This window comes from Haliotis rubra, unplaced genomic scaffold (genome assembly GCF_003918875.1).
Source record: "Haliotis rubra isolate DU_JTF1 unplaced genomic scaffold, ASM391887v1 Scf304, whole genome shotgun sequence".
Lineage (NCBI taxonomy): Eukaryota > Metazoa > Mollusca > Gastropoda > Lepetellida > Haliotidae > Haliotis > Haliotis rubra.
This window is the reverse complement of record NW_025766974.1, coordinates 443,451-587,629: the sequence shown is the minus strand read 5'-3', so window position 1 is coordinate 587,629 and position 144,179 is coordinate 443,451. Positions and strand designations below refer to the sequence as shown.

General features: G+C 40.7%; 3 protein-coding genes and 1 long non-coding RNA gene across 4 annotated transcripts; all 4 read right to left on the bottom strand.

Moving 5' to 3' along the window:
* Positions 1 to 28,655: 28,655 nt before the first annotated feature.
* LOC124282823 lies at positions 28,656 to 31,309 on the bottom strand. Its single transcript, XR_006900256.1, has 2 exons — positions 30,572 to 31,309; positions 28,656 to 29,103 (listed from the first exon to the last, which is right to left on the bottom strand). It is a non-coding gene; the product is annotated as an uncharacterized LOC124282823 (long non-coding RNA).
* A 553-nt stretch (positions 31,310 to 31,862) lies between these two features.
* Positions 31,863 to 72,981, bottom strand: LOC124282840 (sushi, von Willebrand factor type A, EGF and pentraxin domain-containing protein 1-like). Its single transcript, XM_046718878.1, is given in 30 exon segments — positions 31,863 to 32,304; positions 33,340 to 33,501; positions 33,952 to 34,116; positions 34,653 to 34,817; positions 35,469 to 35,636; positions 36,446 to 36,607; positions 37,853 to 38,011; positions 39,032 to 39,193; positions 39,390 to 39,557; positions 41,854 to 42,018; positions 42,210 to 42,374; positions 43,187 to 43,288; positions 43,291 to 43,350; positions 46,312 to 46,479; positions 48,209 to 48,370; positions 48,880 to 49,047; positions 50,688 to 50,849; positions 53,331 to 53,492; positions 54,042 to 54,138; positions 56,727 to 56,814; positions 57,466 to 57,697; positions 58,876 to 59,088; positions 60,935 to 61,030; positions 61,954 to 62,085; positions 62,375 to 62,661; positions 63,239 to 63,481; positions 69,043 to 69,217; positions 71,673 to 71,813; positions 72,167 to 72,287; positions 72,870 to 72,981. Coding segments are annotated over 29 exon segments (4,611 nt in total). The 5' UTR covers positions 72,243 to 72,287; positions 72,870 to 72,981; the 3' UTR covers positions 31,863 to 32,098.
* LOC124282839 (fibropellin-3-like) lies at positions 72,366 to 77,707 on the bottom strand. The gene is made up of 4 exons (XM_046718877.1): positions 77,467 to 77,707; positions 75,075 to 75,197; positions 72,870 to 72,997; positions 72,366 to 72,371 (listed from the first exon to the last, which is right to left on the bottom strand). The coding sequence occupies exons 1-4, from the start codon at positions 77,705 to 77,707 to the stop codon at positions 72,366 to 72,368; spliced, it is 498 nt and encodes a 165-aa protein (XP_046574833.1).
* A 1,847-nt stretch (positions 77,708 to 79,554) lies between these two features.
* Positions 79,555 to 114,079, bottom strand: LOC124282837 (sushi, von Willebrand factor type A, EGF and pentraxin domain-containing protein 1-like). Its single transcript, XM_046718876.1, has 19 exons — positions 113,911 to 114,079; positions 112,810 to 113,010; positions 112,089 to 112,265; positions 111,544 to 111,746; positions 110,860 to 111,019; positions 109,892 to 110,086; positions 105,769 to 106,011; positions 92,820 to 93,068; positions 92,121 to 92,318; positions 89,810 to 90,033; positions 89,155 to 89,392; positions 87,412 to 87,570; positions 84,955 to 85,110; positions 82,819 to 83,076; positions 80,964 to 81,122; positions 80,723 to 80,812; positions 80,188 to 80,301; positions 79,774 to 79,791; positions 79,555 to 79,607 (listed from the first exon to the last, which is right to left on the bottom strand). Exons 1-19 carry the CDS (start codon positions 114,077 to 114,079, stop codon positions 79,555 to 79,557), a joined length of 3,264 nt encoding a protein of 1,087 aa, XP_046574832.1.
* Positions 114,080 to 144,179: the final 30,100 nt, after the last annotated feature.

The window sequence follows — 144,179 nt, the reverse complement described above, 5'->3', positions numbered from 1 at the left end:
GCGGTCGCAGTGTTTACATGAAATTTACACCGCTGAAAGCAGCGTCTTCTCTCTTCACCCTGATAATTATCATGACGCTCTGCGTTCAAAGTTTACCGAGAGCCGTTAAATTTCTCCAAAAGCACTTTCTGGGCACTACAAAACCCCCGCAACCTTTCCCCATTTAGTCACAGGATCTAACAAACTCGTGCAAACTTCCGAAGCTTTTTCTAGTGTCATTTGACAGGGGCGCCTTTGGTGAGCGTGAACTGGTTAGTTGACAGCGTTACGAGAACGCAGTGGACATGGGCAATACAATTACATCGCGTCTCTCTCTCAAGGGACGCACCATCGCCACCAACTGCCAAATAGAAGGCCCGGGCGCGACAGACATAAACAAATAAAGTAAGAATTTGACACAATAACAAAATAGCAGTGGCGTCGTTACTCAAATTTTGACTCATTTGATTTCCACAGGGGCGCGAAAGATCAAAGGGATAGTGGTGAAAGCGAGTGACAGCCTTTAGACTTAGTTGAGGAGGGAGATGTCGACCTGGGGTCATATTCGACTCAAACACACACATATTTCACCTCCTCATGGGACCTGATAGCAACCAACCTGTTTGACAAGCACGCTATAACGCTAGACTGTCGATTGCCACCTCTCAGCTGATCTACAAATGACTGAAGCAGTGTGGGCTACAAACTTCGTGACAAGCGGGGACAGAACCCTCCACAGATACAACACTGTACCAGTTAGGGATGGTGCTTGCACGGGTAACACGGGACAGAGAGTATGTACGCTCGAGTCACCTGCTTCAACTTGTCTATTTCCCACTGTCGCAAGTTTGACAGGCTGTTCAGCCTGTATGGATAGGTGTGTGATTGACATTTCTCAGGAGATCGCGGTGACAAGTTGACGCCTGGCTGTCGTAGCAAGTCTCGTAACGCTATGTAGGACTTGAAGACAAGGACATTCATCACACGACGCGAGTAGTATATATGAACTGGGAGATAGATCATCCACGTCAGGTCATACATAACTTGCATATAGGAGCCTTCAGGTAGACATGGCATTTATCACCGCGGCGTAGCCTACATCAGCGGTCTACTGCTTTTAACACCTGCAATGAGCGACAAGAACATATGGCGGGTGGCCACTGTTGAGGTGGCAGGTCGCTAGAGCTATCACATGTGACATACTTGGGACTGTCTACACCTGTAAATGTACACACAGCACGTTGTTTCAACACATGGGGAAATCTGTCAACTGTTGATGTTATCATCCATCACCCAAGCTTCAGTACATCTGCTCCCAAACAACCACACCTTTGTGATTTCCTACACACAGCTAAATGCACTGATTCTGCTGATTGCAATATGTGGACAATACAAGTGTCAGGTTTTCATTAAGTCAGGTGAAACTATATTACACTCAACACGTGGCACGAAACTCGGAAAGTGTTTTTTTTTATTTGCCTGAGACAAAAGTGTCATGTGTTGGACATTACAGCCTAATGTGAAAGTTGTGTACGTGAGTGAATGCTGGCGTAACGAGGCCTATGTCAAGTCAATGTCAAAGGTGTTTTATTGTATCAAAGGCCATCAGCCCATATACAAGTTTACATAAATACACTGGTTAATATACCGATCAGTAGATACAGTGGAAATGATAAAAAAAATATAACATTCATTTAACAATTGGTGGTAATCAGGAGGACTTTTTAGAGTAAGGTAAATATGAAAACACCAGCACCAGCAGATTCGTTCCTTTTAATTTGTTCCGGATCATTGAGAATGAATTAAGATCGTATCCATCTCTACAATGTTTGTGTGAAGTCCAGGTGGTCTCAGTTCAATGTGTTGACAATAAGAATTGTGTGAAGTCCAGGTGGTCTCAGTTCAATGTGTTGACAATAAGAATTGTTCTCGGTTCCTTTCTGATATTAACATGTATTTGTAGATATATATTTCTTAAAACGTTGTTACCCTGTAACTATATTTCCAGTCTAGGTTTTTCCAAGCAATCCCACAAGAGTGTGACAAACAACATCTATCGTTCTTTACAATAATATAAAGTGTGTCAATAGTGTGTCAATATAACGTGTGTGTGTGTGTGATGTTTTTAGCGGGGTTCAACAAATTTACCAAATCTCAATTTTATAAATACATTTTCTTTACTTGTATGCTGAACGTTGAGAAACATATAACCATAACAGAATAATGTTCTGCGCTATCGTCTGGTTGCGTACAGCAGAGGCCATGTATAGACAAACGCTTAGTCTCTGAATATATAATTTTGATAGTAACAAACAAACCCATATAAATTGAAAAGGAGACCCAAGGAGACCAGAGCTACAGAACCTGAGGAAATCTATTCTAGACTTGCTTCATTTAGAGCTTTAGCATTGAAAATAGGGCTTGGCAGTAGGGAAAATAATGTGGTTCAGGGACTGTGAGACTATTAGGCCATGTACGGTGCGCTGTGTTATTCACAGAACATATGTTTTCTATGAATCAATCTATAAAGGTAAACTGGCTTTGAACAGAATTGCCATCATAGTTTACTACTCCAAAACAGTTATATCTTTTTATATTGGTGCGATGTTTTAATATATAAAATTAAATATGACTTCATAATATTTACAGTGAAAATATGTACACCCAGAAGCATGCTTCAGGATGTAGGACACTTTCTGACCATGCAAGGGGGCGGTGGGGTAGCCTAATGGTTAAAGCGTTGGCTCGTCACGCCAAAGACCTGGGTTCGAATCCCCCCATGGGCACAATGTGTGAAGCCCATTTCTGGTATCCCCCGCCGTGATGTTGCTGGAATATTGCTGAAAGCGGCGTAAAACCAAACTCAGTCAGTCAGTCTGACCATGCAAGGTTCTGAAGAGGCATGCTAGAAAGTTAAACTCCACGTAAATTTAGTTCTTATGTGAAGGCAAGGTCTGCATCTTTCACAGTATGGTGGGACATTAAGTAGGACATACATCGCAAATAGATATGGTGTCAGTTAAATTGTGTCTTGTATTATAAACTCAATCTTGGGTGGTCGTATATTCAATATTTACCCTCAGGCGAATCCAGTGTGGTATTGCTGGATGTAGTGTCGTCTGCAAACATTATAGCACCACGCTGAATATGGCCAGCAACGATTTGTCACAGGACACAAGGGAGCTGTAATTGTCTCGCAGATGCAGCATTGACATAACATCAGCATAATGATGATCACCCAGCTGTCGTTCACCGGGACTGAAGTAGTCGGTCATACAGTCCATGAATACAATATATCCACGTAAACATATGCACATATATATTATGTGGCAAGTCTAGATTAGTGCACTTTCTGAAGCTGAAGAAAGTCTATTGGCCTACTTTATTTAGTGTATTTAAGAACATTGTTCATTTCAAAGACTAGATGTTAGTCTAGGACTAAGCGACAGCACATTGCTGTGAAAAGGCGGGTGAATAAGAACTTGACTCTGAACAAGTCTCTGAAATGAATATTAGACTAAGTTTAAATAATATTTCCTTGACTATTATTGCTGGATTATAGACATAGTAAGAACTATTCCTCCCTCTAAGAGACTGGCGTCCTTGTGTAGACCTGACCATGATAATCATATGATTACTACAAATCCATGGACATATTCAGAACAGGACAAGGCTAGAACAAGAACCTATGTTACCACTATCTGGAACAGCCACTTTGAGTTTCATTCAGCTCGTAATCCCAACCTTATTCCATATATAGAATATACAGGCTGTCTTCTTTAAGTCTGAAAAGTAGTTTAAAATTTCAAATTCGGCTGTATATCCTTAGACTGATGACAGAATAATAGTTTTGCCAATGCCTGCGAAACTCTTGGGGATCGTTGTATGGATATATGTGTCTCTGTATCAAGACCTAGACTTAAAGCATTAAGTGATCGGTCGTCGATTTGATGCGCGTATACACCATGAAATTACGCCGGCAAATCCCATGTCAAGCACGACTATACGTCCAAGACGCTAATATCTACATGGATTGCCTTATCATTCGTTCACTTAATTCATAGTCAATAATTGAATTACACATAATACCAGTGATTTGCACAACACATCGTATACTTAGATTACATACTCAATGTCAGGTATACGCCTTAATGCCAACATAATTTGATGTTGAAATACCGTCAGCACTGTGAGATGGTGCTCTCAATGTCATAAACATGCGTCAAAGATATGTCCAAATGAAGTTCATATGTCCTTCTTTATTCAATATTGTTATACGTGAGTTAGTGAATACGCCTTCAGCTATATTCCGGGAATATTACTTATGGGAGCATTAGAAACTGGCTTCACGTATTCGACCCATGAGGGGAATATTATCATTATCATCATTATTATCAAAACACTTTCGGATTAGGGTATATTCAGTATTCATTTCTGACTAAGTTTGTCGCTGATGTAATCGTCTCGTACACACCTGTATAATCAATATATACGGCGAGTCACCTGTAGATGTTATCGTACAATTGTGAGCCATTGGCTGAATGTCCATCACTTAGGGGAGATCCGAGCTGATCAGGGAAGTGATCAGTTGAACACGACATCCTGCCGGCGACGTGCAGCCGGATGTATTCATCACTGCAGTAGCCCGGAGCTGCACACTTACCTGGGAGTTGCAGCAGTCTCTCACCTTCACACCACTGGTTCCAACCATCCACAGCCTTGCTTTATAATATAGGTGAAAATATAGACTAACAACTAGTCTCTGAAATGAACATATTTTACTGAAAAAAGTTCATAGTAAAAAAAATATAATATAATGAAAAGGAGCCCTGAGACTTTCTTCATTTTCATGAGGAAATCTAGACTTGCCACATTTTCTAGATTTGCGTGGGCTTTCTTGGATATATTTGCTTCAGGGTCTGTATGACAGACTACATCTCATAAACTTTTGACTTGTTGATGGGTAAGGCGCAGGTTAAGTTGAAGATGTATACAGAACATAGCCTCAGTTATGTTCTAGTATTATAGGCATAAACGTATGATATTTATTTACATAACTGATAGCTACTCATTTAAACAGAATGCCGTAAAAGTAGCTTAAACGATTTGCTCATTGGTACAAAAGAGAAATAGTTTTTCTGCCTCCTCGAAACTGACTAAATGTCAAGGAATTGTTTTTTGACAAACATATATATCTGAAATGGTCACTGGGAGATAACACGTGGGTGTGTGTGGTGCATGGTATAACTTCGAGATTAGACATGTGTTTTGGGGACTGAGTGAATTTAGTTTTACGCCGCTTGCAGCAATATGCAAGCAATATCCCGGCGGGGATACCAGAAATGGGTTTCACACATTGTAGCCATGTGGGGAATCGAACCCGCTCTTCGACGTGACGATCCACAGGCTACACGCACACACGCACGCACGCGCACACACACACACACATACACAGGGTAGTGGCCACTTCGTTTACACGTGGATGTGCGTGGTACATGGTATATATACTGGACAAAAATAGTTAGGGATATAAGTAAATTTTGGAATTATGAATAATGATCTATTTATTCATTGACACACTGATAAAATATCAGTCATAAAAATACCAATATCCCTAACTTATTTTGTCCAGTATAGTAAAGTGGTCACTTCGAGATTAGACCTGGATGTGTGTGGGATACATGGTGAATTCGTACTGGTCAAATTAAGATAACAAATGAAGGTTTAAGTGTGATGTACCAAATGAGCCAGTGCTCCTAAATCCGGCTATCAATGTATTGTCCGGGGGCTGTGATATAAGCAATGATGTAAGTGATTGGCTTACACCCCCCCCCCAGGGAGGAGCTAGGGCGTGGAGAGATTACGTCACAGTGGTCATCCAATCATTAGATGTGTGTAATGGTGTGAAGAGATAGCAGTGGGGTATTAATCATGATATCAATCATGGCCAGTGGTCAGTCCTGTTTAAATACGAGATTATCACCTGGACAACCGACATCATAACGATCGTGTCAGATGATATACGCTCTTGGGACAGCTTTCAATTAGGAATAAAAATGGCCAAAGCAATACACTAATGGTTAATGGCGGTACAAATGCTCAGCAAACGAAGACACATACCCTTTCTATGGTGGCAAAATATCAAACATATGGTTTTTCGATGGTGCCTTATTTGATACGAGTTTAATGGTATTGTTTCTCCGATTGTTTTCAGCCTTGTAACGTTTTGATTAACGTATGTAATTTTTTGATTGAATCCAAATTTCAGGTGTAGTCTTCCTTTTGCCAAGTAGTATTTCTACAATAATATTAGACTAACAACTAGTCTCTGAAGGGAACTGAATTTCACTGAAAAACGTTTTTTAAATTAAAATAAAATACAATACAAAGGAGCCCAGAGACTTCTAACTACGGAAATGATGGCATGTTTGCATGTCAAAAACACGTTCATGAGGTACCCTACTTTTATTCAGAACTAGTGTATGAGCTACCTAGTCTGTCGTACAGACCCTGAAGCAAATATATCCAAGAAAACCCACGCAAGTCTAGAAAATGTGGCAAGTCTAGATTCCCCCAGCTTTGGAAAATGAAGAAAGTCTCAGGGCTCCTTTTCATTATATTATAATTTTTTTTTACTATGAACTTTTTCAGTAAAATATGTTCATTTCAGAGACTAGTTGTTGGTCTATGAGCTACCCTATATCATTGGTTTATTAAATCAAAAGTTTCCTGATTTCAGTGCTTAGTTCACAAACATGTCTGCAAATCACTTGGCTGAATGACATTATTGATAATGAGATTAAAACCCTTACGCGTTTCCGTGTCATAAGTCTAATATATTAAAATTTGAAATATATACATCATGCTAGCAAAGGAATACAACCTTAATTCCTATTGTATGATATCTCCCATACGAAAACAAATCGGCAAACAGTCTATATTTCATAAATCGGTTCTGTATTTCAAGCGGTGACTCACTCAGTCACTGTTAACAAAGTTGTGTCCAGTGTTTACAATATAAATAGCTTGTACTAGACGTTGTCATGTGTTACATATCAGTGTAGACATGCAACACTAGGTTGTCGCCCATGCTGTGACAGATGAGACACAGACGCCGATGTTAAGAGTGATTAACGTCAGGGGTCTCTGTCAATATGAAGTAAGAATTTACCTCCAAGATGGCGGCCCCCGTGGAGACCACGTGTTTACAACACATGTTTAATCTGCTTAAAATGTTAAATATAGAGACCCTTGCTGTGACTGAGATCTATTTACAGTCCGTACCCTCACGGCCTATCCCCAGCGGCCACCACGTGTGTGCTGACCCCTTGGGAGACGAACCTCTGCCACGCCTACCATTCGTTGGGCACGGTGTTAGCCAATGAAGAATTTGACACGGAAGAAGTAATTTCGTTATTCTTCCTATGTTCTTGGTTAAATAGGATTAGTTAGATTTGTCTTAAGTAATTCCGCGTTTGATGTAGAAAGAATTACAGCTAAATAGATTGCAGTACTTAAAATAAATTAACGCAAAATGAATACATAATTTGCATCCTCTGACTTTCGAATATGTAGGTATAGCTGGAATATTACAGAGTGCGGCGTAAAACTAAACTCACTCACTAACTCGAAAATGTCGTGGAAATATCTGCATAAAAAACATCAAATATATACCAAACTTCAACGCTAGAAAATACGTCTCAATTTTCTGCCGAAACAGATTCTATATTGGAGTGATAATAGTGGTGAAAAACGTATGAATGGACAAGACAAGATGTTTATTGTGAGGAGTTCCACGAAGAAATAGTGGCAATGTTTTACGAGCTATAAATACACGCATCGTTGATAAAAGACACAGCTAGTGCAGTTGAAGACGAGGTCCATTTTCTATCGAAGTGTAATATATATTCCGATATAAGGTCCGTTTTATGGCAAAAGACACGCTCTCTTAACCCTCTGTTTAGCTTGATGACTCCTGTTGACCAGACCATTTTTATTATGGAATGTGATAACCTAGTATATCCCTTAGCTGCTTCAGTGTTACTTATGTTTAAAAGAAGAAAATCATTATAACGTACGATATTACACCACCCACCTTTTCTGTAAGTTTTACTATGTGTGTATGGGCTATGAGCTATATTTTATTTATGCAATGTTTTATGAATTTTATGCGTCTCGTAGGCCTGTAGAGGCCGGGCAGATGTTTCATATGTGATCCAGAAGATTTTATATATTTTGTACACATCTGCGTGACACAATAATAAAATAATTTTTCTCTCTCTCTCTCTCTCTCAGTTGGAATCACTGGATTGCAATACACGAAATGACGTTGAAGTTTATATTTTAAATTATTTAGGTTGGCCACTATTGCATTTTGCACATGTTAAAAGTGTTAATATAATATTATCCTATTGATAAATGTGTCCGAGTTGGCCCACGTGTGATGAAAGCAATCATTTTCCCGGTGCTAAGTGATATCGTTTAGTTATTGTGAATATAGTAGTTACTACTTGTGTATGGTACTTCAACGAATGTGATTTGTTCAAAGGCCTTTATCGTATACTGATATATCAATTATTGTCATAGCTGTCCTATCGTCATTGTTATCTAGTATTGATATACACGAATATGCCTATCATTATAGACGCTAGTCGCGTTAACGCCCGTCACAATTTGAACCCGTTCAGCCACGTGACCACAATAGGTAAACGCAGTGACCTGACTCGCCACAGGCCGCTCCACCCCCTGTTATGTCAGGACGGTGGTCACGAAGCTCCCAGGGTCAGGGAGAAGTGCGTGCACTGCTACTCAGCATCCTCATCTGAGATGACACAATATATCATCACCCCCTACTGTGACGCTCACTGAAGACTCCAACACACAGCACAGGGGTCACTGCGGGTCATCTCAACAAGCCATTCACTCCATTAGGGCTTTGTTGACCGTGAACAAGGGATACATGGCTATCAAAATAGTTGAAATAGACCCCGTCTGATTTCATTAACTTCACGCCGAGAGTTGCACTATGGTGCCGTGTTGTTACACGATGGGAATGCACCCATTAGCATTATTCAAAAGTTTTTATCATATAAAATTGAAAAAAATAGGAGGTTGAAATGTCAAGTCCAAATGAATCCCTTTGTTGAATTTATGCATGAATTATTCCAATATACATTTGCAAAGTTTCGGATAACTTCGGCACAGCGTTCTCCCCCCGTTGAAAATTACCTCTTTTTGTTATCTGAAACAAAAAGGATGCTTTACACAATGCACCCCAGTCTCTATGGCTCTAATATATAGTCTTCACCTCTGAAATACTCAAAGAAACATTGCGGTTTAAATAAGGTAAACAAACAATTACTTGCTGAATTTTCTTTCTTTTCTCTCATGTCCTGATGAAATCCATCGCCATTATATTTCGCAGTTTAATGACTAACATAACTGATGTCGAGCACAGACTTATCGGAAGCGTTTATTCTTCCAACGTTCGTTCCACTTTCCGTGAACAAATCGTGAAAATCCAGTAATTCCGGCCTTGATTCGTGGAAAAATCTCGAGTCTCACCAAACCGTCTCGGCATTCTCACAGATGCGGTTTGAGCTCGGAGCGACTTACTCGGGTTGTTTTTGTGACTACCCCCATTCTTAACAAACAATAAGATTTTGTTGTCCGTGACACGGCACATCGACGGCAATCTTCACGACTTGAGAAAATCGCGAGACGAGCGAAAGACCGGGGATAAAAAGGAAGATATTATGCCGATATGTGCCCACACAATTCATGGGACATTGTCAAGAAAGCAAGAGATCCTGACAGCATCGGGAAGTGATAGAAAGAGGGCTAACGCTTACACACGTTCTCCATATCCGCATCGTCAGTTGTGAATCATCATTTAGGACATCACGGCGTTATTTACAGTTAGTTTCCAAACTGAGCTGGTCTTGAGAGTAGGTTGAAATGTTCTGACAGTTTTAGAATGAACAAAGAAATGTCACATATTCTGCACCGATTGGTAACACAGGCACCGCGAGTTTGTGACCACAACAGTTAAGATAAACTTTTGAAGCGATCAATACCAGCTAGGATTCACTAACATTTATAGATTATATAACAGAACATATTACTGAATTTCGAAAACGTATGGAAAGTATGCGATGATGGACAAACATAGAGATCACTACACGTGGGTCTGGCTGATGTCATTAATCTTACAGCCATTTGTTTGAAATGCTATGTAACAAGTTACAGCGAGTTAGCTACGTTTTGAAACAATGAGTTGTAAAATATATTGTAGTTGACAGTCATGAGAGGAGCACTCTGTTTCCTGCAACCATACAGTTTTAGCATCAAATTGATGTAGATTTGTTTTTCCCATGATCCTCGAGGCGCATTACTACATAACACAACCGTCATTTGTGACCTCTTCCGGCAGAGTGCTGCTACTCATGTCTAGTGTGACTGCCCATACAAACGTTTCCGTCATATTTGGGTTATTAAGAAGATTATTGTAATGACCACTATATAAGACCTAAGAACATATATTAACACCCTAAAACGACCCAGGCGTAAGTGAATAAATTGCAATCTTTTCAATCAATTAGTGTTAGGAACGTAGTCTGACCTATGGTCATCACCATGGAGCAGCCAATCAGGGACCTGGAGTCCGATCTTATGCATATGTTCGATGCCAGTTTCTCAAAAACATGTGTGTAAGACATAGATGCAATCACCGGGAAATCGGCCAATAATGTTAATTAAAAAGAAACTCAAGTAGAATGTCATGTTCGCAGTTGTGGAAGTAACACACAACTAGTCGCCACTATTATTTATTCTGTAAGTACCGCTCCATTTATTGTATTTATCCATGCTTGTAAGAGCAGACTAACGGTATTGGGTGGTCAGTCTTGCTGACATGTTGATGCATGCCTTCATTTTAAATCAGTGCTCATGACATCAATCACTGGGGCATTCTACCATTCGCACTATAAGTGTACGTGTCACAATACCATTAACACTATTAGTGTACGTGCCACTCTACCATTCACACTATTAGTGTACGTGTCACTCTACCATTCACACTATTAGTGTACGTGTCACTCTACCATTCACACTATTAGTGTACGTGTCACAATACCATTCACACTATTAGTGTACGTGTCACTCTACCATTCACACTATTAGTGTACGTGTCACAATACCATTCACACTATTAGTGTACGTGTCCCTCTACCATTCACACTATTAGTGTACGTGTCCCTCTACTATTCACACTATTAGTGTACGTGTCACTCTACCATTCACACTATTAGTGTACGTGTCACTCTACCATTCACACTATTAGTGTACGTGTCACAATCTACCATTCACACTATTAGTGTACGTGTCCCTCTACTATTCACACTATTAGTGTACGTGTCACTCTACCATTCACACTATTAGTGTACGTGTCCCTCTACCATTCACACTATTAGTGTACGTGTCACCTCTACCATTCACACTATTAGTGTACGTGTCACAATACCATTCACACTAGTGTACGTGTGTACATTCACACTATTAGTGTACGTGTACTCTACCATTCACACTATTAGTGTACGTGTCACAATACCATTCACACTATTAGTGTACGTGTCACTCTACCATTCACACTATTAGTGTACGTGTCACTCTACCATTCACACTATTAGTGTACGTGTCACAATACCATTCACACTATTAGTGTACGTGTCACAATACCATTCACACTATTAGTGTACGTGTCACAATACCATTCACACTATTAGTGTACGTGTCACTCTACCATTCACACTATTAGTGTACGTGTCCCTCTACCATTCACACTACCAGTGTACCATTACCACACTATTAGTGTACGTGTCACTCTACCATTCACACTATTAGTGTACGTGTCACTCTACCATTCACACTATTAGTGTACGTGTCACAATACCATTCTACCATTCACACATTACTATTAGTGTACGTGTCACCTACCATTCACCATTCACACTATTAGTGTACGTGTCACTACCATTCACACTATTAGTGTACGTGTCACAATACCATTCTACCATTCACACTATTAGTGTACGTGTCACAATACCATTCACACTATTAGTGTACGTGTCACAATACCATTCACACTATTAGTGTACGTGTCACAATACCATTCACACTATTAGTGTACGTGTCACTCTACCATTCACACTATTAGTGTACGTGTCACTCTACCATTCACACTTAGTGTACGTGTCACACACAATACCATTCACACTATTAGTGTACGTGTCACTCTACTATTCACACTATTAGTGTACGTGTCACTCTACCATTCACACTATTAGTGTACGTGTCACAATACCATTCACACTATTAGTGTACGTGTCACTATTAGTGTACCATTCACACTATTAGTGTACGTGTCACTCTACCATTCACACTATTAGTGTACGTGTCACAATACCATTCACACTATTAGTGTACGTGTCACTCTACCATTCACACTATTAGTGTACGTACGTAGTGTACGTGTCTCTACCATTCACACTATTAGTGTACGTGTCCACTCTACCATTCACACTACACTAGTGTACGTGTCACCAATACCATTCACACCAGTGTACGTGTCACAATACCATTCACACTATTGGTGTACGTGTCACAATACTATTCACACTATAGTCAATACCATTCACACTATTAGTGTACGTGTCACAATACCATTCACACTATTAGTGTACGTGTCACAATACCATTCACACTATTAGTGTACGTGTCACTCTACCATTCACTACGTGCCACAATACCATTCACAATACCATTCACACTTAGTGTACGTGTCACAATAATACCATTCACACTACTAGTGTACGTGTCACTCTACCATTCACACTACTAGTGTACGTGTCACAATACCATTCACACTATTAGTGTACGTTACCATTCACTACTAGTGTACGTGTCACAATACCATTCACACTACTAGTGTACGTGTCACTCTACCATTCACACTACTAGTGTACGTGTCACAATACCATTCACACTATTAGTGTACGTGTCACAATACCATTCACACTACTAGTGTACGTGTCACAATACCATTCACACTACTAGTGTACGTGTCACAATACCATTCACACTACTAGTGTACGTGTCACAATACCATTCACACTACTAGTGTACGTGTCACAATACCATTCACACTACTAGTGTACGTGTCACAATACCATTCACACTACTAGTGTACGTGTCACAATACCATTCACACTACTAGTGTACGTGTCGCCGCCACACGATTCACACTATACACTCACACTCATTTATTGAGCGTACGCTCGTCACACCGCAGACCCGGGTTTGATTCCCCACATGGGTACAATTAGACTAAGGCTTAGTCTCTGAATATATATAATTTTGATAGTAACAAACAAGCCCATTTAAATTGAAAAGGAGCCCTAGGGAGAGCAGAGATTCAGAACCTGGGGAAATCTAGACTTGCTTCGTTTAGGGCTTTAGCACTACAGGGAAGGCTAGGCTGTAGGGAAAATAATGTGGTTCAGGGACTGTGAGACAGACTAGGGTACAATGTGTGAAGCCCATTTCTGTTGTCCCCCGCAGTGACATTGCAGGAATATTGCTAAGAGCGGCGTAAAACCTAAACTCACTCACTCATTTACTTACTGAGCATACTTGATACTCTCTCGGTCATTTTATCAGCGTACGAAATACATGCTCTCGATTATTTTACTAGCATGTGTCATACATTCTCATTCAATTTATCTGCATGTCTCACTACCGTCCACAATATCAGTGTACATGACCAACTATTACTCATATTATGAGTGTCTATATGTTGATGGAAACAGACAGCATGATCAGTCGACCTGGTTTTATATTGGTTGGTGAGCACCATACTCGTACTCGTGGACTTGAAGGTGGTTAACATCAGATACCTGTATCAGATACCTGTACACCAAGTCGTGAGATAACTAAAACACTGTTCACACCGAACATCACCATAAGTGCAGGCTTGAGAAGTACGGTATGACATGACAAGGTGCCCCTAGTGCAGATTCGTGAACAGAAACTATAGTTAAAAAACCCAACCCGTTAGTTGAGCTGCAAGTACAGTATACATTGCTGAAATGAGGTTTGCAGTGTTTGGCTCGGTAGTGTATTTTGATCTCCCTTGATTATATTATCCCTGTCTTTGGTGTAGTCGCTTTTTTATGATAAAATAAATATTCAGGAAGTTTATTCCCCGAAATAATCACATTATCTGCAAAAATAGAAAATAATTAAACCCTTATTGTAAAGATGATAATAAACAACCCTGTATATACTTCACATACAAAGTCAACAATTTACCTGCCTGGTCCGTGGAACCGGCGCCGTTGAAACACACGTGAATATTTACACAGGAAACAACATTTGCACCCAGGCATTTAGTTGCCTGCATCCCCCGTCATACGAGTTTAAAACATCTTTCAACACGTGTAAATTGCCTCGAGATTAGTCGTAAAATGAAGCGACCTCTGGCTGTGAAATTTGACATATCTAGTGTTTCTGATAACGTCTGTAACATCCATCATGAGCTGTCATGCACAGCGTCCAGGGGCTACTCGTCATAACCGTTAAACCATCCTTTGATGTCGTCACATGTACAATTAGTGATTTCACAGTAATGGAGATTTTAAATTGAAATTTGAGGCAGTTCGCACTTGCACACGTATGCGTGAACGACTTTTTGTTAGTTTTAAATCTTCTGGTACAATAAACAGAATATAGTTCTAAATCAAATTACAAGGTACGAAGCTTCAGTCTGCACTCGGAGTTAATTGAATTCTGTTTTTTGCTAACCTGTTTATGGCCCTCATTTGTAAATAATGTGAGGGACATATGTTTTCTATTCGTTACTTCAAAGGGAGTTGCTGGGGTAAGGCTCATAACTAGCGCAGCGTTTCTGGGTGGGGGAGGCGGATTGTGAGGACAGGGGGGTGGTACATCGACATGTGGTAGCAGTCAGGCCAGCCTAGGCCTGAAAGCGGCATCAGATGCCATTTCTTACCCGTTATTTCCACAATACACTTTTCGGTTCATCAAGTGCCGCTATGGCGGAAAGCATTAGTGTAAAACATTAGAAACAACATACAGACGTTCTAGTGCGAGGAGGAAAAGGGGAATGTTCGACGTCCGGTCAACAAATTCTAAACACTTTCGAAATGTACATTTATTTTTCCTCCGTACATTCAGTGTCGGGTTCCACTCCGTACGCAACACATGCAGACCTTATGCTTCTTTACATAATTCAGAAATGTTACCTAACGTGTTGTTATTTAGCGCAACATTACAGTTGTATTACCGCTTCATGTCAATGACGGGATGAAACAAACCCTTTTTGAGAATGCACATCAGTATCTTTAGGTTATTAATACATGTACATATATTCTTTATATCCCTGTACCACCATAAGTCTTTTGATGAGATTAACAGCCTGATTTAACTAAATAGATCGATTGTAAATGAATCTTTCGTTCTTTTAAACATTATTATTATAAGATGTAAAGTTGAATATTTTTGTGCAAACATTGTTTGACGATTCGCTGAAGATTTCCTCTTTTGAGAGTTGTGACTCATCAGCGCCACCTATACCCAAACATTTATAAAGGGGACAGAACTCTGGCCACAGAGTTATTCATAAATGGTTATTGAGAGCGTTTGTCGTCTTTGTGTTGAATTGTTATGACATATATGGTATTTCTTCATGTATGCCTTGATTCAAAATAAGAAAGAGTGTTTATTTAAAACGGGCACACAACACCGCGGTCGGTCAGCGCCATCTTACGGAGAGATTTTACGTTTCAACCGGCAAGTTGGCAGGTGCGCGACTCCTAGCGACATCTAGCGGTAGCATTGCAGGGAGTAATCATTATTCTGAAACCAAATGCGTCTATTTCAGCAACTTGGTAACTGTCTTCACCTCTGCAGTTCGTTTGTCTTGTTTGTCGTTCATTTATTATTATGGCTTCGTTTATTGAAGTAAATTCTTAAAATATTGTTAAAACATATAATAACAATACTTTATTCTATCCAAAATGATATTTTTGGCATCTTAAGGAAATACTGAAATGAAAGATAAAAAAATAATACATCTAGCATGCCAAGAAGAGGGCTTCATAGAACACCTGTTTCAATATGTTCCGCAGATTTTCACGCGAACTTGATGAATAACTCTGGGACATGAGCGTAAACGACTAGAATTATTTTACACTGAACCTCTGTCCAATGTGGATAACACTACCACATTAAAATGTGTATACCGCCTTTACTAAGTCTCACAAACACAATTGTTTTTAACAATATGGTCTTTTAGAGTTACTGTAAACATGAACACCACACACACACACACACGCACACACACACACGCACGCACACACACATTGTAGCCTACACAGCGACAGATAAAGGAGTTTGACAAGAAGAAATATCTGGACTCATCTTTTTATATATATTCATTTACTTGCAAACAGAATTCGGAAATTCTAATACCAAAAAAATTATATATTTCAGTTTTCAATCTGAAGTAATTGTAGAGTTGTGTAGAACAGTACAGCCTTTCTCCTAAAATGCAAAACCTCTTAAATTGAAACCCTTGATAGTAAAAATACTGACTGATATTTGAGTGATAGCAACAATAAAATGCATTGAGTTGTAAGTTCACATGTTTAGATAAACGTCTGAGCAAAATAAAGTACATGGAAATTGGATATGACCACAAAATGACAAAATAAAAAAAACCTGCTGCGATACCTCATCCACTTTACCATTGAATGACCATTTCTTGTTGTTTTTTTAGTTTTTCGCCACCTGCAAACATGGGTGTATATTTAGGTTATTAAAAACTTTTTTGACAGCAATTCTATGTGGTTTTTGTGGTGGTACGAGGGACGTTCAAAAAGTAGTCAGCCTCACCTAAAAACATGCTTTACTTTTCTACATATTATCTGTCAACCTCAAGCAAATTGTTTTTGCTATGTTCCAGCTTCACGATCGCCATTTTGTTTTTTTTATAGCTTGGTACCCCCGAAAAACGCAAAATCTGCCATCAATGCATCACAAACTTCAGGAAACACAATATGCAAAAAACATTTTGTGTGTTTGAGATAGGCAGAAGTCCGCTAGAATCAAACTTAGATATTAAAGTGCATAAAAAAGCAATTTGAAACTACAATCTCTTCTATAGGTGACTCCCCTTTATGTTTACTCAAAGAGCATGTTTTGGAGACACTACCCACTCCCCTTTCAGATGGCGTAATCATAAGGACATAATTTATTCTAATGTTTTTCCTTATTCATAAATGATGCCAAATGTTCAAACTAAATACTGAATGGCCACACAAGTGTCAGCTCTCAGTATCTTGTAAACAGTGTCATTTTGAATATCTGGACACAATGCTTTTGAAAGATTAAAATGGAAGTGTCCTTAAAAACGGTCCCCGTCTAAATATAAGTTAAGCAATCCAAATCTTTGAATGTTGATTATGACGGGAAGTCATCCAATACTATACTGAACATATTTTATATGATATTTTTCTGTGGACATACCATTATCCAAGAGGCACCAAATGACAGATCGTTTTTCATTTTCTGCACTTTTAAAGAAATATTATACCCCAATGGGTTGTGATGACTAATATCTCGTTACCGACATACGTTGAAATTTTGGATGTGGCTTTGTTAATGATTCCTTCAAAATACAATGGAAGCTTTTCAAACATAGGACATCGAGAATATAGTTTGGCTGACTACTTTTGAACGCCCCTCGTAGAGGTACTAATCGAAGCAGTAGATATTACGGTAGTCACCCACTCGTTCGGTCGTTCTGCTTATATACACGACAGAGAAGTCTTTCTATAATATACAATTCATTATCCTAACATGTCTGTACTCCGGGCTAATGCGGATTCGTCGAAACGTCAAGGGAAGAGAATCTTTGCACTCAAAGAAACTGCAACACAAAAACTGCCAATGACGAGTCTGTGTAAGGGGAAGGAGTGTCATGAGTGAGTGAGTTTAGGTTTACGCCGCACTGCAATATTCCAGCTATATGGCGGCGGTCTGTAAATAATCGAGTCTGGACCAGACAATCCAGTGATCAACAGCATGAGCATCGATCTGCGCAACGGGGAACCGATGACACGTGTCAACCAAGTCAGCGAGCCTGACCACCCGATCCCGTTGGTCGCCTCTTACGACAAGCATGAGTTACTGAAGATCAATTCTAACCCGGATCTTCACGGGTCAGATGTGTCATGGTGTCATAAGAAAATCGTACAGACTAAATGATGACGTCATGTTCAGTGAATTCGACTGAGTGAATTGTGTAGCATTATTCGAAGAATAATTAGTAAATGCTTGTTCTGAAGAAACGTTGCTATTTCAAAGAAAGAAAGAGTCCTCGTGTATGTCATTAAAACAAGTGTAAACCTAGAATCTTCCTGCATGTGTACATGTATATCACTTAAAGAAGGCGGCTCTCACCGCCCAAGTTAGTTGTGTGACACTGCATGTGGTGTTAGTCTGTCTCACAGTCCGGAACCAAATCTTTGTCCCTTCCGCCCAGCCCTTTCTGTAATGCACAAGTCAGAAATGAAGCAAGTGTAGATTTTCCTCAGGTTCGGAATATCCTATCTCATCGGGGCTCCTTTTTAATAAAAAAAATGAGTTACTTGTTTCTATCAAGACTGTATATTTGCAGAGACTAAGAATGTGTCTACATGTCGCGTGTGCATCTTATGAAGCAGCAGACTTTGGACCAACGAACCAATTAAAGTCTTCATCAGCAGGAACAGTAGACGACATATAGCTGTTTATCAGTCGCCATGGCGTGATGGTCCATTATTAAGATTCAGAGAGTTTTTTCTAAGTTACATTATACCTGGCTGGGAGAGACTTTGACCTTTTAAAATACTTACAGACTTACAAAGACTATCATAGTGTTGGCGTGGCCAAACTGCTTCTAGCGATAACGTTCTGATTGCTAAGACCAACGGTGCCGATATGCCGATATGAATGTCAGAATATATTTTGTTACGATGTACAGATGGTTTACACAATAAAAGACATAAATAAATAGCCCTTTCTTGGATTGGTACTGGTGACCATGGGGATATACTTACTAAAGATATTGCACTTGTTAAAAAACTAAACTTCACTCCGAGAATTCCTGCAGGGTATACTAGCTTGTCGTAGCAGCTCACGTTAACCATGACTTACAGCGTGTGGACTGATAACTGAGGCTTGGTCTTTGACGTTGTGAAATATTGATATAGACAAATAATTCGATATATATTGAGTGAGGACCTGAACCTAAGGAAAATCCGGACTTTCTTCATGAAGGGATTTTGCACCACAGTAAAGTTGAAGGGGTCGTTGTCGACACGGGTACTACAGATATGTACCCCAGGTACGTTTCTGTATCCAAAAACGTACCCCAGACAAAATCTGCATACAGAAACGTACCCTAGGACGAGTTTATTCTACACTGCCGTTTTCTTGATCGGAACTGTCATACTGTTGTATAAGATGCATTTATTTGCGTTATATTAGAAACAAGCATACACAGTAACAGATATTTCGCGATGCACAAAGCCATTCGCAGTGAAGTTGAACGGGAACAACAACATAAGGTTTCGGGTTTGGGTTGCGGAATATGGACCCGTCCACCGTATTGGGTACGTTTCTGTATTTTGGCTTTGTTTGGGGGACACATCTGTAGTGCCTGTGTCGACAACGACCCCTTCAGCCACAGTAAAGGCTGTCAGGAAGGGAGATGATATGGGGACTGTGAGACACACTAGCTAAGGTGTGGAGTTAACAGATCCATGACCCCTAAGGGTTTGATAATTGACAGATGCATGTTCACCATGTCCTTGGAGCGTACTTGGCAGGGTACGTTGACAAGAGGTACAGTTGTGACAAACGTCTGATCATCTGCATATTTACATGATGAATATTATATCCATCCATCCATGAGTTTAGAAAACTCCTTAGAATGTTCCTTGTTCTCACGTACTAAATGCGTGTATACAATGAAGCAGGACTGGTAAGATGACATATTGAACATATACTCATGGAAACAAATAAAGGAACACATGAAAGTATAAGTGTTCCTTTATTCTTTTCCAGGTTTCTTCACAAGGTATGTATTGCACTGTGAGTGAAATTCTGGAAATATATAAAGGAACACTTATACTTTCATGTGTTCCCTTATTAGTTTCTGTGAGTATATATATATATGAAACAACGTGTATGATCAGGGGTGTGTGGCTAGCAGAGATTTATGTTGGAATTATAGTACTAGCCCACTAAGATATGCAGAATATCATCCCACACGCCAGGCAGGGCAACAACAAGTACCATCTTTTCACGTACTTTAGTATGACGCGGCCGGGGATCGAACCACTAACTTTTCGTTCTCGGACGGGTGCTTTAACCATTAGACCATGGAACCCAGTTGGGGAATATACATCTCATCTAAAAAAATTAAAATACGTGTAGTTAACCGAAAGAGCAATCACAGAAATGTGTTGTTTCATAAAAAGATTTCATAGAGTATATTAGTCTGGAAATTGGGTTAATTGACAGTAAGTCGACGCTGTACATCATGAATTCATGTATGCGGGGCTACATACAATACACTGTGAAAGAAAGCTGATACGAGAATGTAATGGTTTACAGTAAACGGACGCATTAAAACTAGAATAATACATCCCATAAATTATGGAGTAGTTTAGAATGTGTCCTGCTGCATCCGGGCTTCTTGTTAGCCGCGTGACTGACGTGTATGCATGTATTGAGAGCGTCAAGCACCGTCAGGGAGAGTGGTGCTGTCACTAAACCAGGAAACCACACGCTGTAACAAACGTTATATCCAGCAATAAATCACGAGACGGGGTACTTCTTTGCCAGTTGTATTTTAATGAACGCGGAGGATCATTCTTGAACTGAAATATTCACCCATTAGCGATGAAAAACACATTTTATGGTGTATGGTCGATTGTTAACGGCACCGCCATGAGGAGGGCAATACCCAAGTTTCTTAGAGGCGGCTGCAGTGTTGTCTTCAAGGGTTTCTGGAACCAGCTGTTTTTCACATTTGATTGTAGTCTCAAGTTTAAACACAGGTACTCATTTTGTAGCGGTTACCGCCGTCCTCATTTTCAGCTGGCTTTGACTGCGCGGAGCAGTGTGTCATGCTTGTCCTGTGATAGCCACGTTTTCTTTAAATCCTTAATTCTATAGCGGTGACAGTAAAGGGCTTTATGAATGTCACTTTCACAACACTTCTTTGTTTCGAGTTGAAACACATTTTTATTAGCAACCAGAAACGGCTTCGAAGTTTCCCTCTTAAAAATCAATATAATTACATCTGTTTAAAAGTGTGACAGTTACATAAAACAAGAATCAAAAGAAGGCATTAATTATGTGGTTAAATGAATTATTTGAGTTCTGCCCCCGCGAAGAGTGCTTATTAAAAACAGCTGCGTTGGCGCAACGTTACAGAATGAATGATAGATCGTAACATTCGAAAACAATGAATTCTCCCTCCCACAGTTACAACTGGTAGTTTCGTATTCATCATTCCTGATTTTCAGGTTCAAACGATAATTATTATTACGATTTCTCTTGATGTTGCGTGAAAAGCAACAAAATTCAATTCAAGATTGATAATAAATCCTTAAAAAAACCATCGGCTGTTCTGAAACCGCCTCTTGCTGTGTCACCGCCCAGGGAAATGGTCAAAGGGGAGGCAACTTTTGTCAAACTGGCTCGAGACTGGATGAATAATAATATTTTCAGGATAAAGCGAGTTCAAATGAGCCCTTTCCGTTAAACAGTACCATTAATGTAAACAGACATTGGTAGTTGGGTTTTTTCACCATGTAACGCAATATTTCAGTTGCATTTACAACAGCACACATATACGATATGTATGTATACCCAGATATTCTCATATGGCCAGGGACGTTGGCTTTACAAAACTATTGCCAACAACGACCGTCTCATCTGGCATACACTTTGTATGTGGGGTAGAATTTAGTCTTCAGCAACCCACGCTAGCCGTATAGGGCGACAAATAAGATAGCATGGCCAGGTCCGCAAACTTGGTTGATGCATGTCAATATCATATCCTAGTCGCGTTAATCGATGCTCATGATGCTTGTCACTGGATTATCTGGTCCAGACAACCATCAAACAAACAGACATAAAACATGATGATGCAAATGAATGTTTTAACTCTCTCTCAAAGAGTTATTTATAGTTCAACACACCATTTCATGTTCAGTAGAGTGGAAATATGAATTCATTCAGAGGGAATGTTATTCACCAACTTCTTAAATGGCATTAAAACAAGTCAAACGGATTAACAGGCAAGCTGAAGTTCAAGGTGAACAAAGACACACTGTGTCTCCGGGTGAAGCGAATAGCTCGGCTACAAATCATTTTATGACATATGATGTTTTAGGTATAAACTGGAAAGCTAGGCTATAGTACAGCTAAACTTACCACGTTTCCGATGGGAGGTAATTTTGAACATCACTAAGCTCTATCCCCACACAATGTATCTGTAGGTAGGTGAATAGCAATTAATGATAGTTTTTCTGGGGTTTTATGTTTCTATTGGAAAGATAACAAGCAATTAAAACTCCATGTTATTTCAGTGCATGATGCGTCTTTAAAAAGGATACGCAATTAAGCAGTAACTCATTTCAGTGCATTATGTGGATATCAGGATGATAAATAGGATAGTACTTATTCATTTCATAACATGACGTTTTCATTGGGAACACACTTATACCTGCATATATATCATTTCAAAACATATTTGTGATGGGAAGATATGTAGCTTATGGCTACTATTCACCTCATAATGTGTAGGATGGGAAGATATATAGCATGACGTTCTGAATAAAACCAATATGCCGTATATCTTCCCATAGGACACACCATGTGCCAAATGATAACCATATTCTATATATCTTCCCATTGGACAAATCATGTGGTGAATAGTAGCCATATTCTATACATCTTCCCTTGGATGCATCATGTGTTAAATAGTAACCATATTCTATAAATCTTCCCATTGGACAAATCATGTGTTGAATAATAACCATATTCTATATATCTTCCCATAGGACACATCATGTACCGAATAATAACCATATGATATACATCTTTAAATCGACACATCAAGAGCTGACTATTAACCATATGCTACGTATCTTTCCATTGAATACATAATGTGCTGAATATGAACCATATGCGTTGTATCTTTCCATTGAATATATCATGTGCCGTATATTAACCATATTCTATACATCTTGTCACTGGACACATAATGAGCTGAATATCAACCGTATTCTATATATCATCCCATTGGATACATCATGTGCCGAATAATAACCATATATGATATGCATCTTCCCGTTGAATATATCATGTGCCGAATATTAACCATATTCTATATATCTTCCTATTGGACACATCATGTGCTGAATATTAACCATATGGTTTATATCTTCCCATTAGACATATGTGCTGAATATTAACCATATGCTACGTATCTTTCCATTGAATACATAATGTGCTGCATATGAACCATATGCTATATATTTTTCCATTGAATATATCATGTGGCGAATATTAACCATATTCTATATATATTCCCATTGGACACATCATGTGCTAAATATTAACCATATGCTATAAATCTTCCCATTAGACATATGTGCTGAATATTAACCATATGATATATATCTTCCCATTGGACATATGTGCTGAATATATTCACCATATGATATATATCTTCCCATTGGACACATCATGTGCCGAATAATAACCATATGATATATATTTTTCCACTGGACACATCATGTGCCGAATATTAACCATATGGTTTATATCTTCCCTTTAGACATGTGTGCTGAATATTAACCATATGCTATATATCTTTCCACTGCATACATAATGTGCTGAAAGATAGAATGCTATATAGCCATGTGCTATATATCGTGTTCGATCCCACTGGACACATCATGTGCCGCAATATTACAACAAGGACGAGTCAGTATATGTCTGAGTGGGGTATTCATGCTTATATCTTTCAGTTTAGCACTATAAAACCATCAGTCTGTACAAGCAGCTGCACATACAATATTAACCATATGCTATCACCTCACCTCACCTCATCTTGCCTAATATTAACCATATGCTATATGCCATTGGACACATCATGTGCTGAATATTAACCATGTGCTATATATCTTTCCATTGAATACATCATGTGCTGAATAATGCTATATTTCTTGCAACTGGACACATTATGTGTCGAATATAAACCATATGCTAAATATCTTACCATTAGACACCTCATGTTCCAAACAATAACCATATGCTACCTATCTTGCAACTGGACACATCTTGTGCCGAATATTAAATATATGCTATATGTTCCCAGTGGACATCCATCATGTGTTGAATAATAAACATGTGCAATCTATATTCCCATTAGCACAGACGTTTATGCTGTTGTTGTTGCTGCTGTTGTCAAGGTCATAATGTGTTCCCAAGTGTCATTTGAATAGACATGCTTTGGCAGTTTGAGCAGAGTATGTGCCTAGCATGTGCAATTCTTGGACTTAATGTTCCTCATTAAGGAAAGTTTACATAGAAGCTCCTACTGAGGTGAAACATTCAAGGATTATAAATATTCTGTGAAGATGTGATGGTTTTATAGCAGGGCATGCAGTCATCACACAGAAGATAATCCTCTCTTGTCAACATGCCGACAGGGTTAATCTCTGGACCTGGATCAGTATGGCCAGGCCGACCTTTAGGCTGGGAATACATTTTACTGCTGTAACATCATTAATGTCCCCAGAACTGTAATCTCATCATCCCATTATTCCTCTCTCCCTCAGTTCAGTCTCCACCTTCAGTTTCCAATGATCAGGTAGCTTCTGTCAGTCACCAAACTCAACATTCTGGGGGTAAGTAAAGTTCAGAATTTGTTACTGCTACACAATGGATTTTTGGTCAGACACAGATGAAATGGATGAATAAGATTACCAGTACCAGCAGCTGAAACAACACTTTGTTTTTCATTGTCCTTTTTGGATGATTTTCCATTTCACACTTTCATTCTGTATGTACCAGTTTTTAGTTTAACCTTTGCTCTAAAACTGGAAATCACCTGGTAACAATATCAAGATATTCAGGTATATTTGTATCTCAGCTGCCACTGTGTCTGCAGTCATGTGTGTGACAGGTAAGTTTCTTGAGGGTGACAGTATTATCTTACAGCTTTGTTTCAGGGATGATGTACATACATACAATCACTATTTCACAGACTATGTATGCACATTCTCTGGATGAATTAGGCTTAAATTTAAACTTAATCCTTGAATTATTTTAAGGACAAAACACTGATTATGCATTTTCCTTGCATAAAACATGTCTTATCTAAATACTACTTGTAACACAGAGTTTAGAAAACACACACAAGAACAACACAACACATTTGCATGGAAAAATAAATAATTCATTGAAATGCCATGTCTGTAAATTCACTATTCTGTGAAGGTTAATGCTGACATTTCATACAAGTGTTTGGTACAGAGATAAATTGACCACAAACCATGTGTACATACAGTTAACAATGGACACTACATACATATTCATAAGCATGGCTGTGACAATAACTGGGTAATTGTATTCTCAAAATCACTAATAATTCGACCATTAGTAAACAAATCACTGCTGACTCACTTCTAAAACTGGGTCTTTTTCAAGGAATAATTGGTACAATGCATGTTTGACATCAGCTTTTTTATCACTTGTTCTGAAATGTTCCCTTTTAACTATCAATGCCCTGGAAGTATTTTATAGCACTGTTAACCTTGGAAAGAATTGTTGGACTTGTCTCCCTTTAACTCCTAATCCCTTGAGAGTACTTACTAGAGTTATCTCCCTTTACTGTCTTGGCCATACCTGTCTCCCTTCAGATGCCATGTCTCCATGTTGAATCCCATTTTGAAGAACCTATTGTTTTTGAAAGATATACACAATTGTTTAGCATGTAAATTTTCCATAATAATTGTTTTTAAGTGCATTATCAAGGATTTCCGCATTGATCTCTGGATTCTATTGGATTCTAGTTTCTATTATCTTCCCCAACAAAACATTACATCTGAAATAATTACTGACTACATATATTCAAATGGAATATTATGACTCTGTAAATACATCTCTAAATGATAACCAAAACTAACTGCAAATTTACACAAACTTGTTTTCATTTCTTTCATATATCAACCACTTTAAGACTGCCCCATCGTCCTGTTTGTATCAACATAATACATTAACCTTTTGACATCTTGCCAATACATTCATATTACATGTGGAGTTACAGTATTGGAGCAGTTTTAAAAATCATCATTACAGACCGGCACCCATAAAAACTGATATATCAAAAACATCATCTACCGTAAAAGGTCTTCAAGGAAATAGACTAGTTTACAATATTATGTATTGTAGAATAAACATATCAACGATCCAAAATGAGGTAAATGAATATCCTAAAAGTAATACCCTTAATATGAGAGAAACTCTCCAGCATCCACAAGATATTTTAGTAAATAATCTGGAATTCATTGTATGTAACAGCCATGTGTAAGAACAGGAAATGTGTGATTAAAAATCTACCATTACATAATGTACACAGTAGCTATGTTTTCAGAATTAAAGTCACTAATGTGAGGAAATGTGTTTGTCAACAACACAAGTATCCGTCCACAACATTCCTGATACCCTTGTCTCAGCAGTCAAAGTTTGCCCTTCCAACTCCCCGATCCCCTGGTGAGCAGATGAGGCTGGGGCGAGTTCCCTGTCTCCGGACTACCACCTGTCCTTATTGTGTCCAGGTGATGTGTACAAATAGTAGTGTACTGTTGGAGTTAGACACCTTCATACCACGCATATAAACATGCCATTGTCTTGTACATAAACTAAACTTGTTAACAAACCTTGAACTTCAAAGTTCTGAGTGTGAAGGTGTGTATTATCTGTGTGAAGTTATTTGTGGATAGTCAACTATTTACAAGATGTATATATGTTCAGTGTCGAAAGACAGGTAGGTTTAATGCTCCTTTCCTCAGTGTTCAGTATTATATATAATCGTGTCAAATAAATGTGAGATAAAAAGTCCTGAAGTAATGAAGGTTGAGTTTTGGTGCTTTGGTGAAATATACAAATAGAAGTCTTCTCAGAAACCTTACACCATTGGCAAATTGATACTGGCAAATCTGGGATCCTGGCATGTCAAGGGAGGCAACCTCAAAAGGAATTATGAATTCACCCATGATATAATGTTTCTAATGATCAGGCTCAACCTCAGTGTAATATCCCACTATTTGACCCATCAGTATCATATCCCACTATTTGACCCATCAGTATCATATCCCACTATTTGACCCATCAATATCATATCCCACTATTTGACCCATCAATATCATATCCCACTATTTGACCCATCAGTATCATATCCCACTATTTGACCCATCAATATCATATCCCACTATTTGACCCATCAATATCATATCCCACTATTTGACCCATCAATATCATATCCCACTATTTGACCCATCAATATCATATCCCACTATTTGACCCATCAATATCATATCCCACTATTTGACCCATCAATATCATATCCCACTATTTGACCCATCAATATCATATCCCACTATTTGACCTATCAATATCATATCCCATATCCCACTATTTGACCCATCAATATCATATCCCACTATTTGACCCATCAATATCATATCCCACTATTTGACCCATCAATATCATATCCCACTATTTGACCCATCAATATCATATCCCACTATTTGACCCATCAATATCATATCCCACTATTTGACCCATCAATATCATATCCCATATTTGACCCATCCATATCCCACTATTTGACCCATCAATATCATATCCCACTATTTGACCCATCAATATCATATCCCACTATTTGACCCATCAATATCATATCCCACTATTTGACCCATCAATATCATATCCCACTATTTGACCCATCAATATCATATCCCACTATTTGACCCATCAATATCATATCCCACTATTTGACCCATCAATATCATATCCCACTATTTGACCCATCAATATCATATCCCACTATTTGACCCATCAATATCATATCCCACTATTTGACCCATCAATATCATATCCCACTATTTGACCCATCAATATCATATCCCACTATTTGACCCATCAATATCATATCCCACTATTTGACCCATCAATATCATATCCCACTATTTGACCCATCAATATCATATCCCACTATTTGACCCATCAATATCATATCCCACTATTTGACCCATCAATATCATATCCCACTATTTGACCCATCAATATCATATCCCACTATACAGTTTCTCATGGTAACACCTTACTACATCATCTCTTGGTCATATATTCTGTTACATCACACAATGTTTAAGGCATACTGACTCAAAGACTCAAGAACATGGCGTACATTCCAAACTGAGCTCGTATAGAACAGACATGATGGATTTGTGACAGCGATTATGTTGTTTTCTGGCTGTCACTGTATGTATGAAGGTCTATATAGAACAATCACAGTGATGCTTTGGTGCAGCAGGTAAGACACTAGTATAATCTAGGTGATCTTACACAGTCTCTCAGCCTCATGGCGGCCTCGTCATGTCTGATGATGGCACAGTCAACTAAAGTCTTGCATTGTTCCACAAAGTCAGTCATGAAACTGCAAAGTCTGGAGAAACACAGTCTGCCTATGCAAGTTTAATACTGGCATTCTCGTAATGAATATAGCCCCTGTCCACATCACTCTGCTTGCGGTAGAAGGAGGGGTCATATGCCCCACCCTGATCTGGGGGAGCGAATGCTACCATGTAGGGGCCATAGCTGGCAGTGTGAGCACGGGTGGCGACAAAGGTAGACGGGGTCATACTCGCATTATCTTCATCCAGTCGTTCATTAGACTCCGATGCTAGGGGTCTTCTGTAACAGAAATTGATCTGTGTCACACACTGAACATTGTAACCAAAGGGCAGAGACCTTATAGTGACATGTTTGTCTCTGTAAAGCATTTCATCAGTACCCAATACTTAAAGGGAGGGTAAACTTTCCTTTGTCTCTCAGTGCATGCTAATGAAAAATTGATTACTCATTTCATTGATGTCCTAGTGTTAAGCAAACACTTAATGCAAAATTCCAAGTCACTAAAATAATTGTTTTTGTGTTTTAACACTGCTCTCACAAGATTAAAAACAATTAAAATGGGCTTTCCGCCACACACAAATGTGTGTCCAGTATGCACAAATGTAGAGAATGGACATGGAAACATCCGGAGAGATGCACAAAAACACTGAAAGCATGCCTACAGCGAATCAGAGTAGTTATCTGTGTCTGTCACTCATTCATTCCAGACTCTGAAGTAATTATCTGAACGTACAGTACACTACACCATTTTAATACTTTACAGGACCGTCATATTACCAGTCAGGTGAGTGAGTGAGTTTCACAGGTCTACCAGCCAGGACCTGTTACATTTATTGATGAATTTTACAAACCAGCCCAGCAACACTATCTAAGTCATACTTACCTACGACAGGCATAAACGCCCACAAGAACCAGCCAAGCCAACACTATGTAAGTCATACTTACCTACGACAGGCATAAACGCCCACAAGAACCAGCCCAGCAACACTATGTAAGTCATACTTACCTACAACAGGCATAAACGCCCACAAGAACCAGCCAAGACAGGCATAAACGCCCACAAGAACCAGCCCAGCAACACTATGTAAGTCATACATACTACTTACAGGCACGCCCACAAGAACCAGCCCAGCAACACTCAGTCATACTTAACGACAGGCAGCCCACAAGAACCAGCCAAGCCAACACTATGTAGGTCATACTTACCCACAAGAACGCCCACAGAACCAGCCCAGCAACACTATGTAAGTCATACTTACCTACGACAGGCATAACCACAAGCCAACACTATGTAAGTCCACTTACTGAAGAACCAGCCCAGCAACACTATGTACCTCGACAGGTCATACTTACAGGCGACAGCCCCAGGCACAGGCATAAACGCCCACAAGAACCAGCCCAGCAACACTATGTAAGTCATACTTACCTCTACAGGCATAAACAAGAACCAGCCAAGCAAACACTATGTAAGAACCATAAACGCCCACAAGAACCAGCCCAGCAGTCATACTTAACACACCCACAAGAACCAGCCCAGCCAACACTATGTAAGTCATACTTACCTACGACAGGCATAAACACCCACAAGAACCAGCCAAGCCAACACTATGTAAGTCATACTTACCTACGACAGGCATAAACACCCACAAGAACCAGCCCAGCAACACTATGTAAGTCATACTTACCTAAGTCAGGCATAAACACCCACAAGAACCAGCCCCAGCAACACTATGTAAGTCATACTTACCTACGACAGGCATAAACACCCACAAGAACCAGCCCAGCACACAGTAGAAGCATGCAAGCACCAATGACTGCACCGATGATTACATCTTTGTTGTCAGATGTAGGCGTTGAAACAAATAAATACTTAGTGACTGAGTGAGTTTGGTTTAACACAATTTGGAACTGGATTTAAGTAATATCACAGACTGATGTAGGAGGAAAGTGTTGCAAAGTGAATCTGGCAAATGAACCAATAATAATATCATCTGGCATGCTTAAAGGACCCTATTAGAGACACATTTGCCTCCTGCAGGCCATAGGATTGTAACTGAAGAACTCCACTGAAGTGTATATAGACTATCAAAATGTTCCAAAATTGTGCAAGCTAGACATTCTCCAGTAAAATTGAATTATTCACAGTATAACTTAATAATGATTTATACGGAACAGAGCTGATGAAACCATCTTGGATGATAAACAAGGAAAGTGGAAACTGAGATATGTTGCTGAATAAAGATGAGATTCTGTAGACACACCAAGTCTGATTTCACCATCCCTATAGACTCACCTAGACAGATTTCACTCATCTCTGTAGACTTCACCTATTCTGATTTCACTTATCTCTGGAATCTCATCTGGTTGATTACATGCCTGCCAAGACTCACCTAGTCTGATTTCACCATCCCTATAGACTCACCTAGACTGATTTCACTCATCTCTGTAGACTTCACCTATTCTGATTTCACTTATCTCTGGAATCTCATCTGGTTGATTACATGCCTGCAAAGACTCACCTAGTCTGATTTCACCATCCCTATAGACTCACCTAGACTGATTTCACTCATCTCTGTAGACTTCACCTATTCTGATTTCACTTATCTCTGGAATCTCATCTGGTTGATTACATGCCTGCCAAGACTCACCTAGTCTGATTTCACCATCCCTATAGACTCACCTAGACTGATTTCACTCATCTCTGTAGACTTCACCTATTCTGATTTCACTTATCTCTGGAATCTCATCTGGTTGATTACATGCCTGCCATCTACAGGGGATACACACATCAAGGATAACTGTCTACACACATCTACAGGGGATACACACATCAAGGATAACTGTCTACACACATCTACAGGGGATACACACATCAAGGATAACTGTCTACACACATCTACAGGGAATACACACATCAAGGATAACTGTCTACACACATCTACAGGGGATACACACATCAAGGATAAAGGGGGATACACACATCAAGGATAACTGATATCAGGGGGATACACACATCAAGGATAACTGTCTGTCTACACACATCTACAGGGATACACACATCAAGGATAACTGTCTACACACACATCTACAGGGGATACACACATCAACGCACTTTCCCTTGTCAACTCTACAGGGCTGGCTTTATCAGATTACTGCCTAGCCAATGATGTTAATTATGTTGTTTTCTTTGTTAGATTCCCCTTCTCTTCATGGTTCCTTCCTGCTTGATAACACTACAATAAACTGTATTGATATGACAAAATAAAAGAAGTTGTTATCCAAATAGTTTGTTCAATATTGTAGTCTTGTATATATGTCTGAGTATATGTGTATTACAGTAAAGTATACAATATGTGCACATACGTGTACAGTTGCCGGGTACACCACTGTAGCCTCGAGAACATCTACAGGTGAAACCTTCCGGGACGTCGTGGCACTCAGTTGGGGCTGTACAGTTGTGTTCGTTCAGGATACACAGTGCTGAAACATGGTACAAAGTCAGTCAGCCTAGTTCATCATGTTCTGGAGTCTCAGCATGTGCGCTGAAGTGGACTGCATGTGTAGCGGCCATAAAGGATCTGAGTCTCGTGCTGGGATTCAAACCAAGGACCTTCTGATCCGAAGTCGGGTGCCTTGTCCACATGACCAAAGATGACAAGGTAAGGATGTTATCTGTAGGATGACTCCTGCCCTGGATATAGTTACACATCACAGTTGTAGCTGCTACCTTCAGCGTACCATCTGTCCAGCGATGGTCCATAGGTTGCCAATGGAGTATTGAGAGCATTTGTGTACAGTTGATCTTTACAGATTATCTGCTGTAAGCGTATTTGGCCAACAAATATTCATGCTAGCCCCTTCTTCTGAAAAATATTGGAACTTTGCTGCTTTGTAATTCCCATAACAGACCAGGAAAATGTCATCATATACAGGACATATGAATAATGAGTGAGTGTTGAAGAATGATGTTATGCCACAATAAGTGTTCAACATCACAGTGGATGACAACAGAATGGGGCTGCAGACACTGTACCCAGAGGGGGAATCAAACCCAGCTCATAGGTGTGACGAGTAAACGCTTTGACCACCAGTTTAGTTATTTTCATTAACCATCAAATTGGGCAGTATTTATTAATATAACAGCACATCAATGTGTGAGGCCATGTTTACCAGTTTGTTAAGACTACAAAATCTCACTGACGTTGACCAGACATTTGCTTTTTGGGCACAGTGCATGCAAGCATGTCACACATGCAGAGGTTATATTGCACTTATTCATTCTGAACAAATAATTCCATGGGGATTTCAGTAAGAACAGGTAGCCAGCAATGTCTGCTTGTCATTAGAGGTGGTAAAGTGGATTGGTTGTCAAGCTCAGTAACTTGGTTGATTGCATGTCATCATACACAGATTGTGGGGATCTGTTGTCATGATGACTATCTTCTGACCAGGTTTATACAGCTGAAATATGCTGAATGTGGTGTTACACAACAAATAGAAACAAGATATACTCACATAAACAGTCAGTGCTCGTAAGAGAGCCAGTGTTTCGAGTGGTTTGTTGGTTGGGACAAGGGACACAACTCTGCTGGTTTATCATAGACTGGTAGCTTCCCTTGGCACATGGCACACACGTCTTCAGGTCTGCATTGTGGGAGGTGCCCGCACTGCACAGAGCTGCGCATCCGACAACATGACATTACACACAAGTAATACATAGGCGGATTCAGAGGGGGTTGGGGGTTGCAGGGGTGCGCACCCGCCCTTTTGTCCTAAATGTTTATTACACCCTCCCTTTCGCAAGAGTGTGCGCCTCCCCCCCTTCCCCAAAAGCTGTATCCGCCCGTTATACAATATATTCCAGAACCAACAGATTTGAGTGATTTCTTTGATTTAAATTGTGTCATTGTCAATAAAGAATATCTTTAACACTTTTCAGAATGACTATGGTTCAGTCAGATTTACATGTTTAGAAATGTCAGTTAATTCCTGCTATTAATCAACTGCAAGAACACGAGTGTTCTGTCATAATAATGGTTTAGATTTATACTTGAAAGTGGTTATTTTGATTACTAATAATTGGGCACTCTCTCAAATCTTGCAAGGGGATGATTGCCTCGTACTCACGGATATTGCAGTCAACGATGGACATGGACCCACTGCTTGCAGTGGTGAAGCTGATGTCACAGAACTGACAAGTCCAGCTCTGTCCTTTGGCTCGGTACTGACCCTTGGCACACACCTGACAGGCATTGGTTGACTCATCGACCTGCCATCCTGAGGGGCAGTCACCTGACAACAGTCAGTCATCATGTCTCAACAGTATGTCACTCAGATTATGTCAGACCTTTCAAGGAGGAACTGTACTATTGTTCCTTTAGCCTCTTGATTTGAAACTTTTAAATGTTCTGAGGTGATGCAGGGGCACGAAATGCTCTTAAATATTTGCTTCTCCATGAGAAATGGGAAAATGTCATTGCATATATATCCTTAATACAAACTCAGTTTACTTGACTTCAGTTGGTTTTCTTCTACATTCCACAACTTCTACAACTAGGTTGGTAATATGGTTGTCAAAGCACTGACATCATCTCCATAGTCACTGTACTGGACAGCCAAGAAAGTACTGGCTGTTTTTATATCTGTTTTTGCCCATAGAAACCCTTGCATATACAAATCCAGAGACCATATATCGGTATATGGTCTCTGACAAATCCAACAATACATTTAGGATTTCCAAATCAGGGTAGCATGTGCATATTTCCACTAATACATCTGACATATAACACAAGGCCGTTCTTTGTCATAAGATAATGGCTTGTACGTACGATAGCACTGGAGGACAGAGCCTGTCCCCGTTGTTCTGGTTGTGAATCCTGGGGCGCAGGTCTTACATGCGACCTGCCACTTTTGGTCCTGGTATGTCCCTGCCGGGCAGTCAGCACAGGTATTCCTGGAGGTGTCCACATACTGACCAGGGGTGGTGCAGTTAGCTGTCACAGAGATAATATGTCAGGGGGTATAATGTAATGGCTTGTGTGGTATAGTTGGCTGTCACAGAGATAGTATGTCAGGGGAGTATGATGTAATGGCATGGTGGTGTAGTTGGCTGTCACAGAGATAGTATGTCAGGGGAGTATTATGTAATGGCTTGGTGGTGTAGTTGGCTGTCACAGAGATAGTATGTCAGGGGGTTTAATGTAATTGCTTGGTGGTGTAGTTGGCTGTCACAGAGATAATATGTCAGGGGTATAATGTAAAGTTGGCTGTCACAGAGATAGTATGTCATGGGCTGGTATAGTATAATGTAATGGCTTGGTGGTATTGTTGGCTGTCACAGAGATAGTATGTCAGGGGAGTATAATGTAATGGCTTGGTGGTGTAGTTGGCTGTCACAGAGATAGTATGTCAGGGGGTTTAATGTAACGGCTGGATGGTGCAGATAGTTGTAACAAAGACAATCTGTCAGGGGGTTTGATGTAATGGCTGGATGGTGCAGATAGTTGTAACAGAGACAATAAGTATGATGTAATGATTGGATGGCTTCATCCTGAACATTTACGACACCAGTGACTAAAGTAATGAGCAATGTATTCTAGTGTTCGATCCCCATTTTCTGTTATGATCACATATCATCAGCCTACCCATAGAACAGTTGTCAGCTGAGATCGACCCTATCCTCTCTGTGATGTAGTCTGGGGGACACAGCTGGCACTGGGGCTTCCTCTCGGTCTGGTTGCGGTAGTACCCCCGGGGACAGTCCTCACACTGGGTGGAGACTGCATCATACGCCTTCCCCGACACACAGTCCACTGGCAACATTGAAACACACAGAAGAGCATGAGTTGCTTTAATATTCAAGAATCAGGTTTATAAATTAAAATTGATTTTTGTGTACACAATGAAAAGTGGGTTTTTTACAACAAACATGGTTTCTGAAGACCTTCACATGGCCCCTGAGACACTGTTACTGTGTGACACAGGTAGCGTTGCTGTAGGGGTTGTTGGCACAGGTATACGTATATGTCAACCAGATATGTTCCTGTATACAGAATTAGATGAGACCATCTCCATTGTACAATTCCTTGACATCAAACATGACAGGATCAGAACTGTAAAACCATGAGGTAATTATTCCAGCCTGCTACTCAGGGGGCATATGTACAGGGGTGGAAATAACCCATTTGACATCGAAAATTTGTACACACACACCGTTGTCCAGTTGACTTTCCACTGTTAATTATGTTGTTTATTTTAAAATCCAAGAAAACGGACGGTAATAGAGGCAAAATGATCAGGGCAAGTGATTTTACATGTGCCACTGTACCGGACTACACTAGCAATTTTAAAGTTACTTCCACCCCTGATTACATACCTAATGCACAGCATGCATTCATAATCAGGAAACCGTAAGTACAACATGGACAGGAAGGACGACTTACAGTAGATGGTACTGTTTTGTATTCTGATACTAGGCATTTCTGTATAGCGAAACACACCTGGGGTACATATATGTAGTAGCTATGCTGACCACGACTTCCTAGTCTGTGTTAATGACAGTCTGGTGTTACCATATTACACAGTCAATGTGTTTTCATGTTTGTACAAGGATCTCACTCACACACACACTGGTCCTCAGTGACAGCCCCGGGGGTGAGGGTGATAAGCCCTTGGGTGCAGGGCAAACAGGAGTCCTGCCACTTCTGGGGCTGATAACTTCCTTCCACACAGAGTGTACACTGACCATTCCCAGTGTCCAAATATGACCCAGGCTCACATCCCGCTGAAATATCAAGAAAGTTCGATCTTACTTGAAACACCACAATCTGGGCCACCAGATCTGAACAGACACATCACAGTGTAGCTTCTTATTCTACACAAATGCAGAGGTGATTCTGAACTAGATACAAGGTGGGGACCATATAACCAACCACCTAAATGTAGGCCAGTCAGAAAATCTGAGTCATAAAGTCATATAATTTCTTTCTTTCTGTGATTAGCTACTGGTGACATGAACCAAACTTCAATCTGAATATAGAATTGTTTTAGTGCCCTACCTATCAGCATTTCATGTGTATAATTAAAAAGGTGTTACAGCGCAATTCGAAGCCACAGAGGCAGTGGCTAACCATGTGATGCAGTTTTGAGAGTAAATGATTTCTTAAAGTTAACAAGGTTACAGTCAATATTCACATTGTCATAGTTTCGGTAGACATGTACTGTATTTTATTAGACTGGAATTGATTTAAGCATGGTGCACCATTATGACCTTTCTGAAATTTCAACGTCTGCCATTTGAAAATAAAATGTGCCAATGGTGCAGTTCAGAATGAATTCTACAACTGAGAAAGTATTTGACACTGCTGTGCTTGTACATAATGACATGTCCATCCTTCAGAATGAGTGATCAATAGTGCTGGGACAGGTCCAAAGTTTCTACGCGGGTACTCCTTATGTTAATTCCTGACATCAAATTTGCAAGAAATGGCAATATATTCTTCAGCTCGGAAGCTAAAATTTCAAGTTTTTCATTATCTTAACCATCATAAAGAAGGGACTGTAAATAATGTCTAAATCTTCAAAGACGATACAACCTTTTAATCATGAAAGAATAACATATTACATTGTTTAATCTATTAGTCACATGTTCATAACAGTTCCGGGTATTGAGACGGGTACCCGGGACCAACTCATTACCCACCCATCCTGGGTATCTGGGTTACCCTGCCCCGCCCTAGTGATCAAGTTAGCTGGGTTAACCTCACGCAGCACCCAACTGTATTCCTCACATGTCAGCGATACAGATGTTACAACTTTGGTGAAACCGACAAAACCCGGGGTATTGTGATGACAAACCAAGAATATTAATCAGGACAAATATTGGGATCTGAACCCACCATTGTTCCAGCAACTCTACACAACAAAGTGTGGTGTCTTGAATGACACTTGCTTCCTCTAACGTGCACAGTGATAACACAGCCTTACATGACTGGAACTAAATGAAGCACTGTGTGTAGAGTGTACATACCCACATTACAGTCCGACTCAGATGTGGCTCCTTCAGTGGCAGTCCTGAATCCCGGCGGACACGCCTCACACTGCCCCACGCTGGTGACGTTCTTGTAGAAGCCAATCAAACACGGCACACATACGTCGCTGCGATCTTCCAGACCCTCACTGCAGCTCACTACATTCCAACAGGAAATGTTGCATGAATCAAGAAACTAATATCATGTAAAAATGATTCAATAAGTGTTTATGTTGTGAACCATTATTATGTTCCTATATATTAGAAATATATGAAAATAATATACTGGACAAATATAGGGATATATGTGAATTTTGAAATTATGAATAATGATCTATTTATTCATTGTAAAAAACTGTCACGAATGGTATTCGATTCCCCGAAATTCACAGCGTATTAATACATAAAACATCGGCTCACACCATTGTATTGTTACTTCGTCAGCTGTGATGGCGTTATTCAAATCATATTGTGATGTAAAGTCGAAGGCGTCACAAATGAGCAGTTCAGATGCTACCATGAGAGACAGCCCGAAATAGCGGTTGATGACATTTCACTGCTGTAAATTCGCATTACCACGATGTCAATGAGTGCAGACACAAAAACGTGTGGACCTTTTGGTTTACTTTTGTGTTTACAATGTCGATAAACATCATCGTTGGCCAATTTCGGGTGTTATTGAGTATATGAAGCACGGGAATATTCCATTTGAAACCTCTGGCTGACGTCGTCGGTTCCATATGAATTCCCGTGCTTCAAATACAGTACTCAATTACACCCGGAAATTGGCCAACACATGATGTTTATCTCCTAATTGACACACTGATAAAATATCAATCATAAAAATACCAATATCCCTTACTTATTTTGTTCAGTATAGTTTATAATAAGTCAATACATGATGCATCTACTAGCAAGTCAATAACTGGTTGATCATAGCACTTCATATATACATACACAAGTGATGATGGCACTTAATCAGGGAGGCAGAAATAGACTGGAGACTAAAATGATATTACCGCGGGTATTTACAGTCAATAGTCAAAACAGTCAATAATACCCAAAACAAACTTAAACAAATTAACATGAAGGCCTTCTGGAATATAGATAATTGTTCATTACCTGGGTGAAGATGTTCATAGAATGAATAAGATGTATAAAACATTCTGCAAGACTTACAGCGACATTCAGCCATGGAGGTAGTTGCTAGGCCAGTAGTTGACGTGTTGTCAGGACACTGCAGACACTCCACCTGGGCAGGGAGAGGCTGGTATTCACCCACACGGCACTCCATGCACATATTGGTTCCAGTGTCCACATAGAAACCAGCACTGCAGTTTTCTGAACACGTATTCACCATGTATAGTGCAAGATTCTGAAGGTGGGGTGCTCAATATGGCAAATATGGTATTTGTATGTCATGGCAATGAAGATGACATACACTTATGTTCTTATTCAATTTTCTAAAGTTTCTAGAAAATGTTAAGATATTTGTGTCCAGAGTCCACAATGAATTGGTATGATGACTTCCACTCACTGAGACTACAATCAGCTGCAGAGGTGGCTCCCATCGTGGATGTGGTGAACTCTGCGGGGCAGGTCTGGCATGGTAGAAACACCCCGGCACTGTTGTCCTTGTATGTCCCCAGGCTGCACAAGGAGCAGTTGAAAGAGTCAGCAAGCTCCTGTCCTGATGGACAAAACTCTGGAAACACAAAGTACAAAGAATAACACTACAGTGTCAGGAGGCACAACAGACTCCTCATGCTACTTGTCTACTGCCCTTCACAGACTCGGATCGGTGTCCCATTGCAGGAGAGCAGGAGCAATATATACTCAACACAAAAAGTTAAGGACCACCCCAATATTCAATATTTCAGTATTGTATGGATCATGATATGAACTATTTAATACTTTGATACTGAAAATTGGGGCGGTCCTTAACTTTCTTGTTGAGTATATATGGAGAAACTGTATCTGAGGTTAATCCAGAACTGTTAGTCAAGGAGACTGGAATATATACAAAGGCACTGTGTGTCTGGTGCAGATCAAGTTCTCTTAGAATCAACTGGGGACTAAAACCTCAGGCACTGTCGATGTTACTCCTGAGCTTTTAGTTGAGAAGACAAAACTATGTACTAAGGCACTGTGTGCTGGAGTAGATCCATGTTAGTTAGAAGTGGACAGTGGACTACAAACTGAAACACAATATCTGTGGTTAATCCAGAGCTGCTAGTGGAGGAGACTGGAATATATATCTGATACTGTGTCTCTGAAGAAGAACCAGTGTTTGGGGTACTACTACATACTGAGACACTGACTGTCTAATGTGTAGCCAGTGTAAATAGTTGAGGACACAGAGTAGTACTACATATTGAGACACTGTCTGTCTATTGTAGATCCAGTGTTAATAGTTGATGAGACAGAGTAGTACTACATACTGAGACACTGTGTGTCTGATGTAGATCCAGTGTTAATAGTTCAGGAGACAGAGTAGTACTACATACTGAGACACTGTCTGTCTGTCTATTGCAGATCCAGTGTTAATAGTTGAAGAGACAGAGTAGTACTACATACTGAGACGCGTGTGTCTGATGTAGATCCAGTGTTAATAGTTCAGGAGACAGAGTAGTACTTCATACTGAGACACTTGTAGATCCAGTGTTAATAGTTCAGGAGACAGAGTAGTACTACATACTGAGACACTGTGTGTCTGACGTAGATCCAGTGTTAATAGAGGAAGAGACAGAGTAGTACTACATACTGAGACACTGTGTGTCTGATGTAGATCCAGTGTTAATAGTTCAGGAGACAGAGTAGTACTACATACTGAGACACTTGTAGATCCAGTGTTAATAGTTCAGGAGACAGAGTAGTACTACAATCTGAGACAATGTGTCTGATGTAGATCCAGTGTTAATAGTTCAGGAGACAGAGTAGTACTACATACTGAGACACTTGTAGATCCAGTGTTAATAGTTCAGGAGACAGAGTAGTACTACAATCTGAGACAATGTGTCTGATGTAGATCCAGTGTTAATAGTTCAGGAGACAGAGTAGTACTACAATCTGAGACAATGTGTCTGATGTAGATCCAGTGCTAATAGTTGAGGAGACAGAGTAGTACTACAAACTGAGACACTTGTAGATCCAGTGTTAATAGTTCAGGAGACAGAGTAGTACTACATACTGAGACACTGTGTGTCTGATGTAGATCCAGTGTTAATAGTTCAGGAGTCAGAGTAGTACTACATACTGAGACACTGTGTGTCTGACGTAGATCCAGTGTTAATAGTTGAAGAGAGAGAGTAGTAGTACATACTGAGACACTTGAAGATTCAGTGTTAATATTTCAGGAGACAGATTAGTACTACAATCTGACACAATATGTGTCTGACGTAGATCCAGTGTTAATAGTTGAGGAGACAGAGTAGTACTACATACTGAGACACTTGTAGATCCAGTGTTAATAGTTCAGGAGACAGAGTAGTACTACATACTGAGACACTGTGTGTCTGATGTAGATCCAGAGTTAATAGTTCAGTAGTACTACATACTGAGACACTGTGAGTCTGACATAGATCCAGTGTTAATAGTTAGGGAGACAGAGTAGTAGTACACACGGAGACACTGTGTGTCTGACGTAGATCCAGTGTTAATAGTTAGGGAGACAGAGTAGTAGTACATACTGAGACACTGTGTGTCAGACGTAGATCCAGTGTTAATAGTTGAGAAGACGGAGTAGTACTACATACTGAGTCACTTGTAGATCCAGTGTTAATAGTTCAGGAGACAGAGTAGTACTACACACTGAGACACTGTGTGTCTGATGTAGATCCAGTGTTAATAGTTCAGGAGACAGAGTAGTACTACACACTGAGACAATGTGTCTGATGTAGATGTTAATAGCTGAGGAGACACTCTGAGAACCACTACTCTCTGAAACACTGTGTGTCTCGTGTAGATTTAGTGTTAATACTTGTGAGAGTACTACAACGTACTGAGACACTGTGTGTCTGATGTTGATCCGGTGCTGGTAGTGGTTGTGTTAGCGTCACATATCAGACAGGAGTTCTGGTATGGCTGAGGCTGGTACTCCCCTTCAGGACACATCTCACATGTGGGAGTAGGTCCTGCCACAAACCGTGTGCCTGCTGAACAATTCCCTGGTTGCAAAAAACACACAATTAAACAATTGCCTCACATGTATTCAAATTACAAAGAGCCTGTAAAGAAATTATTACAACAACAGTCATTGATTTTACATAACACCTGATGTCTTTCTTCAGGGACTATAAGGGTAGGATCCAAAGAACAAATCAGGCCTGGCAGAGGAACGAACAGATGTCTCACTCACCTACAGTGCATTCCCCAACAGACTCTGCTCCAGTACCAGGAGTGATGTATCCTTCTGGACACTGCACACACATGGACAGCAGGCCCTGGGAGTTGTTCTTGTAGAAGCCTTGGTCACAGGGCCGACACTCGCCACCCACAACCTCCTGGCCAGATGGGCAGAACACTGCAATACGGAAACAGTTATACACCATAGTGTTGTACAAACAGCCTGTGGCGAGTCCTTGTCATAGACAAATAATGTTTTAAGTTTTGACTGACTGAGTTTGGTTTTACGCTGCTTTTAGCAATATTCAAGCAACATCACGGCAGGGGATACCAGAAATAGGCTTCACACATTGTACCCATGTGGGGATTCGAACCCGGGTTTTCGGCGTGACGAGCCAACGCTTTAACCACTAGGCTACCCCCACCGCCCCTTTAAGTTTTGAGGTCCATTGATTCAATACTATAGCACCCAACTCCAGGGCAGCCTTGGCACACTTACTAACACTGCATCATATAGTATATTGCTTGTCTCAGTTCTTTTATTATAAAAAACTGGCTTCGACAGGTGATGAGGCTCGGAACAATTCAGATGATCTCTCCTGGCAGATCAATGCAATGAAATTGAATCACAATGACTTCAGACTTGTGACATCATCAGTTACCATGATGGCCTGTGGCTGGCAGCTGTTGCTGGTTGGCTGTTCTTTCTACATTCAAGACACTGTATATTACTGTTTATAACCCTAACAAGTGAGGAATTAAGAACATAGTTAGATAACAAATAGAATCTCACCCAAATGATAAAAGTGTAAAATTCTGATGGCTATTGACTTATGTTAATATAGCCGACATAAAAAGACACTCTCTACTTTTACCAATATCATTTGTGCCCTTTAGCACTGACTTGCATTAAAGGGGGGAACTATCTCTTATTGGCCCATCTCAGTCTTGTTTGTTGCACATTTGATGACTGAGAGGATGACAGCTCACCTGTGCAGTCAGTCTGCAGCTTGCTACCCATCAGCACTGTTGTCTCGTTGTCACCACATGGCAGACAGTCCTGCTGGGCGGCCTGTGGCTGGTAGGACCCCTGGGACAGAGGTCACACTGTGTGGATGAAGCATTGGACTGGAACAGCCCAGGAGGACAGTTCACTGAAAATACAACACATTGTCTACATTTTTAACCATCACTTTGTATAGCTTTACTCACTGTATAAATCGGCCTAGGATGCAAATGGTTGATGGTAAAAACCTGGCTGTATCACAGCAAAACATGCTACAAGATGGTATTTGATGTTACCCTGCCTGGTGTATAGCATTAAGTAGATGAAACAAGGACTGGTTGGCTGGGCATCAATACACAGTGTCTGAGTTGTGTATCCGTGTTAAACTGTGGTATGCACTATATAACCTGCATCCCATGGCTGGGAGTCAACACACAGTGTCTGAGTTGCGTTTAAGAAATACACTTCGCTCTACCACCATGTATAGTGTAATAAAACACACTTTTGCCCTGAACTATTATAGTTAAAGCACGAAGCTGCTTCCGTCCGAGTGCTTTAACGTTATAATAGTTCAGGCTTAAAGTGTGTTTTATTACACTATACATGGTGGTAGGGCGAAGTGTATTTCTTTTTCTAAGATGCCAAATTTAATACTTTCTAAAGATAATTACGATTAATTTAAGGCAGAAAACAAACGACGGTGTCGGTGACCTAAATTAAGAATCCTCGCACAGGGCTAACTGGTGCGCTGTTCTATTGATGTGTCTGCCCCCCTACGTTAAGGCGAACGTTACCAGAAAAAACAAATGATAACAGTTTGATGACGGTTATGTTCGGATTAAATATCTTCTCTGAATTATTTTAATTACAACTGTCATTAACGTAAACCATATGGGGCAATATGAACGTTGCATTTCTACTACCAGCGTAAGTTTAGATCAGTACATCCAGAGGAAGTTGAGTAGTCAAGCGACATTCCACAATTGCATTGTGGGAATGGAAACATTACGAACGTTACCGTGTCGCTGAAAGTCGAAATGAGACATTTTAACCGTCGTAAAACATAAACGTAATGTTTCCACCAGTGATGTTAGCTGCGTGAAGCAACAGCAAACCAAGAAACTGGATGCAACGGTGTAGTTTACTGTAGGAGGCGTCGCACGGCGGCGATGACAACTGACATGCATCGTGTCCCCGCCGCTACATTGTGAACGTAATGTAAAATGGTTCGATCACGAGGGGCACACAAGAATGGCGCAGTGGCGGGATAATGTCATTCCATTGTTACGTCATCAAAAAACTATACCTTTATTGTCTGATAATGTAATTTTTTTTCGATTGTTCTAACCGCTAGGCATCTTAGAAATCCATATAAAACTGTGGTATGCACTTTATAACCCGCATCCCATGGCTGGGAGTCAACACACAGTGTCTGAGTTGTGTATCCGTGTTAAACTGTGGTATGCACTATATAACCCGCATCCCATGGCTGGGAGTCAACACACAGTGTCTGAGTTGTGTATCCGTGTTAAACTGTGGTATGCACTATATAACCAGTATCCCATGGCTGGGAGTCAACACACAGTGTCTGCGTTGCATATCCGTGTTAAACTGTGGTATGCACTATATAACCCACATCCCATGGCTGGGAGTCAACACACAGTGTCTGAGTTGTGTATCCGTGTTAAACTGTGGTATGCACTATATAACCTGCATCCCATGGCTGGGAGTCAACACACAGTGTCTGAGTTGTGTATCCGTGTTAAACTGTGGTATGCACTATAAAACCTGCATCCCATGGCTGGGAGTCAACACACAGTGTCTGAGTTGTGTATCCGTGTTAAACTGTGGTATGCACTATATAACCTGCATCCCATGGCTGGGAGTCAACACACAGTGTCTGAGTTGTGTATCCGTGTTAAACTGTGGTATGCACTATATAACCTGCATCCCATGGCTGGGAGTCAACACACAGTGTCTGAGTTGCGTATCCGTGTTAAACTGTGGTATGCACTATATAACCAACATCCCATGGCTGGGAGTCAACACAGTGACTGAGTTGTGTATCTATGTTAAACTGTGGTATGCACTATATAACCCACATCCCATGGCTGGGAGTCAATTTACAGTGTCTGCGTTGCATATCCGTGTTAAACTGTGGTATGCACTATATAACCAGTATCCCATGGCTGGGAGCCAACACACAGTGTCTGAGTTGTGTATCCATGTTAAACTGTGGTATGCACTCGTGGTGGTCTGATTAATTGAAATAATCGAGATTGGTCGCAGTGCCTAAACGACCAAACAATCGATTGTGTTTTCTCATAATCGAACACAACCAATTTTGGAACACTTGTTTGCATCAACAATATTTTGCACAAGGTTGGTTTTGTCTGTGTCATTAAATTGACATTTTATAAACACTACATGCTCATTCCAAGCCATGATTGAATTTATCTTAAAGAATCCAGGAAATCTGTGTTCCTAACATACTAATCATCCTTTAAATATGCAAAATTTGCCATTGGATTTTGTGCAATTTGCAAAACCCCAAATTACTACATGTTTTTTCTTTATTTTTTGTGTGCATTAACAAAGATAACAGGAACATTTGATAAATGACGCTAACCAATTATTTTTGATGATTGATCAGTTGTAACGGACCAATCATCGAATATGAGATTATAACCAATTCCCAACACTAGTATGCACTATATAACCACCATCCCATCAAGAACACACACACATATTCAATTTACAAAAAAGTAAATCAGCTATGAATTTAGTTTCCTCTCATGTATGGAATACCCGGCAGCCATTATGGGCGCCCAATTACCTCATGGTTGCATGGGGACTAGGGAATAGGCTCAAGTTAGCACTGGGCATGGTACAGACCCTGAACAACGCAAATCTATGATATATGATTTAAACCATGAATCCTGTAACACTGGGCATGGTACAGACCCTGAACAAAGCAAATCTATGATTCAAATCATGAATCCTGTAACGGGTAAGGGGTATAACTCTGCACAGGTGATGTCTAAGAAGTGCCAATGTGACCCAGAAGTGTAGAAACCACTGTAACCCCCATTCTGAGATGGAAACGTACCAACTGAGCACCCAGCCACCGATGTTGTGCCATTTGAGGCAGTGATAAAGTTGCCACTACAGGGTAGACAGCTGCCATAGGGGTCCACGGTGAAGTCCTTGTATGTGCCGATGGGGCACTCTCTGCATCTTGTGTTGTCCACAGGCTCAAACCCAGACTCACAAAAGACTGAACACATGTTGGTTGGTTGGTGTATTGTTAAATACCAACACTCATCACACCAAAGACTGATCAACATGTTGGTTGGTTGGTGTATTGTTAAATACCAACACTCATCACACCATGTTGGTTGGTTGGTTGGTGTATTGTTTAATACCAACACTCATCACACCATGTTGGTTGGTTGGTGTATTGTTTAATACCAACCCTCATCACACCATGTTGGTTGGTTGGTGTATTGTTTAATACAAACACTCATCACACCATGTTGGTTGGTTGGTGTATTGTTTAATACCAACACTCATCACACCATGTTGGTTGGTTGGTGTATTGTTTAATACCAACACTCATCACACCATGTTGGTTGGTTGGTGTATTGTTTAATACCAACACTCATCACACCATGTTGGTTGGTTGGTGTATTGTTTAATACCAACACTCATCACACCATGTTGGTTGGTTGTTAATACCACCACTCATCACACCATGTTGGTTGGGTGTATTGTTTACACTCATCACACCATGTTGGTTGGTTGGTGTACTACCAACACTCATCACACCATGTTGGTTGGTTGGTGTATTGTTTAATACTCATCACACTCATCACACCATGGTTGGTTGGTGTATTGGTTGTGTATTGTTTAATACCAACACTCATCACACCATGTTGGTTGGTTGGTGTATTGTTTAATACCAACACTCATCACACCACCAACACTCATCACACTCACACCATGTTGGTTGGTTGGTGTATTGTTTAATACCAACACTCATCACACCATGTTGGTTGGTTGGTGTATTGTTTAATACCAACACTCATCACACCATGTTGGTTGGTTGGTGTATTGTTTAATACCAACACTCATCACACCATGTTGGTTGGTTGGTGTATTGTTTAATACCAACACTCATCACACCATGTTGGTATTGTTTAATACCAACACTCATCACACCATTGGTTGGTGTATTGTTTAATACAAACACTCATCACACCATCACACCATGTTGGTTGGTTGGTGTATTGTTTAATACCAACACTCATCACACCATGTTGGTTGGTTGGTGTATTGTTTAATGCCAACACTCATCACACCATGTTGGTTGGTTGGTGTATTGTTTAATACCAACACTCATCACACCATGTTGGTTGGTTGGTGTATTGTTTAATACCAACACTCATCACACCATTGTTGGTAATACCAACACTCATCACACCATGTTGGTTGGTTGGTGTATTGTTTAATACCAACACTTTACCATATACCCAACACTCATCACACCATGTTGGTTGGTTGGTTGTATTGTTTTACCAACACTCATACCACCAACACTCATCACACCATGTTGGTTGGTTGGTGTATTGTTTAATGCCAACACTCATCACACCATGTTGGTTGGTTGGTGTATTGTTTAATACCAACACTCATCACACCATGTTGGTTGGTTGGTGTATTGTTTAATGCCACGCTCAGCAATGTTCCAGCTATGTGGAGGCAGTCAAACCATACAGATGGAAGTACATGATGTCCTGATGCATGAACATCAAACCCCAACAAGTGGTCCACTGAAATCTGCTCTAAGACAAATGATTAAAGCTTATCAGACAAATCCTGGGTTTTCAATGTACAACTACAAAGAAGTAATGCAACGTCTGATTCTTTCATATTACTCCATTCTAAATTTCAATGACTTGTGTAGGATTTGGCCTATGAAGTCTGTTCCCGAGTGCTACACTCACATTTACAGTCTGTGGCAGCGGTGGAGCGGATACCATCGGTGCGGTGTTGGTCGTTACAGGCGGTACAGTTGTCCTGCCACTTCTGATCTTGGTAAGTATTTTGTGGACATGGTTGACACATGTTCTCACTGGCATTCCGGAACTCACCAACTGGACAGGCCACTGACAACAAACACATACAGATGACACATACAGACACATACTGATGACACATACAGACGACATATACATATATATAAACAGACCACACCAACATCTGAACTTCTGTCTCCTGACTTGTGGGAGTGTTAAAGTGTTAAAGCATTGGCTCATCACGCCAAAGATCCCCACCGTGATATTGCTGGAATATTGCTAAACGAGGCGTAAAATCATACTCACTCACTCCTGATTTGCGTGAGGGCTTGCATTGTTGTTGTAAACAATGTGTGCCAAGTCTCCTAACAGTGTACACAAAGTTTTATTGTTTATACTGCCATAAATGAACAAATATTGAAGTATATATAATATATATTAATATATTTAGTTTAGATAAATATTAATCTGAAAAGGTTGTTTTCTTTAATAGTATTATGCATAGTCAATGTAAGTAAAATGCTATGCCTAAAAGTTTGTGTGTGCTTGTGCCTGTCTGTATGTACATGTATCTATGAAGAGATTGAAGCCATATTTACCTATAGTACACTGGGCAGATGAGTTGGATGCTGTGGTGGGTGTAATGAACCCTGGGTCACAGTTGAGACACACCTGGTTGACTGAGTTCTCCCTGTAGGTTCCCACAGGGCACTCAACACATACCCCACCAACTGCCATCGACAGCTGCTCCCCCGACTCACATCCGTCTGCAAGAAAGAGAGAAACTGACAACAACCACAATACAGAGAGCTGGACAGCCACCAACAGTCCTCCTATCACCTGCCATAGGAGAGCTGAACAGTCACCACAATACACAGACCTTGACAGCCACCAACAGTCCTCGAAACACCTGCCATAGGAGAGCTGAACTGTCACCACTATACACAGACCTTGACAGCCACCAACAGTCCTCCAAACACCTGCCATAGGAGAGCTGAACTGTCACCACTATACACAGACCTTGACAGCCACCAACAGTCCTCCAATCACCTGCCATAGGAGAGCTGAACAGTCACCACTATACACAGACCTTGACAGCCACCAACAGTCCTCCAATCACCTGCCATAGGAGAGCTGAACAGTCACCACAATACACAGACCTTGACAGCCACCAACAGTCCTCCAGTCACCTGCCATAGGAGAGCTGAACAGTCACCACAATACACAGACCTTGACAGCCACCAACAGTCCTCCAGTCACCTGCCATAGGAGAGCTGAACAGTCACCACAATACACAGACCTTGACAGCCACCAACAGTCCTCCAATCACCTGCCATAGGAGAGCTGAACAGTCACCACAATACACAGACCTTGACAGCCACCAACAGTCCTCAAAAAACCTGCCACAGGAGAGCTGAACCATCACCACAATACAGAGAGCTGGACAGCCACCAACAGTCCTCCTATCACCTGCCATAGGAGAGCTGAACAGTCACCACAATACACAGACCTTGACAGCCACCAACAGTCCTCAAAAAACCTGCCACAGGAGAGCTGAACTGTCACCACAATACACAGACCTTGACAGCCACCAACAGTCCTCCAGTCACCTGCCATAGGAGAGCTGAACAGTCACCACAATACACAGACCTTGACAGCCACCAACAGTCCTCCTATCACCTGCCATCAAAAATCAGGAGAGAGCTGAACTGTCACCACTATACACAGACCTTGACAGCCACCAACAGTCCTCAAAAACCTGCCACAGGAGAGCTGAACAGTCACCACAATACACAGACCTTGACAGCCACCAACAGTCCTCCAATCACCTGCCATAGGAGAGCTGAACAGTCACCACAATACACAGACCTTGACAGCCACCAACAGTCCTCTAAACACCTGCATCAGGAGAGCTGAACAGACACCACAGACACCACTCCTCCTAAACACAGAGCCTTGACAGCCAGACCCAACAGTCCTCCAATCACCTGCCAGGAGAGCTGAACAGTCACCACAATACACAGACCTTGACAGCCACCAACACAGTCACCTCCTCTAGGAAGCTGAACACACTGACCTTGACAGCCACCAACAGGAGAGCTGAACAGACACCACTATACACAGACCTTGACAGCCACCAACAGTCCTCCAATCACCTGCCACAGGAGAGCTGAACAGTCACCACAATACACAGACCTTGACAGCCACCAACAGTATTGCATCCATCTACAATACACACAATGTCATCTTCATCATCATCATCATCATGATCATCGTGATTCTGGTGTTTCTCGTCCACTTCTGGGATGCTAATTAAGTAAGACATACAGCTCTAAGAATGCTACCCCATAACACGGGTCCGCTCACATTATATCACACAGCAACACTGATGTATAATCACACTCACCTACACACTCTAAATGCGATGTGGCACTTGTGTTAAACGTAACTTGACCAAGAGGGCAGAGTCTGCAGGACAAGGCGCCCGTGATGTTCTGGTAAGTTCCAATTGGGCACGGCTCACAGGTCCCAGTGGTGATGTTGTAGTATTGCCCAATGGTACAGTTAGCTGTAGACAACAGGTACATGGAATCATCATACAGAAGCACATACGTGTCATGCAGAAGCTTTGGAAATCAGTTTCTTAACACTACTCCACAAGACTAGTCTAATAATGTAAACCTTATTTTACTTGTCTTGAGAGTTTGTTGCTGTTCCTGTTTTAATGACACATTAATGATTACTTCTGTTTACATTTTCTGTCAGTTCAGTACATAGGTCTTGTGCATAGAGCCCTGTTCTACAATCAGTTGATGTTAAGCAGCGTTGGTCACGGAGAGTCCTAGGATGGGTGCCTGTGTTTGGTAGCTTGTGTCCTGACAGTTTCTAGGATTTTGTCCTTCCCCTAAACAAAACGCACATAGGCAATTGAGTTTGATCAATATTGCCTCTGTTCACCCAGCAAAAATGGGTACCTCGTGGGATAAGTCATATGACTATGAACGTTTTAGCACCATACAGGCAGCTAGGGTTATCCGGGGTAATAATGTCCATTGTGTTGTATGCACCTAGAACATGACCTTGCACCATGGAGTTCAGTTCTGTATAAGTGGCCTTATCATTACAACAAAACTGAAAAAAATTTAAAAATGATTATGATGGATTAGAGCCCCATTGAAACTAGTCACTGAGGACGACATCAGTGGAATGTTATTTTTCCTTAGCACAATCGACTAGTCTTCGTCAAGCAGACATGTGAATTTGGTAGGCTGTGCAGTCGACTTCTATCGTACACAGCCTAACTCTGCTCCACTCTACATTTATTAAACCTTCTACTCATAATGTGAATTTACAAGTTACAGCCGCCACACATTCACTTTCCACAATGCAATGACTGAAAGAACATGGTCTAGGGGAGATAACTCTAACACACTTAGTTTGGAATGTGCTCAATGGTGGTGTTGTGGTAACTTTGTTATCACTTCTGTACTTATAGAACACAGCAGCTGGTGGTCATTGTAAATCAATGACTATCCCATAATTCCAGGCAAATACAGCCGAGGCGATTGGAGCTGTAACACTACAGTGAGCATTCAGTACAGTAATCCATGGAGACATTGTTACTTCATTCAGAGACCATATACATATATATGGTCTCTGCTTCATTAGGCAGTTATCCAACACTGCGAGTACATCCACTGAATTTACACCCTGAATATGCATGCTTTATAGTCATTCACTCTGTCATCTTTCACTACCATATGTGGAATAAATAACTATACATACTGATATATGGTCTCAGGTTGAGCACTCCATACACCGAGGATGTCAAATTAGGTTATGAGAAATTGCTGTGTACTTTAGTGAAAATATCAAGCCTTGAACTTGAGTAGGTAGGACCAATATGTAAATAAAATTCACAGAAACATCTGTTTATCAATTTTACTATATCACTATGTCTAAACTAAGAACAAATTCATACTTGTATTAGTGTTTTGTTACATTGTGTCTTCCAGTGCAAGTCTATGCTCATCCTATTATCAGATGTATCTCAAGATTTTACTAGTGCTTCAATTATTTCTTTCAGATCACAGTCAACACAAACCTTTACAACAATCACATAGCCACCAAAACACGTGGTTAAATGTGCTTCTGTTCCTGTTTTGTGATAAACAGCGTAAGTCCTGTAATTTCAGTTGTACAGTGCTAGGACCTTTGCAACTGAATACTACCGGTGAAGATCAGCTTTAGAATAGATCTACAGCAACCACTACTTGTCAGAAGGGTTAAGTGATAGGAGTTGGTGGTCATATCATCGTATTCTTATTGCATAGATCGATGTTCATGCTGTTGATCACTGGATTGTCTGGTTCAGACTTGATTATTTACTGACGACTGCCATATAGCAGGAATGTTACTGAGGCTGAAGGGGTCGTTGTCGGCATGGGTACTACAGATGTGTACCCCAGGTACGTTTCTGTATACAGAAATGTACCCTGGCCATAATCAGAATACAGAAATGTACCCTAGGACGATTCCATTCTGCATTGTGGAGTTTTCTTGATCGGAACTGCCATACTGTTGTATTAGATGCATTTGATTGCGTTATATAAGAGCATACACAGTATAACGAATATTTCACGGTGCACAACATACACCACTTGCAATCAGCTGAACGGGAATAACAACATATGGTTTCGGTATTGGGTCGCGGAATATGGACTCGTCCGTCGGTTAGGGTACCGGGTACGTTTCTGTAGTTTGACTTTGTTTAGGGTACATATCTGTATACAGAAATGTACCTGGGGTACATATCTGTAGTACCTGTGCTGACAACGACCCCTTCAGCGTTACTGAGTGCACATGCAGTGTAAAACAACAAAGAAATACAACCAAAAACCCACTGACTATACTGACTGAATACATATCTGTGTACAAGTCTGTCTTTCACTATCTAAAAGGAAAGTTCATATCCAAACTACATCTGTATGATGAAAGAATTAACTAACATGCAGACCAGAGAGCTGCTTTAATAACCACAATGACTTACTGATGCAATCTGCTGGATTTGTGGAGCCAACAGATGGAGTTGTCTTCCCTGGATCACATGACTCACATGTGACCTGACCAAACTGTGGCTGATACTGCCCCATAGGACAGTTGAGGCACTTGTTGACTGGTGCACTGTGATATGTACCTGGTCCACAGGTATCTGTACAATACCAAATGTGAGTCAGTGAATGGGTTACAGCTGTACAGCTGCCAATGCTTAAACCATATTTTACATTCCAGCTTTTCAACTGACTGAGCAGCAGTAAACAAATGACATTTTAAGAATGGACTCTTAAATTTGTCTCTTGTTATAAAATTTACCTTGACTATGGTATAGGAATCTAAACCAACATGTGTATGTCATCCATCTGAACAGTTCTGTATTCTATACATCATTCTTCATTAGGCAACTGTCAGTATTTCAATTACCTGTATAGCAATTCCAATTAAACTTAGCTTCAACAGATGAGCCTTTACTTAAACCTTCACAATAATAAAGAAGAAAGCATTTGGAGGTTATTTTTTAACTTATGTCTTTTGATATCAATTGTATCAAGATTCATCAATAAATAATATAGAAGAGAGATTGTAGCTCCAAACATGCTAGGTTAAAGTATTTATGAATAAGTTAGATCAAATGCTTTGCAAAAGAGCACCAATAACAACAAAAACAGAATTATTCTGAGTTTACATTGGCACAATAACTCACAGCAATCTCCCTCAACTTCAACTTCACCTAACGCACAGAGTAGAGCTACATCAACACTAAAGGTACTGGCTTCTGGCATTGCCCCTGGTAGTAAGACCTATAAACAGAGAGAAACAACATCCTCTAGTCAGAACAACACGCACTGGCCAGTGGCAGGGCGATCTACAAGCAGAGAGAAACAACATCCTCTAGTCAGAACAACACTGAAGGCACTGGTCAGTGGCAGGGAGATCTACAAGCAAAGAAAAACAACATCCAGGGAGATCTACAAGCACTGGTCAGAGGCAGGGAGATCTACAAGAGAGAAACAACATCCTCTAGTCAGAACAACACTGAAGGCAGTGGTCAGTGGCAGGGAGATCTACAAGCAGAGAAAACAACATCCTCTAGTCAGAACAACACTGAAGGCACTGGTCAGTGGCAGGGAGATCTACAAGCAGAGAGAAACAACATCCTCTAGTCAGAACAACACTGAAGGCACTGGTCAGAGGCAGGGAGATCTACAAGCAGAGAGAAACAACATCCTCTAGTCAGAACAACACTGAAGGCACGGGTCAGTGGCAGGGAGATCTACAAGCAGAGAGAAACAACAGAGTCAGAACAACACTGACAGGCCTGGTCAGTGGCAGGAGATCTACAAGCAGAAACAACATCCTCTAGTCAGAACAACACTGAACACTGGTCAGTGGAAGGCAGTGGTCAGTGGCAGGGAGATTTACAAGCAGAGAGAAACAACATCCTCTAGTCAGAACAACACTGAAGGCAGTGGTCAGTGGCAGGGAGATCTACAAGCAGAGAAAACAACATCCTCTAGTCAGAACAACACTGAAGGCAGAAGAGAAGGCACTGGTCAGAGGCAGGGAGATCTACAAGCAGAGAGAAACAACATCCTCTAGTCAGAACAACACTGAAGGCACTGGTCAGTGGCAGGGAGATCTACAAGCTGAGAAAAACAACAGTGTTAGTGTTACGGTTAAATAATTGCCATGACAAAAGGTTTAAGAATCCCTTTGAACTAGCAAAATATAACACAGACAAGTCTAAAATATTCAATAATATATTGAGCAAACAATGAGCAAGCTACAATGAATCACAATACAGATTTCTAATACAATGCAATTGAGTCACAAAGTTATTGGTCACATATATGAAATATATGACTCACCAGAGTCTTGATAATTATAGGGAGATCAGATATTCCAAATGGAGCTTGGCTACAAAGAGAGCAGTCAGGCACGAAGTGTCAGGGTCAGATTATGTTGAAGAAGGCAAACAACGATGGGCAACTCCTGTGATATCGAAAGTCCCGTGTAATTCTGTGTTAGTCCGTGTGTCAGTCCTTGTGTCGCACAACACAACAGCCAGCCTTTATATACACTGACAAAGATTCTCGAACTTTCCAGCAAAGCATGGCTGTATCATTAAACACTTAGATCTTTCTCGAAACATGTTGCACATACGAGCGGGAGTCAAAACATAAACATCCGGTCAAGGGAGGTAACTCTAGAGCGCTTTCTCAAAAGGCGTACCTCTAAAATACTATTGCCATTGAACATATATGAGGTGAAATGTGACCCACAACCAACACTCAAAATGTTACACATTGTGACTCATAATTATTATCACCTAACCAATGTTATTACAAACTACAAAACACACACTCTCCTAACAGCAGAACAACACTGAAGGCAATGACTCCAGACAGGGAAACCAAAACTCTTGTAGGGGAACAATTAGGTCACTTGAAGGTCAACTCTTTTAGACAAGTTTAGCTGAAGCCATTCTGTTTTATTTGAGTAAGTAAGGTCACCCACAGTGTCAACACTTACGGACTAGTACAAATGAAAAAACTTTGTTGTTGGGAACAATTTTTGTCTTCTGCTGGGTCAACTCTAAAAGACATGTTAGATGGAAGCACTCTGTTGTTAGGGAACAAGTGTTGTCTTCTGTTGGGTCAACACTTACAGACAAGTTTAGATGGAAGCACTCTGTTGTTAGGGAACAAGTGTTGTCTTCTGTTGGGTCAACACTTACAGACAAGTTTAGATGGAAGCACTCTGTTGTTAGGGAACAAGTGTTGTCTTCTGTTGGGTCAACACTTACAGACAAGTTTAGATGGAAGCACTCTGTTGTTGGGAACAATTGTTGTCTTCTGTTGGGTCAACACTTACAGACAAGTTTAGATGGAAGCACTGTTGTTGGGAACAAGTGTTGTCTTCTGTTGGGTCAACACTTACAGACAAGTTTAGATGGAAGCACTCTGTTGTTAGGGAACAAGTGTTGTCTTCTGTTGGGTCAACACTTACAGACAAGTTTAGATGGAAGCACTCTGTTGTTAGGGAACAAGTGTTGTCTTCTGTTGGGTCAACACTTACAGACAAGTTTAGATGGAAGCACTCTGTTGTTAGGGAACAATTGTTGTCTTCTGTTGGGTCAACACTTACAGACAAGTTTAGATGGAAGCACTCTGTTGTTAGGGAACAATTGTTGTCTTCTGTTGGGTCAACACTTACAGACAAGTTTAGATGGAAGCACTCTGTTGTTAGGGAACAAGTGTTGTCTTCTGTTGGGTCAACACTTACAGACAAGTTTAGATGGAAGCACTCTGTCTTAATTGAGCAAGCAAGGGCACCTACAGACACTTAGACTAGCTTATGAAACCATTCTGTTAAAGGCAACACTTACATTGTAGTTAAACATGTGTTTGTCCAGAACTGCTCTAGTAAGGATCTCTGTTGGGGTCCGAGATTCAGCCGAAGTGTTGAGCACAGCACTGAAGACAAGATACAACAGTAAGCAACTGGTTGTAGCACAGGGCAGTAAAACCTATATGTTCCTTATGGAGCAACGTACAATTGATATGAAATTAAAAAAATACTGTTTAATATTCAGTTATCCTCCAACTTACTCACTGTTGTAAATACCCATCTAATCCACTTTGAGCATCTGCTTGTATATGTTACATCAATATGGCTATTGTGCTGTAAATAATAATGTCAGCTCATACACCAAACATTCACCCAAGAGAATGGTCATTACACTCAATTACAAACCTGGCCATTGAATCAGTGCAGACTCAGTTTTCATTCTCAGCTCCTTGAGTGACATTAACATTGCATCTGATCCTATCAGGTACCCACTTATTGCTGGGTTTATGCCAAAGTTCGATTGCCCACATGGGTACAATGTGTGAAGCCCAATTCTGGTGTCTCCCACTGTGATATTGCTGGAATGTTGCTAAAAACAGTGTAAAACGAAACTCTAGCCTGGAATCCCTCAAGTGAGTAATAATTATCATCTGAATCAAAATGTCTGCACAAGATCCAAGGATTCTATGAAATGAAGTGAACTTTTCATGTTTATATACTTTTCTACTCATGGGCCAAAGTTTAGTTGGAGGGCTAAAACATATCTCATGGCTCACCTGACATTGGGAAATGTGACCTGAACATTGTAATATGGGAGTGCGCATGTGATGTTGTTGGTGATGGAGGTGCATCCTGAGTCCTCACAGAAGGCGTTCCAAGTGGTGTCCAGTATCTTCACACTGTCCACTACCTCCGTCTCCAGAAGCCGACTAACATCACGACACGAGTTGACCGTAATACGGTACTGGAGATTCATCGTCAACACCTGCTGGGCAGGGCCAGTCAGTTCTGGAGCAACAGAGAATATTTTACTGTCAAATGTTTCACAAGACAATGACCTTGAACAAGCATTAATCTGTTTGTGGATTTTATGAGTGTGATTAATTGTTTATTGTTAAACAATGGGTACAAACAATTGATATTTGTTTGTGTTATACTCCAAAATGGCTTATCACTTTCCTGAAGATGATTGGCTTCTGACTATAAAAGATTTAATCAACCTGTCAAGACCTCATTGTTTTGCATTCCTGGTTAGCTAGTTAGAGGCCTTTGAACATTGTTATGATGTTTGATTGATTCAATAATCTAATCTGAAAAGACCTCTATTTCTTCACGACAAATGAAAAGTATCATGTTACCATGAGTTAAATGACAAGTCAATCTATTACTTCAGACACACGGAAAATTGATGACAACATTTTTTAAGAACAAATAATAACAATCCATTGTTTGTTCTAATTATTTTCCCCAACCTACTAAATATGATATTCAACAAAAATCTGAAAACCAAGAAATAAATGCTTGGTTTCCTAAAAATTAATTTTGATGGCTGAATATTTATAAGAAACGTTTAACAGAACAAAAGAATCTTTCTTGATGGGCTCAAATCTGTAAACCAAGTTTGTATAAATGTGGCAACCAGAACAGTGTTACTGAGGACCCAGAGACCAACTCAAACAATAGAAAAATCCCCCCAGTAGTGGATAGATTCACTATTAAACACTACATACACCTGTCTGTGGTTAGATCCAGGAAGAACACCCCCAGTAGGGGTTAGATTCACTATTAAAGGCTACATACACCTGTCTGTGGTTAGATCCAGGAAGAACACCCCCAGTAGGGGTTAGATTCACTATTAAAGGCTACATACACCTGTCTGTGGTTAGATCCAGGAAGAACACCCCCAGTAAGGGTTAGATTCACTATTAAAGGCTACATACACCTGTCTGTGGTTAGATCCAGGAAGAACACCCCCAGTAGGGGTTAGATTCACTATTAAAGGCTACATACACCTGTGTGTGGTTAGATCCAGGAAGAACACCCCAGTAGGGGTTAGATTCACTATTAAAGGCTACATACACCTGTCTGTGGTTAGATCCAGGAAGAACACCCCCAGTAGGGGTTAGATTCACTATTAAAGGCTACATACACCTGTCTGTGGTTAGATCCAGGGTGTATTTCCTCACCTCCACATGGGGGATAGAGCCCATCTGTCTCAGCTAGCGAGATCCAGCTACCGCCAGGGCCACAGGTGTAGTAGTTTGGTACTGTCTGCACCAGCCCATGGGTAGGGGAGGGGCAGGAAGGGGTACATGCTGTGAATGGCCACGTTCCATTACTGGCTTCACAGACATTGTCACCCCCTTCCCGTGGGATGGCCTGAACTGGACATGACTCACCTAGAAATTAAAAACAAGAAGAAATAAGTACATATCCAATCTGGGAGGTTCCTCTTCTAGTCTTATTGTAGGCACATTCCTACGAAAGAAGAACGGCATACTGGCCACATACAGACACCTGCTCACCAATAACCAAAGTATTTAACAATTTCTAAGAAAGAAATAATCAAATACAGATATATCTGTCCTGTGTTCCATGTAATGTTTCGTCCTTAAATTGTGAGTGAGTGAGTATGGTTATACGCCACTTTTAGCACTATTCCAGCAATATCACGGTGGGGACACCAGAAATGATGGGCTTCAGACATTGTACCCATGTGGGGAATCAAACCTGGGTCTTTGGCGTGACGAGCGAACACTTTAACCACTAGGCTACCCCACCGCCCCACTTTAAACTGGGACTTAATGAAACAGGAAAGAATGTGCTTTGTTGTTTGAAGTGATTTCTAAGTCAATGTTACAGGGCTGCTGAACTTATACCTGTGAATGAATATTGTTTTATGCAATGCCAGCAATTTTGCAGCTGTTGACAGAAACAATTATGCTGGCACTGGGGGGGTTGGGAAACAGAATTTAAATAACGACAGTGGGGTTTCAAATTTATAATAATTTAACCAGACATCCTTCAGACTAAAAGAGAAGTGGAAACGTGTTTAACGTTGTGTTCAAGATTACAGCACTTGCATAGCAATGTTCATGCACATTTGAGTGTATGCATGTGAGTGTGAGTGCATGCAGGAGTTTGTACACGTTCATACTAATGACACTACCTCAGCAAGACGCCATGTAGTACTGTAGTGTTAGATACCCCACTCAGTATACTGTCTACATACCCAAAAGTCCATCTCATAAGAAGAAAAGTCCTTTACAGTCTGTGAGACATGTCCTTGAGGTAAGGAGTTGGATGTTTCTATAGATGTAACATACTCTAGCTTATACTCACTGTTGACAAGTCCTTTACAGTCTGTGAGACATGTCCTTGAGGTAAGGAGTTGGATGTTTCTATAGATGTAACATACTCTAGCTTATACTCACTGTTGACAAGTCCTTTACAGTCTGTGAGACATGTCCTTGAGGTAAGGAGTTGGATGTTTCTATAGATGTAACATACTCTAGCTTATACTCACTGTTGACAAGTCCTTTACAGTCTGTGAGACATGTCCTTGAGGTAAGGAGTTGGATGTTTCTATAGATGTAACATACTCTAGCTTATACTCACTGTTGACAAGTCCTTTACAGTCTGTGAGACATGTCCTTGAGGTAAGGAGTTGGATGTTTCTATAGATGTAACATACTCTAGCTTATACTCACTGTTGACAAGTCCATCAGTCTGTGAGACATGTCCCTGAGGTAAGGAGAGTTGGATGTTTCTATAGATGTAACAGTCTCACTGTTGACATGTCCTTGAGGTAAGGGAGTTGGATGTTTCTATAGATGTAACATACTCTAGCTTATACTCACTGTTGACAAGTCCTTTACAGTCTGTGAGACATGTCCTTGAGGTAAGGAGTTGGATGTTTCTATAGATGCAACATACTCTAGCTTATACTCACTGTTGACATACACCATGAAGGATCAAGTCCTTTACAGTCTGTGAGACATGTCCTTGAGGTATGAAGTTGGATGTTTCTATAGATGTAACATACTCTAGCTTATAGTCACTGTTGACAAGTCCTGTACGGTCTGTGAGACATGTCCTTGAGGTACGAAGTTGGATGTTTCTATTGATGTAACATACTCTAGCTTATACTCACTCTTGACAAGTCCTTTACGATCTGTGAGACATGTGCTTGAGGTACGAAGTTGGATGTTTCTATTGATGTAACATACTCTAGCTTATACTCACTGTTGACATACACCATAAAGGAACAAAGGGCCACATTCCCTGCAGCGTCTCGAGCTTCACACACCACCATGTGCGACCCAGTTGAAAGTGCAACACCTTTGTAACATTCATGAAAACAGTCTTAGAACAATCTCATTAATGCAATACAAATTCAGTTTAGACTTTCTAGATTAGATGCCATACAATCTAGCCTTGGTTAGCTGTTCCACAATTGTAATATAATCAAAGGACAGCTACTTAATATGAAGTAGAAAATGCATAAATAATTGTATGATGGTGATGCATCAGTACTTGTATAGAGGTAATGCATTAATAATTGTATTGAGGTGATGCATTAATAATTGTATTGAGGTGATGCATCAGTACTTGTATAGAGGTGATGCATTAATAATTGTATTGAGGTGATGCATCAGTACTTGTATAGAGGTGATGCATTAATAATTGTATTGTGGTGATGAATCAGTACTTGTATAGAGGTGATGCATTAATAATTGTATTGAGGTGATGCATCAGTACTTGTATTGAGGTGATGCATTAATAATTGTATTGAGGTGATGCATCAGTACTTGTATAGAGGTGATGCATTAATAATTGTATTGAGGTGATGCACTAATAATTGTATTGAGGTGATGCATCAGTACTTGTATAGAGGTGATGCATTAATAATTGTATTGAGGTGATGCATCAGTACTTGTATTGAGGTGATGCATTAATAATTGTATTGAGGTGATGCATCAGTACTTGTATAGTGGTGATGCATTAATAATTGTATTGAGGTGATGCATCAGTACTTGTATAGAGGTAATGCATTAATAATTGTATTGAGGTGATGCATCAGTACTTGTATAGAGGTGATGCATTAATAATTGTATTGAGGTGATGCATCAGTACTTGTATAGAGGTGATGCATTAATAATTGTATTGAGGTGATGCATCAGTACTTGTATAGTCGTAATGCATCACTACTTTAAGCAGGTGAACCACTGGCACTTGTATGACCTACTACAGCCCTAAACTACCTGGTCTGTAGTTGGACGTGTATGATACAGCTCCACTGAAGCGAGGATCCTCCCAGTAAACCTGAACTGTTCCAGAGGGTGCAGCCACAAACTGATTCTCAGGACAAAAGACCACTTTCACAGGAGAAGAATCTATAGAAATCAAAACAAATGACTGTTAAAATTAAATAAAATCATTAAAAAGGACTTTGTGTCTCATTCAGTCTCAAGAAACACTTGATGTCCTAAGGGAATTTCATTTGACACTTGTCTCAAGTTTGAAATTGCCAGAAAAACAACATTAATTTTGAAAGAAAATAACAGAATAAACCAACAACTGAGTTGTTGTATCTGAAACAAATTTAACATGAGGGGATGATATTGTCACATGATGAAACAAGCCTTCAGCTGTAGAGAACTCGCACACAGTATGGTCACTGACCTCTAATGGGGGTGAGACATGATGCATCCCCGCTGGGACACAGCTTTGCCGTGGAGGGTCGGACAATGAGGGCAGATCCATGGGTGTCCAGCTCTGTCCATCTCATCACTAACCCTGGTGACAGTGTTGCCATGGGACGACGGTCCAATCCTGCTGCTTCAGATCCAAAGTCCAGATGTCTACTGTAGAGGCTGACTTGTGACACACAGCCATGGAAAGGCACAGAGGAGTTGACAGGGGTGTCGGCAGAGGGTGGGGCTGGGTGTGCTCCCATGGAGATCCAAAGTCTGGAGAAACATTGTCCAACATACACACAACATACAGAACAACTTACCAATATTTTTAACAATTCTTTACCAGCTGTATTTTTGTTACTTCACACCTGACCTCATTAACTAACATGAATACCCATCCTACAAAATTGTCAGAGTTAACAACCAAGTGTCATAGAAAGTCTGACAATAACATATGTCTGTAAGATATGTCAAGTATACATATACCTGTAGATCTGTCAAAGGAAATAGTCAAAACCAAAAAATATACTTGGTTAATATTTGAAATTATACCACTAGGGTATGTTATGTCCATTGTTCTGGCAGGTTGATTTTCTGTGTATCAACCTTCTATCTGCATGTGCAGAGGTTGATATGTGGATAATAACCTTGGCGGTGCAGGAAACGCACGTGCAACAAGCAATGTACGAGTCCATTCGGTACGTGGTATAAGTAGGGAAGCACCCCCACTCTGCGGGTGATATGGATTCAACGCTCTCGCCTGACGGCTCGAGCGTTGAAATCCATATCACCCTTGAGGAGGGTGCTAACGTATACAGAAAAACAGAGACATCCAACATCTGCAGCATACCTTGCTGGAAGGGGTTGACCTGTTGCGTAGTCAGCCTGAAGATGGTGTCTGATGCTGTCCATGATGAGGCTGAGCTCACCCCGAGTGTTGTCCCAGGTAACGATGACCATGTGCCAGATACCATCGTTTACTGAGATGACGTCTAAGAAGGGCAAAAGCATCTGTGTGTTGCCGAGGTAACTGTAGACGCCAACTTCATTTATGTAGAACAGAGGTTTTGTGGACGTCATTCCCCCTCCAGATCTACACAAAAAATGATATGACTTCTCTAACTGGAATTATCGAACAAATATGAGAATCATTGTTGGTTATTGAGGATCATTAACTGGTCCAGCTAATGAAAGCAATGTCTGTAGTAAGGCCTTCGACTTGTGTGACATTTTGTGCCACAATATTACGTCATACAGAACAAGGTTCTTAATGGAATTCAAAACTCAAACTCTCTTATTCTCCAAAGAACCACTCTTGGTGGTACAAGAGAGACATTATAAACATTTACAATACATATACATACAGGCAAGATGGCAGAAAGTACAATTATAGTTTTACAATTTAATACAGCATAGCTACAGTTTACAATATAATCATTTAGTCTTTTTCACACTTGTATCAACTAGGTTTAGGTATTTTGCTAAATTTTTGATTGTGCAAGGAATATGTTTTCATAAGTTATTAGATTAGGGAAAGATAAGTATGTAATGGGAATGCATTTCTTTCTTTGTTCAGTAAAAGCTTCACATTTAAATAAATAATGAAATTCATCTGCTACAGCAGGTGATTTACAGAGATTGCTGGTTCTGTTTTCATGATCAATGCCATGCCAACGGCCAACTTCAACAGGTAGGTTGTGGTTACAGGTTCTGTTTTCATGATCAATGCCATGCCAACGGCCAACTTCAACAGGTAGGTTATGGTTACAGGTTCTGTTTTCACGATCAATGCCATGCCAACGGCCAACTTCAACAGGTAGGTTATGGTTACAGGTTCTGTTTTCACGATCAATGCCATGCCAACGGCCGACTTCAACAGGTAGGTTGTGGTGACAGGCTCTGTTTCCACGATCAATGCCATGCCAACGGCCAACTTCAACAGGTAGGTTATGGTTACAGGTTCTGTTTTCACGATCAATGCCATGCCAACGGCCAACTTCAACAGGTAGGTTATGGTTACAGGTTCTGTTTTCACGATCAATGCCATGCCAACGGCCAACTTCAACAGGTAGGTTGTGGTTACAGGTTCTGGATCAATCTGTTTGCCACAGGTTCTGTTTTCACGATCAATGCCATGCCAACGCCAACTTCAACAGGTAGGTTGTGGTTACAGGTTCTGTTTTCACGATCAATGCCATGCCAACGGCCAACTTCAACAGGTAGGTTGTGGTTACAGGTTCTGTTTTCACGATCAATGCCATGCCAACGGCCAACTTCAACAGGTAGGTTGTGGTTACAGGTTCTGTTTTCACGATCAATGCCATGCCAACGGCCAACTTCAACAGGTAGGTTGTGGTTACAGGTTCTGTTTTCACGATCAATGCCATGCCAACGGCCAACTTCAACAGGTAGGTTGTGGTTACAGGTTCTGTTTTCACGATCAATGCCATGCCATGCCACGCCAACTTCAACAGGTAGGTTGTGGTTACAGGTTCTGTTTTCACGATCAATGCCATGCCAACGGCCAACTTCAACAGGTAGGTTGTGGTTACAGGTTCTGTTTTCACGATCAATGCCATGCCAGCGCCAACTTCAACAGGTAGGTTGTGGTTACAGGTTCTGTTTTCATGATCAATGCCATGCCAACCATGCCATGCGGCCAACTTCAACAGGTAGGTTGTGGTTACAGGTTCTGTTTTCATGATCAATGCCATGCCAACGGCCAACTTCAACAGGTAGGTTGTGGTTACAGGTTCTGTTTTCACGATCAATGCCATGCCAACGGCCAACTTCAACAGGTAGGTTGTGGTTACAGGTTCTATTTTCACGATCAATGTCATGCCAACGGCTAACTTCAACAGGTAGGTTGTGGTTACAGGTTCTGTTTTCATGATCAATGCCATGCCAACGGCCAACTTCAACAGGTAGGTTGTGGTTACAGGTGCTGTTTTTACGATAAATGCCATGCCAACGGCCAACTTCAACAGGTAGGTTGTGGTTACAGGTTCTGTTTTCATGACCAATGCCATGCCAACGGCCAACTTCAACAGGTAGGTTATGGTTACAGGTTCTGTTTTCACGATCAATGCCATGCCAACGGCCAACTTCAACAGGTAGGTTGTGGTTACAGGTTCTGTTTTATGATCAATGCCATGCCAACGGCCAACTTCAACAGGTAGGTTGTGGTTACAGGTTCTGTTTTCACGATCAATGCCATGCCAACGGCAACTTCAACAGGTAGGTTGTGGTTACAGGTTCTGTTTTTACGATAAATGCCATGCCAACGGCCAACTTCAACAGGTAGGTTGTGGTTACAGGTTCTGTTTTCACGATCAATGCCATGCCAACGGCCAACTTCAACAGGTAGGTTATGGTTACAGGTTCTGTTTTCACGATCAATGCCATGCCAACGGCCAACTTCAACAGGTAGGTTATGGTTACAGGTTCTGTTTTTACGATCAATGCCATGCCAAGTTCAACAGGTAGGTTATGGTTACGGGTTCTGTTTTCACGATCAATGCCATGCCAACGGCCAACTTCAACAGGTAGGTTGTGGTTACAGGTTCTGTTTTCACGATCAATGCCATGCCAACGGCCAACTTCAACAGGTAGGTTGTGGTTACAGGTTCTGTTTTCATGATCAATGCCATGCCAACGGCCAACTTCAACAGGTAGGTTGTGGTTACAGGTTCTGTATTTTAAAATTGGTAAATATACCTTAGCCGGCAGGAGGAGATAGTTTTCTAAAATCGGGAGATTTTTAATGTATTTGTAATAGAAACCTTTAGGGATATTTTCTATCTCAACTTTCCAACTTTGGTAAAATTGATCTTTTAGGATTGATTCCACCTGAGAAGTTAACCATTGGCATGAAACATTTACGGGGTTATGAAATATATAAGATAGGCCACATTTACACCTTTTACATATTTGGTCTAAATATCATATTCGTGTTCTCTAGAGCCTTGGATAAGTGCATAATTATAATTCAATTTTGATAGTTTTGGAGTAGTTCCAACAGAATGTAGCTTATACCAGTAACAAATTACCCTTTTAACAGCTAATATGTAAAGGGAGACTCTCCCTAGTTCTCCATATACCATATAATTCGGGGTAGAGTAACGTAAACCAATAGTTAATTTAAAAAATCTCAAATGAATCTTCTCTATAACTTGTAAATTTTCATATGCCCATGTCTCACAACCATAAAGCAAGATCGGGGAAATCATAACATCAAATGCTTTCAGTAAACAATCTATAGGTGTATTAAAGTTTCTTGATTTTTTCAAAAGGCAAAACATAGCTTTAGATGCGCTGTCTGAAAGTTGTTTTATTTCTTTATTGAATTTTCGGTTTCTATTGAAAGTCACTCCAAGATAAATGTAATCATCTGCAATGTCAATCAAAAGTATTTCCATCATAGAACTTTAGCTTAGAGTATTTTGCTGGACCGCTCCCAGATATAAGTACTTTTGTTTTATCTAGATTTACTTCTAGATGCCACATGTTGCAATATCTATGGAATGAGTTAAGAGTACGTTGAAGTTCAGGGGCTGAATCAGCGAAAAAGACTGTGTCATCTGCATAAAGTAGTATCATAAATGAAATACATAGGTTCATATCAATATCTGGGAAGTTATGAAGACTCACAGATGTACATCCATCATTAGTAAGGAATCTGTCCAGGTCATTTATGAATAAACAGAACATAAGTGGGGAAAGGTTTTCACCTTGGTGCACGCCAGCGTAGCATGGGAAGTAATCCGACATATAATTGTTTGATAGTACACACAATTTGATGTTAGCATACATATCTTGAACAAGAGTTAAAAATCTACCCTTAATTCCATTGTTAAGTAGTTTATGCCAGAGCCCAACCCTCCATACATTATCGGACGTTTTCGAGAAGTCAATAAAGGCACAACACAGTTTTCTTTTACTATTTTTAGTAATTGGTTGAGCATATTCATTACAAAGATGTTATCATTTGTTGAGTGGTCATTCATAAAACCCGCCTGGGCAGGGTTAATACATTATTTATTTCAAGAAAAGTCTGTTATTCAGTATACTTGTGAACAGTTTACCGACGAATGCTTAGTCTCTGAATATATACTCATGCCAATAATGGTTGTCACCACCTTCAATATTTTTAATTGGAGAGGGGGTGGGGGGTGGGGGTTATCTCCCATTTGACAGACACCCAATTGACAGACACTGAACTAGAAGGTTAATTAGGGTAACACCTACGGGTATAATGGAACAATCCACTGTCTAGTGAGTAGAGCAGGGTGAGCCTGAGACAGGTTCGTTACTGAGAAGTTTGATTGTAGGTAAATAGAACTTTGTTGTGTTTAAATGATAAATGATTTCTCTTCCCAAATTTTGTTTTACTATCAATTACTATAGAATATAAAAACAGGTTTGTCACTGAGAGGTTTGATTGTGTTTATTGAAATAATAGCATATGTACAACAGAAGTTAACTGAGAAAACGTTTTGTGGGAGAGATATAGATATGTACATATTTGAAAACATTCTGATTTGCAGTAAATGAGACACCTGCATTGCCATGTAAGATACGATTAATACAAATCAGTGTTCTAATTTTAACAATACTTTCTAAAGATTGTAACAGTTTATGTCTTTGAGTAGTATACAATGGCCATTCAAGGACGTAATGAAAAACATTCTCACATCCATGGCCACATTGACATGATGCGTCATATTTTAAATATTTATTCTAAATAAATCGTAATTAAGTGCACTCGTCATATATCTTAATACTGTGTGCAAAACATATAACTTCTTTATTCCATATGAATAATATTTAGGTTCACATTTGTCTTTATTTGATTTATATGATACATCAGTGTCGCAATTTCTAATAGATAAGCTAATGTTTTCAATATAATGATGCCGACACCTGTTAGACTAGAAGGTTAAACCGAAATGTTTGTGAAAAACTGTTTTCATATTGCAGCAATAAAAATTCAAATTACTGTCTTTTCGTCCGTCTTTCAAAATAAATAATATAGCTTCAGTTTTAATACAAGACAAATCTTGATTTATGTTATCCATGTCTTGTATTACTACACCAACTTCTAAATGCCTTTGAAGAATTTAGCTTCCATTGTTCCTGTGTTTTTTATTGGACTAGTCCGTAATAATGTGTAGGTAACAGGTAGTAGATAATCTGTTCACTGAACCGTAAATAATGTTGTTTTAAGGTGTCTGCGAACTGGCTGTCTGCGTAATGGGAGGACACCGGGGTGGGGGTGTGAGGTGTGTGTGGGGTTGGGGTGGGGAGTGGGGTGACAACCATTATTGGCATGAGTATATATAATTTTGATAGAATTAAATAATTCTTTTTAAATTGAAAAGGAGACTAAGTGAGATGGGAGATTCAGATACTGAACCCAATGAAATCTAAACCTGCTTCATTTTGGGTTTTAGCATTACATTTTATTTGGGGTTTTAGCATTACAGAAAGGGCTGGACGGAGGGTAAATTTAATGCGGTTCAGGGACTGGGCAACAGACTATTATACATCTACCAAGCTCCAGTTTCAGTGAGATCTTTGAGTTAAGTTTTACTGATCTCACCCTGGTGACATTCATCTGTTTGATTATTAGTAAATATTTTGCTGTTTACTTACATGTCTTCATAGAGACTGAAAAATGTCCCAAGACCATCAACATTGGAATACTTGACCCACATCGTGATGCTGTAGCCGCCATTGTTGTCATAGGTGATGGGGATGGAGTATGGAAGAGCAGCACTCCCGTGTGTCAAGGATGGATGGAAACACATGTCGTAGTCTACATCTGCGTCTGGAGGAACAGGCAGGAGACTGGGTTAACATACTTAGATTATTAATACTTGTATAAATATTTCATAGTCCACAAGCATGCATATAGCGCTAACTGACCATACAAGGGTCCAAGTGTCATAACCTTGGGATTTCTGAGCCATGATCAGTGAAGCCTGGCAACAAAGGGACATAACTCTTCAGACCAACTCATGGCACCCAAGACCACCTGGCCACTCAGTCTGGTATGTCACAGTGAGCCAGTCAGCGTGTTTGATCTGTAACTCACCATAATCTAGAATAATCTTAGCTATACAATACATATGTTTGAACCCAGGGAATGTGAGAACCTTTCATCACACTAGAACAAGGATGATTTTAGACAGGTTGCTGGGGATACACATGTATTACATGTGGCGGCTGTTTGACAGAAGTATTTGTTCACACCATCCAGGCAGGTTGCTGGGTATACACATGGGTTACCTTCACCATCTTACCTGTATTACATGTGGGCGGCTGTTTCCCCACCGAACAGCGACAGAAGTATTTGTTCACACCATCCTGACAGGTTGCTGGGGATACACATGGGTTACCCTCACCATCTTACCTGTATTACATGTGGGTGGCTGTTTCCCCACTGGACAGCGACAGAAGTATTTGTTCACACCATCAAGGCAGGTTGCTGGGGATACACATGGGTTACCTTCACCATCTTACCTGTATTACATGTGGGCGGCTGTTTCCCCACCGGACAGCGACAGAAGTATTTGTTCACACCATCCAGGCAGGTTGCTGGGGATACACATGGGTTACCCTCACCATCTTACCTGTATTACATGTGGGCGGCTGTTTCCCCACTGGACAGCGACAGAAGTATTTGTTCACACCATCAAGGCAGGTTGCTGGGGATACACATGGGTTACCCTCACCATCTTACCTGTATTACATGTGGGTGGCTGTTTCCCCACCGGACAGCGACAGAAGTATTTGTTCACACCATCCAGGCAGGTGGCTGGGGATACACATGGGTTACCTTCACCATCTTACCTGTATTACATGTGGGCTGCTGTTTCCCCACCGGACAGCGACAGAAGTATTTGTTCACACCATCCAGGCAGGTTGCTGGGGATACACATGGGTTACCTTCACCATCTTACCTGTATTACATGTGGGCTGCTGTTTCCCCACTGGACAGCGACAGAAGTATTTGTTCACACCATCCAGGCAGGTTGCTGGGTATACACATGGGTTACCTTCACCATCTTACCTGTATTACATGTGGGCGGCTGTTTCCCCACCGAACAGCGACAGAAGTATTTGTTCACACCATCCTGACAGGTTGCTGGGGATACACATGGGTTACCCTCACCATCTTACCTGTATTACATGTGGGCGGCTGTTTCCCCACCGGACAGCCACAGAAGTATTTGTTCACACCATCAAGGCAGGTTGCTGGGGATACACATGGGTTACCCTCACCATCTTACCTGTATTACATGTGGGCGGCTGTTTCCCCACCGGACAGCGACAGAAGTATTTGTTCACACCATCCTGGCAGGTGGCTGGGGATACACATGGGTTACCTTCACCATCTTACCTGTATTACATGTGGGCAGCTGTTTCCCCACTGGACAGCGACAGAAGTATTTGTTCACACCATCCAGGCAGGTTGCTGGGGATACACATGGGTTACCCTCACCATCTTACCTGTATTACATGTGGGTGGCTGTTTCCCCACCGGACAGCGACAGAAGTATTTGTTCACACTATCAAGGCAGGTTGCTGGGGATACACATGGGTTACCCTCACCATCTTACCTGTATTACATGTGGGCGGCTGTTTCCCCACCGGACAGCGACAGAAGTATTTGTTCACACCATCCAGGCAGGTGGCTGGGGATACACATGGGTTACCTTCACCATCTTACCTGTATTACATGTGGGCTGCTGTTTCCCCACCGGACAGCGACAGAAGTATTTGTTCACACCATCCAGGCAGGTTGCTGGGGATACACATGGGTTACCTTCACCATCTTACCTGTATTACATGTGGGCGGCTGTTTCCCCACTGGACAGCGACAGAAGTATTTGTTCACACCATCCAGGCAGGTTGCTGGGGATACACATGGGTTACCTTCACCATCTTACCTGTATTACATGTGAGCGGCTGTTTCCCCACCAGACAGCGACAGAAGTATTTGTTCACACCATCCCGGCAGGTGGCTGGGGATACACATGGGTTACCCTCACCATCTTACCTGTATTACATGTGGGCGGCTGTTTCCCCACCGGACAGCGACAAAAGTATTTGTTCACACCATCCCGGCAGATTGCTGGGGATACACATGGGTTACCTTCACCATCTTACCTGTATTACATGTGGGCGGCTGTTTCCCCACCGGACAGCGACAAAAGTATTTGTTCACATCATCCCGGCAGATTGCTGGGGATACACATGGGTTACCTTCACCATCTTACCTGTATTACATGTGGGCGGCTGTTTCCCCACCGGACAGCGACAGAAGTATTTGTTCACACCATCCAGGCAGGTGGCTGGGGATACACATGGACTAGTGGCACAGTCATCCTCGTTGGTCTCACACAGGCTGCCCGTGTATCCTACAAGCAACACTATCATGGACTACTGCTGGAAACATCTTCCTCAGTTCAAAAGCTTCTGACCATTAAGCATTCTACGTGCCCCACCATCCCCTTCGTAAACTACACCATTGGCTCTAGACATATGGAAAGCCCTTTGAAATGTCCAGTTGACAGTTTTGACCAAAATAATCATAACTTCTAAAATAATTCAACTTTACACTCATTTGATATTTGTGATTGCTAAATTTGATTTACAACTGTCAGTAACCCCTTAAGACTTATCTTGAAACCCCCTGACAGTATGGTATTTTTCTATTTCTGTTTCAATCAGAAATAATGAAAATATGAAGGGTGTGAACATGAACACAGACCTTGAACACAGGAACACGAGATGGCACCTGCATCTGTCCGGGAACAGGTGCCCCCCATTCTGACAGAGACTTGCATCACACTGGGGGATGATCAGCTCGTTACACGATGTGCCAGAGGTCTCTGTGGAGACAGGTAGGATACAGATATAATTCAATTACTGACACTGGGAATGTTGAGATTAGGTAAGACCATGACTTGTTAGGGCTGGAAGAACAACAGACAAATGAAGCAGATCACATTAGAGATCACATTACAGAGAACAATCCTTGGCCTTGACCATCTTGTAGAGCTCTGAAATTAGCACAAGAGTGGGTGAGTGAGTGAGTGAGTGAGTGTAGAGTGGCTGAGAAATTTGCCACAACATCACTTTAATTAATGCAAAGCATTGAGATTCAATTTTTCCTCGATATTTCTTTGAATATAGAGCTCTCACCCAAGTGATATTTTGTCTGTGAGGCAGTAGACTATTAACAGACAAACTGCCATGTCATCAGGTACCCATGGTTAGTGAACAGACAGAATTCTAACGAAGTCACTTGTCTGAGGAGACATGTTACACCTATGTGACTGGGTTTTCCAATCATTCTGAGATGCCCTGGATTGACAGGATCTCATCTGAGGTTCAGCTGAGGACGTAGTTGGTCAAGAAACTGGTTATAAAGACACAGTAGCTATGTTAGAGACTTGTAGCTATTAGCTCACCGGGAGGACATTGACACGAAGCTGCTGTGCCGTTGTCAACACAGAGTGCACGGTCAAGGCAAGGGTTGGCATCCTCACATAGGTCAAGGACATTTTCACATCGGTCACCATGAGTAAAATCTGAACACCTGTTGTGGAGAAAAGACAAGCTATAGAAATATATAACCCAACAGCGTGATACTGGTGTGACCACATGTAGGACTGCTAGACTGGGTGATGCGGAACAAGAAAAAGTTGTGTTTCTACTGGATAAGTTTTGGTTCAGCTATAGTGAGGTCACACATCAGGATGTACAGGAGGTTACAGGGGTTACACTGACTGGCTGTGCATTGTTCCTAACTGTAATTAGAGGGGTTTGAACAGGGTTGCAGTATGCATGTGGTAGAAAGTCTCACAGTTTTTTATCACTTCAAGGATTCACTAGCGATGTCAACCGGTGTCCAATAGCCACTGATTTTTTATAGTAAAATTTTGCAATTCCCCCCAAATATCTATTCCAAGACATATTTTGGAATATAAACTTCCAATGTATCCAAAAAATTTACATGAGCCTCACCCTGATCACGATTGCCCATTGAAATGTTTGAAAATGAGAATGTTCTTAGTATTCCCATCACACCATGTCTACACACATGATGGTACGTGCTGCAGTTTATCACTGATATGCACCATTTAAACAACACAAGACAAATAAGTTTTATTGTGATTTATAGGGATCCTGCCTGTGCTGGTGATAGATCCAGGTCATTTTATAGATGGAGCATACATCTTATATATGGGGTGGCTTTATACACAGCGATACACAGTATTTGGACAAGACATTTCAGTTCCAACAAGACATATACCTATTACACTGAAGAGACACTCAACCACACCGGGTCAACAGACTCTTCTCCATCCAGTGCAACAAATGGAAGTTACAGGGTATTTATATGTAACGGGGTGCGGGTGGTATGTCAACGCTTACCTATGGTCAACAGGGGAATTAGCTTGGAAGTAAGACGAAGCAATAGGTTGACGAAGACAAAGGCATAGTTGAGTTCAAACTTCTTTAGTTGGTTCTACAGTACATGACATAAACAAGTATACATAAATGAGGTGAGTGGAGTTCCAGCTCAACCCCAGGGCGTTTCCCACGAGCGGCATTATCCAGCTTGCGGTCGTCCCTACACAGACAGTCGGAATATCGGACTCCTTGACAATACAGATGTGAGCATATATATACAGTTTTTGACAACAATGGACAGGTGATGACTCAACAATGGACAGATAGAGAGTGAGTGAGTTTAGTTTTATGCCGCACTCAGCAATATTCCAGCTATATGGCGGCAGAAAGATAGAGAAACAATAGCACTTCCTTGACCAGATGATGTGATGGCAGACACTGCCAAGGGGCATGAACAATAAGGCTATTAATGTCACATATAGTCAATAATGAAAGTGACAGAGTGATACAGGGTGACTGACAAGATAATGTACGCTGCGGTAGTGATAAGGATTAAAAATGCAGATTAAATAATTACAATTAACTCTCACATTTCTTGGCTACATAGTTTTTGGACTTTTTAAATATTTGGACGATGGCTGTCCTGCATTAGTCGCTATGACAGGTACCTGCAGTAGATGTCATTGAAGAGGCTGTGGCAAGGTGCTGTATTATCACATGTGTTGTTTACTGCACACTGGTCAACAAGCGAATCACAGTCCTTGCCAGTCCATCCGTTTGGGCAGATACAGGAATAGTCATCGATGCCATCTACGCACATCCCAGCTTGTTGACAGGGGGCGCTGATACATTCATCAATGTTTGTCTGTTTCAAAGAGTGCCAAGCACAGAGGTGAGACATGAGATTATGTCATGGTAATGCTGTAATGCTGGAGTTAGAAATATCACATTGTCCTGGGTTTGATGTATTTACACTCATGTACGTGAATTTGTGGAAGTTCTGATGAAGATGGGTGTTGCCCATAAAAAATATCACATATTGTATCAATAGATATTATGTTCTTAATTATTTGCAACAATATCAATGTCATTTACTGTACAAAAAATGTGCATGAATTACATTCAAATTTTCAAGAAAAGTACATCCAATAAACAACTTAAATTGTTCCTGACCATCAAACTGAATGTTTGCAAACAGACCCATTAGTAGTAGTCTGTGGTTCTTACTGAGCAGTTTGCATCTGTGTATCCTGGCTTACAGAGACAGGTGTAGCTGTTGATTTCATCTATACAACTGTTCACACCAGTCGGGTCGCAGAGCACACATTCATTAATGTTGAGACCGTGGTCCAGGGGTATAATACTCGTGTCTCTGAACGACGCTGCACATACAAGAGTCAACCAGGGCCAACTATGAATGTCTTTATTGTGGATGGTGAAATGACTGTGTGCACCTGCCTGCATATAGAAGGAGAATGTCTCTCAGTGAGGGACAGGTACACACACTGTCACATTTAACAACAATAACAGTACAGTTTGGCCAACCATAGCAACATTACATGAATATTACAAACACTACATCAATGCACAGTATGTGACTGTACCAAACACATGTGCCAACTATGACTTTACATATTATAATGGAAAACTGTCATGGCCGACGCTAACAAGCACATGGCCATTGTTAAGTTTATAAATTGACCAGATATATAAATGTTAATTTTAATTAAAGTATGTTCTAGTTGATAGTTAATAGTTGATAATTGTAATAACTGTTTAACATGTTTAATAAATTTAGTAAACCTATGCCTAACTTATCTCCAATGAAACTGTGAAAGGTTGACTCACCTGCATATAGAAGGAGAATGTCTCTCAGTGAGGGACAGGTACACACACTAAAGAACAATCTACAGGTGAGCAACAAGAAAACTATGGCAAACCAATAGGGCCAATCACAGCCAAGAAGAGAATTGTTTGGCATAAGAAACCACTGACTGACTGAGTTTAGTTTTACGCCGCTTTTAGCAATATTCCAGCAACATCACGGCGGGGGGACACCAGAAATGGACTTCACACATTGTGCCCATGTGGGGAATCGAACCCGGGTCTTCGGCGTGACGAGCCAACGCTTTAACCACTAGGCTACCCCACCGCCCCATAAGAAACCAATCAGTGGCAGGTAAGTGGCAATAAGGTGAGTCTACTTATAGAAAAGAAGAATTGAAGTGAATTGGGATGATTCCCAATTCAGAAAAAGAAGAGGGTGAAAATTGGAAGAACCGAGGAACCAAGATAGTGACCAGTGTTAGTAAACAATCAAGACCAGACAATGACATGACATGACATGACTGCTATTACAGCACCCACATGGCACTTCAGGTAATTTTCTATATTTTATAAAAAGGTAGTTTGTTTTTGGTTTATTTATTTTATTTTTTATATATTTTTTTTAATAAAATAAAATATGAACTGACATATGCCCAAACTATGTACGAAATACCACACTTTCTGTTTTAGCAGAATGAAATATCACACGGCTACATGGGGACAGTTGCAGGTGTAGCCCCCCTCAGTGTTCACACATGTACCACCGTTCATACACAACCCATTCTGACAGTAGTCGATGGCAGTACAGCCTTCTGTATGGTAACAAATACAAAAACAATGTTGCTGTATTCCTTTGCAACATATTGATATAGAATACCGTATTTCCTCTATTAAGCGCTGGGTCTCTATTAAGTGCAGGGCCTCTAATAAACGCCGGGGATAAAGCAGTGCTTTAAGAAATAAGCACCGGGCCTCTAATAAGCACCGGGTCTTTAATAATTGCATTTTTTCGCAAATGTATTCTCCCTTGGTCTATAAATAAATATATTAAGGAATGGTCCCTTAAATCATAACTTCATGTACTCATCCCCGCTTTTAAAAACACAGGGTATTTTAATAAGTGCTGGGCCTCTAATAAGCGCCAGGTCTGGAGGTCTGTTGAAAAAGAACACCGCGGGCGCTTATTAAAGGAAATACGGTACATACTGTATTCTGCAGTATCAGCTTGATAAAGGAAGTCATTGTACTCTGTAGTAACAGACTGATAAAAAAGTCACCGTATTTTGTAGTATCAGATTGATAAAGAAAGTCACTGTATTCTGCAGTATCAGATTGATAAAGAAAGTCAGAAAGTCACTGTATTCTGTAGTATGACAGCCTGATAAAGAAAATCAGTGTATTCTGTAGTATCAGACTGATAAGGAAAGTCACTGTATTCTGCAATATCAGATTGATAAAGAAAGTCACTGTATTCTGCAGTATCAGATTGATGAAGAAAGTCACTGTATTCTGCAGTATCAGATTGATATACAATGTTGCTTCTTTTGGATGAGATCTATATTATAGAATGCACACTGTTTTCTGATATAGGTGATACATATACAGTTCTGATTGGCCTTTTATCATATATCAATTTGTAGGCAATCTACATATTCATATGCACAGATGTTATGTGATATGGCTAAATTTAAAAACAGGTTTCAGTAGTTAAATGGAAACCTCTTTCACATGAGAATCAATCATTTCGTCAATGTCAAGGTAGAACCCACAAGAAAGCCAAAAAATAGCATCCATTACTGACATCAGGACTCTTCCTTGACTGACCTTCCACCTTGACATAGCCGGTGCCACACAGACAGTCAGACAAGCCAGTCACTGGGTCATCGATACAGCCCACAGACATCCCACAATCCTTCATTGCACATGTCTGGTTGCGGATCTCGCACATGTCCCCAGTAAAGCCACTACGACAGTCACATGTGAAGTTGAGCTGGTTGTTGCTACAGGTTCCGCCATTCAGGCAAGGTGAGGAGTCGCAGAAGGCTGGAACTGAGGATATCAACATATAACTCACAGTACTCACTATGTGTGCCTGGACACAAATGCCCAGAAAACTCAGAACCTATATAATGGCTGAATTGTAAAATTTGGACATTCAAGGTTCATAACACTTGTTATTTCAACAGGACTGCATAAAAGATTTACAGTTTAGTCAGTTGGACAAATCAAGTTACAATATTGAACAAACTTTATGGATAACAACTTCTTTTATTTCATGAGTGCAACGTTTCGATACAGATTCTTGTACCATTCCTGCTTGACAATGGTACAAGATTCTGTATCGAAACATCGCACTCACGAAATAAAATAAGTTGTTATCCATAAAATGTGTTCAATATTGTACTTCCCAACTTCTAACATGCCACTGAAAGAATAAATCAAGGTACAGTTAACTGATATTTGCTGTATTTCTTGGAATAGTTTGTGAATTAAAAATCCTCATCTGAAGTATGGAATACAATTAAGGAAAATATGTTTCTGAATTGTTGAAAGAAAATTCAATTTTTGTTCAAAAAGGTTTTTGACTGGTTAGCATGTGCAATGACACATCAGCTGTTCCTGCCAGGCTTTAAGCTGAACATATTGGAAGTACAAACATCTTTCTTTTATTTTTATTTGGTGCAAAATAATCACTGAGTTTTTCATATGATTTTTTCTCCACTCTTCATTTTGCTCCTCACTGCAGATTTGTAAATTGCTTCTTTTAAAGTGGACCTTCTATGTTAGATTACAGGCTCTTCACTATGATATATTCTCACCAATGGGCATCCCACAACTGTCCCCTGTGAAGGTGGGTAGGCACATGCATGTTCTCCAGTAGTCGTTGAGTGGCTGACAGGTGCCCCCGTTCTGACAGGGGTTCCTCTCACACGCCTTCACATCCACAGTCAGGCAGCTGAAGACAATGAATATACAATGCCCTTAAGAAAGTGGTAAAATACAGCAGGCCGCTAGAGCTGATAATCAGAGACCATATATGGTCTCTGTGACAATGAACGAAAGTGGAATGGGGGGTAATCTTATTTGAAATAAGAATAAGAGAGTTAATATTGCTTCATGCCCATCAGCATTCTTAGTTAATGTTATTGAAAACAATGTAAAGATAATGTAAGTTATTGAATATGTGATTTCTGTACAATAGACTGAGTTGCTGAGCCAGTACAGCCAACTCATCTAACAAATGACTAACATGAATCGGTTTGTTCATAAAAAATATACACATAAACAGAATATTTTTGTCTCATTTCAAGCTGGGCAAGCTACAATTTTGTTTGTTTGTTTGTTGGTCAATGCTGAACTCAGCAATCCTACTGCTATATATTATAGTGGTCTGAAAATATTCGAGTCTGCACCAGACAATCCAGTGATTGAGATCATGAGCATCGATCTACGCAAATGAGATATGATGACATGTATCAACCAAGTTAGCGAGTCTGACCACCCTATTCCATTAGTCGCCTCTTACGACAAGAATGGGTTGCTGAAGACCAATTTTAACCCAGATCTTCACGGTTCGACTCACTACAACCTATAAGGATATGAGAAAAGTGTTTACTGGTGCTGAGACTTAAAACAGGCTGTATCAGTTATTGTCAGTGTTTTGTTTCCCTGGTGAAGGCATGAAATGACTTATAGCTTGGATATTATACTGTGGCCTAATACAGTCACCAACTTATACTGACTTTGTTCCGCTGTATCCCTCCAAGCACTGACACATCGTGGAGTTGACACCATCAATACAAACTCCAGCTTCACCACATGTTTGAGGCAAACAGTCATCTACATTAGTCTCACACTGGGATCCTTCAAAACCTGCAAACATAAGTTATACAAGTCTCACACTGGGATCCTTCAAAACCTGCAAACATAAGTTATACAAGTCTCAAACTGGGATCCTTCAAAACCTGCAAACATAAGTTATACAAGTCTCAAACTGGGATCCTTCAAAACCTGCAAACATAAGTTATACAAGTCTCAAACTGGGATCCTTCAAAACCTGCAAACATAAGTTATACAAGTCTCACACTGGGATCCTTCAAAACCTGCAAACATAAGTTATACAAGTCTCACACTGGGATCCTTCAAAACCTGCAAACATAAGTTATACAAGTCTCACACTGGGATCCTTCAACCCTGGACAAAATAGGTTGTACAACAAGTCTCACACTGGGAACTACTGAGTGTTTCAATACTATACAGTTTGGTGCATACATGTATCATTTTACAAAAAGTTTTTTAAAGTCCATTTTCTATTGAACTTACAAATATTACCACATCACGATAACTGTTTTTACCCACTTAATGTCATTGTATGGATGATCTACTTTTCCATAACAAATTGAATTATATGAATTGAATCTAGGGACCCTGCCACTCTCTAACATTGGACAGTAGAGTTATGACATTCACCCCTTGACATGCTAAACACTGTACACTTGTCATATGCTACACATCCAACAGTGCCACACGAAGATGATGTCTTACCCACGGCACAGGAGCAGTTGAAACTGGTACCGACAGTCTGGCAGCTGCCGCCATTGTAGCAGGGGCCGGAAGCACATGTGTCCAGTGGGGACTCACAATATCGGCCAGTGAATTCTGAGATAAACATATTGAAGGTATCGTTATGAAGAAACAAGCATGACTTTTCTACTGCTCACTTTCTGTAATTATAGCATGTCTCCATGAACACATGGTAGGTCAGGACCATCTAACTTTAATATGGACAGTGATGAAATATGATGACACTAGCTTGAAATATATAGGTTAGGAACTGGTCGTAAATGATATGGGTGGGCGGGGGATGTGTGAGACTAGTCATCAGCCACCCATGTTGGTCAAACAAGGCCACTTTGATTCAGTCAGTTAGACTCACTGACTTGGACGATGCATGTCATCGTATCCTAGCTGTGTAGCTGTCAGTCACTGGATTGTCTGGTTAAGACTCTATTATTTATAGACCATTGCCATGTAGTTGTGCTTTTGCTGAGTGCAGTATTAAACAAACAATCAGTCCTACCTGCAGAACAGTTGCATTCTTCTGAGTGTCCAACAATAACACATGATCCTGAATTAGTACATGGTCCTGGGTTACACAACACATCGGCCACTGAAACATACAGATATCACATGGTAGTCGGACACAACACATCGGCCACTGAAACATACAGACATCACACGGTAGTTTCGTCTCAACAACATGATGGAGGACAATAAGAAAACTCTAATCAGATCTGTTGTTACCTCTCATGGCAACTCACTTGGAACACATGATGTAGACCCATTGGCTACCGTTGTCTCGTCTGCAGGACATTCCTGGCACACAGTGGCGCCAGTGGTGTTGGTGAAGTAGCCAACTGGACATGGTCGGCAGTTGGGTTTATGACCACTGTAGGAAAATGTCCCCTGGTCACACTTCTCTGCACAGTAGCACTCTGGAAGATGTAACATATATGTGAGTGAGTGAGTGAGTGAGTGAGTGAATGAGCGAATGAGTTTGTGAGAGAATGAGTGTGAATGGTTGAGGGAGAGAAGAAATGAGTGAGTGAGGCTTTATGCTGCATCATATATGCTGATACAATGAGGATATAATTGATTTAGTCATATATGAGCATGACAGAGTGTGCGTGAGATACTGGGCGGAAGAAGCGGGGGGATCAAGGCATGAGGTTGAGGGAGGGAGAGAAAGGGAAATGCTTTTGTGGGTATGTTGTTTAACACTGCACTCAATACGCTATATTGCGGCTGTCTGTAAATAATCAAGTCTGGACCAGACAATCCAGTGATCAACAGCATGAGCATTGATCTATGCAAGATGACATGTGTCAACCCAGAGGGAGGAATTGAGGAAACTAGGCAAGAGTCATCAAGTGAGTGGGTTTGTGGGTGATTGAAGGAGGGATGGAGGGAACAAGGCAAGGGTCATCAAGTGAGTGGGTTTGTGGGTGATTGAAGGAGGGATGGAGGGAACAAGGCAAGAGTCATCAAGTGAGTGGGTTTGTGGGTGATTGAAGGAGGGATGGAGGGAACTAGGCAAGAGTCATCAAGTGAGTGGGTTTGTGGGTGATTGAAGGAGGGATGGAGGGAACTAGGCAAGAGTCATCGAGTGAGAGTGGGTTTGTGGGTGATTGAAGGAGGGATGGAGGGAACTAGGCAAGAGTCATCAAGTGAGTGGGTTTGTGGGTGATTGAAGGAGGAATGGAGGTAACTAGGCAAGAGTCATCAAGTGAGTGGGTTTGTGGGTGATTGAAGGAGGGATGGAGGGAACAAGGCAAGAGTCATCAAGTGAGTGGGTTTGTGGGTGATTGAAGGAGGGATGGAGGGAACAAGGCAAGAGTCATCAAGTGAGTGGGTTTGTGGGTGATTGAAGGAGGGATGGAGGGAACAAGGCAAGAGTCATCAAGTGAGTGGGTTTGTGGGTGATTGAAGGAGGGATGGAGGGAACTAGGCAAGAGTCATCAAGTGAGTGGGTTTGTGGGTGATTGAAGGAGGGATGGAGGGAACTAGGCAAGAGTCATCAAGTGAGTGGGTTTGTGGGTGATTGAAGGAGGGATGGAGGGAACTAGGCAAGAGTCATCAAGTGAGTGGGTTTGTGGGTGATTGAAGGAGGGATGGAGGGAACTAGGCAAGAGTCATCAAGTGAGTGGGTTTGTGGGTGATTGAAGGAGGGATGGAGGGAACTAGGCAAGAGTCATCAAGTGAGTGGGTTTGTGGGTGATTGAAGGAGGGATGGAGGGAACTAGGCAAGAGTCATCAAGTGAGTGGGTTTGTGGGTGACTGAAGGAGGGATGGAGGGAACTAGGCAAGAGTCATCAAGTGAGTGGGTTTGTGGGTGACTGAAGGAGGGATGGAGGGAACAACACAAAACTCAAAGAGTTGAAAACAGTACAATGCATTCAAACTCCTCTTGAAAGTAAATTTAAGTTTAACATGGATATATGTCAATTACAGCAGAAAAGGGAATCTTTCAGCACTGAATGCAAAGTGGAAATCTATTTAACATTTCAACAATTTCAATTCATGAAAATATTCTATCAATAACAGGCAAATGACCAATGAGATTTATTCTATGGTGAGTACAGGCATACAATGACAAGTGACGCCATGATTACCTACCCGATTTAGTCACTTGAGGACAGACTCTTTCATAGAAATCATACATTCTGGTCCCCTGATAGAAGTAAATAGTGTCATATAGAAAGCACATGCCAAGACTCTTGAAGAAGTTAAAGCCAACACATTGACGCTGCTCAAAGCGTCTCCGGAACACGTTGCAAGAATTTTCACACTCTGTTGTTCCGACAGCGGCAGTCATGATGTCTTTGCCGCCAATCATTTGTTGGTTTATCCGACGAACAAAAGTACAAGCTGACTCTGTAGCAGAGATGGAAGTCCTTCATCATCAAACCATTGCCTCATCCCATGGGTGTGGGAGAGATTACACAAGGAGATGTACCAGTCGCCAGGTTAATGTGGAACCCAACACCAGGTTCATAACATCACACACTGCCTGGTCCCATGGTAGCGGGAGAGTACATCTACCAGTACACCATCACATAGAGAAGCAGACAGACAACCAGACCCAACACCACAGTATTATAACATCACACACTGCCTGGTCCCATGGTAGCGGGAGAGTACATCTACCAGTACACCATCACATAGAGAAGCAGACAGACAACCAGACCCAACACCACAGTATTATAACATCACACACTGCCAGGTCCCATGGTAGCGGGAGAGTACATCTACCAGTACACCATCACATAGAGAAGCAGACAGACAACCAGACCCAACACCACAGTATTATAACATCACACACTGCCTGGTCCCACGGTAGCGGAGAGTACATCTACCAGTACACCATCACATGGAGAAGCAGACAGACAACCAGACCCAACACCACAGTATTATAACATCACACACTGCCTGGTCCCACGGTAGCGGGAGAGTACATCTACCAGTACACCATCACATGGAGAAGCAGACAGACAACCAGACCCAACACCACAGTATTATAACATCACACACTGCCTGGTCCCACGGTAGCGGGAGAGTACATCTACCAGTACACCATCACATGGAGAAGCAGACAGACAACCAGACCCAACACCACAGTATTATAACATCACACACTGCCTGGTCCCATGGTAGCGGGAGAGTACATCTACCAGTACACCATCACATAGAGAAGCAGACAGACAACCAGACCCAACACCACAGTATTATAACATCACACACTGCCTGGTCCCATGGTAGCGGGAGAGTACATCTACCAGTACACCATCACATAGAGAAGCAGACAGACAACCAGACCCAACACCACAGTATTCTAACATCTCAAGGGAGTGGGAGAGAGCCCAAAGGCATACACAAGGACGTGTACAAATCCTGAAGCTAGATTGTCATGCAGACAGAGAAACAGATCCAACACTGAGGAATAAGATAACATTATGACACACAAGCACCTGGCACTGAACTGCTTTAGGTCAAGGTGAAGGAATGACCACATAGAGTCTGATGGACAGACACAACTCACAAGCACAAATGACCTGATTTTACATGACATAAGTTAAATAACACATAACAACAACCAAATGATACATTGTAAATGACAAACTCAAACTCAAGTTACAAACATTCACTAACACTAACATTAAACACCATGAGCATAAGAATAATGCACAAAAAGGACAGACATTTGTGACAGTAAAACATGTAGAAATGACTCAACTGAACACAAAAAAATGATCATCTGATTTCAACAGTATCACATGCATAAATGCTTGCTGTATTGGTAAAAGAAATAATGTCGGGCATAGATTTGTCATAAGAATGTAGATGTTTGCTGTTAGACATATTATTTCAAATTTCGTTTGATACAATTATTCATTATGTTGCTGATGGTGCAAATGTCTACATCAGACCGCTAAACAGTCATAAACACAGCCACAAACACCGTCATAAACACAGCCACAAACACAGCCACAAAGTGAGAATTCACCTTTCTTCTTTATCCCTGAAGCAGATTTTACTTTGTTCCATTCAGAACTGCCTGATTATGATTAGTTTCCAAGATACAGGAAGCCAGTCTACTGCTGTGAAGGCGACACTATATGTAGTGAAGCATCCAATTACACATTAGAAATTTCACCTGATGCAACTTCCTGTCAAAGTTTTGTAAGATTTCCTTGGAAAGCTGTATTGCATTGAGTAACAGATCTGATTTCGGTGAGATAGTGTCTGACTCACCTTTACAGTCAGCCAGCAATGGATTATCCAGCCCAACAAAGATTGTGTCCTCAGCACATGATGTACAGTGGGTGCTGCTGTTCTTGTAGGTGTTGGGGGGACACTCTCGGCAAGGAGGAAGTCCAGTGTTCGATACAAGTTCCCCAGGACATACACCTGTAATGTATAGGATTCAGTTGAAACAATGGATCTGTTGGGGGGACACTCTCAGCAAGGGGGAAGTCCAGTGTCCGATACAAGTTCCCCAGGACATACACCTGTAATGTATAGGATTCAGTTGAAACAATGGATCTGTTGGGGGGACACTCTCAGCAAGGGGGAAGTCCAGTGTCCGATACAAGTTCCCCAGGACATACACCTGTAATGTATAGGATTCAGTTGAAACAATGGATATGTTGGGTAGACACTCTCAGCCAGGGGAGAGTCCAGTGTCCGATGCAAGTTCCCCAGGACATACACCTGTAATGTATAGGATTCAGTTGAAACAATGGATATGTTGGGGGGACACTCTCAGCCAGGGGGGAGTCCAGTGTCCGATACAATTTCCCCAGGACATACACCTGTAATGTATAGGATTCAGTTGAAACAATGGATATGTTGGGTAGACACTCTCAGCCAGGGGGGAGTCCAGTGTCCGATACAATTTCCCCAGGACATACACCTGTAATGTATAGGATTCAGTTGAAACAATGGTATGTTAAACATCTATCCTGAAATCAGAAACAAGAAGAATTCATGCTAATTAAATTGTAATGCATGCTATAACATTATAAGTGTTTATGATTATATCAAAACGATTCTTGTTGTTACAAAATTTGGTAGCACAATAAATCAACAGGTTTAAGCTTGTTAAGATAATTACTTTCACATTTTGTAGCTGTAATAAGCTTGTTAAGATAAATTACTTTCACATTTTGTAGCTGTAATAAGCTTGTTAAGATAAATTACTTTCACATTTTGTAGCTGTAATAAGCTTAAGATAAATTACTTTCACATTTTGTAGCTGTAATAAGCTTGTTCAGATAAATTACTTTCACATTTCGTACCTGTAATAAGCTTGTTAAGATAAATTGCTTTCACATTTTGTAGCTGTAATAAGCTTGTTAAGATAAATTACTTTCACATTTTGTAGCTGTAATAAGCTTGATAAGATAAATTAGTTTCACATTTTGTAGCTGTAATAAGCTTGTTAAGATAAATTACTTTCACATTTTGTAGCTGTAATAAGCTTGTTAAGATAAATTACTTTCACACTGTGTTGCTGTAATAAGCTTGTTAAGATAAATTAGTTTCACATTTTGAAGCTGTAATAAGCTTGTTAAGATAATTACTTTCACATTTTGTAGCTGTAATAAGCTTGTTAAGATAAATTACTTTCACATTTTGTAGCTGTAATAAGCTTGTTAAGATAAATTACTTTCACATTTTGTAGCTGTAATAAGCTTGTTAAGATAAATTACTTTCACATTTTGTAGCTGTAATAAGCTTGTTCAGATAAATTACTTTCACATTTCGTACCTGTAATAAGCTTGTTAAGATAAATTGCTTTCACATTTTGTAGCTGTAATAAGCTTGTTAAGATAAATTACTTTCACATTTTGTAGCTGTAATAAGCTTGATAAGATAAATTAGTTTCACATTTTGTAGCTGTAATAAGCTTGTTAAGATAAATTACTTTCACATTTTGTAGCTGTAATAAGCTTGTTAAGATAAATTACTTTCACACTGTGTTGCTGTAATAAGCTTGTTAAGATAAATTAGTTTCACATTTTGAAGCTGTAATAAGCTTGTTAAGATAAATTAGTTTCACATTTTGTAGCTGTAATAAAATTGTTAAGATAATTACTTTCACATTTTGTAGCTGTAATAAACTTGTTAAGATAAATTACTTTCTCATTCTGTAGCTGTAATAAGCTTGTAATGATAAATTACCTTCACATTGTGTAGCTGTAATCTACAAAATGTGAAAGTGATTTGTCTTAACACGCTTATAATAGATACAAATCCTGCTAGTTGTTTATCTCAAAATGCCCTTCAGAAAATGACTGTATGTAAGATATGTTATATTTGGGATCACACTTCAGTAAAGCACAAATTCTAGTACATTTTTGAAGGAGCCCCATTTGGAACTTGAACCTAACCACACAGTGTAAGTAATTGGTGTCCGAGTGGGTTAGTTTTCAAGTAACTCACTCAGCTGTTTTGGAGGAAGCATGGAATTGTGAATGTCCAGTATAATCTTATTGGTACATGGCAAGCAAGTCGAGTACTATCTACAGTAAGTGTATCAGGGCAGGGAACCATTCAACAGATGGCAGCCTTGCCTTGTGAGTCTGCTGACGGGATTCACCTGTTCGGTCATACTGACAAAACATCTGATCTCATACCAGAAGGTCTGTGCTTTAATGGAAATTTTATTGTCACCACCAATAAAACATACAAGTTGTACAAACTTACTGATACAGTCCAGTTCTGATGTTTTGCCAGTACCATCAGTCCAGGTTTCTAGTGGGCAAGGTGTACACATGCTTTGTCCAGACACATTCTGATAGGACCCAGGTTGACACAGCTGGCAATGACCAGTGGAGTTGTAGGAGGTTCCGGGGGGACACACGTCTGCAGCATCAGTAACACATTTATAAGAGTGTTTCATGGATACACACCATTATGTCCAAACTTTCTCCTGGACTGAGATCATACCAAACTTCAAATGCATCAGGTGTGTTTAAAGTCTCAATCAAAGTATGATATGTTATTCATTAAAAGTAGGTCAAGCTGACCCCATGTCACCAGAAGTCATTCTTCAGTTAAAGCTAAAATTACAAATAAGGATTCAGTGACCTTGACCTAATTCTGAGGCACTTCCTGAAATATGTTCAACTCCACTCAAGGTTGGCTGGTGTTTCATATATGGAACCAGTCTTGCAAGTGGCCACATTTGTAACTACATATTAATGTAGAGTAGATAACTTTAACTCAATGCCTTTAAAAGTTTCATCATTGTCATCACAAACGTACCTCTAGCTCTCCTGTATGTGAGTCAGATATCAACATCTGTTTCAAAATTGTAAATTTTGGCACAGCAACTTAAATTAATACAAGACTCTCGGGCAGGCAGGAGTAATTTCTCCTATCCTGACAGAAATGTTACCGGCTACTGGTTAACATAGACTGTGTTTTGGTCACTGAACTAAGGTCTCTATGAAAATAGCACATAAAGTATATTGTTTCATTCACCTACAACAAATATTCCTGAAAAGATCAATTTTGACAATGTATACAAACATTACAGATCCATGTGTTATTATATATTCTCTCAGGCCCATTTCCACAAATTGATCTTTGTTTGTTTTCTGTTTACGTCATACTCAGCAATATTTCCAAATGTAAATAATTGAGTCTGGATCAGACAATCCAGTGATTGATATCGCGAGCATCGATCTACGCAGTAAGGATACCATGACATGTATCAACCAAGTCAGTGAGCCTTATCACCCGATCTGGTTGGTTGCGTCAAGCAACACGCATTGGCTGCTGACAACTAATTCTAACCCAGATCTTTACAGGTACTGATTTTAGAGCTACAATATATCATTGTTAAGTAACTTTTGTCAAATGGAGCCTTGATCTGCAATCTTTCTTGAATTTCATGGACATACAAAATTTGTCTGACCCTATCATACACAAAGGATTGTTGATCACAATATCAATCACTGGATTATCTTGTTTAGTGATTATTTACACAGCTGCAATATTGCTGGGCGTGGCATTATAATATATAGAGGATATTATATGACTGCCCATGTCATACTATGTTTACAACACAAGTGCCTAAATGTTGGTATTTCACGAGCGAGAGTGAGGGATATACCGATATTTAGGCACAAGTGTCGTAAACATAGTATGATATGGGCACTATATAATATTCTGTTTATTACCGAAGTCGTCAAATTGAGGAAAATAGATCCCAATCTACTTTCAGCTACCCGCTGTCTCCGTATGTAGAACGCAAGTCACGTCATAGAATTGTTCATGACGTCTAATCACCATGACAAAGTGATATTTTGCCCTAGAGCATCATATGAAAAATATGAACCCCAATATTTTCGCCCTCATAGGTAATAAATTTGTATATTTAAATTATATAACTGCAATATTGCTGAGTGTGGCATTACATAACCAACATAGATTAATACTTACTGCAGATCGTTTCCCCACTGATCTCCCGCAGCTCACCCCGCCCATCACAAGTTACGAGGCTGACGCTGGGTTCTGCGCTTGGTCTTATCACAGGACAAGGAGATGATGTATTTGCTGGCGCTTTAAACAACTCTGCTGCCAGGAGAGGAAACTGGTCAATGATAACTTCAACACAGGTGTTGTAGTCAGACTTGAGGGGACGATTTGGGAGAAGTTCCAGTGCAATATCATATGTCAGCTGCAAGAATATGATGCAAGAATACACTTCCTACCAAGGAAATACCTGTCATGAAATCCAACACACACTATCGAGACGTGTAGTAAATGTATTTAGCTACAGTGGCAGAGCAACCCAGGATGTTAACAGCTTCAAGGTTAACTCTCACCTTTACCAACAGATATGCACTGATTCTATTCTAGGCTAGGACACCATTGCATTTGAATGCCAAATGAAGCATTTTGGTGTTAAACAAAATTACATAAGTCATATTTACACAGAATGTACAACAGGTATTATGTGTCTACCTCTGTGCATGCAAAATATATTGAAGTCATTTGTTTATCATTGTGGTGATATAACATAAGACTGGAATCATCACAAGTTAAAGGTATGAGACACTGATTATCAGTATTTAATTAGGAAACTGAACCTTACCTGTTGAGTGTCAGCCATATAGTTATGTCCAGTGTATGTATGATTGATATAGTCAGGACTCAAGCCAGATTTATTACATAGATCTGATAACACAAGAAATAGTTCCTGCAGTTTAATGGTGGAATCTTTAACATAAGTTGTCTGACAATCTAGAGACATGGGCGCCGGGGGACTTTCCTGGAACACGATCTTCAGTCTCAGCTCCCAGTCTATTAGGCCCGGAGCTGAAACAGAGGTAAAAATACTGCTTTCAAAAACTATCATTTAATAAGACAAACCCCAACTTTTGATGAAGATAGCAATCACACAGTGCCTAGTACACAGAATGGATACGTTTTATAGGACTGATTAGATGCCCCTACTCTATTCTACTAACTGCCTGTATTTTGTAAAAGATCAAGTAGGAGATTTGGAAGGTCAGTGGTCAATTCCCTGGACCGGTCAAACTAAAACAAACAATCTATAACTAACTCACCTCCACAAACAGGAACCTCTGTCAGGCAATCTATAGCTAACTCACCTCCACAAACAGGAACCTCTGTCTGGCAATCTATAACTAACTAACCTCCACAAACAGGAACCTCTGTCAGGCAATCTATAGCTAACTCACCTCCACAAACAGGAACCTCTGTCAGGCAATCTGTAACTAACTAACCTCCACAAACAGGAACCTCTGTCAGGCAATCTATAACTAACTCACCTCCACAAACAGGAACCTCTGTCAGGCAATCTATAACTAACTAACCTCCACAAACAGGAACCTCTGTCAGGAACCTCCACCTCTGTCAGGCAATCTATAACTAACTAACCTCCACAAACAGGAACCTCTGTCAGGCAATCTATAACTAACTAACCTCACCTCTGTCAGGCACAAACAGGAACCTCTGTCAGGCAATCTATAACTAACTAACCTCCACAAACAGGAACCTCTGTCAGGCAATCTATAACTAACTCACCTCCACAAACAGGAACCTCTGTCAGGCAATCTATAACTAACTCACCTCCACAAACAGGAACCTCTGTCAGGCAATCTATAACTAACTCACCTCCACAAACAGGAACCTCTGTCAGGCAATCTATAACTAATTCACCTCCACAAACAGGAACCTCTGTCAGGCAATCTATAACTAACTCACCTCCACAAACAGGAACCTCTGTCAGGCAATCTATAACCTCACCTCCACAAACAGGAACCTCTGTCAGGCAATCTATAACTAACTCACCTCCACAAACAGGAACCTCTGTCAGGCAATCTATAACTAACTCACCTCCACAAACAGGCAATCTATAACTAATTCTACCTCCACAAAACCTCTGTCAGGCAATCTATAACTAATTCTACCTCCACAAACAGGAACCTCTGTCAGGCAATCTATAACTAACTCACCTCCACAAACAGGAACCTCTGTCAGGCAATCTATAACTAATTCACCTCCACAAACAGGAACCTCTGTCAGGCAATCTATAACTAACTCACCTCCACAAACAGGAACCTCTGTCAGGGCAATCTATAACTAACCTCTGTCACAATCTCCACCTCCACAACAGGAACCTCTGTCAGGCAATCTATAACTAACTCACCTCCACAAACAGGAACCTCTGTCAGGCAATCTATAACTAATTCACCTCCACAAACAGGAACCTCTGTCAGGCAATCTATAACTAATTCACCTCCACAAACAGGAACCTCTGTCAGGCAATCTATAACTAACTCACCTCCACAAACAGGAACCTCTGTCAGGCAATCTATAACTAATTCACCTCCACAAACAGGAACCTCTGTCAGGCAATCTATAACTAACTCACCTCCACAAACAGGAACCTCTGTCAGGCAATCTATAACTAACTCACCTCCACAAACAGGAACCTCTGTCAGGCAATCTATAACTAATTCACCTCCACAAACAGGAACCTCTGTCAGGCAATCTATAACTAATTCACCTCCACAAACAGGAACCTCTGTCAGGCAATCTATAACTAACTCACCTCCACAAACAGGAACCTCTGTCAGGCAATCTATAACTCTGTCAGGCAATCTCACCTCCACAAACAGGAACCTCTGTCAGGCAATCTATAACTAATTCACCTCCACAAACAGGAACCTCTGTCAGGCAATCTATAACTAACTCACCTCCACAAACAGGAACCTCTGTCAGGCAATCTATAACTAACTCACCTCCACAAACAGGAACCTCTGTCAGGCAATCTATAACTAACTCACCTCCACAAACAGGAACCTCTGCCAGGCAATCTATATCTAACTAATCTCCACAAACAGGAACCTCTGTTTAGAAATCCATAACTAACTCACCTCCACACACCGGAACATACGTTGTGTTCCAGTCCCCATTTGTCAGACACTCCGTGACATATGTATTGTCAGGATAATCCTCATAGAAGAAGAAGCCGGGGTCACAGGTAAAGTTGCACTGGTAGCCTCCAACTGTCTCTATACATGTTTTCTGACCATTCATAGGCTGGGACAGGTATTCTGGATGACAGGTCTTGGCTAAATCACAAATACAAACATCATTCAATCTGTGGTTAAACCAACACTAATACATGGCCCTAGACAGTAGCTTACCAGAACAAATTAGGATTTCTAAACAATTATTAGAAGTGTAAAAAGATGTGATTTTTCACACATCATCAGTGTCTTAGCAGCTTCTTAGATTACTGACCTGGAAGAGACAGTATGCTATGTCATCAGTGTATACATGTACCACTCTAAAGGAAAGTAGCTCTGGGAATTTATTCTTCATTGTCATCATTGCTGTTGATTTCATGATAGATATACACTTTGAATCCATGGTAGAGCAATTTACAGCACACAATCTCCACACATGTATAGTGTTATGACAATACCTTTCTACTAAGTTGCGCAGTCTTAGACGTAAACATTGACAGACATCTTACCGGATCAACATCATAGAACTCATAGAACAAATCTCTGAAATATCTTAAGACATACATTTGTATTAAAACCACAATTTATTAGTAGTGTTATTACATACCAACAACAACAACTTGAAATGAACAACTCTGTTCGTTGCCCTCCCATCTGTGGCTGTTGCCTTGACTACAACACTTTCTCCGATGTTATTGAGAGAGATGTGGATAGCCTGTGGGACAAAGGTAACTTGAAGGATGCCGCTGTTGTCAGTTGCGTTGACATCGGAGTCACCAAAGGTGATGGTTCGGTTGGCATCCACTGCCTCGTATCTGGACCCGAGGCACCTGATGGACGGAGGCTCCTCATCTGAATCATATCAGTGAAGGAGGGAGTGACAGAATGAGTGAACAAGTGAGTGAGTGAGAGAAGGAGTTGAGTTGAGTTGAGTTGGGCTTTACGTCATATCGGCATTATTTCAGCCATATAGTGACGAGAACAAGTCTGCATTAATAAACATTGTAAGTACAGAGTCAAAATGAGTTTTATTTCAGAAACATATATTCATTACATTGTCATTTAAAGACAGAAAAAGGCATAGCACTAACTTTAAAGGCAGGCAATTTGTTAGTCACATTACACAGTTACAATTTATGATACAGATCAACTTCCCTCAGGTAGTTCACTATCAGATAAGCGCTCACGTGGGAGAACAGATCTTTCAGATTTGTTGCATCATAAGCAGAATATGCTTGATGGTGAAAACCTCATCGCAAGAGACACACATGGGGGGTCCATCCCCATCCGTTTTCAGCAGATAGTCATGTGTAAACCGACTGTGGCCAATACGACATCGTCGTAAAATTACCTCATCACGTCTTGACTGACAACCCAAGTAGGTATAACCAATTGTTGGCTTCAGTTCATACAGTTTATTTCTTCCTACTTGAGTGTCCCACCTCTTTTTGCATGAGGTCCCGAGTATAGCTTTTGACAGTGGGTTTGAAATCACTGTACGGGATCAGCAGTGGAGATAAGGGCTTGTCAAGAGCTGCTTTAGCTGCAGCATCGGCTTTTGTGTTACCTGCTATGCCGACGTGACCCGGCAACCAGCAGAGGACCATGTCACATTGGCCAGTAGAAAGGTCGTTGTAAAGTTCTAAAATGTCCAGAATGATTGGGTGACTTGAACTAACATTTTGAAGTGCTTGAAGGCAAGATAATGAATCTGTAAGAACAATGAAGTTTTTGGAATGATTTTGCTGTTTAATGTAGGTCAAAGCTGAGAAGAAGCTTTGGCCTCGGCAGTGAAAATGGAACTGTTGTCGGGAATCCTAGAGGAGACACTCTTGGATCCATTGATTGTAGCACTGGCAACTTGGCCCTCGTCCTTGGATCCATCTGTGAAAATGGATCTATGGTTGTCATACTGTGAACGTACCTGGTTGTATTCCTGATGGAACACCAAAGGATTTGTTTCGGACTTTTTGAGTTTAGTGAGGGTAAGGTCTACCTGTGGTTTCACCATATGCCAGGGTTGCGGTAAGATGTTATGATATTGAGATTAATTTTAGCTGCAGATATGTGTGGTTGAATTCTGATTCCAAGTGGTGGAACCAGGCTTGGCAGTTTGTGAAACAGGTTTTCTTAGAGAGGGTTGAAAACACAATTGTATGCTGGATTGGACTGATTTGAACGTAATTTAGTGATATACTGCAGTGAAAGTTTAAGGCGGCATTGTTCAAGGGAAGGTTCATTAGCCTCTGCATATAGACTGTCTACCGGAGAGGTCCTAAAAGCTCCCAGGCAGAGCCTTAGGCCTTGGTGGTGGATAGAGTCTAATTTTTCTAAATTGCTTTTGCAGGCTCCACCATAAACAATGGAGCCTTAGTCTAGTTTAGAGGGAACCAAAGATCTGTACAAGTGAAGGAAGGTAGTCTGATCCCCTTCCCACTCTGTATTTGAAACGACTTTTAGTAAGTCCAGAGCCTTCAAGCACTTGGTTTTCAAATATTTTATGTGTGGTAAGAATGTCAGGTGACGGTCGAATATGAGTCCAAGTAATTTGGCCTCTTCTATTACCTTGATGGGAGTACCATCTAAAGACAGGTCTGGATCCTTGTGTGGTTTGTATTTACAACAAAAGTGAATACATTTTCATTGGCCCAGTTTTGGATTTTGAAACCTTAAAGCCATTTTCATTGGCCCATTTTTGGATTTTGTTGAGACAGAGTTTTAGCTGCCTTTCTATTGCGTGCATGTTCTTACCACGACATGAAATATCGAAATTGTCCACGAAAAGTGACCCATCAACACAACTGTTCAAGACGTTAGTGAGGCTGTTAATTTTGATGCTAAAAAGGGTGACAGACAGGATGCTGCCTTGAGGGATGCTCTGATCTTGGTTGAAATAATCAGACAATGTGGAACCTACCCGTACTTGAAATTGTCTGTTGTTTAAAAACTGAGATATGAACTGAGGAAATCTGCCCCTCAATCCAAATTCATGTAAATCTTTTAAGATACCATGTTTCCAAATCTAAATCGAAAAAGATAGATACTGTATACTGTTTGTTGACAATGGAATTTTTATATAAGATTCCAGATGCACCAGATGATCAATGGTACTTCGGTTCTTTTGGAAACCACATTGGAGGTCACTAAGGAGGTTATTGGTCTCCAAGTACCAGATTAATCGATTGTTGACCATGCGCTCCATGGTTTTACAAACACAGCTAGTTAGTGATATAGGACGGTAGTTTGAGGGATCAGTATGATCCCGACCAGGTTTTGGTATAGGGATGATAATGGCATTGTGCCACGAAGGAGGAAAGTTGCCGGTTGTCCAAATGTCATCAAATATATTGAGTAGTGTTTCCAAACTTGAATCAGGGAGGTGTTTGAGGAGCTGATAATGAATATCATCAGCTCCTGTCGCAGTGTCGTGAGCCTGCCCCAGGGCAGTGCATAATTCATGGAGAGAAAACGTTTCATTGTAATCCTCACCATTATCAGAGTTAAAATTGACGATTTCTTTTCTTGTTGCGTTTGGTATTTCCGGAACTTGGGGTTATAATTTGTGGAAGAGGAGCGTTTTGCCAAAGTTTAGCCAAGTTTATTTGCAATTTCAAATTTATTTGTTAAAAGAGAGTCACCATCTTAGAGATGGCGAACACCAGATTTGGATCCTTTGCCCTTAATCTTTTGAATCATGTTCCACACCTTGTACATGGGTGTGCAGGAGTTGATTTTGGACACATATGTCATCCAGGACCGTCGTTTAGTTTGTTTTAAATGTACGTCTTGCCCTGGCATTTGTCATTTTAACGGCATTCAGGTTATGACAGTAGGGTGTTGTCGGAAGTATTTTTCCGCCTTCTTCCTATTTTTCCTAGCTTGTTTGCAGTTTGTATCAAGCCATGGTTTGCGTATGTGCGGGTTTGCAGAGGACTTAGGAATGGTTTCGTCTCCAATAGTATTTAAGATATCAGAAAATAGTTCCATGGGATCAGGAACATTCCTGAAAGTGTCCGGTATAAGTTTTTCAGAGCAGAGAGTTTGGAATAATGGCCAATTGGCCTTAGTAAAATTCCATCTTGTTGAAGGTGGTTCATCCGCGGGATTGATAGGAGTAAGAATAGTTGGGAAGTGGTCACTTCCACAAAGTCATCGTGGACCGACCATTCAAACTCGTTCAAGAGATTAGAATCCGTAAGTGACAGATCAAGTGCAGAGTATGTTCCAGTGGCAGGATGGAGGTAACTGTTTCATCCATCGCTGAATATGCATAGATCATTATTGGCGAGAAAATCTTCAAGGACCTTTCCCTTATTATTTGTATCCGTACTCCCCCATAGAGGGTTATGGCCATTCAAGTCGCCCATGATTATGCAGGGCTTTGGGAGTTGATCATACACGTTCTGAAGATCTGATAGGTGGACGGTTGAGGAGGGCGGAAGATAGAGTGAACATAGTGTAAACCCTATGTTCAGAGTCATGCGGACAGCAACAGTTTGTAGGTTGGTGTTAAGTGGAACAGGGCTATGGAGGATGCCCTGCCTCACCAGGATAGAAGTGCCTCCTGTAGCTTTTTCACTGGGAGGAGAAAAAAAGTGGTAGGAACTGTACCGACTGATGTCAAATTTATCAGTCCTTTTTAGGTAGGTTTCTTGGAGACAAAATGCGGATGGTTTGAAGTCTTGAATCAATAACTGTAATTCGTTATAATTATTCTTAAGTCCTCTGCAATTCCATTGAAGCATGTTTTGTGGGTTCATGGAGCTTCCACTGGTGACATGTCACGTGAACGTGAGAAAGCGTTTGATGAACTCCTATTGGTGTAAGGTGGAGATGGAGTGACCTCAATATCCAGAGGGTCAAAGGAGTTATGGACCTCGACGGGGACCTCTGAAGGAGAGGTGGCCTTTGGTTTTGTGTTTGGCAGTTGCTCAAGCTGCTTTAGTCTCTCTAGCTTCTTTCTTTCCCTTTTTCGGCGCGCAGTTTCTGTTTCTGGTTTTGGCATTTGTTCTGATGGTTCTGATTCAGAAGTTTTGACTTTTAGCTTTGGAGATGGAGTGGCTGAGATGGTCTGAGTTGAGTTGAGTTGAGTTGAGTTGAGTTGAGTTGAGTTGAGAAGACATGACCCATGTCATATTGGTCTGACAGGAGATAGTTGCAGTAGTGACAGAAGGACGGGAGACAGCAAAAGAGTAGGTGATGGTTGAAGGGGCTACAGTTTAACTTGCAACCCTCTTCTTAGCTTCATGAAAAGAGACATTTTCTTTATGCTTGATCTTTATGATCTCTGATTCGCGTTGCCACACGGGACAAGATTTACAGGAAGCCATATTGTTACCACCGCAGTTTGGGCACTTCACTTCCTTAGTACAGTCATTGCTCTCATGCTTGTCACCACAGCGGTAACAAACAGCAGATTGGCAGTTGTAGCACCGGAGTGGATTAGTTACATACACCTCCACACCAATGCTGCAATAGCCGTCTCTAAAAGTTTCGGGAATCTTCGATCGGGCGAACGTAAAGAGGTTATTTGTTTGTGAGTTGAACCACTCCATCCTTCTTGATAGTGAATCTCTTCACTGCTGTGACAGACTGCGGGGAATGTTCCTGGACAATTTGTTCTTCAGTCATGTCAGACAGGCCCCGAGCTCTGTCCCGTACAATGCCTCTACAAGTGTTCAGTGTTTTGTGTGCTGAGACAGCAACCTTTACATTGACAAACTCTTGTAATTTCAGTAGATTCAAGGATTGCTGTCTCCGAGTACATTCTACTAGTAGAGAACAGGACCGGAGCTTTGTGACATTGGCAACCTCTCCGCAGATACCAGCTATACCCTTGGAGACTGCAAATGGGTTCATTTGCAAAGGTTGCTTGTCACAAGCTTTGATGATCAAAAAACGTGGCCAGTAATCAGGTCGAATGGGCGTACTCTCGTCAGACGAGGAATTGTCAGAGTCCATATGTCTTCGTTTTGAACCGGGATATTGGGAAGCCATGTCGTTAGGAATGTGGTTCAGCATCCCCTCTCCCCACCCACCATGGAGTGTCAACAGGGACGATCTTGTATTGCAGCGGATCTCCAAGCTGCAAAGACCGGGGATAAGCGGGTGTTATACTCCAGCAACTTTGACATGAAATGTTGTAGCTGTCTACCAGATTAGGGGCGGGGGGTAGCCTAATGGTTAAAGCGTTGGCTCGTCACGCCGAAGACCCGGGTTCGAATCCCCACATGGGCACAATGTGTGAAGCCCATTTCTGGTGTCCCCTGCCGTGATGTTGCTGGAATATTGCTAAAAGCGGCGTAAAACCCAACTCAGTCAGTCAGTCAGTCAGTCTACCAGATTAAAGGTCAGGATGGTTCGGTCCATGACAATGAATTGGAGATGTCGGAGGTCAGCATCACCAGATTGGCCCATGAGCCACCACCTTCTGTGCATGGGTCTGCAAGGCTAATTTGTTTTGGTAGAATATCAGTTAACATTTTGAACATGGCCAAAAGTGTTATGCAATACCAAATTTGATATAGACATTCCATGCACAGGGCAAAGCGTGACGAGCCGATTGGTAGAATCAGGTCTATTCTACCACCCATCTAGGAAAAGTTAGGGTCGAAGTGGTGTGTTGGATTATTGAACACTATTGCCGGTTCCGTCATCCTCAACGACCAGACTCCCTTCCTCTGCCGACACAGGGACGCAACCCACAGCAAACGGGTTGCCCAATTTGGTAGCCTCTTACAACAAACAATGGGGTGCTGTGGACCTATTCGACCCCGGGTCCACACGGGGGCGAAGAGCCATTGGTGTTACCCAGCACCCACCACGAGGAAGTTGCACTTCAAGGGTGCTGTGAGAGAAGGAATAGTGATGGAACGTCGTTATCGGTTAGGGCTGCACAATATAACCGGTTTACCGGTATTTACTGTTTCAGGCATGAAAACGTTCCATATTGCAATACGCTGATTGGAAACCTGTATTTTGACATGCATTCGAAAACTTCATAAAACTTCATATCTTTTTCACACCGGAAGTCATGCGTTTATTGTGAAATGGTGACTCTTCTTAAAATATATTGCATTACATATCGCAATATATATGCATTTGCATCACAATGTATCACAATAGGAAAATTCTCTGCAATACCCATCCCTATTACCGGTACTGAGTCAGTTATGCGGGAGACATTAGTGACAAGTCTATGTGACTGTGACAGGTCAGGAAATAGTGCCCCAGCACTACAGTTCACAAAGAAATGTAGTCAACAATGACAATATATCATGGTGTACCAGCACCTGATCTCATGAAGTCAAAAGGTACATTTGAACCAAATAAGATGTTATCCTAAGTAGAAACGTACTAGCCAAAGCTCAGCTTCTTGTCAGAGGAGACAATAGACATCAGCAGATGACATATCCCCCTGGCCCCCACATATTTGAAAGAACAAATCATCTGACAGTTACTTAAAGTCCAGCTTGATGTTTTTTCTGACTCACATATCTGCCAAGTTTTGCTGAAAGATATTAAGAAATTTTGGAGTTGTGCTCAAGAAACTAAACCCACCCCTCCCTTCTGAGACTAAGTCCAAATCGTTTCCATGGAAACCGAGAAAATAATTAATCACCAAAATCTGCGAATAGCAAAAGGCACCACTTTGGGATCTGCCTCACATGTCTGCCAAGTTTTGCTGAAAGATATTAAGAAGTTTTCCAGTTGTGCTCCGGAAACGAAGCCCACCCCTCACTTTTTGGACTAAGTCCGAATCGTTTCCATGGAAACCAGGAAAAATAAAAATGCCAAAAATCTGCAAGTAGCAAAAGGCACCACTTAAGGATCTGTTTTATATATCTACCAAGTTTTGTTGAAAAATATTGAACGTTTTTTTAGTTATGCTCCGGAAACGCTGCCCACCCCTCCCTTTTGGGACTAAGTCTGAATCGTTTCCATGGAAACCGAGAAAAATAAAAATGACAAAAATCTGTAAATAGCAAATGGCACCACCTTAGGTTATGTTTGATATATCTACCAATTTTTGTTGAAAAATATTGAACGTTTTTTTAGTTATGCTCTGGAAACAAAATGATTACGGACGGACGGACAGATGAGGCGTCGACTATATCCCCCCCGCATTACATCCCGGGGGGATAAAAATGATTATGAATATGAATGTTGGAAGAAATTAAGAGCATGGTTGAAAATTGAAGGTCAACACAATGTGAAACTATAAAATATTTCAAACCATGTTTTGAGTCCTACTACTAATCAAAGTGAATATACCCATGAAGATCCGGGTTAAATTTGATCTTCAGCAACCCATGCTTGGCAACTAACAGGATCGGGTGGTCAGGCAAGCTGACGAGGTTGACACATCCCAAAATGTGTAGATTGATTCTCATGCTTTTAATACTGGACTATCTGGTCCAGACTCAACCATGTACAGATCACCAAAATATAGCTTTTTAAAACAAAACAAGGCTCAAAATAGGCTCAGAAAACCAATTTTAAAAATGCATCATAATATTTTTTATGACAATGTCCTAGAAACAGCACCAATCTGAATCCCTGAAAGTATACTCAAACAATTGTTAGATCACTAAGCAGAAGAAACTATCTGTAATTCATGCACTGGTAAATGCCTTATTGTGATGTAGTTGTATGCTGCACTTCTCACATAAGTATGTGTTAAAGAACCACTAAACTTTGTTTTTTGTTACTCTTTTAACCATTACATATGAAAGATTTGTGGTTAGTCTTATGCGGAACACCAAATTTATTCTTTAAAAACTTGTGGTTAATTAATACCGAGCGATTAAAAGTGGCCAAAAAGTCGCCTGCTTCCCTCTCGCCCGCCAACGAAACCACAGACAGGTTACGTAACTCTGTCGCCAGAGCACTGCAGTGACGTCATATGAGGAACGATTTTCAGTTAGTTGTATAGAAAATGTGTAGCACGCTCATCATTTTGATGATTTCTCGACATCAACGACGACATGCCGAAGTCGTTGCTTTTTGTCGCCAATTGCTCCTAGGGGTCGGGCGATGGTGTCCCCATGCACAGATTTCCACAGGACCCCGCAGTTCGTGCTAAATGGGTTATGTTTGTGAGTGCAAAGCGAGCGTTGTGGAAGACTGAAACGATATCTTACTTGTGTTCAGATCGCTTCACGGAAGTTAAAGAATCAAAACTACTTACTAGTTGTAGTAAAATATGCATATGATTGATGACCATAAAGATTTTCTATGACACAACTTGTAACATAACGATTTCTTCCTCGGAAGTGAGGTTGTGGTCAAGTAACAATAATATTGTAAGTAGTATTATATTGACACCCACCTCGCTGCCACGAGAGAAATTGTTATGATATATGCTTATATGTCATGCAAAATCCTATTGGCCATCAATAAAATACATATTTACTACCAGTAGAAAGTAGTTTTGATTTTGTAACTTCGGTGAAAACAAACCTAAATACCATTTATCCTCAGACTGGCGGATGTTCCCGACAGGGCGCCGCCATTTTTAAAAATAAAAATATCTGTTAGAATTAATGAGATTATAGTTTGTTTTCATCAAGTTAGAAAATCAAGACTACTTTCTACTCGTTGTTAAATATATATTGGAATCATAACCAAACGGATTTTGCATGACACAACTTATAACATAACGATTTCTTCCACGGAAGCGAGGTGGGGGTTGAAGTCACAATACTGCGCGATAAATTTCTTGCTACATTCCCATGGTTAATGTCCACTCACCAGTATGTCGATACTAGTCAATGTGCGTCTTTATATTTGGTCTTATAATCCTAATTAGTCTATTATCACACTTGTATGCATTTTGAAACTAAATACAAGAGTCATCAGAAGATGACATATCCCCCCGGCCTCCACATCTTTGAAAGAACAAATCATCTGACAGTTACTTAAAGTCCAGCTTGATTTTAGACTGAGTGCAAATCGTTTCCATGGAAATCATGAAAAAAATAAATGACAAAAATCTGCAAATAGCAAAAGGCATCACTTTGGGATCTGCCTCACATATCTGCCAAGTTTTGCTGAAAGATATTAAAAAGTTTTCACATTGTGCTCCGGAAACAAAACCTACCCCTCCCTTTTGAGACTAAGTCCAAATTGTTTCCATGGAAACTGAGAAAATAAAAATGCCAAAAATCTGCAAATAGCAAAAGGCACAACTTTAGGTTGTGTTTGATATATCTACCAAGTTTTGTTGAAAAATATTATACGGTTTTTGAGTTGTGCTCCGGAAACGAAAGCATTCCTTACTTTTTGAGACTAAGTCCAAAATGTTTCCATGGAAACCGGGAAAAATAAAAATGCCAAAAATCTGCAAATAGCAAAAGGCACCACTTAAGGTTCTGTTTCATACATCTACCAAGTTTTGTTGAAAGATATTGAACGGTTCTTGAGTTATGCTCCGGAAACGAAGCCCACCCCTCACTTTTGCAACTAAGTCCGAATCTTTTCCATGGAAACCGGGAAAAGTAAAAATGCTAAAAATCTGCAAATAGCAAAAGGCACCACTTAAGGTTGTGTTTGATATATCTACAAAGTCTTGTTGAAAAATATTGAATGGTTCTTGAGTTATGCTCCGGAAACGAAACCCACCCCTTCCTTTTGAGACTAAGTCTGAATCATTTCCATGGAAACCAAAAAAATAATAAATCACAAATATCTGCAAATAGCAAAAGGCACCACTTTGGGATCTGTCTAACATATCTGCCAAGTTTTGCTGAAAGACATTGAGAAGTTTTCGAAGTTGTGCTCCGAAACGAAGCCCACCCCTCACTTTTGGGACTAAGTCCGAATCGTTTCCATGGAAACCGGGAAAAATAAAAATGCCAAAAATCTGCAAATAGCAAAAGGCACAACTCTAGGATCTGTTTGATATATCTACCAAGTTTTGTTGAAAAATATTGAACGGTTCTTGAGTTATGCTCCGGAAACGAAGCCCACCCCTCACTTTTGGGACTAAGTCCGAATCGTTTCCATGGAAACCAAGAAAAATAAAAATGCCAAAAATCTGTAAATAGCAAAAGGCACCACTTTAGGATCTGTTTGATATATCTACCAAGTTTTGTTAAAAAATACTGAACAGTTCTTGAGTTATGCTCCGGAAACGAAGCCTACCCTTCTTTAAGACTAAGTCCAAAATGTTTCCATGGAAACCGAGAAAAATAAAAATGACAATAATCTGTAAATAGCAAAAGGCACCACCTTAGGTTATGTTTGACATATCTCCCAATTTTGGTTAAAAAATATCGAACAGTCTTTGAGTTATGCTCAGGAAACAAAATGATTACGGACGGACGGACGGACGGACGGACGGACGGACGGACAGACAGACGGACCGAGGCGACGACTATATCCCACCGCATTACATGCCGGTGGGATAAAAAAAAAAAGCAGACGATCTGCTGATACTTATAGTGAATTTATAACAGAACTGTAATATCTAGACATTTTAAAGTTTGCCAATGTGAATCATAATTCGCACACACACCCTAGTGCATGTTGTCTGTCTCATTACACTTCACGGCGAAAACAATGATTCTGTTGAATGCTACGACAAATGAATAAAAACAAAATGCAAATATTAAAATTAAAACAGATTAAAATTATAGGAACAATATCAGGCCATTACCTTGTTCGAGGAATGTATCCATCAATATCCACAAAACTGTTCCAAATGATGTGTCTTTTAACAGTTTGATATACGAAAAAGTGATAAACTTTTCAGGTATTGGTGTATAGTCTCATTGGTCACCCAAGATAGCACACCTGGCAACTAATTGCATAATGTCCGCCTTTCATTAAAAACAGTAATTTAGTTAGCCAATAATGGGCAATCAATCAATGTATTGCCGGTTAATCCTTTGAAAGAAGGACGTTGTTTTACGCGCGAGACACCGACACGACAGAGTGTATTCAGTATAGATTAGTAAATCCACATACATAAACACTACCTTTTGACAATTCCGCTGTGTAAGATAAAAGTAATTAATCAATCAGCGTGTTATCTGTTAATCCTTTGATCGATGTTTATAATGTTGAATATTTACTCCAGACACAAGAAATGCCAAATGGGAACCTTTGTCGGTAATCTAAGTGTGTTACCACTAATTATACCTGTTATAAATTCATTAACTGACCATCAAGTGAATGATGACAAATAACATGTGTAGGTTTATACCACCTAACACGGGTTACAACAAGGGAGTATTAATTGCTGTATTGCATGTGAAAACTTATGGGCGACACTGTTTTGAGAATACAAACAGATTTTTACATGACATGATTAAATATCGAGGTAAAACAACACAGAAATGGGATCAATTTGGATCAGTCATTATACAAATAAGGCCTAACGACACCAATCGATTTTGACAGAATCGCCTATGAAAACAAGTTGTAACTCGGAAACTAGGCAAAGCAGGAGACAAAATTAAATGACAGTAGATTGTGAGAACATATAGCTTTCATTTTCCACAACAATTGTCACGATTTCAGGTTTATACAAGCCTGTAAACAAGATAATTTACCCCCTAAAATGTAGATGAATTCTGCATCGGCTCTCAAAGCTATTCCTCATATGACGTCACAGAGGCGCGCCGCTCTGATTGGTTGAAATTTTGTTCGCGGGTGAGAATTGTGCACTGTTGTCAAAAAGGTCGATTTAAGTCAATTAAAGGTCGAAATGAGTAGTTTTAATGACGGGGTTTCATTTATAACGATGCCAGTTAGTGATTTATGTATTTGTACCCCCTAGGGTTTATGTGACCTTTAATATTGACTTGAAGGGAGATAACTCTTTAACTAAAGGATTTGAAGCTCTCATAAAATTACCCATCTTTCACTATTTGTGAACACTCCGCCTACACACAGTGTATTGGTCACCTACATCTGTATTTGTGTACATTCTCAGAGCTCCAGATAAGATTTAACTGCACCCACTGTATTTTTTGGGAGTGGGTATTATGAATGTTGAGTTGGTATTTCATTTTCCGTTACCCACTGCTTTCAAATATGTGCGTATTTCAGTCATTTTACTCACCAAAGTATTATGTGACTGAGTAAGTTTACTAAGCAGGTATGTTCTGCCTTATGTCATACCTAATCAAAACCAACTTAAATATAATGGAAATGATTTCATAAAAAATCACTCATCCTATACTGACAGTACAACACTTGTCCTATACTAACAGTACAACTTGATAGCAATCGATGTCTTTTTCATTACGTAAGCGATGTTTATAAATATATTCCATACACATTTGTTTTAAACTTTTTGCGTATCTAACATTTTAAATGCGTAATTGGTACGTAACAATTATTTTTCAATGCGTAATAGGAATTTTATATGCGTATTTTACCCGGATACGCACCTTATCTGGGCCTCTGCATTCTGCAATAGTAACACTTATGTTATATTCACATGTACTTAAGACCAGAGGCTAAATTTAATACTTCATAAAATACTGAATACAATCTAGATTCTTGACTCTCGGGTACCTAGAATCAGGAGTATTCATCCTACCTTTAATCCTGACAGAGATCTCGCAGATGGCACTGTTGCCGCTGTAGTCAGTGGCAGTGTAGGTGACATTCGTGTCGCTGGTGACAGCCCAGGAGGGATGGAAGTAGGGGGGTGACACCGTCACAGCTGCCACAGCACCAGAGTTGTCCAGTGCCCCGGGGACAGGGAATATGTCTGTCTGGTACAGGGTCACATTCACCACACCACCCACTGGGCAGGAGATGAAGGTGGGGGCCTCCACATCTGGGGAGCAGTGAATACACATGATGGAATTCAATTTGTTTCAAGGGACAACCTGCTTGTGTTTTCCCTGTGTAATGTGTCCCTTTGCACAAAGCTTTGCTAGACCTATGACTATTGCAAGTCTATGTTAGAGTACAGGAGATATCATCATCATTGTGGTAACACTGATTTATGCAAGTGGACACTGTTCATCCAAGACAACTTCAGGAACCAACATAATTTCACAAAGATCCACATTAAAATCAAATTAAACAATGTACTTTTCTGACTTGTTTTGTTAAAAGAAGTGAAGTAATATTATCCCCTGAATATCAAACCATTTTTTACTGGGAAAACCTAAACAAAAGTTCAAAAGAGAAGATATTTTAACAATTTTGGATGCCAAATATAAAATACATGCTGCAAAGCAGACATCAATCCCACAGGGTGGAAGCGCTGTCCACACGAAATGTGGAGTTGCCCCAAAAGCAACTACATTTCCTCGCTGGACAGTGAAAGAAGGACACGTGGCGCAAGAGTAATGGTAGGTTTTTCCTCACATTTTCATTATTTTGCAAGTATTTCAGGTTTTGCCATTTGGAAGACGGGTCTAGAAATTTACAGATCTTTCTGTAATTGCTTGACACCCTCTATATTTATTGAAATTGTATGTTAAGCGAGGGCACCCTCCTGAGTATCGAAACAAGATCGCGGAAAATCATCGTTTCAACACGAAATATGACATCCTCATCAGCAGACACACCTTTTTTTTGCTGTCAATTCTTAGATATAGTGATTTTAGGTCTTCATTCGCAGTTTAGGCTTTAATGCATCAGTATTTTTTCAATGATCGTCGAAAAAATCAATCTGAACGTTTTATATGGAGTTGTTCACGTTTAGCAAACAAACTGTCCATTGCGTTGTGATTTTACTGTCCAGGAGTTGACAGTTTATAGTTTTAACCGTCAGGTGATCAAACGTTATTCTAGAGATATTTGTTGTGAAGAAGAATGTTTTGTTACTGCCTACCTGGCGTTTTTACGATTTTTTATCTTCAAGTACGATTGTACACCCCCATTGCAGTTTGTACCCTGTCTGGGATTTATTGGATGCAAACCTATAAAAACACATATTAATTTGTTTAAAAAAACCATGTATTCGTTTCACTTCAACTGTACTTGCCAGCGTAAACACGACATGAAAACGAGGCTAAACAAGAGTGACCTCCCTTTCAAGTCAATTTCGTTGCTTACAACCGAAAGTAATTTATTTAAAATCGTGACCGTAATGTATGTTCACTGATGGTAGATATAGATCAAGTACTTCGGTAGATGTCGTGAAAATACAAAGTAACCTGACTGGCTAATTTTTCCGGTCTTTATCGTTGGGTTCCCTCATATTTTCCCGGTTTCCACCCATCTTATCCGATTCCTTCCCAACCAGTGGCATCATGGCTGAGCGTTCATCGGGCTCATATGGGCCAGGATTCAAACATTTTACAAAATCATGTACGATCAGAAGTGTATTAACAAATATACAAATATACATCTATCCCAGGAATAACCAAGACCAGGTTATTCCAAAGTATGTACATTGTTCATACTATCATTCAGATATTAGTATTGCACATTTGGGTAAAGCACATCACTAAGCATCTGAAAACCAAGGAACATCTAACCAATGTTGAATGTGCGAAATCAAATAGAATAATGACTTCCAATGTTCCCACCGGTGGCACCAACAGCAATATGGACAAGTCAATGACAGTTGTAAAAAAAATAAAGGAGAAATCCAAATGGCACAATTTAATGAGAAAATGAACTTGTCGATCTTATCTGCAGACCTTACAAAACAGTCAAAATTGTGTTGAAGTTGATTGATAAACTACCATTCTGGCATTCAGGAATGTGTCAAATTTTCTTTCTTATAAAGTAAGATTGTACACTTTTGACACATCAAAATACACTTTCAAACCACCATGAATACACTTTGCAGACAAAGGGGTTAGGCAGGTCTGTTATTGTACATAGTCTGTGGTTAATATATGCATTACCGGTAGTTTGATATGTTTAAGGTTTCAGGAAATGAATTTGAACCACTGGACGAGTCGCATATATCCTTCAATACCAGTCGTTTGTAGTCAAGCACACACACACAAAAAAAGAAGAAACAGGATGGAGACCGAGTCAAAACACTGATTTCAGAATAGTCGCATTTCCTGCTGACTGGGGTCCGTCCTATTGCGCAACTTAGTACAATAACCAGTTCAGAATTTTTAGACCAATTCATTCAACTTTATATATAAATATTAATCAGTATTATTTGATACATCTAATTACTTGTATATTGGACACTACTCTCCTTCTAATCTGTACTCTGTCGTACAACGTTCTCTGACAAACGGAAATCTGGAAATCGTGGAAATCTCAAAACGAAGTTCAGCTGCGAGAAAGGTTTGGCGGTCTTGTACGGGCTTGATATTATATCAATCACATTGTGCGTTACAAAAATACACTTAATAAGCGCAAAGAACACATAACAGGTGTAACCAGTGAGCCAGATGAATTATGAAACATTTTTTATGACTTCATGAAACAGGGGCAGTCTGTGACGTCTTAGTTAATGTCATGCCGCCTAAACCTAGCCATAAAATATAGAAATACGATTTTATTAAAGTTCATTTGTAAATACCAATTTCTTATGAAACAAGAAATTGGAATTTAGTGTAACTATTTCACTCTTTTCACTTTCACACAAGAAAATTCAGATCGGCTGAAAAGTAGGTCATTGTCTGAATTGGTTCATGAGACTCATGTTTCGGTTTGACCGCTGCCACATATGCGGCAAGTTCTACAAGTCTTCATTTGGCCTCAGACTGCATGTTAAAGGGATCCTTCACAACAACTACCGTTTCCATTGCCAAGTCTGTGGAAAAGGATGTCAAAAACTGTGGGATTTCAACAGTTAATGCTCTAAAATCCTAGCTAAGATACATAGCGTTCACTCACATGTGAACGCTATATATCTTAGCTACTAAAATCCATGCAACTACATGGACAGTTACTTCAACGTAAACATTCCAAGCAAAGGACAACTTCAAAACAACTCCATGTAAACTGTACAGTTTGATTTTTCGACGATAACTGAAAAATTAACAATGCATTAAAGCCTAAACTGTAAATGAAGACCTAAAATCACTATATCTAAGAACTGACAGCAAAAAAAAGGTGTGTCTGCTGATGAGGATGTCATATTTTGTGTTGAAACGGTCATTTTCCGCGATCTTGTTTCGATACTCAGGAGGGTGCCCTCGCTTAACATGCAATTGCAATAAATATAGAGGGTGTCAAGCAATTACAGAAAGATCTGTAAATTTCTAGACCCGTCTTCCAAATGGCAAAACCTGAAATATTTGCAAAATAATGAAAATGCGAGGAAAAACCTACCTTTACTCTTGCGCCACGTGTCCTTCTTTCACTGTCCAGCGAGGAAATGTAGTTGCTTTTGGGGCAACCCCACATTTCGTGTGGACAGTGCTTCCACCCTGTGAATCCCTATGACCTGCTCAAATCTGTTTTAAAATTTTGTTTTAAATATCATTACTCTCTCCTTTTTGCACCTGCAGGTTGAAAATGTTGTAATTAATTACTAAAAACAGCTAAGGCCCATTAATTCTTTCGCATTACTAAATACGTCATGACGTAACACATTAACTGTAGAAATAACAGAGAATTGGTTGGTGCTTGACTTGTTTGGAGTAGTATTGAAACTCACAGATCCAGGTGCCAGAAATAACATTGAATCGACTTTTTTCCAGTAAAGGATACAAAAAACACAAGAAGTATGCTAAATTTAGTTAAATTCAAAACTGATGAGCAATGAAGAAGATATATAGACATACCTATGCAAGTAGGCACAGACTCATTCCAGTTGAGAGATCCTCCAAACTCGGACTGCACACACTTGGAAAAGGATGAACCATTGATCTGGTACCCACCCTGCTCGCATCTGAAGGTGATGTTGGAGTCGTAGGTGTAGTTGCTGATACTGTCGATTACAACCCCCACAGGCACGATGGGATGGTTGCAGGCCATTTCTGTATGTAGAGGAGAACTTGCTACAAGTTTCACATTGCAATAGCTTCAGGAATGTTTCTAAATATAGGATTCTGTTCAATGACTGACAAGTGATGATACTGTCTCTTAATACCAGTAATTAGGTATACTGGTGAATAAACTCAATAATATAAACCTGAGCTGAATTTTACCCAGATAAAAATTACTTAAACATTAATTTGAATTAACATCTGCAATAAGTTGGATCAAGATCAAAGTAATCTGTCCAGTTGCTGAATACCTTGTGAAGAAGAGTAAATGTGTTTCCATTGACATATCACCATTGCCTCCTCAGGAAACTGACCAGTTTCAGAATCATAGTTCTAGCATTTGTGGAAATATTCCTGGGAGCATTTGAAAACATCCCTAGTGGCTCAAGAGACAGAGTACATGTATGACACACAATGACCTACACGCTGTATGTACCTCTCACAAGCACATGCTGTAAGCTGAGACATATTAGTGATCAGTATCGGTATATGGTCTCTGTCAGTATAGACCCCTTGCCAGTTTCCTAAAATGTAATAGTGTCTTGAGAGTGCATAATTACCTCACCCTTTCTGTAATATGACATGTCGAGTAAGGAAAAGAATTTATAAATCATTATTGTTCTTATTTTGGCCTATGTTACCACTACCAGGCTTTAAGCTAACATATTGTTATCACTACTAGGGGCAGTAGGTATCCCTGGTATTATCATAAACAAAATACTAGTACTCTTGGTACAATATGACAGTATTTCTGTGCCCCTCACCAACACAGTGCAGATCTCCGTAGCCCCACTTGCCGTCCTGCCCACAGGTAACGGTGGTATCGTTACTGGCAGACAGCCCCACCTCATGGTAAATGTAGTAAGGCTGACAAGACACATTGAAGGAAGTCGCCACTTCCTGGAGGACTCCATTTGGAGCTAGCTGGGGTGCAGGGCATGTTATCACTGAAATGTTCAATGTCAAACTATCACTATTCATTTTATTAAGGCTAAAAAGTAGAACCTTTATTTTTGTTGTTGAAAAATGCCACACTGAGGAATATTCAGACTACCTGATAACTGATCTGGGAAAAAATGAGACCAGATAATCCAGTGATCCATATGTGTCATCTCTTCACACTACAGGAACACAGTGACATGCACCAACCAAGTCAGTGACTCTGACAACATGTTGAAAGCCTCTAACAACAAACGCAGGTTGCTAAAAAACCATTATTCTAATTGTGACCTCAATCAGTGCCAGAATATCTTAGGCATATTTGCTAGATTAATATCAATTACATTATAATAGAGATTGTTATTTTGTCTATATATGAGCCAACTTATGTAAATGTTTGTTTTTTGCATAAAACCAAATTTCGATACATTCCCAAATAAATTTTAAGATTTCTCACATTTAACCAAATCAATATCAATCTCAAATATCTGCTGGATTATCTCCCTTACCTTCACAGGCGTAGCTGTCGCCTTGCAGGCTGTAGTTGCCAGTGACGTGATCGTACACACACACACGCTACGCTGCCGCGTCGTCAGGGCTCCAAACACATCACACGTCATGTTCAGAGTTTCCCCAAAGGCTATTGGTGAAGTGTTGTCAAACTGAACTGGGTTGGCAAACCCACTAACATCATCGAAGGGGCAAGTTATCACTGGAAGAATAAAAACAGAAATAACACCTGATATGATAACATCCATATACCTTACATCTTAGCATCTGCTGAAGGTGGAATGGGGTTTATAAAACTGGAAGTCTTTTCAAAGCAGTGTTCTCTGCTTCTCACATACTCCCACACACCAAGAATATATAACACAAACTGGTTGTTCCATTTGGGTTCACCAAAGCAAGAAATGTCACCAGCCTTCATCACATTATTTAGTAATTTGACATACAGTTATCTTTAACTGTGTAAAATCTAATCTAATCCCATATCCTATTCTATAGATCATACATGTGATTGTTTCTAATGTCAAGGCCACACATGTGTACTCACCGTTGCATGCTGGGAAAACAGTGGTCCACGCACCGCCAGTACATGTCACAGCTGCCACACCCTGCAGGCTGTACCCAGGGTAGCAGTCATATATCACACTGTCACCCTCGTGGTACACATCCTGGGGGTTCTGTATAACCCTGAACCCATCTGTGGGTGGGTAGGGGCACCTGTTACCTGTGAGGGGCAGGACAATCAAGGTGATGAACAGTCTGTGGTTTCAGATGTGAGTGTGCTCTTCTAACGCTATTCAAAGCACTGGCTCTTTCATATGTGTTTCAAATGTCAACATTTTGGGGCATTAAACACGAAAATACACCTGGAAAGCTGAAAGGACATACCAAGGCCTTACCACACCAAAATAATTTTGATGTTGGTAGGTTTATGAGTACTCAACACCCAGGAGCTTATTTAAAGACTTAATACTATTTATCAGATTTCCATCCAACACTGAAAAGATTGAAAGTGCTTCCCGAGATGTCTCTGTGGGGAAACTGACATAGGTGTGGCAGATAATCAGCGGACTCAGTAAAATATTCACAACACTTTTATACTTTGATCATTTAAGCTCAGTCTGGTTTGGATTTAAAACAACACTCATTTAACCCAGGATCCAGCATTTACAAATAGACGTCCACCTCATTGGGCTCTACTCTAGAGCATTTAAGTTAACACCTGTTGGAGGTGATGGACAGGCACCATAATGTATGCTTCTACTCACGGACACACGTGTGGTTGAGATGAAGTGTGTCATTAACCTGAAGCCCGGTTTCAACAGCAGGAATGTAGTACCCCATGGTGCCATTCTCCGTATACAGTGTATACCCTGAGTTACATCTGCAGGAGTATCCATCTGTGTTGTTGTCACAGCCACCGTTGACAGCATCACAGAACTCTCCACTCTCGCCGCAAAGTATGAACACTTAAAGAATATAACAATCAATGTGTCATGTCATTGGCTGGATGGTGAGGTCAGGAACAGCTTACTGCTGCTGGGTAGTAAATGATGGTGCCCACTAGCTGATCACCCACTTCACTTGGATATTTGTGTTCAGGAACAAAACTGCAAACCACTTCAACATGAACTCCAAGAAGCATTGGATTTCTCAAAGCACTGCTCTAAACCAAAAATAATTGCTGATCAGAGAAGATTCCATCTTTAAAAATATGGATACATGTTTTCAGAAAATCAAGGTTTCATAGAACAAAATACAACTCGATAAAAAAACTATGAAAAGGAAGCAGCACAAAATGGTTTTTTCCATTCTTGGCTCACAGTTTAAATCTGAACTTATCTTCTTTATACAATGAGATAAGCTGGACATTATCAACGATGACTATCCCGCACTGTAAATACACTGTATACCTACCTACACATGACTCTCCCTCCAGGCGGTATCCAGGCTCACAGCAGATGAAGCACCCCATCGTGTTCTTACACTGAGAAGGGTTACTGCACTGTATATACACTGTATACCTACCTACACATGACTCTCCCTCCAGGCGGTATCCAGGCTCACAGCAGATGAAGCACCCCATCGTGTTCTTACACTGAGAAGGGTTACTGCACTGTATATATATACACTGTATACCTACCTACACATGACTCTCCCTCCAGGCGGTATCCAGGCTCACAGCAGATGAAGCACCCCATCGTGTTCTTACACTGAGAAGGGTTACTGCACTGTATATATATACACTGTATACCTACCTACACATGACTCTCCCTCCAGGCGGTATCCAGGCTCACAGCAGATGAAGCACCCCATCGTGTTCTTACACTGAGAAGGGTTACTGCACTGTATATACACTGTATACCTACCTACACATGACTCTCCCTCCAGGCGGTATCCAGGCTCACAGCAGATGAAGGAACCAACATTGTTCTTACACTGAGATGGGTTACTGCACTGTATATACACTGTATACCTACCTACACATGACTCTCCCTCCAGGCGGTATCCAGGCTCACAGCAGATGAAGCACCCCATCGTGTTCTTACACTGAGAAGGGTTACTGCACTGTATATACACTGTATACCTATACACTACCTACACATGATCTCTACACCTCTGTATATATATACACTGTAGGTATCAGGCTCACAGCAGATGAAGCACCCCATCGTGTTCTTACACTGAGAGAAGGGTTACTGCACTGTATATACACTGTATACCTACCTACACATGACTCTCCCTCCAGGCGGTATCCAGGCTCACAGCAGATGAAGGAACCAACATTGTTCTTACACTGAGATGGGTTACTGCACTGTATATATATACACTGTATACCTACCTACACATGACTCTCCCTCCAGGCGGAATCCAGGCTCACAGCAGATGAAGCACCCCATCGTGTTCTTACACTGAGAAGGGTTACTGCACTGTATATATATACACTGTATACCTACCTACACATGACTCTCCCTCCAGGCGGTATCCAGGCTCACAGCAGATGAAGCACCCCATCGTGTTCTTACACTGAGAAGGGTTACTGCACTGTATATATATACACTGTATACCTACCTACACATGACTCTCCTCCAGGCGGTATCCGGGCTCACAGCAGATGGAAGGAACCAACATTGTTCTTACACTGAGAAGGGTTACTGCACTGTATGTATATACACTGTATACCTACCTACACATGACTCTCCCTCCAGGCGGTGATCCAGGCTCACAGCAGATGAAGCACCCCATCGTGTTCTTACACTGAGAAGGGTTACTGCACTGTATATATATACACTGTATACCTACCTACACATGACTCTCCCTCCAGGCGGTATCCAGGCTCACAGCAGATGAAGCACCCCATCGTGTTCTTACACTGAGAAGGGTTACTGCACTGTATATATATACACTGTATACCTACCTACACATGACTCTCCCTCCAGGCGGTATCCAGGCTCACAGCAGATGAAGGAACCAACATTGTTCTTACACTGAGAAGGGTTACTGCACTGTATATATATACACTGTATACCTACCTACACATGACTCTCCCTCCAGGCGGTATCCAGGCTCACAGCAGATGAAGCACCCCATCGTGTTCTTACACTGAGAAGGGTTACTGCACTGTATATATATACACTGTATACCTACCTACACATGACTCCTCCCTCCAGGCGGTATCCAGGCTCACAGCAGATGAAGCACCCCATCGTGTTCTTACACTGAGAAGGGTTACTGCACTGTACACTGGAATATATACACTGTATACCTACCTACACATGACTCTCCCTCCAGGCGGTATCCAGGCTCACAGCAGATGAAGCACCCCATCGTGTTCTTACACTGAGAAGGGTTACTGCACTGTATATATATACACTGTATACCTACCTACCACATGACTCTCCCTCCAGGCGGTATCCAGGCTCACAGCAGATGAAGCACCCCATCGTGTTCTTACACTGAGAAGGGTTACTGCACTGTATATATATACACTGTATACCTACCTACACATGACTCTCCCTCCAGGCGGTATCCAGGCTCACAGCAGATGAAGCACCCCATCGTGTTCTTACACTGAGAAGGGTTACTGCACTGTATATATATACACTGTATACCTACCTACACATGACTCTCCCTCCAGGCGGTATCCAGGCTCACAGCAGATGAAGCACCCCATCGTGTTCTTACACTGAGAAGGGTTACTGCACTGTATATATATACACTGTATACCTACCTACACATGACTCTCTCCTCCAGGCGGTATCCAGGCTCACAGCAGATGAAGCACCCCACGTGTTCTTACACTGAGAAGGGTTACTGCACTGTATATATATACACTGTATACCTACCTACGCATGACTCTCCCTCCAGGCAGTATCCAGGCTCACAGCAGATGAAGCACCCCATCGTGTTCTTACACTGAGAAGGGTTACTGCACTGTATATATATACACTGTATACCTACCTACACATGACTCTCCCTCCAGGCGGTATCCAGGCTCACAGCAGATGAAGCACCCCATCGTGTTCTTACACTGAGAAGGGTTACTGCACTGTATATATATACACTGTATACCTACCTACACATGACTCTCCCTCCAGGCGGTATCCAGGCTCACAGCAGATGAAGCACCCCATCGTGTTCTTACACTGAGAAGGGTTACTGCACTGTATATATATACACTGTATACCTACCTACACATGACTCTCCTCCAGGCGGTATCCAGGCTCACAGCAGATGAAGCACCCCATCGTGTTCTTACACTGAGAAGGGTTACTGCATGTATATACACTGTATACCTACCTACACATGACTCTCCCTCCAGGCGGTATCCAGGCTCACAGCAGATGAAGCACCCCATCGTGTTCTTACACTGGAAGGGTTACTGCACTGTATATATATACACTGTATACCTACCTACACATGACTCTCCCTCCAGGCGGTATCCAGGCTCACAGCGGATGAAGCACCCCATCGTGTTCTTACACTGAGAAGGGTTACTGCACTGTATATATATACACTGTATACCTACCTACACATGACTCTCCCTCCAGGCAGGTATCCAGGCTCACAGCAGATGAAGCACCCCATCGTGTTCTTACACTGAGAAGGGTTACTGCACTGTATATATATACACTGTATACCTACCTACACATGACTCTCCCTCCAGGCGGTATCCAGGCTCACAGCAGATGAAGCACCCCATCGTGTTCTTACACTGAGAAGGGTTACTGCACTGTATATATATACACTGTATACCTACCTACACATGACTCTCCCTCCAGGCGGTATCCAGGCTCACAGCAGATGAAGCACCCCATCGTGTTCTTACACTGAGAAGGGTTACTGCACTGTATATACACTGTATACCTACCTACACATGACTCTCCCTCCAGGCGGTATCCAGGCTCACAGCAGATGAAGCACCCCATCGTGTTCTTACACTGAGAAGGGTTACTGCGCTGTATATACATACACTGTATACCTACCTACACATGACTCTCCCTCCAGGCGGTATCCAGGCTCACAGCAGATGAAGCACCCCAATCGTGTTCTTACACTGAGAAGGGTTACTGCACTGTATATATATACACTGTATACCTACCTACGCATGACTCTCCCTCCAGGCGGTATCCAGGCTCACAGCAGATGAAGGAACCAACATTGTTCTTACACTGAGAAGGGTTACTGCACTGGCCATTTCCGCACTCGTCAATATCTGTTGTAAATATACCAGTTGTTGTTATAGCTGACCAAACCAAGATCATATTATCTTGTATTTTATCTTACCTCACACATAAAGTACATACATCTTTTTGTAGCCATCGCTAGATTTTGCTGACAAGGAAAACAGATTTAGAGTTATCTCCCTTCCATCGATTTGCATTCGCAAAACATTGGTAATTTCCATACATCATACGTGATTCAATGTTATTCGAGATAAAGAATTACTACCATGAAGCACCAAATGAGTTGCCACTGACAGCGGGGTACATTGAAAATAATAGAAGAGCGCTCAGCCAATCAGAAAGCGACATTTATGTGTGAGGTAAGATAACAACCCATGCCCCTCTTGTGACCGGTGAACAACTTATATTATACCCTTTCGTATACATCTACATGCACAGTTAAACTCTGCTGTATACATCCACCTGTACAGTTAAACTCTGCTGTATACATCCACCTGTACAGTTAAACACTGCTGTATACATCCACCTGTACAGTTATACCCTTCTGTATACATCCACCTGTACAGTTATACCCTTCTGTATACATCCACCTGTACAGTTAAACTCTGCTGTATACATCCACCTGTACAGTTAAACACTGCTGTATACATCCACCTGTACAGTTACACCCTGTTGTATACATCCACATGTACAGTTAAACACTTCTGTATACATCCACCTGTACAGTTATACCCTTCTGTATACATCCACCTGTACAGTTATACCCTTCTGTATACATCACCTGTACAGTTAAACTCTGCTGTATACATCCACCTGTACAGTTAAACACTGCTGTATACATCCACATGTACAGTTACACCCTGTTGTATACATCCAAATGTACAGTTAAACACTGCTGTATACATCCACCTGTACAGTTAAACACTGCTGTATACATCCACATGTACAGTTATACCTGCTGTATACATCCACAGGTACAGTTATACCCTGCTGTATACATCCACATGTACAGTTATACATGCTGTATACATCCACAGGTACAGTTATACCCTGCTGTATACATCCACATGTACAGTTATACATGCTGTATACATCCACAGATACAGTTATACCCTGCAGTATACATCCACATGTACAGTTATATCCTGCTGTATACATCCACATGTACAGTTACACCCTGTTGTATACATCCACCTGTACAGTTAAACACTGCTGTATACACCCACCTGTACAGTTACACCCTGTTGTATACATTCACCTGTAGAGTTAAACACTGCTGTATACATCCACATGTACAGTTATACCCTGCTGTATACATTCACATGTACAGTTATACCCTGCTGTATACATCCACATGTACAGTTATACCCTGCTGTATACATCCACATCTACAGTTATACCTGCTGTATACATCCACATGTACAGTTATACCCTGCTGTATACATCCACCTGTACAGTTATACCTGCTGTATACATCCACCTGTACAGTTATACTTGCTGTATACATCCACCTGTACAGTTATACCACTCTACAGTTATACCCTGTTGTATACATCCACCTGTACAGTTAAACACTGCTGTATACATCCACATCTACAGTTATACCCTGCTGTTTACATCCACATGTACAGTTATATCCTGCTGTATGCATCCACAGGTACAGTTATACCCTGCTGTATACATCCATCTGTACAGTTATACCCTGCTGTATAGATCCACATGTACAGTTATACCCTGCTGTATACATCCACCTGTACAGTTATACCCTGCTGTATACATCCACATGTACAGTTATACCCTGATGTATATTCATTCATTCATTATATCCACCTGTACAGTTATACCCTTCTGTATACATCCACATGTAGTTATACCCTGCTGTATACATCCACCTGTACAGTTATACCCTGCTGTATACATCAACATGTACAGTTATACCCTGATGTATATTCGTTCATTCATTATATCCACCTGTACAGTTATACCCTGCTGTATACATCCACATGTACAGTTATACCTGCTGTATACATCCACATGTACAGTTATACCCTGCTGTATACATCCACATGTACAGTTATACCCTGCTGTATACATCCACATGTACAGTTATACCCTGTTGTATACATCCACCTGTACAGTTATACCCTGCTGTATACATCCACCTGTACAGTTATACTTGCTGTATACATCCACCTGTACAGTTACACCCTGTTGTATACATCCACCTGTACAGTTAAACACTGCTGTATACATCCACATCTACAGTTATACCCTGCTGTTTACATCCACATGTACAGTTATATCCTGCTGTATGCATCCACAGGTACAGTTATACCCTGCTGTATACATCCATCTGTACAGTTATACCCTGCTGTATACATCCACATGTACAGTTATACCCTGCTGTATACATCCACCTGTACAGTTATACCCTGCTGTATACATCCACATGTACAGTTATACCCTGATGTATATTCATTCATTCATTATATCCACCTGTACAGTTATACCCTGCCTGTACAGTTACATCCACCTGTACATGTACAGTTATACCCTGCTGTATACATCCACATGTACAGTTATACCCTGCTGTATACATCCGCTGTACATGTACAGTTACCCTGCTGTATACATCCACCTGTACAGTTATACCCTGTTGTATACATCCACCTGTACAGTTATACCCTGCTGTATACATCCACCTGTACAGTTATACCTGCTGTATACATCCACATGTACAGTTATACCCTGCTGTATACATCCACTGTACAGTTATACCCTGCTGTATACATCCACATGTACAGTTATACCCTGCTGTATACATCCACATGTACAGTTATACCCTGCTGTATACATCCACCTGTACAGTTATACCCTGCTGTATACATCCACCTGTACAGTTATACCCTGCTGTATACATCCACCTGTACAGTTATACCCTGCTGTATACATCCACCTGTACAGTTATACCCTGCTGTATACATCCACCTGTACAGTTATACCCTGCTGTATACATCCACATGTACAGTTATACCCTGCTGTATACATACCACATGTACAGTATACATACCCTGCTGTATACATCCACCTGTACAGTTATACCCTGCTGTATACATCCACCATGTGTACAGTTATACCCTGCTGTATACATCCACCTGTACAGTTATACCTGCTGTATACATCCACCTGTACAGTTATACCCTGTATACATCCACCTGTACAGTTATACCTGCTGTATACATCCACCTGTACAGTTATACCCTGCTGTATACATCCACCTGTACAGTTATACCTGCTGTATACATCCACCTGTACAGTTATACCCTGCTGTATACATCCACCTGTACAGTTATACCCTGCTGTATACATCCACCTGTACAGTTATACCCTGCTGTATACATCCACCTGTACAGTTATACCTGCTGTATACACCTGTACAGTTATACCCTGCTGTATACATCCACCTGTACAGTTATACCTGCTGTATACATCCACCTGTACAGTTATACCTGCTGTATACATCCACCTGTACAGTTGTACCTGCTGTATACATCCACCTGTACAGTTATACCCTGCTGTATACATCCACCTGTACAGTTATACCTGCTGTATACATCCACCTGTACAGTTATACCTGCTGTATACATCCACCTGTACAGTTATACAACTGTACATCCACCTGTACAGTTGTACCTGCTGTATACATCCATCTATACAGTTATGCACCATGTTCTGTACATCCAGGTGTATAGACTCACCTGCACAGGAAGGTCCCCCGAACCCTGGGGGACACCGACAGGTGTAAGATCCCACACTGTTAACACACTCCTCTGGAGCGGAGCATGGATTCACGCCGTCTGTACACTCATCCACATCTACAAAGACAAAGACAAATAGTGGATCTCACAAAGATATCGTTGGTATCAAGATTTGAACATTCAGTTCTGGTGAACAAAAAGTCTATATACACTAAATTTAATTAGTCTATCACTAAATCTATCACCCATGATGAATGTCAGGGCTCGATTTAGTGCTTTGTTACTTGCACTGGTGCAACCCAATATTACAAAGTACAACCTAGTTATTTGTCTAACTTGCACCAGGTGCAAGTCAATTTTTGAGTGGGTAAACTTCTGAATAAAACATCTACATAATTCAATAGCATATTTCTGATAATACACATTGCATTAAAAACAGTGCAACTGGAATTTGACTGGTGCAACTAGGTTTTTATCTTAGGTTGCACCTGGTGCAAGTAGGTTAACATCTCCTAAGTCGAGCCCTGAATGTGTACTAGAAGTTTGCAGGGCTCCAGATAACGGCCGTATCGGCGTATGTATGGATAAAGAATATGCATGATACGGGAGGAAATGAGTTTGAAAACGTAGCAGATGCGCACCAAAACAATGGTGTAAGGTCTTAGAATCATTTACAGGAGTATTTATCTGAAAAAGTATTGTTTTATTGTTTATTGACCTGTTTACACAAAGAGTAGCAATGCTGTGGTGCATATAAGAAATGAAACACAAGATTACTGATACTCCATTAAATTCCATTCAGCACTCTAAATGTAAGTTTTACCAATACTCCTATATTGAAAAAATAAGGAGTACGTTCTCCTGATGTTGAAAAATTATCTGGAGCCCTGAGTTTGTTTTGTCCTTATCTTCATCTCATAAAAAATCGATGTGTCAAAGATCTATTCATATTCAATGATATAATAATGGTTTCAAAAAACCTTAAATAAGGCAAATTGTACATGCATATTCATCGCTGTTGTAAGTTAATTACATGTGAGCATTCATACAAGTTCAGACAATTTCTAATTATGTAGTTCCTGTGGGCCATGAAGGTCCTTTGCAAAACCTTGTCCTTTAAACAATCCTGAAATCACAATAACATAATTCAGTTTCGAAAACTAAATCAGGAAATAATTACTAGAATAAGTTCCACATCAACCGGAAGGACATTTATTATCAATGTTTAGAGGTTTTCAAACACCAACACACAACATGTAGGGACAAGCAGTTGATTCACCTCCATTCACATTCACATCCTCACATTCACCCTGTGTAGGGGCGGCGGGGTAGCCTAATGGTTATATAGCATTCACTCATCATGCTGAAGACCCGGGTTCGACTCCCCACATGGGTACAATGTGTGAGACCCATTTCTGGTGCCCGCCGTGATATTGCTGGAATATTGCTAAAAGCAGCTTAAAAATCATACTGGCTCGCTTGCTCACCCTGTGTAAGTTTGCTAACCTGTGCAATTAGGGAGAGGTCCCATCACTCTGCTGGGGGGACACGTCACATCTGCAGTGCCTAACAGTTTAAAACCGGGGCTGCATGATACTAACAAAGTTTCACCAACTGCCAAGAACTGGGGGGTGCTGGCATTGGCGCTGTTTTCAATGGCCGAGAGGTAGCACCTCAGTTCTGAAACAAATAACATAATAACTGTAAAATGTAGAACTACATTCAGTGTATTGTTTCACCATATAGGAACAATAACATATGTATACGAGTAACTGAGCATATACTTTTGCATTTACACTTCACAAAGTCACAAATGTGCAATGAAATTACAATGTAATATAACTGTTGTTTTACAACATCAGTTTTTAGCTAACAACATTACACGCCATTCATATAAATACAATTCTGTAATTACATTTTTGCTGCTATTGCAACCTTCAACCTTTTGGGTCTACGACACAAATAACTGCGAAGTGATACAAATGGATACTGACATCTATCTGTCTGAATGAGTTTGTGAAATGTAATCTTTTCCTAAAAGGAAGAGTCTGTGAGTTAAAACCTGGAGCAATTTTATGACATTTGAAACAAATTATGTTACAGTCCCCATTAATAACCAACAAGCTAGTCATATGAGAGTATACAGGTGTATTGGTGCAGACTGATACTATTGTTGACGGGTTGTTTCTTGCTAACAAAGGGGAGATAACTCTCATTTTACTTGTTTCCTGCGTGCTGAACTGTCCAAAATCCAAGTTCAAACCCCATGTCATGATTTTTTTCCAATTTTAATTTTGATTATTTACTATTTTTACACTTCAATTGTTTAATTTGCAAGAATTTATACCATTTTCTGAACTTATTTTCAGATAGACAGAATTAATTGAAAAATACCATTTTTCATAGTTTTTTTCCCCCCAAAAGCCACTTAGCATCAACATCCAAGGGAGGACTTTTTATGCATTGTTTGCATAACTATTTTAAATGATATAGACACAGTGATTATTCAGTGATTTTTTCCACTAATTTGACTGGACTACGACTTGAATGAGAAAGTTGAATGTGAATGTGAAAATAAGAATACATCAACCTGATGAGATGATGTTCTTGGAGAGAATTATTTTCTTGCCAGGGCTCAATTTAAGAGATTTTAACCTACTTGCACCAGGTGCAACCTAAGATAAGAAGCTAGTTGCACTAGTCAAATTCCAGTTGCACTGTTTTTATTGCAATATGTAATATCAGAAATATGCTATTGAATTATTTAGATGTTTTATTCAGAAGTTCATCCACTCAAAAATTGACTTGCGCCTGGTGCAAGTTAGACTTATAACTAGGTTGCACTTTGTAATGTTGGGTTGCACCGTTGCAAGTAGCAAAGCACTAAATCGAGCCCTGCTTGCTATGTAAATATTCAGGCAAACTCATGTAAATTGGTGGGGATTGAAATAGTACAGTAATATATGGATTGCATTTCTCAAGCTAGAAAAAGATATCTCAATTTTTATCTTAAACAAAGTCAGAAGACTTTTGTTTCTTGAATATTTTGCAATGGTGTTTGTGAAGCTATTCCAACAGGTCTTGCAGTTTAATGTAATATCTGAAATATATGTAGGAAACACTTCATAAACTTTGCATCCTATAGAATGCAGATAAATATATTGCAGTATATTGCTTTCCATTTTCTTGGCTAACAAGTAAACCAAACAATGAACAACTGATAAAACATATTGGCTGTCTATTTAGTATATAACAATATCTCACAGGTACCTCTAGATGAAATCCATCCCCACACTGACATAGTAACTCATGCTGTCCGTGAGAAAGAAACAGTCTTACCCTGACAATCTGGCACCAAACCATTCCACTGCCCTGTCTCATTACACAGGAGGATAGGCTGTCCACGTACTTCGTATCCCTCATCACACTGGAAGCGTATCACGGTACCTGCTTCAGGGTAGGTACCCTCTGTTACCGTGTAGGTACCATTGACGGGGTTTGTGACATTTTCACACTGGGAAGCTGTGAGAACATTTTGTGACACATATACAATAATAATCATAAATATAAGTTTGACGTAGATACCCTACTCAAGGCAGTATACTGACATCAAACCAACCAGTCCTTGTTTAAGCCCATTAGTGAGTGAGTGAGTGAGTTTAGTTTTACGCCACACTCAGCAATATTCCAGCTATATGGCGGCGGTCTGTAAATAATAGAGTCTGGACCAGACAATCCAGTGATCAACAGCATGAGCATCGCTCTACGGAATTGGGAACCGATGACATGTGAGTGAGTGCCTCTTATGACAAGCATGGCTTACTGAAGATAACCTGGACCTTCATGGGTTTTTTAGCCCATTAATGCAGACAAGGGGACACCACAAAATTGATGGGCTTCATGCATTGTACCCAGGTGGGGATTTGAACCAAGCTTCTTCAGCATAACAGGCAAAAAGCTTTAACCACCAGGCTCCACCACTACCACCCCATGTATTTCTGGGTATGAACTACTTTGTTTCCTATGCTTACATAGTTTGTCAGTTTTATTCAGTTCCCGTTTGTTATAAGTGTTTAGAGACTGGTTAAGAAGTATAGCTCTCATGTGCTTAGTCAATGAGAACTAGCATCACTGGACTTTTTACTTTCCATCAACACAATGTAGTTGTCCAAAGATCGCTGGACCAGACACCAAAACATAGCTCCCCAACCTGACTCCACCCCCACCCCCTCTGGGGCGGTGGGGTAGCCTAGTGGTTAAAGTGTTTGCTCGTCACGCCAAAAACCCAGGTTCAATTCCCCACATGGGTACAATGTGTGAAGCCCATTTCTGGTGTCCCCTGCCGTGATATGGCTGGAAAATTGCTAAAAGCGGCGTAAAACTAAACTTACTCACGCTGGTAAACATAAGCATGGTGGATGAACCAAGAAATCATGTCTGATGACAGTTTACTGAGCCTAATGGCTGTTCACTGAGTTTTGTTTTAAGAAATAAATGACTTTAATGCTTACATAATTATGCTACAAAAACCTATCTGTAACACTGCAAAGTTCTCCAGTTATCTTCTCATTGTGACAAATGGCAGTGCAATCGTAACTACCTGTCTCATTCTGCATTCTGGCAAGCCAGATGGCAACTCGTACCCCTCTACAAGGCCATGTTAGCGACTGGGCCTTATCTAAGCACAAATGGGCATGGAGATGAAAATGGTCTAGTAGTATTTCCAAGGAAAGATAACTCTGAATTTCAAAACATGGCTACATATCCTGTGGCCAAACAGCTATACAGTGGTTCCCTTCGTAAAGATGTTTTAGTGTTGAAAGTTGCTGATCCTTTAGCTAAAAGTTTATGTTCAAATTGTGCTTTGCATAGTTTACCGAAGTTTCAAAGGTCCATGATGCTGCCATTTTCATGCTAGAAATGTGTATTACTACGAGAGATTTGATAATAATGGCGTACTATACAGGTATGAGTCTTCTTGTAGGTCACGGAAAGAGGCAAGTAGTTACAAATGATGGCCGTGACCAGAGATCTATATAAAGGGAAATAACTCTGAATTGACTTATTTCAAGAAACTGGAAACTTGATGGTTAACACATACATCTTTAATGACAAGGCACACGAAAAATAGACCCTGCACAAGTTTCAATGTGCCAATCACGACACAGGTCTGATCATCTGGCTTCACTGGTACCTTGGCAAGACGGAGGTGATTCCCATGTTCCATTGGTGCTACAGGTGATGACAGGGGCTCCATCTAGCCTGTAGTTCTTCTTACACTCATACTTGGCTGTGTCACCATACTTCACACCGGTCAAGGTGGAGACATAGCCATTCTGTACTGGAGGTGGCGATCCACACACCTTAACTGTCAACACAATGTAATGCATTAGCCATCAAACAGATTCTGTCACATAAAAATTACATAACATATAATCATTCTTATTCACACTTGACTCTAATATGGAAACATATCCGATGTTCATTCCTCATTGATGAAATAGTTTCCAGTGATTATATCAAATACTTTGGCAGTGAACCCAACTGTGATAAGTAATGTTTACAAATCAAGAACTGAATTCATGAAATATTGATTATGTCAACAACTTCAGTACAACGATTCAACCTTCCTGACTTTCAAAGTCTTATGTTTTTTCAAATATCTACATGTGATAGTGTACATATCAGGTCTGTGACACATTGATAAACATGTGGCTTGAGGCCAGGTCAATTTGTTTGGTTTACAAATATTTACTTTCTAATAAGTCATGATGAATATACCATTATATCAGGGTGGATTTTAGGACAAGGATGTCATCTATAGAATTTTCATTTTCATTTTTTAGAAATTAGACTTGCCTATTAATAAAATGAGGGTACAAACTTTTATGAGTTTTATTTAGATGTCCGCTCTGTCTATTTGTCAGAACATACTAAATCTGCTCGCTCCACAACCTTTCAAGGCATGTGAAGAGGTTTATTGTGTCAAACATTTCAGACAGTTGCTGATACAGGTTAAAGCCAACTTTCCACATATGCTCTTTAGGATAATGCACACTATTGTCGGTGAGTGATGCAGAATGATGGGTATGAGGTCTGCCACTCCATCACAGCATAGCTGGGTGTGACGTTAATCAACATATAAACATCATGGTGGACACAGTCAAATCAGTTGTGCACTGACCAAACAAGAGCCAAGTCACATATGTTTTTACTTTTAGACTGTATATTATCAAGATCTGTCAAATGAAATGAAAACAATTAATTTCTTAGATGTGATATCGAATGACATCAGACTGGTAATTGCCTTATCATATGTCACTTGTAAAAGTAGTAACACTCCTTGCATGTCCATCAGTCTGGGCGGTGGGGTAGCCTAATGCGTTAAAGCTGGCTTGTCACGCCGAAGACCCGGGTTCGAATCCCCACATGGGTACAATGTGTGACGCCCATTTCTGGTGTCCCCCGCCGTGATGTTGCTGGAATATTGCTAAAAGCGGCGTAAAACCAAACTCAGTCAGTCAGTCAGTCAGTCAGTCCATCAGTCTGTAGCATTAATTAAGTATCGGGAACCAAGGGTAATATATTTGACTGTTTCTTTGTTTTTTAACTTCACACGCAACAAAAATCCAATCATATGATGACCACCTGGAAATCTGGAAATATCATTCAGGACTGGACAAACCAGTGATCCCTGACCATGGGAAAGATGACACATATTACCAAGGTCACTAAGTCTAACACCTGATCCATTCTCTCACTTGCCACCAGAACCATAGGTTGCCATGGACTAATTCATGCACAGAAACCTCTAATGTTGTGAGCTTTCAATGCTTAAGTATTTCAACCATGGAACATGCCAGATGATACAATAAACTAGTATCATACCAGCAACAATCGTTAAAGTTACAAGATGATACTTCTTGCCCAATCAGCAACGGTAAGTGTATGTTCTTGAGAGTATGCTGCACAGAGACATGAAGAGAGGTGTGTATAAGTATATGATTTGTAACCCAACACTCAGCAGTATTCCATCTATATGACGATGGTCTGTAAATAGTCAAGCCAGACAATACATCAATTGACGTCATCAGCAATCTATGCAATTGGGATACGATGAATGTGTAAATCAAGTAAGCGAGCCTGACCACCCGATCCTATTAGTCGCTTCTTATCACAGGTTCAAGATCAATTCTAACCTGGATCTTCACAAGTCTATGATACAGGATGACATTTGTAATCACTTAGTGTATATTATTACCAGGATCACCACAACCCCACACCATATATGTCTACAGCATTGTTTGACTACGCTCATCAACCTACTAATATGCATGGTAAACCAGAGCCATGACATTCCTCTCTTCACAATACCCAATATCAATCACGTGTTAGGTTACTTGGAGTAATGGAGTTCATATCATACTTCATCCTGTGGTTAATACAGAGAACATGATGTCTCCATTACCGCCACCTGTCAGTCGGTATCACCATTTGGGTTTCAGGGTGGAAGTAACTTTGCTAGTGGTATCATAAAACTGAAAAATTTTCCACTATATTTGGATTAAGATTGAAAGTCAGAAGTACAGTTGATATATATTTGATAGTCGTGTTGTGATAAGTCTGTGGAAATCATTCTGGCTATGTGGAGGCCATTGTGGAGTACATGGAATGAGATAACTCTGGTTTTGGGGGGTGATTCATATATGACACCCTAGCAGGCCAGTGTGACATACCCTTATCACAGGGCATTGTGGAGTACATGGAATGAGATAACTCTGGTTTTGGGGGCTGATTCATATATGAATATAAAACTTCTACCACCATAGGCGCTATGTAGCATACATTGTGTCTTTATCACCACAACTGTATTTCCACATCAATACATCCACCTGATCTGTATCTTACCTTTAGTCAGCAGAATATCACTGGCTATAATGGTAGGAAATATGGGAATCAATGGCTACAATGGTAAGGAATAGGAAACGTACACTCTATCAGTGTAGGAATACATGTACATGGTAATCAATGCATATAAAGAAAGGGTACTGTACATATGAATCATTGGCTATAGGGGTAGGGACATCTCTAAGGGCAAGGAATATATGGTAAACACTGGCTATGTACAGTGGAATAAGGAATATGGTTATCACTGGTAATTACTGGCTACAGTGGTAAGGGATATGTCAACTACTAGTGATAATTGTAGGAAATATAGTAATAACTATCAAGAAACTTGCGATAACAACAATCAAAATGAAAGAAGTTTTATAAAATGGTAAGTCATGAATGCTAGAGAGAGACATGGTCGCCTGACATCACAAGGTGAAGGTGAAGGTCATAAGACGAAGCTGAAAGAACAAAGTTAACTGACACTCACTTATACACTGAGGAATTCTCGGCACATTCCACTTTCCACCATACAGACATTCCATCTGGACAAACTCTAAACTGGCACGTGTCCCATCCGGCAGTGTCTCGTAGAAGTCGTCCGAGTTGAAGGCGTAGCCTGCATCACACTTCACTCGGAAGGACTCGCCAAAGTAGTATCCAGACACGCTATCCACTTCCTGGGTGTTAGTGTTGAACACAGGTTTCTTACAGCCTGATAAGGAAAAAAAGAGAGTGGATGTGAAATGTCAACATTAGTTAACGCGGAAGTTTGTATTTTCAATACGCGACAAGCATCTCGAAATATAAGTGATTAAAGAAATAGTTTGGCATCTTCAGCATCCGCAGCAGCTCATGCTTCCACAAAATATGTATCGCCTCAACCGGAAGGTTTCTCAGGGTTATGTTCATAAACATGTCAATGTATTAGAAAAGTTTAACCTAACGTTTCCTTGTTACTACCGAACATAATGCTTACCGGAGCTGGCTTCACAAATACATACCCACAGAGTACCTTGCTGCAAAACCTCTTCTGTTTATGATGGAGCTGGTTTTGAATACAAGAAAAAGCATTCCTTCAGTAGTAGACTTTCGTGTTGGGACTGTGGTACCACTGAATCCAATTCCAGTGTGCAGAGGAGTTCCTGCTTCATTGCTGCCTTTGTAGATCTAACCCCGCAGAAGGAAAGGCAATACTTAGAATACTTAGTATTTAGTTGAATGGTGAAGGTCAAGAGGTGATGGTGATGATGTCACTGTTATGGTAAACATGCAACACCTACCTGTACATGATCCACCAGCCTTTCTACATCAAAGTCTGGTTCAAAGACAAGAGTAATTGGTGCTACTGGGACTTGAGATATACTCCATCTGCATGTTATAAAGTTGGGGTAGTTGACAACACCGTACCCTGGAGAGGAGATGTACCCCTGGGTGGCTTGAAACACCAGGTCACAACCTGCAGCATAGAACAAGTTGATACAGTATTACACTTGGAGTACACTATCTTGCAACAAGACTCCTGAACTGGACTAGTTGCCACGTTGTTTCACTCGCTGGTACACTGTCTGGTAATGTGGGCTGGACAACTGGGCTGGATTGGGAACAAGTTGCTACAGTCTTACACTTGGGGAAACTGTCTAGTGGGAAGACCACTGTATTGGGCATTGATCAAGTTGCTACAGTCTTACACTTGGGGAAACTGTCTAGTGAGAAGACCACTGTATTGGGCATTGATCATTGGATCAAGTTGCTACAGTCTTACACTTGGGGAAACTGTCTAGTGAGAAGACCACTGTATTGGGTATTGATCAAGTTGCTACAGTCTTACACTTGGGGAAACTGTCTAGTGAGAAGACCACTGTATTGGGCATTGATTAAGTTGCTACAGTCTTACACTTGGGGACACTGTCTAGTGAGAAGACCACTGTATTGGGCATTGATCAAGTTGCTACAGTCTTACACTCGGGGAAACTGTCTAGTGAGAAGACCACTGTATTGGGTATTGAACAAGTTGCTACAGTCTTACACTTGGGGAAACTGTCTAGTGAGAAGACCACTGTATTGGGCATTGATCAAGTTGCTACAGTCTTACACTTGGGGACACTGTCTAGTGAGAAGACCACTGTATTGGGCATTGATTAAGTTGCTACAGTCTTACACTTGGGGACACTGTCTAGTGAGAAGACCACTGTATTGGGCATTGATTAAGTTGCTACAGTCTTACACTTGGGGAAACTGTCTAGTGGGAAGACCATCTGTATTGGAAGACCACATTTGATCAAGTTGCTACAGTCTTACACTTGGGAAACTGTCTAGTGGGAAGACCACTGTATACAGGGCATTGATTCAAGTTGCTACAGTCTTACACTTGGGGAAACTGTCTAGTGGGAAGACCACTGTATTGGGTATTGAACAAGTTGCTACAGTCTTACACTTGGGGAAACTGTCTAGTGGGAAGACCACTGTATTGGGCATTGATTAAGTTGCTACAGTCTTACACTTGGGGAAACTGTCTAGTGGGAAGACCACTGTATTGGGTATTGAACAAGTTGCTACAGTCTTACACTTGGGGACACTGTCTAGTGAGAAGACCACTGTATTGGGCATTGATCAAGTTGCTACAGTCTTACACAGTCTTAACTATGTTGGAATACGAGAACTGGACTGGACTGGGAACAAGTTGCTACATTGTCACATTTGGGGTAGACCTTTTATACTAGTTATAAGAACTGAACTGCACTGGGTACAATATTACACTTATGGACTAAGGATGTGAAACGTCATAGAAAATGTTTAATTGGGCACATCAGAGAGTAAGTCGTAGGTATCCTTAAACGTTTCTTGTTGTATACGACTGGGTGCCACTTATGCATGTGACAGGAAGACACGGTGGATGGAAATGGAAGGATGTCACTGTTATATATGCAGTTTTCTCAATATTTGGATAGCTTATGATCAGATGTCAATATCTGGATGGATTATGATCAGATGTCAGTGCTGGGATGGATTATGAACAGATGCCAGTGTTGGGATGGATTATGCTCAGATGTCAATGTTCGGATGGATTATGATCAGATGTCAGTATTGGGGTGGATTATGATCAGATGTCAGTGATTGGATAGATTATGATCAGATGTCAGTGTTGGGGATGGATTATGATCAGATGTCAATGTTGGGGGATGGATTATGATCAGATGTCAATGTTGGGGGATGGATTATGATCAGATGTCAGTGTTGGGATGGATTATGATCAGATGTCACTGTTGGCATGGATTATGATCAGATGTCACTGTTGGGATGGATTATGATCAGATGTCAATGTTGGGGGATGGATTATGATCAGATGTCAATGTTGGGGGATGGATTATGATCAGATGTCAGTGTAGGGATGGATTATGATCAGATGTCAGTGTTGGGATGGATTATGATCAGATGTCAATGTTGGGATGGATTATGATCAGATGTCAATGTTGGGGTATGGATTATGATCAGATGTCAGTGTTTGGATGGATTATGATCAGATGTCACTGTTGGCATGGATTATGATCAGATGTCAGTGTAGGGATGGATTATGATCAGATGTCACTGTTGGGGTGGATTATGATCAGATGTCACTGTTGGGGTGGATTATGATCAGATGTCACTGTTGGGGTGGATTATGATCAGATGTCATTGTTGGTGCTGATTATGATCAGACATCATTGTTGGGATGGATTATGATCAGATGTCAGTTTTGGGGTGGATTATGATCAGCTGTCACTGTTGGGGTAGATTATGATCAGATGTCACTGTTGGGGATGGATTATGATCAGATGTCAGTGTTGGGATGGATTATGATCAGATGTCACTGTTGGGGTTTATTATGGTCAGATGTCACTGTTGGGGGATGGATTATGATCAGATGTCAATGTTGGGATGGATTATCATCAGATGTCACTGTTGGGATGGATTATGATCAGATGTCAGTGATGGGATGGATTATGATCAGATGTCACTGTTGGGGTGGATTATGATCAGATGTCACTGTTGGGGTGGATTATGATCAGATGTCACTGTTGGTGCTGATTATGATCAGACATCATTGTTGGGATGGATTATGATCAGATGTCACTGTACGGGGATGGATTATGATCAGATGTCAGTGTTGGGATGGATTATGATCAGATGTCACTGTTGGCATGGATAATGATCAGATGTCAGTGTTGGGATGGATTATGATCAGATGTCACTGTTGGGGTGGATTATGATCAGATGTCACTGTTGGGGTGGATTATGATCAGATGTCACTGTTGGTGCTGATTATGATCAGACATCATTGTTGGGATGGATTATGATCAGATGTCACTGTACGGGGATGGATTATGATCAGATGTCAGTGTTGGGATGGATTATGATCAGATGTCACTGTTGGCATGGATAATGATCAGATGTCAGTGTTGGGATGGATTATGATCAGATGTCACTGTTGGGATGGATTATGATCAGATGTCACTGTTGGGGTGGATTATGATCAGATGTCAGTGTTATGGTGGATTATGATCAGATGTCACTGTTGGTGCTGATTATGATCAGACATCATTGTTGGGATGGATTATGATCAGATGTCACTGTTGGGGTGGATTATGATCAGCTGTCACTGTTGGGGTAGATTATGATCAGATGTCACTATTGGGGAATGAATTATGATCAGATGTCAATGTTCGTATGGATTATGATCTGATGTCAATGTTGGGATGGATTATGATCAGATGTCAATGTTGGGATGCATTATGATCACATGTCACTGTTGGGGATGGATTATGATCAGATGTTAGTGTTGGGATGGATTATGATCAGATGTCAGTGTTGGGATGGATTATGATCAGATGTCAATGTTGGGGTGGATTATGATCAGATGTCAATGTTGGGATTGATTATGATCACATGTCACTGTTGGGGATGGATTATGAACAGATGTCAATGTTCGTATGGATTATGATCAGATGTCATTGTTGGGGTGGATTATGATCAGATGTCAATGTTGGGATGGATTATGATCACATGTCACCGTTGGGGATGGATTATGATCAGATGTCACTGTTGGGATGGATTATGATCAGATGTCAGTGTTGGGATGGATTATCATCAGATGTCACTGTTGGGATGGATAATGATCAGATGTCACTGTTGGGGGATAAGTTATGATCAGATGTCACTGTTTGGATGGATTATGATCAGATGTCACTGTTGGGGGATAAATTATGATCAGATGTCAGTGTTGGGATGGATTATGATCAGATGTCAGTCTTGGGATGGATTATGATCAGATGTCACTGTTGGGGTGGATTATGATCAGATGTCAGTGTTGGGATGGATTATGATCAGATGTCACTGTTGGGGTGGATTATGATCAGATGTCACTGTTTGGATGGATCATGATCAGATGTCACTGTTTGGATGGATTATGATCAGATGTCAGTGTTGGGATGGATTATGATCAGATGTCAGTGTTGAGGTGGATTATGATCTGATGCCAATGTTGGGATGGATTATGATCAGATGTCACTGTTGGGGAGGATTATGATCAGATGTCAGTGTTGGAGTGGATTATGATTTGATGTCACTGTTGGGATGGACTATGATCAGATGTCAGTGTTGGGGTGGACTATGATCAGATGTCAGTGTTGGGGTGGATTACGATCTGACGTCAATGTTGGGGTGGACTATGATCAGATGTCAGTGTTGGGGTGGACATGGCAGGATGTCACTTTTTTAATATACAATCAAAAGTGTTACTATTTGTTCACTGTGTAACAGGTTATTGCACACTGATTTCAGGAACTATTATGTACTTACCCATCTTGTAAGTGATGGAGAAGCCTCTGGTGAAACTGCTTCCTGTAGAACCTGTCAGGAGGAGAATGTACAGGGAGCTAGTGGTAGATACAATATACTCCTCAACAGCACTTGACGAGGTCAAGCGTTTCAGGAGAGTGCTGTCAGCTGTGCTTCCACTTCGAATCAAAAGAGAATCTCCCGGCGCAAGATCAAGGTCCTTTGTCTGAAACAAGCAAACAAATTCACAACAGTTTGAACCACATAATATGGGTGTGATACACTGTGTGATAACACCATAATAATTTATTGCACAGGATGGTGTAGCACAGGATGCCACCATGGGGATGTATAGGACAGGATGACACCATGGGGATGTATAGGACAGGATGACACCATGGGGATGTATAGGACAGGATGACACCATGGGGATGTATAGGACAGGATGACACCATGGGGATGTATAGAACAGGATGATGTCATGGGGATGTATAGGACAGGGTGATGTCATGGGGATATATAGGGCAGGGTGACACCATGGGGATATAAAGGACAGGATGACACCATGGGGATATATAGGACAGGATGACACCATGGGGATGTATAGGGCAGGATGACACCATGGGGATGTATAGGACAGGATGACACCATGGGGATGTATAGGACAGGATGCCACCATGGGGGTATATAGGACAGGATGACACCATGGGGATGTATAGGACAGGATGATGTCATGGGGATGTTTAGGACAGGATGACACCATGGGGATGTATAGGACAGGATGAAACCATGGGGATGTATAGGACAGGATGATGTCACTGGGATGTATAGGACAGGATGACACAATGGGGATGTATAGGACAGTATGACACCATGGGGATGTATAGGACAGGATGACACCATGGGGATATATAGGACAGGATGGCACCATGGGGATATATAGGACAGGATGACATCATGGCGATGTATAGTACAGGATGATGTCATTGGGATATATAGGGCAGGATGACACCATGGGGATATATAGGACAGGATGACACCATGGGGATATATAGGACAGGATGACACCATTGGGATGTATAGGACAGGATGACACCATGGTGATGTATAGTAGAGGATGACACCATGGGGTTAAATAGGACAGGATGACACCATGGGGATGTATAGGACAGAATGACACCATGTGGTTGTATAGAACAGAATGTCACCAAAGGAATGCATAGGGCAGGATGAGACCATGAAGATCGTTCAGACCTTCACAGATCAGGGTGACACAATGGGGTTGTACAAGGGGACACTATGGGCTTGTACAGTATGGCACCGTGATTTGTACATGGTAACAGGATGGGGCTGTACAATATGGGTCCACGCTGTTGTACATGGTGACACCATGGGCTTGTACAGCATGGCACCACGGTGTTCTACATGGTGACGCCATGGGGTTGTACATATATAGAACGTCATACTAGTGCATTTGGATGTTTTGCGTTGCACGTTGTTTCTCTGCTCCCATGACGTCTTTGAGTCATTTGTTTTATTAAGTGTCCCATGTCCCATGACACCTTCGAGACATTTGTTCGAAGAACGAGTTGTTTCTCTGCCCCGTGACATCTATATTTATTTATGACGTTCTATATTAATTATAAATCCTCTTATCTTGTATTAATATGTTACTTAATAAAACAAATCATAGCGTAGCAGTAGGGGTTCAATACGGAATCTGTATTACTATCCTAAGTTTAGATGTGTTTATAATAAAGTATGACACCACGATGTTGTACATGGTGACTCATGGGTTTGTACAGTATGACACCACGATGTTGCACCTGGTGACTCATGGGTTTGTACAGTAAGACACCACGATGTTGTACATGGTGACTCATGGGTTTGTACAGTATGACACCACGATGTTGCACCTGGTGACTCATGGGTTTGTACAGTAAGACACCACGATGTTGTACATGGTGAATCATGGGTTTGTACAGTATGACACCACGATGTTGCACCTGGTGACTCATGGGTTTGTACAGTAAGACACCACGATGTTGCACCTGGTGACTCATGGGTTTGTACAGGATGAATCCATGGGTTTAAGATGTACAGTGTGACGCAATGGAGCTATACAGGGTGACTTAATGGGTTTGTACAGTATGGCGCCACGATGTTGTACAAGGGGATACCATGGGTTTGTACAGGTTGAATCCATGGGTTTGAGATGTTGTACGGGGTGGCACGAGAGGCTGTATAGGGTGACATAATGGAGCTGTACATGGTTACACCACTGGGCCTAGATTTTCGAAGTTCTCTTAGCGCTAACATAGTCGTAAGTGCCATACTTTAGCATTAACTTACGACTATCTTAGAGCTTAGAGAGCTTCGAAAATCTAGACCCTGGGTTGTACAAGATAACACCATCATTCCATCATTTGTCTTTATGCACGTGTGAGATAGTAGGCACTAACCTGTAGCGTGATGATCTCTCTGGAGATGGGAGCTCTGAGAATCCACAAGGTCTCCTGATTGTGCAGGTACAGAGACGGATAATCGAAGGACTGGAGGGTCTGTTGCAGCGGTGATGCATCCAGGATTTCATTGGGGATGTTGATAGTCACTGTAACATCCATCAAAGAACCATCACATGTATAGTCCTGCACCAAGACAATCTCTTAACTGCATGCATTTTCAAAGAATACTCGACATTTTACAATTGTTCACATTCTTCATAGGGAGATGTGTACGGACCTAAAACGGCATGATTTGAAACTTATAGTTCAACACTTGATGCACATTTGAAACTGGATTTAATTATTACCAGAATAACACCATTAAAAAGTGGAAAGTAGCTTAACAGTTGATAAAATCTGGTATACAATGTGCTGATAATGATAATTTCTTCTAAAATTCAATGTTATCTAACCAGTTTCACCAAGATATTAAAAGTCACAGTAACAAAGAAAATGGAATCTTGGTGCGACACAGATATATTACAGGTTTATACAAGGGAATCTATTAGTCCATTGGACCCTGTTTCCTTTGAAACCCACAATCTGGACGCTGTTATCCTGGAAACCCAATAATCTGGAACCTGCATACAGTCTCATTATGAGATTATGCTGAAATATCATTCATTAATTAACGTGTTATAAAGGGGATTATACCTTGTCAGTAAAGTACAGATTCTAGCACTTTTATTAGGTTGCGTCCTATCCAGATTTCGAACCCATAATCTCAGATTCAGGTACCTAGTGAGTGAATGAGTATATTTCCTTGTAATGAGGCCACCGGCCCATTTCACATGTTCAAGTTTTACAGGTTGTACATGTACATGCGAGCGCCAGTATACATATGATGAAGTATTGGACATAATTTCATTAGAAATATCATCATATGTCAATTCATTATCAAAATGTCGGAAGTTCAGTCTTTTCATTTGGGCTAGGAAGAAGAATTTGGCTAACCCTTTTTTATAATTAATGGGCGACGGTGGGGTAGCCTAGTGGTCAAAGCGTGCGTTCGCTCGTTACGCCGAGCATCCGGGTTCGAATCCCCACATGGGTACAATGTGTGAAGCCCATTTCTGGTGTCCCCCGCTGTGATATTGCTGGAATATTGCTAAAAGCGGCGTAAAACCAAACTCACTCACTCACTCACTCACTCACTATAACTAGTGGATTAGCTGAAGAAAATGTTTGGACACACTTTCTATCTGATGGGTAACTCCAAAAATATTTAGGTAAAATATTCTGCCTAAGTTCCTTATAATATTGATATATAAAACATAAATGAAATTCAGTTTCCACTTCTGGTATAAAAGAAAAGAGACCCAACCTCTCCATTCTTGGAATTTTAAGGTTTCTACCATCTGATATCATAATATTATGACCCGAACAACGAAATTGTGATAATGAAATCCTATAAACTTGAATATCTAACCCTGTCAAATATTTTTCAACAGCATAATCACTTCTAATACCTCTATAGAATGACAAACTAGAATATTTACCAAGTGCCTCAGAGTACAGCTGATTATCAATATCGATACACCTTTGCCTAAAATGGAATATAAACTTCCTTCTATTTTCCACAAACTGCGTTTCCCGGACATTTCCAAAGCCATTACTAAATAATAACCTTTTCACTTTTTTTATGCCCAACAATCTATTCGTCTTTCAGCAAGATTATATTGATACAAATAGATATGCTCGAGAATATCTTTATCACTCTGGGATAATAATCTTATCCAATATTTCATAATTTTGACTTTAAATGAGAACCTTCCCAATTCGCCCCGAGCAACAATTTTAGGAACACTTCTTTTCAAATGTGAGATCATTTTACAGAACTTATCATGAATATTCATTATGTTAGGAGAGGGATGGATACCCCAATTCTCAGACCCATGAAGCAAAATAGGTAAAATTTTAATATCAAAAATATGTTTCAGGACCTTAACAGGTAAGTTATCAAAATTGCGAATTCGTAGTTTTAACATAAGAACAACCTTCCATGCGTGTAGGGACAACACTTTCTAAATTGTATACCATGAACCTATACTAGATAGGTGAACCCCCAAGTACGTAGATACAATCTCTGTGGAATTACCTTGCAGACTAAATTTTTCATACTTTCTCAGCCTGCCACCTTTACGAAATACAATGACTTTTGTTTTTATCCAAATTAATCTGTAATTGCTATTTATCACAATAAGACGACAATTTATCTAATCTCTTCTGAAGACCAATTACAGTACTATAGAACAAGATGATATCGTCAGCAAACAACAGAATAAACATGTTCAAGACACCGATATCGGTAAACGGAGAACAAGAAGGGAGACAACTGGCAGCCCTGGCGAACACTGAGTAAACACTAAAAGAATGGAGTACAACCTTGTTGAAGTGACACACGCGACTTGACACTTTCAAACATATTGCGAATATGTCTAAATGTCCTACCATTAACGATCCAGAGTTTATAAAAGAGTGACATTCTCGAGACAGAATCAAATGCAGCCTTTAGATCCACAAAGGCACAATATAAACGTCCCTTATATACAGATAAATACTTCTTAATAATTGTATCAATTCAGGCACCTAACCGCCAGCACACAAAACTAAACAACTCATCCGCCGCGGCTGTATTCATAGTATTCATTTGTTGAAAAACTAATCTGGTAATCAGGGAAGGTTTTCCCTACGATACCTGTATTCCATGATGCACTGAAGCCCATGTGGTGTACGTCTGCACTACTGTAGAAGATGAGGAGCAGGAAGTTGTTGTGACTGATGATTGGAGCGATAGTAGGAGTCCCCGATAAGCGAGCCAGCAGGGATGACGTGACCAGGGTGGGCCCACCTCCAAGCACCAACACTTCATCTTTGTCGGTTTCAGTTGAAAAAGCTTGAAACTTAAAGGAGATGATTTACGTCAAAATGCAACCATCTTAGGAAAAGATCAGACCATATATACTCTATAAAAAAAGTAGGGATCCTGAACTTTCAATTTGGATAGAAGTATAAGCGTTAACAAACTTTTAAAAGACAGACAGCTTATATATACGCACCACCATTTTCTCTTTATCACCACCCCTGAACACAACACATGGGATGCACGTTCACAACCCAGTAGCCCCATACACGTGCATGGGATGTCGTTCTTTATTTTGACGGTGTTCAAGAAGGTCGATAAATCACTGTAGACTATTAATTTTGACATTCATCTTGCATCACACACTTGTTAGTGTTTGTTTCTAGCCGTTTTTGTTTTGTTTGAAAATGAAAAAATCGTACACATGCAAATTTCACGTCATACACCAATCATCTTTCAAGAGCGAATACTGTACAAACAACTATGGTCATAAGGAAGTGCAAGTGGTAATGTACTCGCAAAACATCCATTGTTATCATATCAACATTGATTCACTCCGATATATCTCCCAGTAAAATTAAAAATAAAATTCCCCTACTTTATTTGAAGAGTATATGTATATATTACACACTTTCTGCCAAGGCTGTCTAACTGCACCATGAATAGTACACTTTCTACCATGACATGTTTCAAACTTAAAGTCGATGATCATTTACGAACTGCCATGTGTGATAAGAACTACCTGTATCTGCACATAGGATCCCACGGTTGTTTCAACGAGCCAGGAACACTGCTGAGGACCACCGTAAGGTGCAGGGTAGTTAGGGGACTGGATGGTACCTTCTGGGTCTTTCAGGTAGTAGTGGCATCTCCCCGCTGAAAACAACATCAGTTCTTATCAGTATACTCTGTGAGTGTTAAGGTGTCCTCAACTCACATACACGATATCTCACCATTGACACAATATATCCTTCTGCGTGTGAATTGGAAATAGGCACGAATGTCTGAGGATTTTAGATAATTCATGTACATCGAAGTACAACAGGGTACAGTGACCTACACTAAACGCCAAAAGAAACGTTACCCTCCTACATTTATGAATTACTTAAAAACTAGCAAAGATATGTAAGAAGGTATTAGTTTACAAGAAAGCTTAACAACATAGCTTTATGCAAATAACGAAAAGAAATTCTCAAATGCATTCATATTTAGGTGAAATGCATCTTTTTCAGAAGAGTTAAATTGTCCTTTTTTCGTCCATGCCGAAATAAATCAATTAACAGTGATTTAGATGTCCATCAGAAAGGTTGAAATAAAATTCTGGTTTGAGACAAAGATAAACCATTTAAAGTCACCATTTTTCAATTATTAAAACAAGAAACAACTGTTGTAGAGTGTGTAATATTGTAAAATAATCATTCATATGATCTCAGTCTTTTAAACATTTTCTGCTGATTTGCATTAGTGAAAACAAATAAAACGTGTCTTTGATATTGTGAAAAAAATGTTATGGAACATCTAAAATTTTCTTGGTTAACATTTTTGCTTGCAAAGTAACATTTTTCCATTTTCTGTTTACACATAGCAATAGCAATAGCCAAAACGCAGCAATATTCAAGCAGTATTTGCATCCATTTCACATGTAGAATGATTCCATGGGGTATAAAGAGAGCCTAGAATGCATGATACACAAGTACGAGAAATATGCCACGATTAACAGCTGAAGAGAGAGAAAGAGCTATTGTAATGGTGCAGATGGGGTCGTCATACAATGCTGTTGCCAACGCCCTAGGATGTCATCCGTAGACAGACCAAGAAGAGGACGTCCACGCATCACAACGCCAGCTGAAGATAGATACCTCCGTCATTAAGGAAGGAGGGTAACGTTTCTTTTGGCGTTTAGTGTATGTGTCTTGTGCAGTATGTATTGACATATATCTGATTTGTAGCTGTTAGTTAAAATAACCCGAAGAGACTGAAATGAAATTACACATACCTTGATCGGGGCTATGGTTGCTGATAATAGGTCAATCAACATGGGCATGTAATATTCAGGTGACCAATTTGTGCGCTTCATCTAGTCATATATGAATTGTATATCTGCCTAGACATCTGTTTCATAACCCAAGTTACCAAAGAGTGAGGTGCACGTGCGAAAGGCTTATCATAAATCAATGTAACTTACGGCAGTCCAGTTCATCTGACCCATCTTCACAGTCATCGTATCCATCACACTTGTACACACTGTTGATGCACTGGCCATTGGAGCAGCGGAATGTACCTGCAGCATCACACAAACACAGGCTGAACAACATCATGGATCACATATACACCTGCAGCATCACACAAACATAGGCTGAACAACATCATGGATCACATCTACACCTGCAGCATCACACAAACACAGGCTGAACAACATCATGGATCACATCTACACCTGCAGCATCACACAAACACAGGCTGAACAACATCATGGATCACATGTACACCTGCAGCATCACACAAACACACAGGCTGAACAACATCGTGGATCATATATATACCTGCAGCATCACACAAACACAGGCTGAACAACATTATGGATCACATATACACCTGCAGCATCACACAAACACAGGCTGAACAACATCATGGATCACATGTACACCTGCAGCACCACACAAACACGGGCTGAACAACATCATGGATCACATGTACACCTGCAGCATCACACAAACACAGACTGAACAACATCATGGATCACATGTACACCTGCAGCATCACACAAACACAGGCTGAACAACATCATGGATCACATGTACACCTGCAGCACCACACAAACACAGGCTGAACAACATCATGGATCACATATACACCTGCAGCATCACAAAAACATAGGCTGAACAACATCATGGATCACATGTACACCTGCAGCATCACACAAACACAGACTTAACAACATCATGGATCACATGTACACCTGCAGCACCACACAGACACGGGCTGAACAACATCATGGATCACATGTACACCTGCAGCATCACAAAAACATAGGCTGAACAACATCATGGATCACATGTACACCTGCAGCATCACACAAACATAGGCTGAACAACATCATGGATCACATATACACCTGCAGCATCACACAAACACAGGCTGAACAACATCATGGATCACATGTACACCTGCAGCATCCACACAAACACAGGCTGAACAACATCATGGATCACATGTACACCTGCAGCATCCACAAACACAGGCTGAACAACATCATGGATCACATATACACCTGCAGCATCACACAAACACAGGCTGAACAACATCATGGATCACATGTACACCTGCAGCATCATCACACAAACACAGGCTGAACAACATCATGGATCACATATACACCTGCAGCACCACACAAACACAGGCTGAACAACATCATGGATCACCACATACACCTGCCTGCACATCCACACAAACACAGGCTGAACAACATCATGGATCACATGTACACCTGCAGCATCCACACAAACACAGGCTGAACAACATCATGGATACACATGTACACCTGCAGCATCCACACAAACACAGGCTGAACAACATCATGGATCACATATACACCTGCAGCATCGCCACAAACATACAGGCTGAACAACATCATGGATCACATATACACCTGCAGTATACACCTGCAGCATCCACACAAACACAGACTGAACAACATCATGGATCACATGTACACCTGCAGCATCACACAAACACAGGCTGAACAACATCATGGATCATATATACACCTGCAGCATCACAAAAACACAGACTGAACAACATCATGGATCACATATACACCTGCAGCATCACACAAACATAGGCTGAACAACATCATGGATCACATCTACACCTGCAGCACCACACAAACATAGGCTGAACAACATCATGGATCACATCTACACCTGCAGCATCACACAAACACAGGCTGAACAACATCATGGATCACATGTACACCTGCAGCATCACACAAACATAGGCTGAACAACATCATGGATCACATCTACACCTGCAGCATCACACAAACATAGGCTGAACATCATCATGGATCACATGTACACCTGAGGCATCACACAAACACAGGCTGAACAACATCATGGA

Coding starts and splice junctions, on each gene's coding strand:
- LOC124282839 (XM_046718877.1), bottom strand. CDS start 77,707: ATGTTGATATCCTCAGTTCCAGCCTTCTGCGACTCCTCACCTTGCCTG. Junction 75,198..77,466: donor CGGCTATGTCAAGGTGGAAG/GTCAGTCAAGGA, acceptor TTGTATGTGCAG/CGTCGTTCAGAGACACGAGT. Junction 72,998..75,074: donor CAACAGCTACACCTGTCTCT/GTAAGCCAGGAT, acceptor TCTCCACAACAG/GTGTTCAGATTTTACTCATG.
- LOC124282837 (XM_046718876.1), bottom strand. CDS start 114,079: ATGGGGTGCTTCATCTGCTGTGAGCCTGGATACCGCCTGGAGGGAGAG. Junction 81,123..82,818: donor TCCTCAAGTGACTAAATCGG/GTAGGTAATCAT, acceptor GCTACTGTGCAG/AGAAGTGTGACCAGGGGACA. Junction 80,302..80,722: donor AGAATGCAACTGTTCTGCAG/GTAGGACTGATT, acceptor TGTTTATCTCAG/AATTCACTGGCCGATATTGT.